At 42.9% G+C, this 144,179-nt stretch overlaps 2 long non-coding RNA genes and 1 pseudogene across 2 annotated transcripts; all 3 read right to left on the bottom strand.

The window, feature by feature from the left end:
- Nucleotides 1-27,436: 27,436 nt before the first annotated feature.
- On the bottom strand, nucleotides 27,437-28,411 carry LOC133227419 (cyclin-H-like; annotated as a pseudogene).
- A 27,010-nt stretch (nucleotides 28,412-55,421) lies between these two features.
- Nucleotides 55,422-96,833, bottom strand: LOC133227839 (uncharacterized). Its single transcript, XR_009729972.1, has 5 exons — nucleotides 96,511-96,833; nucleotides 80,941-80,991; nucleotides 76,547-77,015; nucleotides 67,606-67,693; nucleotides 55,422-56,230 (listed from the first exon to the last, which is right to left on the bottom strand). It is a non-coding gene; the product is annotated as an uncharacterized LOC133227839 (long non-coding RNA).
- Nucleotides 96,834-112,284: 15,451 nt separating this feature from the next.
- On the bottom strand, nucleotides 112,285-140,121 carry LOC133227838 (uncharacterized). The gene is made up of 3 exons (XR_009729971.1): nucleotides 138,994-140,121; nucleotides 128,706-128,909; nucleotides 112,285-114,431 (listed from the first exon to the last, which is right to left on the bottom strand). It is a non-coding gene; the product is annotated as an uncharacterized LOC133227838 (long non-coding RNA).
- Nucleotides 140,122-144,179: the final 4,058 nt, after the last annotated feature.

The following is a 144,179-nucleotide window of genomic DNA, read 5'->3' as shown; positions in this document are numbered from 1 at the left end:
TATCTCCCAGAATTTGCTCAAACTCATGTCCATTGAGTTGGTGATATCATCCAACCATCTCATCCTCTGCCATCCTCTTCTCCTTTTGCCTTCAATCTTTCTCAGCATCAGGGACATTTACAGTGAATCAGCTCTTCTCCATTAGGTAGCCAAAGTATTGGAGCTTCATCTTCAGCATCGGTCCTTCCAATGAATATTCTGGACTGATTTCCTTTAGGATTGACTGGTTTGATCTCCTTGTAATCCAAGGGACTCTCAAGAGTCTTCTCTACCATCACAATTTGAAAGCATCAATTCTTCAGTGCTCAGCCTTCTTTATGGTCCAACCTTCTGAAAGATTGACATTTGATGAAAGTATTTACTGAGTTTCCGAGAAGGGCTGGGACCTGTACCGTTCGTTGTAGACATGAACTTGAGCAAGGGGGCAGAAGCTTTGTGCTTGTGGATCTTAGGGTCTCATGGGAGATGTAGGCACTGATTTTCGGGACCCAAAGTAAGTGGATCAGTCATCACAAACTGAGTCAGTGCTTCAGCAGGAAGAAACAAGGTGCCCTGCATGGAATATGACCTCATTTGAGGTCAAGGAAAGATCCCTGGGGAGGTTTGAGCTCAGACCTGAAGGATGAGTAGGAGTGAAATAGTTGGGGGTGGGGGCAGAGAGAAGAATATTCCAGGCAACTTGGAAAGTGGGTTGAGAGGGCCGAAGGGCATTAAGGGAGTACATACTGTTTTTGTATTTTTATTTTTAATTTTTATTTATTTTTAATTGGAGGATAATTGCTTTACAATGTTGGTTGGTATCTGCCATACAACAATGTGAATCAGCTATAAGTTATACACGTATCTCCACCTTCTTGAGCTTCCCTCCCACTTCACCCCCATCCCACCCCTCAAGGTTGTCATGGAGCACTGAGCTGAATTCCCTGTTATATTGCAACTTCCCACTATTTATCTATTTTACACACAGTGCCATGGGGTTGAAAAGAGTCAGACACGACTGAGCACGACTTTCACTTACTTACTTAGTGTATATTAGTCCAGAACTAATGATAACTTGGACCAGCATCCTGGCAATGAAGATAAAAGAAGCAGACAGACTCAAGAAGTAGGTTGAAGCTGAAATGAGCACCAGAAGAAAGGAGAATGCAGTGATTTAGGGATATCCTGCAAAAGCTAAAATCTTTTTCTTCAGGTGCCAGGTGATGGAGGCTTTTGTAAAATGAATTATTTTTTATTGGAGAAGCAAAATGGCTGTCTGGGGAGGCCTTGCAAATAGCTGTGAAAAGAAGAGAAGCGAAAAGCAAAGGAGAAAAGGAAAGATAGAAACATCTGAATGCAGAGTTCCAAAGAATAGCAAGAAGAGACAAGAAAGCCTTCTTCAGCGATCAATGCAAAGAAATAGAGGAAAACAACAGAATGGGAAAGACTAGGGATCTCTTCAAGAAAATCAGAGATACCAAAGGAACATTTCATGCAAAGATGAGCTCGATAAAGGACAGAAATGGTATGGACCTAACAGAAGCAGAAGATATTAAGAAGAGATGGCAAGAATACACAGAAGAACTGTACAAAAAAGATCTTCATGACCCAGATAATCACGATGGTGTGATCACTGACCTAGAGCCAGATATCCTAGAATGTGAAGTCAAGTGGGCCTTAGAAAGCATCACTATGAACAAAGGTAGTGGAGGTGATGGAATTCCAGTTGAGCTATTCCAAATCCTGAAAGATGATGCTGTGAAAGTGCTGCACTCAATATGTCAGCAAATTTGGAAAACTCAGCAGTGGCCACAGGACTGGAAAAGGTCAGTTTTCATTCCAATCCCAAAGAAAGGCAATGCCAAAGAATGCTCCAACTACCACACAATTGCACTCATCTCACACGCTAATAAAGTAATGCTCAAAATTCTCCAAGCCAGGCTTCAGCAATATGTGAACCGTGAACTTCCTGATGTTCAAGCTGTTTTTAGAAAAGGCAGAGGAACCAGAGATCAAATTGCCAACATCTGCTGGATCATAGAAAAAGCAAAAGAGTTCCAGAAAAATATCTATTTCTGCTGTCTTGACTATACCAAAGCCTTTGACTGTGTGGATCACAGTAAACTGTGGAAAATTCTGAAAGAGATGGGAATACCAGATCACCTGATCTGCCTCTTAAGAAATTTGTATGCAGGTCAGGAAGCAACAGTTAGAACTGGACATGGAACAACAGACTGGTTCCAAATAGGAAAAGGAGTTTGTCAAGGCTGTATATTGTCACCCTGTTTATTTAACTTATATGCAAAGTACATCATGAGAAAAGCTGGACTGGAAAAAACACAAGCTGGAATCAAGACTGCGGGGAGAAATATCAATAACCTCAGATATGCAGATGACACCACCCTTATGGCAGAAAGTGAAGAGGAACTCAAAAGCCTCTTGATGAAAGTGAAAGAGGAGAGTGAAAAAGTTGGCTTAAAGCTCAACATTCAGAAAATGAAGATCATGGCATCCGGTCCCATCACTTCATGGGAAATAGATGGGGAAACAGTGTCAGACTTTATTTTTGGGGGCTCCAAAATCACTGCAGATGGTGACTGCAGCCATGAAATTAAAAGACGCTTACTCCTTGGAAGGAAAGTTATGACCAACCTAGATAGCATATTCAAAAGCAGAGACATTACTTTGCCAACAAAGGTTCGTCTAGTCAAGGCTATGGTTTTTCCTGTGGTCATGTATGGATGTGAGAGTTGGACTGTGAAGAAGGCTGAGCGCCAAAGAATTGATGCTTTTGAACTGTGGTGTTGGAGAAGACTCTTGAGAGTCCCTTGGACTGCAAGGACATCCAACCAGTCCATTCTGAAGGAGATCAACCCTGGGATTTCTTTGGAAGGAATGATGCTAAAGCTGAAACTCCAGTACTTTGGCCACCTCATGCGAAGAGTTGACTCATTGGAAAAGACCCTGATGCTGGGAGGGATTGGGGGCAGGAGGAGAAGGGGATGACAGAGGATGAGATAGAGGATGAGATGGCTGGATGGCATCACTGACTCGATGGACGTGAGTTTGAGTGAACTCCGGGAGTTGGTGATGGACAGAGAGGCCTGGCGTGCTGTGATTCATGGGGTCGCAAAGAGTCGGACACGACAGAGTGACTGATCTGATCTGATAGGTGCTTTACAATGTTGTGTTAGTTTCTGCTATACAACCAAGTGAATCATCTGTATGGACACATATGTCCCCTCCCTCTGAGCCTCTCTCTTACCCCTCCTCCCCTCCACCCCTCTAGGTCATCCCAGAGCATGAAGCTGAACTCCCTGAGCTATACAGCAGGTTCCTACTAGCTATCTGTTTTGCATATGACAGTGTATATATGTCAATGCTTGTCTCACTGGAGCTTAATTGTAGACAAGAGAAACAGCAGTGGAGAGAGAGAGAGAGCTTGAGGAAACCAAAAACAGCAGGGGATTTATGGCAACTACACTCAGAAACACAGATCCTATTAGGCAAGGAGAACGTATAGATACATTTATAGTTAAACAGAAGGCAAGTTGAGGCTTGAAGGCTTGATCTACCAAGAGGGGCTCTGCTGTGTTAAGGGTGAGGCTGTGGCCAACAGAACAGTAGGGTCAGCTCTGGAGGAGGAGCAGCATGAACTCCAAGATGAACCCTGAAAGGGACATGGTTGTCATTTGTGGAGGTGTATGAACCTTGCCTCCTTGTCCCTTGCAAAGTTCATTTTTGAAAAAAAAAATCGTATTTATTTATTTTCGGTGGTGCTGGGTCTTTGTTTCAGTGCACAGGCTTCTCATTGCAGTGGCTTCTCTTACTGCAGAGCATGGGCTCTAGGGGACACAGGCTTCAGTAGGTGCTGCTCATGGGCTCTAGAGCACAGCCTCAGTAATTGTGGCTCACGGGCTTAGTTGCTCTGAGGTATGTGGGATCTTCCCAGACCAGGAATGAAACCCATGTCTCCTGCATTGGCAGATGAATTCTTTACTACTGAGCCACCAGGGAAGCTTGAGAAGTTCCATTTTAAATTTTACAGCTGGAGACAGAGTCAGGGAGTTTAAAACGCCCAAATGTCAAGTGGATAGCTTAAGCTCTATTAGACAAACGTTGTTTTCCTGAATCCACGAAGTGGTTCACTCTACCATTGGGAACAGAGCTGGTTGGGTGGTAGAGTGAGGAAGGGAGACACTTGCTTTATCACTTGGGAGAACCGGGTCATTTTCTTATAGACAAAGTACCTGCACAAGTCTGTGCCTCAAATGGCATGTTAGTAATCCTCACGGTGTGGTCCAGCTGTAAGAACAGAACTAACACCAATCCATCTTTAAAAACAGACTCGTTTAATAAGAAAGACACAATGAAAAATCATGTGTCAGATATATTGAATCAAATGTGCTTTAAATCTTTTTTTATATTATATTGGAATATAGTTGACTTAAGCTTCCCAAGTGGCTCAGCAGTAAAGAATCTGCCTGGAATGCAGGAAACCTGGGTTCTATCCCTGATCTGGGAAGACCCCCTGGAGAAGTAAATGGCGACCTACTCCAGTATTCTTACCTAGAGAATCCCATGGACAGAGGAGCTGGATGGGCTACAGTCCATAGGGTTACAAAGAATCAGACTTAGCAAGTAAACAACAACAAAGTGTGTTTATATTAATCCCAACTAATGTGCTTATTAAATGTCCTGATTCAGAAAAAGAATTAGAGCTCATTGGCTTTTGAAAAAGATGACTGGAAAAGGATTAATGTTCACCTCCCCTCCTTTTATTTTTTTAAAAAATTATATGAACGGAATACCCATTAGAATGAAATACTCTTTGATTGCTTTTTTAAAATTATTATTAACAGCATGTCAGATTCTTATTGCAGAGTCGGAGTGAATCTGTGTATCACTGTTCTTTTTACGTCTCATGTTCTTTTCTAGGCTTGAATATAGCTGTGTCACAAAATGGCTTTTCTCTATAAATGCATGTTTTTTGAAGATCAGAGGGAGACATGTGGTTTGAGTGAGCCATGTTGGTTTATAAATGAATAGCACAGTACTGCCTGGAGGAGTGGCCCTACTTGGCAGTTTTTAAATAAATGCAGCTGGATTCATTTTCGATTCAACCCTTGGCAAACCTTCAGTGTGTACGAGAAAAGAGAAAAAAAAAAAAAAATCAAGCAAGCTGTGGAGGAGCAGAGGAGTCTCAAAGACTATGCTCACGGTCATCACTCTATCTGCTAGAATTGCCAATAAACGATAGGTCAGCTCTGTGTCCTACTGGGGAAGAAATTATTATTATTAAATGGATTAATACATCTAAATCCTGAGTATAGGGCACTTGGCATTTAATGAATATTAGCTATTATTGTTTTTTAAAATTATTAGTCAGAATTATTAACTACCTAGAATTCAATTGGAGACACTGAACATCCCTTTTACACATGGAATCATGTGTAGGAAAGATTTCCCTTTGTGCCCTAAAAGAGGAGGAGGGTTTAGGAAAACTGTCACCAATACTGCATCCGAAAGGGTCACGATCAGGGATTAAATTTCCTTCTCTGCACATATGGTCTGTTGGTTCTATACCGAAATATCTAAATTTTGTACTACACATGTTCAAAGACAACCTGGGAAAGTGTTTCAGTTCCATTCCAGCTTTGAAATGTATTTGTGTATTACAAAGTTTTCAAGAGCTAACAATTCACTTGTAGGATGAGATACGTTTCACACCCGATGAAGTCTCCGCCTTCTGAGTCTGATTCCTTTCTGAATTCCCAGGAGGACTAGGTTTTGGAATTACCCTCATAGGGCCAAATCGGACATTTGGTGTTTCCTGTTCTGTATGGGGAACCAGACAGAAGCTTTCTGAATTATCTCATAGGACGTTTCCTGATCTGTGAATCTTTAGAGCATGAAGATCATGTTCTTCCTTGATTCTCTGTCTCCAAGGAACATGTGTGTATCTCGTTACAACTCCACCATTTCCCGAGTTAAGTGATAAATATGTGGGTTACAGTATGCACATTCATACAGAACACCAAAGGTTACCAGTACAGATTTATTGCTTGTTACATCATTTTACTGTGGGGCTGATTCACAGAATCAGTTTATCTAGCAATTAAATAATATTAAATAAGGCAACTGTACCAACTTACACCAGCCCTGACTTGGCCGATGCTACCACCTCCTCCCTCTTCTAATCGGCAGCTTGATAAAGTTGATCTCAACTCACAGGATAGACCTTGACTAGGACATGCAGCGTGAGCTTCTTGATGAGGTTGTGTCTCTAAAGTGACATCTAGAGCCAGAGGATTCTGTGAACCTAAAAATATAGGCAATCCTTTTCATGAACCTAAAAATATAGGCAATCGTTCCCTTTTTACGTATAGGATTTTGGATGTCTCCTCTTACTCTTGTTTATTCGATTCTTTGTTGCTGAGATTAGATTTCTTTGTTTGCTTTTGTTGTTTTTGACTGTGCTGGGCCTTCCCTGTAGCACACAGGCTTCTCTAGTTAGTGGCGCATGGGCTTAGCTGTCCTGCAGTATGTGAGATCTTAGGTCCCTGTTGTCTTTCAGTTGCTAAGTCATGTCTGACTCTTGGCGACCCCATGGACTGCAGTGTGCCAAGGCTTCTCTGTCCTTCACGATCTCCTGGAGTTAGCTAAAATTCATGCCCATTGAGTCAGTGATGCTATCTCACCATTTCAAGGCAGATTCTTACTTACTGGACTTCCAGGGAAGTCCTGAGATTAGATTGCTTTGATTACTAACTCCAGATCGTGGGTCTCCTTCTCTGTGCCATCTTGATCAGCAAGTCACTTTATTCCACTTTACTCGGGTCAAATTTACAATGACAAAGGTCTTTATGTTAAGACCAGATACATTTAAATTTAAATCAAAGTTAAATTCAGTTTGTTAAAAATGGGATGTTTCCATTGCTTTATTTTTACTAGTTTCAAATTTACAGAAAAGTTGAGAAAACTGTACAAACTGAACACAATTGTACTTATCACTTAGATTCCGCAATTAGCATTTTAATATTATATATTTATTTGTAATGTAACCACCTATTTGTCCATCAAGCTGTCTTATTTTTTTAACTTTTCATTTTGAAATAATGTTAGACTTAGAGAAATGTTGCAAAAATAATAGAGAGATCTCAAATACCCTTTACCAGCTTCCCCTAATGTTAGCATGTCTTGCAAAACATAATACAATGATTGAAGCCAGATAATAACACATTAACCTAATATTATTCATGAATCTACAGATCTTATTTGAATTTCATCAATTTCCCCACTAATGCCCTTTGCTGGTGCAAACTGCATTTAGCAACCCACCTTGCATTTAGTGGCTGTGTCTCCTTAGACTCCCAATTATGACAGTTCACCAGTCTTTGTCTTTAATAACCTTGACTTTTTTAAAAAAAGCATATTTATTTATTTATTTGGCCGTGTTAGGATCTTTCGCTGTGGCATGGGGGAATCCAGTTCCCTGACGAGGGATGGAACCAGTGCCCCCTGCGTTGGGAGGGTTGAATCTTAGCCACTGGATCACCAGTGGCAGCAAGGAACCTGCCTGTGATGCAAGGGACCCAGGTTCGATCCCTGGGTCAGGAAGATCCCCTGGAGAGGGGAATGGCTACCCACTCCAGTATTCTTGCCTAGAAAATTTCATGGACAGAGGAGCCTGGCAGGCTACAGTCCACGGGGTCGCAAAGAGTCAGACACGACTGAGTGACTTAGACAGAATACTGTTTTCCAAAGTTCCTTCACTTAGTCCTTTTCTTCACCACCCTCTTCAGTGTGATTGTGTTATTCATCTCTAAAATGATTAAGTTCATTTGTTACTGTTTGTATTCCATTTGGGGTTTCCTTCACATCTTGATTGATTTAAAAATTTATATTTATTACCTGGGAGGGGAGAGCAATGTGGGAAACTTGGCTGTGATTCTAAAGTCAGGGCTAGGAACTTCCCTCATGGTCTAGTGGTTAAGACTCTGCCTTGCAATGCAGGGGACATGGGTTTGAATCCTGGTCAGGGAACTAAGAAACCACATGCTGTGGAGCAAGTAAGCCTTCGTGCCACAACTACTGAGCCTGTGCACCGCAACTAGAGAGTCCGTGCACCACAATGGAAGATCTGACAGCGAAGATCCCACATGCTGCAACTAAGACCTGATGCAGCCAAACAAATAAATAAATAGATTAATAAATAAAATATTGCTATTAAAGTCAGGGCATAAAGAAATATACGTTCTTTCCACCAAATTCCATCTACTCCTTGCAGATAACCAGTCTCATTTGTTTCTCCTTCTTTTTGAAACATGTAATTAGTTAATCAATTCATTTTTGGCGGTGCTGGGTCTTTGCTGCTGTGCACGGGCTTTTCTCTAGTTGCTTCGAGCAAGGGCTACTCTCTAGCTGCAGGGCTTGGGCTTCTCACTGCAGTGGCTTCTCTTGTTGCGGAGCACAGGCTCTAGAGCACTTGGGCTTCCGTAGTGGCAGCACGTGGGCTGAGCAGTTGCGGCTCCCAGGCTCTACAGCGCAGGCTTAATAGTTGTGCTGCACGGGCTTTGTTGCTCCACAGGAGGTGCGATTTTCCTGGACCAGGGATTGAACCTGTGTCTCCTGCATTGGCAGGCAGATTCTTTACCACTGAGCCATCAGAGAAGCCCTCAGTTGTTTCTGATTTATCCTTCCTATATTTCTTTTACAGAAATGAGCAGGCCCATGAACATTTCCACATATCTTTCTTTTCTCACATAAATCTTACTTTTTTAATTTAATTTTTTTCCCTTTCTCTGTTATCCACAAGTCTTACTTTTTGATGTGCTTCACAGTAAGTTGCAGCCATCAGTATACTTTGCCCCTACACACTAAAGCATGCCCATCATTAACCAGAGTTCAGTTTTCATGTATGGGTACTTTTTCCTTTTAAGGTAAAAACTCCACATACAATAAAATGCATTAATCCTAAGTGTACCACCGGATAAGTTTTGACAATGCATGCACTTGTTTAATGCAAATCCCTAACAAAATGTAGAACATTTACCATAACCTCACAATATCCTCTGACTCTTATCCGATTACCTCCTGCTTCAGCCTCTGGTGACAATTGCTATTCTAATTGTTTTCCACTGTCTATTGGTTTGGCCTGTTATAGAACTTCATAAAAATGGAAACATCTAATGAACTCTTTTGTGTAAAGCCTCTTTCACTCAGCACAGGGTTTTTGAAATATATCCATGTTGCAATATTTATTGCTGTTATTGCCTGTAGAGTTCCATTGTTTAAACATACCACAGTTTATTGGTAATCAATGTTTGGAATACAGGGATAAAAAGTGAAGGTTTCCTGTGGCTGTGAAGTTAGCCTTTTTTCATCTGGTGCTTCAGATTCCTCTGGTGTTACAATGGCCATGGTTCATGCATTTTAAATTATTTTAAATAATTCCGCTTTATCACACTTCCTTTTGCATAAATGGATAGTGCTTTTCTTTCAAAAAGCTCAGTGTTGAAAGATGATTAAGCTCTCTTTGTATAGACAGATAAATATCCCTTCAGATATTCAATGTTGAAAAATTCATCCAACAAAAACCTGGTTCTGTGAACATGTATTATTTGTAAGTTACTGTGAAACTTTGAAATTTGAAAGTTACATTTGGAAACACAGGCACCAAGAACACAGAGGGTTGTTTGGTGTGTATTTTAGGGCACTCAAGATATATGAGGATGCCATTGGAGGGAACTTTCCATGAAGACTCTCAATCGTCACCTCATTTGCTTCCTGCAAATCTCATGAGATATGCAGTGATCTTCAAATCCAGTAGTTCCGATGGGTAACACTGGGCATTGGTTTTGTAGCTGTCACGCAAGCTCAGGAGTTTTGGACTGGGATCAGCAGGAACAGGGAACAAGTAAGGCCAAAATGGAAACTGACACAGGGCCCAGAGCTCTACTGCCAAACAGAAGATGGCACGGGGAAGGATTTAGTCCTTTGGTGCCAACTCTCATCTCTGGAGGCAGCTGCTAAGATGCAGATAGGAGCGGAGTTAGGGCTGAACTGGCAGCCAAGTGCTGTACCCACCTTGATTTCTTGGGGTAAAGGGATATACACAGTCAGCTTCTGCATAGGTGACAGACCCCTTCAACACTTTTTTTAAAAGATTTTTTTTAAAATGTGCACCATTTTTTAAAGTCTTTATTGAATTTGTTACAATATTGCTTATGTTTTATGTTTTGATTTCTTGTCCCTGAGGCATGTGGGATCTTAGCTCCCCAACCAAGGATTGAATCCACACCCTCCTGCATTGGAAGGCAAAGTTTCAACCACTGGATGCCAGGGAAATCCCCACTTCAACTCTTATAGATGCACAAAATAAGGCAAAAGTGTGGCTAAATAATTTGCTTGGGGACACACCATGGAAAGCACTCAGTGGATGCTGAATTTAGTTGAATAGTTGAATTTAAACCTCTTCTCCATCCCACACCCCAGCCATCACCTCATCACTCTGCTCTGAAGCTCCTTCGTTTTTAAAAATCTTTTTGAGTAACTTATAAAAATCTTTTTGGTAGAATACAGTAACTACTAAACTTGGAAATGGTACATTTCTTTAAACAAAAAAATATGAGCTGAAATGGAAATGACTTTCTTCCAAAACACTTTGAAGAAACATATTATCATGTGGAATCTCATTCTGAATGAATCAGAGTACAGTAAATCTCCAAATATCTACTGAGCTGCATACTGTGGTTTCCTAAACAGGAAAATGACTTCAGCAGCATAGTCTTTTCCCCCTGGATCCAAAGCAGGCAGCTTTTTGTGCTGCTCTGAAAACATGTTAATTCTCCCCCAAGCACCATGTTTCTTGGAATTATTCACCGGAAACTAATAGTATTCTGAGTTTTAAAGTAATTCCAACCACAAGTGACTTTGTAATAGTGCTTACCAGTAGTATAAAAGGGATAGAGCACAGTTTATGACAGCATTAGTCACATTTGCACATAGTGACCCCCACACAGAGATGCGTGTTTCTATTCCACTGTGCTCACTGGACAGAGGTACTGGGGCATGACAACACAGAAGATAAATCAGTGCAATGTGTTGGATAGTGTTAAGTGCTGGGGGAAAAATTAGGCAAGGACAGGATCTTAAGCATTCCAGGGTGGAGGCAAGGAGGCAGTTGAAATGATAGATCAAGTGGTTAGGGAAGGCATCATGGAAGAGGTGACGTTTGAGTCAAGATATTTGTAGTATGTGAGTCATATGGATGTCTGATTCCAGACAAAGTGAAGAGTATGTGTTAAAGCCTTGGGGCAGGAGAGTGGGATTGGGGCTAGAGATGGATCTGGGGCCACATCATAAAAGGCCTCACAGCATAGAGTTTGGCTTTCACTCTTAGCGATGGAAGACTCCACTGGAGGTGTTTGAGCTAAGAAGTGACATGATCTGAATTGTGTCTTAGCACCCGAAGTAGAGAGAGCAGTTAACAGGCTCTATTGAACCAGAGAAGGAAGCACACAAACTCTTCTGAAGAAGGAAAAGAATCTCCAAGTTCTGGAGACAGGTCAGGTCTCCCCAGACAAGAAAAAATAACACACTAATTTTTCAGATAACTGAATATTTGGGGATTAAATGTGTGATGCCATTTTTAGAAAATAGCATTATTTTTTAAAAATGTCCTGCTCCTGGTTTCCGGTTGTATCTTTCAGAGCACACCATGAGCAAAGATAAGGAAGCATCGTCTTTCAAGTATAGCACTGAATTAAAAGACGCTGTTTTCCAGTTATGGTCTTATTTTGACCTTGTAGTATCCTGGGGATGATGATGTAATCTTTCTGAGCTTTAGTTTCCTCAGTGGAGAGCATCATTGTTAATTACTTTATGGAATTACCATGTCAATTAAAAACACATTAATAATCTGATGGTCATAAAGTAACTCTGAGTGTCTTTGAAATCCACATGACGTGGTAGGGACCAATTAGTGTCGTTATTATAAGAAACACATGGTGTTTAGCACCAAAATGTTCATGGACAGGAAAAACCGTGGGCGATTGGGAGAAGACTGGTGTGAACTTGGAAAGAGATGAGTGGTAAGGGGGAGATGACATTTAATTTCAGGACATTTTGATGTATTTGACCAGAGATTTTGCAATGCTACTTATAAAGGGGTGGACATTTTAGGAGGAGGAAGGAAAAAGAGAGCATGTGTGTTGAAGTATGTCACCTCCTGGTGCTAGGATATGGTACTCAGTACATGTGACACCTCCTCCCTTATTAGTACTCCATTGTTATATCTGACTAGGATAGCTTGTATTTTTAAAAGTTTAAAAGATTTCTGTATTGTAGTATAACTGATTTATAATGCTCTGTTAGTTTCAGGTGTACAGCAAAGTGATTCTGTTAAATATACGTCAATTATTTTTCAGATTCTTTTCCCATATAGGTTAATACAGAATATTGAGTAGAGTTCCCTTGTCAATTACCTATTTTATATATAGTAGTGTGTATATGTTAATCCCAAACTCCTAATTTATCCCTCTCCCCCACCATTCCCTTTTGGTAACCATAAGTTTGTTTTCAAAGCCTGTAAGTCTGTTTCTCTTTCATGAGTTAAGTTCATTTGTATAATTTTTTTTTAATTTCACATCAAGTGATACCATATATTTGTTTTTGCCTGACTTACTTAACTCAGTAGGATAATCTCTAGGTCCATCCATGTTGCTGCAAATGACATTATTTCATCCTTTTTTATGGTTGAGTAACATTCCATTGTATATATGTATCACATCTTCTTTATCCATTCATCTGTCAAAGGATACTTAGGTTGCTTCCCTGTCTTGGCTATTGTAAATGATCACTGCTGCTGCTGCTGCTGCGTTGCTTCAGTCGTGTCCGACTCCTAGTGACCCCATGGACTGCAGCCTACCAGGCTCCTCCATCCATGGGATTTTCCAGGCAAGAGTACTGGAGTGGGTTGCCAAATGATCACTAGGGTGCTGCAATGATCATTGGGGCACATGTATCTTTTCAAATTATGATTTTCTCCAGATGTATGCCCAGGAGTGGGATTGCTGGATTGTATGGTAGTTCTAGTTTTAGTTTTTTAAAGAACCTCCATACTGTTTAGACGGATAAGGCAATGGCACCCCACTCTTGCCTGGAAAATCCCATGGAGCCTGGTAGGCTGCAGTCCATGGGGTCACTAAGAGTCTGACACAACTGAGCAACTTCACTTTCACTTTTCACTTTCATGCATTGGAGAAGGAAATGGTAGCCCACTCCAGCGTTCTTGCCTGGAGAATCCCAGGGATGGGGAAGCCTGGTGGCTGCCGTCTATGGGGTTGCACAGAGTCGGACACAACTGAAGCAACTTAGCAGGAGCAGCAGCAGCATACTGTTCAGATAACTTGTATTTTTGAGCAGCGTGTTCAAAACACTGGCAGTTGACCTCTAACATGTATGTCCTGGATAATTATAGGCATATTGAAATGTGTGATATTTATTTTCTTTATTACACATTAATTTCTCAAACAAAATTGTGAAATCGCATGTAAGTGGCCACAACTTCTGATGAATAATGAGATGGACCCTGGTTTATCCTCCTCCTTTCCTGCTTCCTTTCTTTCTCTCTCTCCTTCCTTTTCTTCCTTCCTTCTTTTCCTTCTTTCTTTTTTAATTCAGAAAACTTTTTAATATAGAAAACAACAGATAACATAATAACTTATTATAAATTTAATAATGACTTATTATAAAATCATAATAATGTATATAGGTTATACTTTACAATAAATTCATAATTTTAATTTAATAATAATTTATTATAAATAAATTTATTATATAAATTATATTATGTTATTATAAAAATAATAAAGAAAACTTTAAACTTTTCTGTTTTGCTACCTTTCAAAGCAAGATTATCTGTCCAAAGAATCTAGGAAATTACCTCTACTGTTTCCAGCTGATTTTGTCTAGACTGTTTCTGTGAAATGATGGCTCTTTCTTAAAGTCAAAGGATAACCAGCGTGAGCTTGGCTTTAAGCAGGGCACCGAGGAGGTCTATGAATTGGGGTCGAGATGTCTGTTGCTCTGGCAGGGCCCCTTAACTCCTTTGTTTACTCCTTCAACAGATAGTTTTTCAATCATACACTGCTTTGGGCACTGCAGAGCATAAAAAAGATGAGTAAGGCGTGGTCCCTATCGCCAATGAGCTTATAATCTAACAGGGAAATAACTCTCAGATCAGGCAGTTGGTGATATGTGTGTGTCACAAGCGGTCATGAGCAGTTAGGGGTGGGGACAGTCCCTCTGGCTCAGAGGATCAGGGCTGCTTTGTGGAAGAGCTGGTGTCCGAGTGTGTGGCCGACTGTGTGTTCAAGTTGAACGGATAAAGAAGACAAGTGATGGTTGGGTAAGGCTGCTCAGAGAGGGTGCACTGGGAAGGGTACAGAGGAGACTTTACAGGCCAAGAGCCAGGCCTGAAACTCAGTGGGTATGTTAAGGAGGGGCAGCCATCAGTTATCCTGGAGCGAATGAGTTCCAGGAGAAAAATCTGGCCAAGTAGATGTGGGCTGGATTTTGTCTTTAAAAATCAGGTCAAGGAGTTTGGAGACAATGGAGGGTACTAGTAACCTCTGAGCTGAGCCATGACATTTGCCAAGAGCATTTTGGGGATGCTAAGCTGGCAGCCATGTAAGGGATAAACTCAAGAGTGAAAGAAAGCCAAATGGGGAGCCTTATCAAAATAGTATTAGAGGTGAAGAAAGAGGATCAGTGGGGACAGAACATAATGGGAGAGATGGGTGGGGATGAGATGTCAAAGAAGAAAGTTAACAAACTCAGGGGTCTATGCACCATGAAAAAGCCTCCAAATAGCAGGGATTATTGAAGGGGAAGGAAAGGGTAACAGTTTCTCCAAAGGGCTGAGTCAACGTGAAGCTGGAAAATGGTGACGTCACGGAATAGGGAACTTGAGAGATGTCATCTCAACGTGGGAAGTTATCATCCACTCACACCACCTGAGTTGCGGAGAGCAGCTTGCTGGTGGTTGGATCCCTCGCACCCTCTAGGTGTGTGATTAATGGGAGTGTGGTGTTTCTCAACTCCTCATCTGCTCAGAACCGTCTAATCTCTGGGAACATATCAGATGTCTGGCTCCTGTCGTTTGGATGTATTTCCACGGGTTGTCTATGTCAGGTTGGAAGTGAACGTTTCTGCAGCTTTAGTGGAGAATAAAGGTCATGTATATACGTGCTCATTTCTAAATGGGCTGTAATTATATTCACAACCCAGGACTCCATGACTCACCTCTGCCCTTATTAACTCCACCCAATGAACTGCCTCTTTCATTCAAATATGAAGTCACTCCTTCTACTTCACTTTTTAAATCTTGGGAGAGACTTAATGAGATATATATATATATATATATATATATATATTTTTTTTTAAAGGGAATCTAAATGTTTAAATGCCACACTCTCATGAGAGCCCCCAAGGATTCATAGGGAGACATGTCCACTCCCCAAACATGAGCTGGTTTGGTGTGTCTCTCTGGGATCCAGTGATTTCCACACCATCCCTGTAGGTGAGGAGAAGGGCAAAGGGTCCTTAGGTGGTGAGTAGGTTGACACATTGAACTTCAACCAAAGATCAAACAGCATAGTGGAGATTTTGGTTTCTTAATCTAAGTAGATTTAAACTCCTGGTGAGAGGGGAGAGGTAAAACAAATATGAACATAACATCCTGCTTTTAGCGCTGAGAGAGGCAGTTCACAGGAAAAGACCATAAATCAGAAGGGGCTGGCAGCTCACCCGTGGTCAGTAAAAGCGACATTTTCCACAGGGGAGTGAGCTGAAGTGAGGGAGGCTAGAAAACATCAGAATCCCTTCAGGTTCCTTGTAAACACTCGTCTCCATGTGTACTTGTATTTACTACAGTCAGAAGACTGTGGTCAACACAGAGACACAGTTTCTGCTCTCTCCATATAATAAAATCTATTTATTTACCCATCACAGTTGCTAAGGTAATTACAAGGGTTTGCAGATGAGTATTTAGAATCTTTTATGGCTGTACAATGCTGTCTTTGGGCTTCCCTGGTAATTCAGTGGTAAAGAATCCACCTGTCAATGCAAGAAACAGGAGAAGTGGGTTTGATGGCTGTGTCAGGAACATCTCGCGGAGAAGAATATGGCAACCCACTCCAATATTCTTGCCTGGGAAATCCCATGGACAGAAGAGCCAGGCAGGCTACAGTCCATCGGCTCCCAAAAGAGTCAGACAAGAGTTAGTGACTAAACAATAAATGCTGTCTTACAGATACAATCTTTGAAACTAATATCTTTGGTAATGACTTTGAAAGTATAGTTTTTTCTCTGAATAATCATGATTTTTAAAAAATACTTTAACCATGAAATATTATAGATGGAAAGTAATGATTCCTGCTTGCTTTAAGATTCACATCGGCTCAACATTCATGGTGTGCCCACATGGGATTTTCACATATTTTACACTATTCACAAATGTAAGATGTTTTAATCGCCTCCATATTTTTTTTTTTTTTTCTTTTTTGGCTGGGCTGCTCAGCTTGAGGGATCTTCCCAACCAGGAATTGAATCTGGGTCCCTGGCAGTGGAGGCTTGGAGTCCTAATCACTAGACTGCCGAGGAAGTTCCTATTGCCCCCGTTATAGAGATGGAAACTGAGGCTCAGAGAGGTTGCATAACTTCCTGAACCTTTTACTAGTAAGTGGCAGAATAGGGACTGAAACCCGGGTCTTCAGGGTGTAAATGCTCTGCAGTTGTCCCATGAGAAAAAATAGACTAACCTTTAGGTTGATAGAAAAATATTTACATCTACCTTACCTCTACCCTAAAGTAAAGAGAATTTAAAATCCTCTTGGCATATAGACTTTGGAGTTGAGGACCATTTGGTTTCAGGATCCTTTCTTATCCACCCTTCCCTTTTTGGGGTTTAAAATCCAAAGAGGTTATCTCTTGGACATCCAGCAAGCAAATCTTAGGAGATTTTCAGGTCAAATTGTAAAACCCATAATGTTTACATGGTCTAGATAAATTTTTATTGTTTATTTATATTTCAGTTTCCTAACTACTGGTAGTAAAACTGTCCTTACATAAACATGAAAAAGTTCCCAACACTCAATATTATTTTTATCTGCCTTCAAGGTCTCCAAACCTTTCTGGCAATTAAATAATATGCCATCTTTGTTACTACTGTCCTTCCTCATTTGGTCCTGAAGTTGGACAAGAGTCTAAGGTTACTCTGAAGTTAATAATTAAAATCATCTCCGTGTGGACATTATTCACCAGGTCTTGGGAGCCTTCTTAGGTCATCCGTTAGTTTCCAGTTCTGAAAGAGCATAGTGTAGATTCTTCGATATCCTGTGATAGTGTAGATTCTTAAACAGTGTGATAGAAATTCTGATGTCTTGGCTAATTTTTTAAAGAACTTTTTAGTTTGCATTGACGAATAGGTGGTTAACAATGTTGTATTAGTTTCAGGTGTACAGTAAAGTGATTCAGTTATACATATACATGTATCTATTCTTAATGGCTTTTTACCTAATGAACCACCTTGTCCATCTCTACTTTTAACACTTTCCCCTGTTAATCGGTAGCTGTGACGGTCCAGGCCACTTCCTCTTTACCATGTTGCTCTTCAACTAGCGTCTTAGTTCAGGGGAACTGCCTTCTGAAGAAAAATTCAGAAACACACAGATTTCTGCTAGAAGAAATTTCCAATATTCTTTTAGCCAATGCCTGTTTTAATACATTTTTCTAAACATAATTCTTTTTATCATCCAGACTCTTATGATTCATTCAAAAGAAATCTAGAACCCATATCAGGTTTTCAAACATGTATTTCCAAGCACTGTTTTGCAGAAGCTGATCTATTTTAAGATCATCCAAAGGTTATTTCAGGTCGGTGAATGAGAATATGCTAATGAACAGCAGAGGCTACGTTTGTTCATTTTTAAGGGAACTCAGATTTTCAGAGATACAAAGTTTTTCTTCAGTGATTCATTATCAGTTTTGCAATTTGAAAGCAGTTTATGAGTCATCTGGTTTATTAATCTGTTTTCATTTCCTAGGAAAAGGACTGCCTTTCCTTATGGCTTTTTAAAGTTTAGTCCAGTTATCTGAAAGCTGTCATCCTACCCTCATTTGTCCTACTTCTCCAAGAAATTTCCTTTGTTAGTGCGTAAGGAGGCCTAGAGACTAGTGATGTAAATTATCTGAAGTATTGCTGTTTGGGAGTTTTTAAGTCACAGCAGAATGGATAGTTGTTTTGGGGAAAAAAACACACAAAAAACCTATTAAAATACCACTGCCATTCTCCACTCCCACCCACCCCCACCCCCCGCCCCCCGCCCCCCCCCCCACCTGCCAAGTTCTAAATATGAGTTCTCTGTTTTCAGTTAACTTGTTTCTGCTCCCCATGCAATAAACTCTAGTCACCTGTAGGACCGCTGGGCCATATGACCTTTTGTTAGGATAAAAAAGCACCTTTAACTGAAAATCTTCAAAAAAAAGGTAAAATACCCTCAGTTAGTCAAGGAATAAACCCAGTAGACTCGTGTTGACAAGGCCCTTGAGCAAAGAAAATAGGCTTGCTTTCAGGTCCAGACAGATCATTTAAAGTATTTTTGGATTCCTTTTTGATCAGGAAATCAGATCAACACCCTTGTAGGGAAAGGTTCACTTGGTCACAGGTGGGGCACTTTAGTTAAAGTGTCTATTTCTTAGTCCATATTAGGCAACAGGAACTGGTTGCAAGGCATTTATTCTTCATTCTGTGTCATTCAACCATAAATGACTCAGTTCTGATATTATTTACCAAGCTCCAGTGAACTCCTAGGAGAGACAGCTGGACAACACATGAAATGCTGATTTTATACTCTGAGTAGGGAAAGCAGTGAGTGACGAGGGAAGGGGGAACTTTTTCCTTAAGATGTTAATTTAATAGCTGATTCACATCCTGGGGACTTGATTGAGCCCTCAAAATGCTTCATTTCTGAAATATTATGGGCTTAATCTAAGTAATTTTACTGTCACTCCCGGCAAAGCTTATTGAAGTTTAAGGGGGAGTTTTTTAAAAGTCACATTTGAAACCACATGGGATTAGAGAAACTGAAATGATTTAGGAGCAGAAAAAAGATGCAAAAATAGTATGGAACATTAATCTAGCATTTGGAGTGTCACCAAATCTTATTACTTTTTAAAAACAGACTTGATTTGTTACTGCAGTTTTAAGTTCACAGCAAAACTGAACAGAAAGTAGAGAAAGGTCATGTGCCCCCTCTTCCCCCACGCCCCACCATGCACAGCCTCTTCCACCATCAGCATCCCCCACTGGAGTGGTACCTTTGTTACAATCAATGAACCTGCACTGACCCATCATAGTCACCCAAAGTCCATAGTTTACATTAGAGTTCACTCTTGACATTGGATAAATGTGTATAAGAGTAAGTATCAAACAAAGCACATAGAGTAGTTTTGCTGCTCTAAAAACCTCTGTGTTCCACCTATTTAGGGATTTTTTTTATTTGTTTTAAGTTTAATGATCCAAATAGCTAAAATTCAAAAGTTTTAAAAAGCACAAGAACCTGAGTGTTTAAATGTAATGGTTGTTAAAAATCATTAATAGTTTTACTTAAAGCATATAATGTTAAATGTCAGCATTCATATTAAAATTTCATTAATTTGGAATATGTGTCTGAAATTTACCTTTGCAGCAGCCATGAAAAAAAATCTGTTGGCTAAGTAAATTAAATAGTTTAACAGCCAAGGTATCGTACCAACTTTTACCAATTCCCTGCCTCTGGAACTTAGTTAAAATTAAGTAATCAAACAATAATAACACAAGACAGAAAAATCTCCGAAGAATCTCTAAATATTAAGAAGATAAAATTTCTAGTATTTCTTTTTTTAATTAGTTTATTTTTAATTGGAGGATAATTGCTTTACAATATTGTATTGGTTTCTGCCATACATCAACATGAATCAGCCATAAGTATACATGTGTCCCCTCCCTCTTGAACCTCCCTCCTACCTCCACCCTATCCAACCACTCTAGGTTGTCACAGAGCACTGGGTTGAGCTCCCTGTGTCACACAGCAAATTCCTGCTGGCTATCTATTTCACATGTGGTAATGCATATGTTTCAATGACACTCTCTGAATTTATCCCATCCTCTTCTTCCCCTACTGTGTCCACAAGTCTGTTCTCATGTCTGCATCTCTATTCCTGCCCTGTAAATAGGTTCATCAGAACCATCTTTCTAGATTCTATATATATATATGTGTGTGTGTGTGTGTTAATATATGTTATTTGTTTTTCTCTTTCTGACTTACTTCACTCTGTATAATAGGCTCTGTGTTCATCCAGCTCATTAGGACTGACTCATGTTCTTTTTTCATGGCTGAAACTGATAACAGGCATTGTAGAGAACAGTATGGAGAATCCTTAAAAAACTAAGAATAAAACTACCACATGACCCAACAATTCCACTCCTGGGCATATATCCTGAGAGGAACATGATGGAGACACGTGTACCCCAATGTTTGTTGCAGCCCTATTTTACAATAGCTAGGATATGAAAGCAACCTAGATGTCTATTGACAGATGAATGAATAAAGAAGTTGTGATACATGTATACAATGGAATATTACTCAGTCTAGTATTTCTTAATTACACACATTTTTAAATAACCATAAGTCTCAGAAGAAATCATAGCAGGAATTAGAATACATTGTGAACTAAATAAAATTAAAACACAATATATCAAAATTTGTGTCATGGAACTGAAGCACTGCTTAGAGAGATGCTTATAGCATTTAATACATATATCAGAAAAAATGTCTAAAATTAAATATCTAAGCTTCCACCTTAAGAAACTAGAAAAAAGAGCAAATTAAACCAAACATAAGCATAAGTAAAGAGAAGAGTGGAAGCTCAATGAAACAGAAAATGGTAAAAACAATAGAGAAAAATCAATGGGCTAATAGCTGGTTCTTTGAAAAGATTAATTAAATTGATAAACCAGGAGGAAGGGCCAAGAAGGAGGGGATATATGTATACATATAGCTAATTCACTTTGTTGCACAACATTGTAAAGCAACTATATCTCAATTAAAAAAAAATTAAAAAAGAGGAGAATGATATCACCATGGATCCTACAGATAATAAAAGGACTATAAAGGAATATTTTGAACAATTCAATGCCAATACATTTGAAAACTAAAATGAAACACATTCTTTGAAAGATACAAGTTATTAAAACTGATTCAAGAATAGAAAAATCTTGCATCTATTAAAGAAATTAAATTTGTGATTTAAAAACCCTGACAAAAAAGACGCTCTTCCCAAATGACTTCATTGGAAAATTCTAACAAATATTTAAGAAAGAAATAATTCCTATCCTACACAAATTTTTAGAAAACAGAAGAGGTAGCATTTCCAACTCATTTTATGAGGCTAGGATTACACTGATACTTAAACCAGACAAAATTATTATTATCAAATAAAACCATAGGCCAATATTCCCCATTAATAATACATTAACAATCTCCCTTTCAATATATATAAATATATCTTGAGAGGAAGAGAGAGGCAGAGAGGATAATACATAAGGAAGATATTTATCAAAATTCCAGAAATTCAAGGTTGGTTTAATTTTTCAAAATCAACAAATATGACTCACAGAATAAAGGACAAATCTATGCTCTGTTGGTGGTCCCCAAACTACCTTCAGGTTCAGTAATTCTTTAGAACTCAGGGTTCAGCATATAGTCATACTCATGTGCTTAATTCCTAAAGCAGTGTGTTGTCACAACACACAATAAAATACTCTTTACTAGAGAAGCTCAAGAGAGACTTTGCTCAGGGTTTTTCTTGGGAGCTAGTCACATAGGCATTCTGCTTGGCACATACCAAAATCCCAGACTTCTAGAACAAAAGGAGGTGTTCAACATAAACCACATTGCTTATAAAAACAGTTTAGGCACAGTGAACCACTCATCAGTTCTGAGAATGGTGGGAAACCTCCCAAAACTTATGTCCCAGCTGACAGCCAAAGGGCAATCTTGCAAACAGACCTTTCCAAGTACAGCAGTCTCAGGACTGCCACGTTAACTCTTTTCTACATGGTGTCTCCACGGATGCATTCCCCAAATGAATGTCATACACTGCCAAGAAATCTTTGGACAAAATTTAGTACCTATTCATAACTGATGGAAAATGGGGAATAGAAAGGAATTTCATCAATTTAGTAAAGGATATCTACAAAAAAACCTAGTGCTAACTATATCCTTCATGATGAAACACAGAATGCTTTTCCCAGAGATTGGGAAAAAGACAGGGCTGCCCACTCCAGTCTTTCCTATTCAGTACTCTACTAGAGATCCTGATCTGTGCAAAAAAGCAAGAAAAGGAACTTAAAAGTATACATTTTAGAAAGATGTAAAATTAGTTTTATTCATGGATAATAAAATTTTTTATGTATGAAATCCCAAGAAATCTACCAAATGTTATTAGATGTGAAGTTAGTAAGGTATTAGGAGAGCTTCCTAGGTGGTGCAGTGGTAAAGAATCCACTTACCAATGCAAGAGACTTGGGTTTGATTCATGGGTCAGAAGATTCCCTGAAGTAGGAAACAGCTACCCACTCCAATATTCTTGCCTGGAAAATCCCATGGATGGAGAAGTCTGGCAGGCTACCGTCCATGGGGTTGCAAAGAGTCGGATATGACTAACTGACTGAGCATGATACGAAGGTTACAGGATTCAAGGCCAAGGTATTTACAAAAATCAACTGGATTTCTATATATTAACAATATACCATTGAAAATTCAAATGTTACTGTTTACAATAGCTATTTAGAAGCTATTTATAATAGCTAGTAAAATCATGAAGCACCCAGGGGTAATCTTAACAAAATATATATGAGATCAGCACACTGAAAATTCCAAAATATTGTTATGAGAAATTCTAAAAGATATAAATAAATAGGTAGACCATGTGCATGGATGGGAAGACTCAATTTTAAGAAAAGATGTCGATTGTCTCCAAATTGATTTATAGATTCATTGCAATCCTAGCTAAAATTCCAGCGGACATTTTGTAGAAATTGGCAAGCTGATTCTAAAATTTATTTGGAAATGGAAAGAATCTAGAAAAGCCAAAAAGATTTTGAAAGTAAGGGGCAAAGTTGGAAGACTCACATTATTTGATTTGAGGATAAAATATTCAGCTACAATAATCAGACAGTGTGGTACTGGTATAAAGACAGACACATAGGTCAATGGAATAGTATAGAGTATTAAAAATAAACCCACATATATTTAGTCAATTGACTTTTGACAAAGTGGGCAGGATAACTCATTTGGGAGAAAAGAGAGTCTTTTCAACAAATTGTGCAGGAAAAAACAGATATCAACATGGAAAATAGGAGCCTTGATGTTTACCTTATGTTCTACACAAAGTTAAGGGATATGATTGAAATGGATCATGTCTCTTAGCGCAAAACTTGTAGATGAATACATAGAGAAAAATCTTTGAACTCTTGGGATAGGCAAAAATTCCTTAACTAAGACACAAAAACACGAACCATAAAAACTAATTTGAAAATGAACTCCATTGAAACAGACATAGAGAACAGACCTATGGACACAGGAGGAGAGAGGAGAGAGGAGGGAGAAAGGGAGATGTATGGAGAGAGTAACACAGAAATGTACAATACCATATGTAAAATAGATAGCCAATGGGAATTTGCTATATGACTCAGGGAACTCAAACAGGGGCTCTGCAACAGGCTGAAGGGTGGGGGGCGGGGAGGGAGATGGGAGGAAGGGGACATGGGTGTACCTATGGCTGTTTCTTGTTGATTTATGGCAGAAAACCACAAAATTCTGTAAGGCAATTATCTTTCAATTAAAATATTTAAAGAAAATAAATTTTAAAAATGAACTCCATCAAAGTTAAAGCTTTTTCTCTTGCCACAATACTGTTAAGAAAGTTAAAAAGTGAGTCACAGACTTGGAGACGGTATTTACAATGCAAAACGCAGGTGAAATGCTCAACATCACTGGAGATCAGGGAAACACAAAAAGAAAAACCACACACATTCATTGGAATGGCTAAAATTTGAGAGCATGATAATACCAGCATTGATGAGAGAATGGAAAAATTGGAGCTGTCACATATTGCTTGTCCAATCACTTTGGAAAGCAGTTTGTCAGTTTCTCATAAATTTATGTGTATGATTCAATTCCACTCCTAGTTACTCATCCAAGATAAATGAAACGTAAGTCTATAGAAAGACTTGCACACAAATGTTTATAGCATCTTTATTAATAATAATTGCCAAAGAACTAGAAATAACCAGACTGTCCATCCACAGGTGAGTGGATACATAAATTGTGATATATCCATGCAAACATTATTACTCAATACAAAGAAACAAATTAATGATTCACATAAATGACTTTCTAAAAAAATGTGCTAGGTGAAGGAAGCCAGGTGCAAAAGAGTATCTACTGTATCATTCTATTCATGTGACACTTTAGGAAGGACAACTTGAGCCTAGAAAGCAGATCTCTGGTTGCCTTGGGTCAAGTGTGTTTGCTCCAGATTTACTGGGAAAGAACACAAGAGAAGTTTGGAGTGTTATAAATGTTCTATATATTTTTTTTTATGATTTGTTTTTTGATATGGACCATTTTTTAAAGTCTTTATTGGATTTGTTACAATATTGCTTCTGTTTTATGCTTTGGTTTTTTGGCAGAGAGGCAAGTGAGATCTTAGTTCCCTGGTCAAGTATCAAATCTGTATCCCCTGCATTAGAAGGTGAAGTCTTAACCACTGCACCACAAGTGAAATCCCTGATACAGTTTTATATCTTCATTGTGATTGTAGTTACATGGATATATTATTAATATATATTTGTCAAAAGTCATCAAATTGTATACTTAAAGTATATCTATTTTATTTTGTATATATTCTATCTCAATAATATTCATAGTTGATATTTTGACTGGTTTGATCTCCTTGCAGTCCAAGGGACTGCCAAGAGTCTTCTCTAGCACCACAATTCTGATGTGAAGCTCAAGGACTGACGTTGAAGCTGAAGCTCCAGAACTCTGGCCACCTGATGCCAAAAGCTGACTCACTGGAAAAGACCCTGATGCTAGGAAAGATTGAAGGCACGAGAAGAAGGGGCTGGCAGAGCATGAGATGGTTAGATAGCATCGCTGACTCAATGGACAGGAATCTGAGCAAACTCTGGGAGATAGTGAAGAACAGGGAAGCCTGGCATGCTGTACTCCATGGGGTCACAGTGAGTCGGACACAACTTGGTTACTGAACAGCGACAACAGTTACCCCAGTAAAGTTGCATTTACATCTCTGGGACTCTATTCATCTTGCAAAACTGAAACTATATGCCCTTAAACAGCTTATTTCCCCTCCCCCATTCCTGGCAACCACCATTCTACTTTCTGTCTCTATGAATTGGACCACTCTACGTACCAATGGCAACCCACTTCAGTACTCTTGCCTGGAGAATCCCATGGACAGAGGACCCTGGTAGGCTGTGATCCACAGGGTCACGAAGAGTCTGACACGACTGAGCGACTTTGCTTTCACTTTTCACTTTCACGCGTTGGAGAAGGGAATGGCAACCCACTCCAGTGTTCTTGCCTGGAGAATCCCAGGGACGGTGGAGCCTGGTGGGCTGCCGTCTATGGGGTCGCACAGAGTCGGACACGACTGAAGCGACTTAGCAGCAGCAGCAGCAAGTACCTCCTAGAAGTGGAATCGTACAGTATTTGTCTTTTTGTAGCTGGTTTATCTCCCTTAGCTCAATGTCCTCCAGTGTCATCCATTCAAACATAATTTTGAGGGGCCATCATAATGACTTCCTAAAAGCTCACGGAACCTCCGCTTTGCCACATGGATCTGTGTCTGCAGATGTCCTGCCGACGGTACTCAGTGCAGACAGATGTACTGCGCTGACCGTACGCCTTGTGGTCCTAGCTGGCACGCCTGTCATTTCTTGGTACCACCCTCACCCCCTTGTTCTACCATGGCTATCTTGCAGTGGGGAGGTTTCCTTCCCACCCCCACCCCCCAGAGTTTGAAACTGGCTGCAAAATAATGAAACCCACAGACTGAGAAGTAAGAACATATTAGGTAAAGATAATTCCTATTAAACGAAAGGGAGGGGGTGGAAGTCCCTTCACTAAAGGAGAAGAAAGTCAGTAGGAATGAGCCTAGGACATTGCCTGAAGCCCTCAAGGACACAGTGACCCCCCAGCTTCCTGTGTCCAGTTGATCTGCCTTTCCCAACACACCTCGACTGGCCTGAATTCACAGCTTGATGTGCAGCTAAGACGCATGTGCTGCAGATAGATATTATCCCTGTTGCTGTTGTTCAGTCTCTAAGTGGGGTCCAGCTCTTTGTGACCCCACAGACTGTAGCCCACCAGGCTCCTCTGTCCATGGAATTCTCCAGTCAAGAATATTGTAGTGGGTTGCCACTTCCTTTTCCAGAGGATTATTCCAGACCAGTATTCAAACCCAAGTTTCCTGCTTGGCAAGAGATTCTTTACCACTGAGCCACCAGGGAAGCCCTAGGTAGATGTCATAGCAGCAAGTAATTATGGTTTGCATTGCCTATTTTGAGGTACAAAGGCAACTGATTTTTGAAGCTGGTGGTTATCAAGGATAGAATCTGTGATTATGTCAATGTTTATCTAGGACCCTAATGTGCTAAGCATTTGTTATGATTACCAAATAAAGGAGCAGCACAGGGAAGCAATGTGGCCTTGATACTTTGAAGTTTCAAGGTGAAAGGGACCAGTTGCAAGGGCAGTCTGAGTGACTGGACAATTAGTAGGTGAGTACCCTGTGGATAAGTATAGGGTGAAAGTGTGAAAGTGTTAGTCGTTTCAGTCATGCTCAACTCTTTGCGACCCCAAGGACTGTAGCCTGCCAGGCTTCCCTGTCCAAGTGATTTCCCAGGCAAGAATACTGCAGTGTGTAACCACTTCCTTCTCCAGGGGAACTTCCTGACCCAGAGATCAAACTCCGATCTCTTGCACTGCAGGTGGATTCTTCACCACTGAACCACCAGGGAGGATCTTAAGTGTGTGGTACATATATTTAAAGAAATATAATCCAAACTATTTTTAGGAAGAAGAAGCAGTTAAGATGTTGATTATATTTGAGAGACAAGATCTATAAATCATAGTTACCAAGTCAAAAGAATGCTTTGGGTCTTCTGGAGGGATACTAGAGACAGACACATTATTGTCATTTTTTATATTACATGAATACATGGTGAGTGAGTGAATAAACATATTTAGCTAATTACTTGTCTTCCTGGCTCTCATGTCAGACAGAGAAAAATGCCCTTTCTATTTATTTATTTATTTTGGCAAATTATAGCTTTAGTTTGATATCAATCATGATGGGGTAAGGTTACCCAAACCTGGTGTTACTCTGGCTCCTTTGAAGATGTTTTATTTCACATAAAGCTACCCTGAAAGGAAAAAATTTTAAATAATATGAATAGAAAAGTTTAATATATTTTGATGCTTTCACAAATACAGTTAAATGCCAGACATGCTTCATCCGTCTGATGATTAGTTAGCATTGACAAATCAATTTCAAATGGCTAGAGAGAATCTACCAGGTCATCCTCAGTCCATTCTTCCTCCTCATGTTTGGATTTCTTTGAAACATAATTATCATCTTCGTAACCTTTTCTCTTCTTCGTAACTACATTAAGTGCAAGCTCAGCAGAGTGACACCTCTCCAGCTTCTGTTTCAGAAAGCAACTTCTTCAGGTTTGGGTGGTTCGTATTTTTTTACCAAGTTCCTCATGCTTTTCATTATATCTAGTAATTGTGACAAGGAAGTTCTGTTCTCCTTGAGCATCAGACTTTCTGATAAATAACTTTCCATAGTAATTCCTGCTCTGGATGCACTAGATAAAATGGCAGTTAGAGCAATCTGGGAAGGTGTGTATAAAAGGTGAGCATCCGTCAATGCAACTCTATTAAGAAAGTCATCAGCTGTTTTCCTCAAAATCTCTGGATTCTCCAACAGGGGATAGCGAGTCTTTAAATCAATGGGTCTATAATAGCCCTCAAAGGGTCTATAAGGATTGTGGACAATAAGGTGGAAATTAAGTTGCTGTATAAGCAGTTCATATTCCAGAATCTGTTCGAGGGCTTTCTCTTGTACAAGAGGGCTCTCCCACAGATTTCCAACAAAACTGTGGTCTAGATACATTGAATTCATCTACTTTGCAAGCCAAAAATTCACAAGTGAGCATTATTATCCAGGGGTGATATTTCATTACTGAGTTATTAAGATAAAAGCTCTTGAAATACATACAAGCTGTACCCTGGAAAATCCCATGGACAGAGGAACCTGGCGGGCTACAGTCCACGCAGTCACAAAAGAGTTGCACATGACTTAGCACCACAACAGATCTTGACATTGCTGGCTTAAACAGCGAACAGAATTCCAATAATCTTTTCTCATAATATTTGCAGAGCGTTATTTCTTCATGAGGTTCAAGAAAGACTGGGTCATTTGGAAGACTTCCGCTTACAAGTTCCCTGCCTGTGTTCTCCAGCCTTTCAAACACTCTGCTTCCGCCACACACGATCAAGAGCACTCTGGAGACCAGCTCTGCGATTTCTGAACTCCTCCTTTGCACCTGTGGCTCTGTCCGCCGGGAAAGTCCTTTCCCCATCTTCTCCACACCAGCCACTAAGAGAAACCTACCCCTGGTACATTAGCATCCTACAAGGGTCTTCTTTGCCTTGTTACTGACTATACAGTCCGCCGCTCGACTGAGGGGATGGACGGCGTTGTCCATCTCCTTACCTACTGTACCTGGCAAGGTGCTCGCTGTTGATTAGATGGATAAACGCACTCTGCGCCTAAGAGGCGGGAGGGAGGTGTGGGGTAAGTCCTGGGGGAGGGAGGGACAGGCAAGCGTTTTCAGAGCCCAAGGCCTAAGGGCTGTAGCCCGAGCCCTCACCTTCCGGTTCCGCCACTGCTTTGCATTTGAATTTGCGGTTGGATCGGCGGTAACCGCGCCAGCTGCTCCTCCCTGGCGAAAGTCCAGTGCCTCTTCTGGCTACTGTTGTGGTACATAGGGAAATCAGAGGCGAGGCCTAGGGAGTCTGTGGAGAGAAGACCGAGAACTGTACAAAACCTGACGTAAAGCACCTAAGCCACCTCCCGGATCCCACGGAAACCGCCCCTCCTCTATTTAAAATGGATATCTTTTCCTTTTCCCTGAACCAAGACCCTCAGACCACGTGTCTATCTTCTTAATTTCATTTCTAGGACATGATAGATTAATAAATGAATTATCTAGTCCAGTGGTGATAACATTTTTTGCATGAGGTCAAGTCAGGAAAAATGAAAATTTGGAGGTGGGGGGATTTTTTCCCCCGTTTAAATATGACAAGACTTTCAGCCTCATGGAATATATATAGACTTTCAAAATTAAGATTATCTTCTTTTTTAAAATTTCAATTAATTAATTTTTGGGCTCTGCTGGGTCTGTGTTGCTGCATGAACTTTTCTCTAATTGTGACAAGCAGGTTTCTCATTGCAGAGGCTGCTGTTGTTCTGGAGCCCAGGCTCTAGAAGCTGTGTGGGCTTCAGTAGCTGTGGGATGTGAGCTCAGTAGTTGCCCCCCAGGCTCTAGAGCACAGGCTCAATAGCTGTGGCACACGGCCCAGTTGCCTCGTGGCATGTGGGATCTTCCCAGACCAGGGATCGAACTCACTTCTGCTGCATTGGCAGGCAGATTCTTTACCACCGAGCCACTGGGAAGCCTAAATTATCTTCTTGATTCAGTCATCAGGTGTGCTTGTGAAAATGGAACTGTGTTGTAGAGATCTGGGCAAAAATTGAAAAAAAAAAAAGAGTTAAAAAAAAAAGTTGCTATGCAATAAAATTAAAATTTTTCTTCTAATCTTTTATCCAAAAATTAGATCTTGTCCTGTGTAATGGCAAGAATTGGTCTGTAAGCTCAACATCATTGATATGGACCCTTGGAGGTTAGGGTATCGACCTCTAACTGTAACCAGTGAGACACAGATAGTATCTACCTTACATCTTCCACTCAACAGCAGTGTAGCTTAAAATAAGACATTTAATGACTGGTACAAAATACAATAATACTTTAGCCATATTGTATTCAGTTCAGTTCAGTTCAGTTCAGTTGCTCAGTCGTGTCAGACTCTTTGCGACCCCATGAATTGCAGCACACGAGGCCTCCCTGTCCATCACCAACTCCTGGAGTTCACTCAAACTCACGTCCATCGAGTCAGTGATGCCATCCAGCCATCTCATCCTCTGTCGTCCCCTTCTCCTCCTGCCCCCAATCCCTCCCAGCATCAGAGTCTTTTCCAATGAGTCAACTCTTCCCATGAGGTGGCCAAAGTACTGGAGTTTCAGCTTTAGCATCAGTCTTTCCAAAGAACACCCAGGACTGATCTCCTTCAGAATGGACTGGTTGGATCTCCTTGCAGTTCAAGGGACTCTCAAGAGTCTTCTCCAACACCACAGTTCAAAAGCATCAATTCTTCCGTGCTCAGCTTTCTTCACTGTCCAACTCTCACATCCATACATGACCACTGGAAAAACCATAGCCTTGACTAGACGAACCTTTGTTGGCAAAGTAATGTCTCTGCTTTTGAATATGCTATCTAGGTTGGTTATAACTTTCCTTCCAAGGAGTAAGCATCTTTTAATTTCATGGCTGCAATCACCATCTGCAGTGATTTTGGAGCCCCAACAAATAAAGTCTGACACTGTTTCCACTGTTTCCCCATCTATTTCCCATGAAGTGATGGGACCAGATGCCATGATCTTGGTTTTCTGAATGAGCTTTAAGCCAACTTTTTCACTCTCCTCTTTCACTTTCATCAAGAGGCTTTTGAGTTCCTCTTCACTTTCTGCCATAAGGGTGGTGTCATCTGCATATCTGAGGTTATTGATATTCCTCCCGGCAATCTTGATTCCAGCTTGTGTTTCTTCCATCAGTGTTTCTCATGACGTACTCTGCATATAAGTTAAATAAGCAGGGTGACAATATACAGCCTTGACGTGTACTCTTCCTATTTGGAACCAGTCTGTTGTTCCATGTCCAGTTCTAACTGTTGCTTCCTGACGTGGATACAGGTTTCTCAAGAGGCAGGTCAGGTGGTCTGGTATTGCCATCTCTTTCAGAATTTTCCAGTTTATTGTGATCCACACAGTCAAAGGCTTTGGCATAGTCAAGAAAGCAGAAATAGATGTTTTTCTGGAACTCTCTTGGTTTTTCCATGATCCAGTGGATGTTGGCAATTTCATCTCTGGTTCCTCTGCCTCTTCTAAAACCAGCTTGAACATCTGGAAGTTCACGGTTCATGTATTTTTGAAGCCTGGCTTGGAGAATTTTGAGCATTACTTTACTAGCATGTGAGATGAGTCAACTGTGCAGTAGTTTGAGCATCCTTTGGCATTGACTTTCTTTGGGATTGGAATGAAAACTAACTTTTTCCAGTCTTGTGGCCACTGCTGAGTTTTCCAAATTTGCTGGCATATTGAGTGTAGCACTTTCACAGCACCATCTTTCAGGATTTGAAATAGCTCAACTGGAATTCCATCACCTCCACTAGCTTTGTTTGTAGTGATGCTTTCTAAGGCCCACTTGACTTCACATTCTAGGATGTCTGGCTCTAGGTCAGTGATCACACCATCGTGATTATCTGGGTCATGAAGCTCTTTTTTGTACAGTTCTTCTCTGTATTCTTGCCACCTCTTCTTAATATCTTCTGCTTCTGTTAGGTCCATACCATTTCTGTCCTTTATCGAGCCCATCTTTGCATGAAATGTTCCCTTGGTATTTCTAATTTTCTTGAAGAGATCCCTAGTCTTTCCCATTCTGTTGTTTTCCTCTATTTCTTTGCATTGATAGCTGAGGAAGGCTTTCTTATCTCTTCTTGCTATTCTTTGGAACTCTGCATTCAGATGTTTATATCTTTCCTTTTCTCCTTTGCTTTTTGCTTCTCTTCTTTTCACAGCTATTTGTAAGGCCTCCCCAGATAGCCATTTTGCTTTTTTGCATTTCTTTTCCACGGGGATGGTCTTGATCCCTGTCTCCTGTACAATGTCACGAACCTCCATCCATAGTTCATCAGGCACTCTATGTATCAGATCTAGGCCCTTAAATCTATTTCTCACTTCCACTGTATCATCATAAGGGATTTGATTTAGGTCATACCCGAATGGTCTAGTGGTTTTCCCTACTTTCTTCAATTTAAGTCTGAATTTGGCAATAAGGAGTTCATGATCTGAGCCACAATCAGCCCCTGTTCTTGTTTTTGCTGACTGTATAGAGCTTCTCCATCTTTGGCTGCAAAGAATATAATCAATCTGATTTCAGTGTTGACCATCTGATGATGTCCATGTGTAGAGTCTTCTCTTGTGTTGTTGGAAGAGGTATTTGCTATGACCAGTGCGTTCTCTTGGCCAAACTCTATTGGCCTTTGCCCTGCTTCATTCTATATTTCAAGGCCAAATTTGCCTGTTACCCCAGGTGTTTCTTGACTTCCTACTTTTGCATTCCAGTCCCCTATAATGAAAAGGACATCTTTCTTGGGTGTTAGTTCTAAAAGGTCTTGTAGGTCTTCATAGAACCATTCAACTTCAGCTTCTTCAGCTTTACTGGTTGGGGCATAGACTTGGATTACTGTGATATTGAATGGTTTGCCTTGGAAACGAACAGAGATCATTCTGTCGTTTTTGAGATTGCATCCAAGTACTGCATTTCGGACTCTTTTGTTGACCATGATGGCTACTCCATTTCTTATAAGGGATTCCTGCCTGCAGTAGTAGATATAATGGTCATCTGAGTTAAATTCACCCATTCCAGTTCATTTTAGTTCACTGATTCCTAGAATGTCGACATTCACTCTTGCCATCTCCTGTTTGACCACTTCCAATTTGCCTTGATTCATGGACCTGACATTCCATGTTCCTATGCACTATTGCTCTTTACAGCATCGGACCTTGCTTCTATCAACAGTCACATCCACTGCTGGGTATTGTTTTTGCTTTGGCTCCATCCCTTCATTCTTTCTGGAGTTATTTCTCCACTGAACTCCAGTAGCATATTGGAGCATAACCGTATGTATATAACTATAATATGCACATGAAAATTACAGATGTGCTGCTATAGGAGAATCACTTATTATTCTTTCTAAGTACTGTGTATGCCATGCACCAAACACACACCCCAATAAAACTGATCAAGATGGGAAGACAGAAGGTGCAAATCAACAGTACTAAGACTGAACTGGGGCACATAAATACAGATAGAGCAGATAAATACAGATACGCAGAGCTTAAAATGGTCAGAAAACATTAAAAACATCTTTAGGATCACAAATTGATAAATTCCTAGAAAAATGTAACTTAACAACAGTGGCTCAGGAAGAAAAAGTAAACCTGACTGGTTCTAAACTCTTTAAGGAAATTGAAACACAAACCAAAATTTTCCTTTGAGAGAATGTCAAGTCCAGGTGATTCTGCTGATAACTTTTACCAGACATTCACAGAAGAAATAATTCCAACTTTGCACAAACTCTTCTAACTAAGAGAGATGAAGTGAACATGCCTTAACTAATTTATTGAAACTGGAATCGATTTGTATAGTCATGATAGCAAAACCAGACAAAAATGTACAAGAGGAGTATCCTTGGTATTCATACAGCTGGAAGAACTGAGGTGTAGTTACCACAGTCATTTCTCTCAAAGAACTTGGGTTTGAAGTGCCAGATTAAAGTTCTCTATGTGGGGCACTCTGTGAGCAAGTCAAACTAGACTAAACACGAAGGAGAAAAAGGAAATTTGACAGCCCCTGGATTAGAATAGTGTGTGGCCTACCAAATCACCAAAGGCTAGCCAAATCCTTGTGGAGAGACCATGAGTCCCTGACAAAGGTCTGTGAAAGGCAATGGAGAATAGATCAAGCCCTGAGCCTTTGGAGTGGGAGCACTGACTCCAAGACCCTAGACTACCAGAGAACTAACCCTAGGGAGTATCAAATAGTGAGAACTCACACAAAGGAAACCACTTGAATACAAGACCCACCATCACCCAACCACCAGTAGCACCCTGTGCAGGACACCTCACCTAAACAGCAAACAAAACAAAAATACAAACCCGTCATCAGCAGACAGGATCACCACCTCACTCAGCCTTGCTCATCAGAGCAAGCAAACAAACAAAAACCCAGCACAAATCCCACCTGATACAAAGCTTACACAAACCACTGGACCAACCTTCAGTTCAGTTCAGTCACTCAGTCGTGTCTGACTCTTTGCAACCCCATGAATCGCAGCACGCCAGGCCTCCCTGTCCATCACCAGCTCCCAGAGTTCACCCAGACTCACGTCCATTGACTAACCTTAGGTGGGCAGAAACCAAAAGGAAGAAAGAATTCAACCTTGAAGCCTGAGAAAAGGAGACCTCAAACACAATAAGTTACAAAAAATAATGAAAAGGAAGAGAAATACTACACAAATTAAGGAACAAACTAGAAACACAGAAGTCCAAATACATGAAGAGAAAATAGGCAAACTACCTGAAAAAGAATTCAGAATAATGATAGTAAAGATGATAAAAAACCTTGAAAACAAAATGGAGAAAATGCAAGAATCTGTTAACAAAGACCTAGAAGAATTAAAGAATAAACACAAACAACACAGTTGCTGAAATTAAAAATACTCTAGAAGGAATCAATAGCAGAATATCTGAAAGAGAAGAGCAAATCAGTTAGCTGGAAGATAAAATGATGGAAATAACTTCTGAAGAGCAGAATAAAGTAAAAAGAAGGAAAAGAACTGAGGATAATCTCAGAGACCTCTGGAACAATATCAAATGCACTAACATTCGAATTAAAGGGGTCCCAGAAGAAGAAGAGAAAAAGAAAGGGTATGAGAAAATTTTTGAAGAAATTATAGTTGAAAATTTCCCCAGCATGAAAAAGGAAATAGTCTGTCAAGTCCAAGAGGCTCAAAGAGTCCCATACAGGATAAACCCAAGGAGAAACATGCCAAGACACATACTAATCAAACTAACAAAGACTAAACACAAAGAAAGAATATTAAAAGCAGCAAGGGAGAAGCAACAAGTAACATACAAGGGAAACCCCATATGCTTAACAGCTGATCTTTCAGCAGAAACTCTGCAGGCCAGAAGGGAATGGTGGGATATATTTAAAGTACTGAAAGGGAAAAATCTACAACCAAGATTACTGTACCTGGCAAGGATCTCATTCAAAATTGATGGAGAAATAAAAAGCTTTCAGACAAGTGAAAGTTAAAAGAATTCAGTACCACCAAACCAGCTTTACAACAAATGTTAAAGGGACTTATATAGTCAAGAAATATAAGAGAAGAAAAAAGATCTACAAAATCAACCCCAAACAATTAAGACAATGGCAATAGGAACATATATATCAATAATTACTTTAATGTAAATGGATTAAATGCTCCAACCAAAAGACACAGACTGGCTGAATGGATAAAAAAACAAGACCCATATATATGCTGTCTATAAGAAACCCACATCAGACCTAAAGACACATACAGACTGAAAGTGAGAGGATGGAAAAATATATTCCATGCAAATGGGAAGCAAAAGAAACCTGGAGTAGTAATCCTCATATCAGACCAAATAGACCTTAAAATAAAGAAGATTACAAGAGATAAGGAAGGACACTACATAATGATCAAGGGGTCAATCCAAGAGGAAGACATAACAATTGTAAATATCTATGCACCCAACATAGGAGCACCTCAATACATATGACAAACACTAACAGACATAAAAGGAGAAATTGACAGTAACACAATAATAGTAGGAGACTTTAACACCCTACTCACACCATGGACAGATCATTAAAACAGAAAATTAATAAGGAAACACAAGTCTTAAATGATACATTAGATGAGATGAATCTCATTGATATCTTCAGGACATTGCATCCAAATGCAGAAGAATACACCTTCTTCTCAAGTGCACATGGAACATTCTCCAGGATAGACCACATCTTGGGTCACAAATCAAACCTCAGTAAATTTAAGAAAATTTAAATCATATCAAGCATCTTCTCCAACCACAACACTATGAGACTAGATATCAATTACAAGAAAAAAACTGTAAGAAACACAACACATGGAGATTAAACAACACATTTCTAAATAACCAGCAGGTTACTGAAGAAATCAAAAGGGAAATCAAAAAATTTCTTGAAACAAATGACAGTTGAAAACATGACAACTCAAAACCTATGGGATGCAGCAAAAGCAGTTCTAAGAGGGAAGCAATACAATCCTACCTCAAGAAACAAGAAAAACATTAAATAGACAACATAACTTTACACCTAAAACAACTGGAAACAGAAGAACAAAAAAAAGCCCAAAATTAGTAGAAGGAAAGAAATCATAAAAATTCAAGCAGAAATAATGAAAAAGAAATGAAAGAAACAATAGTAAAGATTAATAAAACAACAACTGGTTCTTTGAGAAGATAAACAAAATTAAGAAACCTTTAGCCAGACTCATCAAGGAAAAAAGAGAGAAGAATCGAGTCAACAAAATTAGAAATGAAAAAGAAGAGGTTACAACAGACAATGCAGAAATACAAAGGATTATAAGAAACCATTATGAACAACTGTATGGCAAAAAATGGACAACCTGGAAGAAATGGACAGGTTCTTAGAAAAGTTCAACCTTCCAAGACTGAACCAGGAAGAAACAGAAATTATGAACAACCAAATTACAAGCACTGAAATTGAAGCTGTGATCAAAAATCTCCCAAAAAACAAAAGCCCAGGATCAGATGGCTTCACAGGAGAATTCTATCAAATATTTAGAGGAGAGCTGATGCCTATTCTTCTAAAACTCTTTCAAAAAAATTTCAGAGGAAGGAGTACTTCTAAACTCATTCTACAAGGCCACCATCACCCTGATACCAAAACCAGAAACAAAGACAACACAAAAAAAGAAAATTACAGGCCATTGTCACTGATGAACATAGATGCAAAAATCCTCAACAAAAGTCTAGCAAACAGAATTCAGCAACACATCAAAAAGCTCATACACCATGATCAAGTTGGGTTTATTCCAACAATGCAAGAATTCATCAATATACACAAATCAATCAACATGATACACCATAATAACAAACTGAAAGATAAAAACTATATGATAATCTCAATAGATGCAGAAAAAAACTTTTGACAAAATTCAGTACCCATTTATGATTAAAACTCTTCAAAAAATGGGCATATAAGGAGCCTACCTCAACACAGTAAAAGTCATATATGATAAGCCTGCAGCAAACATTATTCTCAATGGTGAGAAACTGAAAGCTTTCCCCCTAAGATCAGGAATAAGACAAGAGTGTCCATTTTCACCATTATTATTCAACATAGTTCTGGAAGTCCTAGCTACAGCAATCAGAGAAGAAAAAGAAATAAAAGGAATCCAGATGAGAAAAGAAGAAGTAAAGCTCTCACTGTTTGCAGATGATATGATACTGTACATGGAAAGCCCTAAAGATAGTATCTGAAAATTACTAGAGGTACTCAGTGAATTTAGCAAAATTGCAGGATACAAAATCAATACACAGAAATCACTTTCATTTCTATATACTAACAATGAAAAATCAGAAAGAGAAATTAAGGAATCAATCCCATTCACCATTGCAACAAAAAGAATTAAATATCTAGGAGTAAACTTACCTGAGGAGACAAAAGAACTGTACACAGAAAATTATGACACTGATGAAAGAAATCAAATATGACATAAATAGAGAGACATAAACATGAAAAGATATTTCATGTTCCTGGGTAGGAAGAATCAATATTGTGAAAATGACTATACTACCAATCTACAGATTCAATGTGATCCCCATCAAATTTCCAGTGGCGTTTTTCACAGAACTAGAACAAAAAAATTTCACAATTCATATGGAAACACAAAAAACCCCAAATAACCAGTCTTGAGAAAGAAGAATGGAGCTGGAGGAATCAACCTTCCTGACTTCAGATTATACTACAAAGCTACAGTCATCAAGACAGTATGGTATTGGCACAAAAACAGAAATATAGACCAATGGAACAAGATAGAAAACCCAGAAATAAACCCATGTACCTATGGGTACCTTATTTTTGACAAAGGAGGCAAGAATATACAATGGGGCAAAGACAGCCTCTTCAATAAATAGTGTTGGGAAAACTGGAATGCTACATGTAAAAGAATGAAATTAGAACACTTCCCAACACCATACACAAAGATAAACTCAAAATGGATTAAAGACCTAAATGTAAGACCAGAAACTATAAAACTCTTAGAGGAAAACATAGGTGAACACTGGATGACATAAATTAAAGCAAGATCCTCTATGACCCACTTCCTAGAGTAATGGAAATAAAAACAAAAGTAAACAAGTGGGACCTGATTAAACTTAAAAAGCTTTTGCACAGCAAAGGAAACTATAAGCAAGGTGAAAAGACAATCCTCAGAATGGGACAAAATAGCAGCAAATGAAATAACTGACAAAGGATTAATTTCCAAAATATACAAATAGCTCATACAACTTAATGCCAGAAAAACAAACAACCCAATCAAAAAGTGAGAAAAAGACCTAAATAGACATTTCTCCAAAGGAAGCATACAGATAGCTAACAAACACATGAAAAGATGCTCAACATCACTCATTACTAGAGAAATGCAGATCAAAACTACAATGAGATATCACCTCACACCAGTCAGAATACGTACGTGAAGTTGCTCAGTCATGTCTGACTCTTTGCGACCCCATGGACTGTAGCCTACCAGGCTCCTCTGTCCATGGGATTTTCCAGGCAATAGTACTGGAGTGGATTGCCATTTCCTTCTCCAAAGGATCTTCCCAACCCAGGGATCGAACCTGGGTCTCCCACATCGTAGACAGATGCTTTACTGTCTAAGCCACCAGGGAAGTCCATCATCAAAAAGTCTACAGACAATAAATGCTGGAGAGGGTGTGGAGAAAAGGGAACACTCTTGCACTGTTGGTGGGAATATAATTGATACAGCCACTATGGAAGACGGTATGGAGATTCCTTAAAAAACTAGGAATAAAACCACCATATGACCCAGCAATCCCACTCCTGGGCATATACCCTGAGGAAACTAAAATTGGAAAATACACATGTATCCCATTGTTCATTGCAGCACTGTTTATAATTGCTGGAACATGGAATCAACATAGATATCCATCAACAGGTGAATGGATAGAGAAGTTGTACATATACACAATGGAATATTACTCAGCCATAAAAAGAAATGCATTTGAGTTGGTTCTGATGAGGTGGATAAACCCAGAACCTATTACACAGAGTGAAGTGAGTCAGAAAGAGAAAGATAAATATTGTATTCTAATGCATATATATATGGAATCTAGAAAAATGGTACTGAATAATTTATTTACAGGGGAGAAATGGAGAAAGAGACATAGAGAATAGACTTATGGACACGGGGAGAGGTGAGGAAAGGGTGAGATATATGGAAAGAGTAACATGGAAACTTACATTACCATATGTAAAATAGGTAGCCAATGGGAATTTGCTGTTTGGCTCAGGAAACTCAAACAGGAGCTCTGTATCAACCTAGAGGGGGGGGATGGGGTGGCATATGGGAGGGAGGTTTAAAAGGGAGGGGATATATGTGTACCTATGGCTGATTCATGTTGAGGTTTGACAGCAAACAACAAAGTTCTGTAAAGCAATTATTCTTCAATAAAAAATTTGATTAATAAAAAAGTTAGTTACAATCTAAGAATACACTACCAAAATCATCATGTAAACAAATTTAAATATGGTTTTAAAAAATAGGAGGGAAAAGAAAAAAAATGGTACAAGAAAGGAGAACTTCTAACCAATTTCACTCATTAATATAGCTGTTAAAAGCAAGTATTAGCAAATAGATTCAAGGATTATATGAGAAAGATAGTTTATTCTGGAAAATCTATTATAATTTTTCCCATCAGTTGCTTAAAGGGAAAAAATGATGTGATTGCCCCAAATCAATGAAGAAAAGCAAGTTATAAAATTTAATATTCATCTATAATTTTAAAAAAACCCTTAAACTGAAAAGAATATCCTTAATTGAATGAAGATAATTTATTTAAAACAAACAAGCAAAACTACAACAAAACTCAAACAATGGTGAAGCATTAAAAATATTCTTTTTAAAATTAGGAACAACTCAAAGACACCAAGTCTAGTCAGTGCAATAAGACAATAAAGGAAAGAAACATTATAGAATTGAAAAGGCAGAAGTAAAGCAGAAACCATTCTGGATAAACAACAAAGTCCTGTATAGCACAGGGAACAATATTCAATATCCTGTACAAATCATGATGGAAAAGAGTATAAAAATAATATATATTTGTGCAACTTGGTCACTTTGCTGTATAGCAGAAATTAAACACAATAGTTTAGATCAACTTACTTCAATAAGATTTTAAAAAGAAAAAAGAAATCATTGTAGATGCATTTGACTGTCTTCTTAGAAAATCCTAAGGAATATACAGATACATTATTAAAGGATTTTAGAAATGTGCCTACTTAATCAAAACCCAAAGATCATTCCTACAATGGTGCCACACCACCAACAACAGTGAAAACCAGGTAATAAAACAATATCATTTGCAGTAGTACTTGGGAATAGACATAATAAAAATGAGCAAGACTTTTGTAGAGAATGTTATAAAATTTGCCTAGCAGATATTAAAGACTTAAACAAATGGAGAATTATAGCATGCTTTTGAAGACATAACCTCCCTTTTTTTATCCCCCAGCTTTATTGAGCTTTATAATTGACATATAATGTTGAGTAGCTATAACGTGTTGATTTGATACACATATATATTGCAATTTGGTGGTTACCACCACAGTGTTAGCTAACTTCTCCATCATGTCATATAATTGCTTTTTCTTTTTTGTGGTGAGCACATTTAAGATCTAGTCTCTTAGCAAATTTCAAGTATATAGTCAACATTGTTATCTGTCATTGCAATGCTGTACATTAGATGGCCAGATCTTATTTATCTTCTAACTGAAAGTTTGTACTTTTGAACCAACATCTTCCCCACTCCTCCAATCCCTGGTAGTCATCATTCTACTCTCTGTTTCCACAAGTTTGGTTTTTTAAGATTCCACATAGAAGTGATATCATACCATATTTGTCTTCTTCTGTCTGACTTATTTCCATAACCTGTTAAACATACCAATTCTTCCCTAAGCAACCTATAGATTTAATGTTATTCCAATGAAAATTTCAACAAAGTGTTTGATTTGGTGGGATTTAGCAAACTGAACATTTTGCTGGTTGTAAAATAGTACATACAATAAGATTTCATTTTGTAAAAGGAAAACATGCACATTCACTGCAGGCATAAGTGGTCTGGAAAAATTTTGGGTGGAGGGAGTATTTATTTTCTATCACTGTGTATCTAGCAGTGTAAAACAGCACCTATTTATTAACTTAAGGTTCTGTAAGTCAGAAGTCTGCCATGGTGTGGCTGAGTTTCCTGCACAGGATATCACAAGGCTAAAATCAAGATACGGACTGGGTTTAGTTCTTGTTTGGAAGCTCAGCAGGAACATCTGCTTACAGACATAATCTGTTTCTTGTTGGCAATTTTTTTTTCAGCTCCTTGGGGTTGTAGGACTGAGGTGCTACTTCCTTGCTGTCAACTGTGAGCTATTCTCAATACTTACAAGCTGCGTACATTCCTTGCCATGGAACCCACTCCATCTTCAAACCAGCAATGGTGCAGTGAACCCTCCATGCTTCAAATCTCTGACTCCCTTTTTTGTGACCAGTCAGAGAAAACCCTGCTTTTAAAGAGCTCATGTGATTAGATCAGGCCTACCCAAATATTTTCCCTATTTTGAGGCCAGCTAGTTTGGTACCTTAATTACATCTGCAAATCCTCTCCCTGGCAGTGCCCAGTATTTGATTGAATAGCTGCAAGAAGGTGTGTATGTACCAGGGACCTGGAATTTAGGTGGGAGATTGCATTTTAGAATTCTGCCAGTCACAGTGAGATTGCAAATATGCATATATGTGTGTATTTATATATTTTATAATTGTTTGACATTGACTTGTTGAATTTCAAATTCTTTATTAGGCATAATATTTGTTTTATGTCCTTGGTATACAACCTTACCAATAAATCATTTTTAAATAATAAAGTTGTTGAACATTATCAAATGCTTTCTCTGTATCTATTAAAATGATAGTATTATTTTCTCCACTAAACCAGAATTATAGTGAATTACATTGGTGGGTTTTCTGATATTAAACTATCCTTTTGTTTATGGAACACAGTGTTTTATTACTTAAATGTTTTAAAAATTAAATAAAATTTAAACAGGGGGCAGGGTCCTTGTTTCTCCTAAAGGAATAGACATAACAGTATCTTTGAGTTCTTCAGTAGGAACTAAGGCCCCCATCCAGGTGGAGGATGGTAACTTCAGGCTGAGCACAAGATTCCTGAAGCACCGCCCTGTTACCTCACCACTAAACAATCAGGGGAAAGTCCACATATAGAGGAAGATGCAAAGATTCTGACCCTCTCCCCAAATGATTCTCCCTTTAAAAAGTTCATGGTTGAGCAGAATCTTCAGAGTTGGTTTTTGGACACAAGTCTACCTTCTCCCCATGTTATTTTTCTAAATAAAGGAAAATTTCCAGGAGCTTCCCTGGTGGCTCAGATGGTAAAGAATCTGCCTGCAATTCAAGAGACCTGGGTTTGATCCCTGGACTGGGAAGGTCCCCTGGAGAAGGGAATGGCTACCCACTTGAGTGTTCTTGCTTAGAGAATTCCATGGACAGAGGAGCCTGGCAGGTTACAGTCTATGGGATCACAAAGAGTCCGACACGACTGAGCAACTGTCACTTCCTTACCAAACAATACTTGCCTCTCAAATATTGACTTTTAAGCCACAAGCAGCCAAGCCTGAGTTTGGTAATGGTACGTGCCTCACCGCAGGAAGTTCTGTTTGACCTGTTTGTCACCACATTCCTCTCCGCAAGATTGTAACTTGTGTACAAATAAATCCATTTGAGTCAGCCATCAGGCTCTGAGTCCAGGCTTCACCTGTTGCATTCCTGTTGGGCACCTCCATCACTTCTCACACCCTTCTTGCAAAGACTGGGCTATTCCTTTCAAAGAAACTTTGATGTAACAGAAGATGATACTAGGGAACTTAAAACTGGATGCCAGATATATTGACTTGGAAATTGTGAGGCCCAAGTCTTGAGATTTGGGTGCTCTAGAGTGTTTTGGCAGAAAAGGCAATGGCACCCCACTCCAGTACTCTTGCCTGGCAAATCCCATGGACGGAGGAGCCTGGTAGGCTGCAGTCCATGGGGTCATGAAGAGTCGGACACGACTGAACGACTTCACTTTCACTTTTCACTTTCATGCATTGGAGAAGGAAATGGCAACCCACTCCAGTGTTCTTGCCTGGAGAATCCCAGGGACGGGGAGCCTGATGGGCTGCTGACTGTGGGGTCGCACAGAGTTGGACACGACTGGAGCGACTTAGCAGCAGCAACAGCAGCAGAGTGTTCTGGTGTCAATAACACTTTCTTTAACTCTCCAACACCAACTGGGAGCCCTGCAATTCAATTCAGTTCAGATACTAACTGCCTGAAGTTAATGCAGACCCCACAACTTAAGGGCTCAGTGTTACAGGACGGCTCCCACATTAGAAGCCAGGTGCAAGTCCTGGGCCACCTGTACTTCTGACCAACTGGCCCCACAGTTGCAGGAGAGAAAGTGGGGCATGAGAGGTCAGTCACGTCTCAGGGCTTAGGCTAGTCCTGGGATTGGCTGCTGAATGTGGGTTCTTGGTTTTGAATTCTTGGAAAGAATTCAAGAGTAAGCCATAGTAAAGTGAAAGAAGGTTTATTCAGGGAGATGCAAACTCCACAGACAGAGTGTGGGCCATCTCAGAAGGTGAGAGACACCAGGGTACAGTGTTGTCAGTTTTTATAGGAGTGGGTAATTTCACAGGCTAATGAGTAGGAGGATTATTCCAACTGTTTTGGAAAAGGGATGGGGATTCCAAAGAATTAGGCCACCACCCACTTTTTGGCCTTTTATGGTTGGCCTGTCATGGTGCCTGTGGGTGTGTTATTTAGCTTGCTGATATATGACAATGGGCACATACTGAGCATATGTAAGCATATGTATGCTTAGCATATGAGGCTAAGTCGTGTCTGACTCTTTGCCACCCCACGCCAGGTAGTTGACTCAGGCACCATCTTGGACCAGTGTATGTGTTCAGTCACTAAATCAGGTCTGACTCTTTGCCATCCCATGGACTGCAGCACATCAGGCCTCCCTGTCCTTCACCATCTCCCAGAGTTTGCTCAAATTCATGTCCATTGAGTTGGTGATGCCATCCATCTCATCCTCTGTTGCCCTTTTTCTCCTGCCCTCAATTTTCCCAGCATCAGGGTCTTTTCCAATGAGTCGGCTCTTCTCATCAGCTGGCCAAAGTATTGGAGCTTCAGTTTCAGCATCAGGCCTTCAGTGAATATTCAGGGTTGATTTCCTTTAGGATTGACTGGTTTAATCTTGGACCTAGTTAGTTCTAACCAGTTTATGTCATGTTCTCAACAGCAGCGTCATTTTTCTTAAGATTGTACCCTGTCCCCTTCCTGTCTCACCATCACTCCCTCCTAAATTTTGATTACTTGCTAGAACCCAAGAAGGCACTTTTCCTATGCTTATCAGTTTATTATGAGAGACACAACTCAGGAATGCTGAATGGCAGAGATGCCCAAGGCAAGATCTGAGGGAATGGGGAGTGAGGGGTGGCTGCTGGGAGCTGCTACTGCCCTCTCTGTGCACACAACTCTCACAGTTTTCCCCCGTATTCACCATCTCACCATCAAAACTTGTTGTTCAAGAGTTTTTATAGAGTTTAATCTTCACCTCCCTCCCTTCCCCACTATAGACACACCATTTGGTCCTCTGGTGACCAGCTCCATTAGAGGCAATCTAGGGCCCCCACCCAGAGTCACCTTTTTAACAAAAACTCAAGTGTGATCAAAAGGAGCTCACACCTTTTGTTAATGAATGGCAAAAGACACTCTCATGGCTCAGGGAAGTACAAGGGTTTTAGGAACTCTGTGCCAGAAACAGGGGGCAAAGACCAAATATATTTCATATTGCTGTAGGAAGGGGAACCCCTTCTAGAGCCCAAGAGTGGGCTCTTGTCTAACACTCAGAAATGAATTGTCCAAGGGGAAACACATGCTGACAAAGCAAAAGACTTTATTAGAAAAGAGTGCCCGGACGGAGAACAGTGGGGTAAGGGAATCCAGGAGAGTTGCTTGCCAAGTGGCTCAGTCTCTGGTTTTTTGGTGATGGGATTAGTTTCCGGGCTGTCTTTGGCCAATCATTCTGACTCACGGTGCTTCCTGGTGGTGCACACATGGCAGGGATTGAAGTGTCTCCTGCTTTGGCAGGCAAATTCTTTATCACTGAGCCACCAAGGAAGTCCTTATTTAGTTTTCAATATTTAAAATTTGGAGACTTTGGCTTTCTCTTAAAACATGAGGAGGGACCATGAGACTAGTGCATTGGCACCAGTTGTCTGGAGGTAAACAGAGCTGTCTTTGGAGGCAGACCTGCCCTCTCCAGTTGATCATGGTCCCCTCCCCATCCGGTAGCCTTCCTGACCCCAGGAGACTAATACCATCTACACCTGGGTTTTCTATTTGAATAACTCTGGGTTCATCAAGTGTTCCTGAAACAGAGGAGCAGCTAAGGGAAAGATGAGTTCAAGCTCCCACTTTTGGCAACACAGCTAGTCTCAAAATACCTTTGGAGTCCCTTTCCCATAATAGTCAATTTAAAGATTTTTTTCCCTCATGTGTGCCGTCAGGGAGGGGGCCAGTGGAAGTCCTAGGAATCCCTTTTGGAACACAGGCCACCACATTTCCCCTGGTATACATGTCAATGACAGACTGGTAGTATAAATACTTATAATATGTAGGTAACATTCTGTCTTCATACCATCACTGTGTTTTCATTTTGTAAGTTCCATGTTTAGGGCATTGGGTGTTTCTAACTTAGCAGGTGGCACCGGTGGCAAGAAATATTTCTCCGTCATGTAGACTGTTTCTGAGCTCTTCCCATTGCCACTTGGGGTAACATGTACTTCCACACTTCTTTTGTGAGTGTTCTGCTTGAGAATTTTGGCTGTTGAATTCCTTTGTTAATAGCTGTAAAAATATCATGGTGGAAATTTTCAACATCACTAAAGAGCTCATGGCAATAGGGAAAAAAAAAAAAAAGGTGCCTTTTTCATGGATGTTTCAGAGTGGACTAAAAGGAAAAAAAAAAATACAAATTCGAATTCCTCAGAGAACTGACTGTGTTGAAATGTTTACAGAAGGTCAAGGAGTTCTTTCCCCTGGCCCTGAGTGGAGACGTGAAGCTGCGGCTGCGGTGACGCGAGGCCGGCCTTTCCTTCCAGCCTTGTTTATTCTGGAAATAACTCTGGAAAAGGCCTCATATGGTTCCCCAGAGACCTGGAGGTGGGCCTGTGTCAGTTCATGACAAACCCTAACAAACCGTTCCTCTGAATCGTTGAGCAAAATGTACAAAAAAGATCTTTCTTAGAACTTCCAGACAGACCTAAGGGACTAGAAACGAACTTGAAAGTGTAAGGAAGTCAGAGGACGGAGCTAGACCAAAAAACACACTTAACCCAACTTTACAACTGCGTTAGACAGTGGAATTTTACAGTCACTGAAATCCAAGGGTTTGAAGTGGATTTTGAAATGCTTATTTTCATCCATTTCTAGCTCCGTAATGAAGTCATTCCTTGAGGACTGGGCCAGCTGTCCCTTCTCTGCGGATCTCTGTCTTTTGAGACTCTCCTCCCTCCACCCCCACTTGGCAGCTTGTCTTTTACACCCGGTGCCTGCCCCGGGCCTGGTAGGAGGGCAGCACCCTTGGCTGTTGGATAAACAGAACTTTACATCCAATGGAACTCTCAAGAATGATGAAGGGATGGATGGTCATGAACAAGTCTGTCCCCAGGAGAGCCTAATACATGCTATTGATCATTAATATGATTTCTTGCTATAAAATCCTTAAATTTTTTAAAATTGAAGTATGGTTGACTTACAATATTGTGTTAGTTTCAGGTGTATAGCAAAGTGATTCAGTTATACATATACACCTATTCTTTATCAGATTCTTTCCCATGATAAGTTATAGTTGTTGTTCAGTTGCCAACTCGTGTCTGACTCTGCAGCTCTGTGGACTACAGCACACCAGGCTTCCTGTCCTTCACCATCTCCCAGAGTTTGCTCAAACTCATGTACGTTGCGTCAGTGATGCTATCCAACCATCTCATCCTCTGCCACCCCTTCTCCTTTTGCTTCAATCTTTCCCAGCATCAGGGTCTTTTCCAATGAGTTGGCTCCTCACATCAGGTGGCCAAAGTATTGGAACTTCAGCTTCAGCATCAGTCCTTCCAGTGAATACTCAGGGTTGATTTCCTTTAGGATTGACTGGTTTGATCTCCTTGCTGTCTAAGGGACTCTCAAGAGTCTTCTCTACCTCCATAAGTTAATGTTATTATATATGTTAGTATAAGATATTGAATATAGTTCCCTGTGCTATATAGTAGGTCTTTGTTGTTTATCTATTTTATATATAGTAGTGTATATATATTAATCCCAAACTCCTAATTTACCCCTCCTTCCTCTTTCCCCTTTGGTAACCAAGATAATTTTCTATGTCTGTGGAAAAAACCTAAGTGTCCATCAATGGATGAATGAATAAAGAAGATGTGGTATATATATAATGGAATATTACTTGGGCATAAACAAGAATGAAATAATGCCATTGGCAGCAATATGGATGGGTTTAGAGATAAGCATATGAAATGAAGTAAGTCAAGACAGAGAAAGACAATATCATATATTACTTATTTGTGGAGTCTAAAAACTGATACAGATGAACTTATTATTTAAAATCATTTTAACTCAAAGGCACTCTGACTCATAAAGCACTTGTAAGAGTGGGACTGATCCTCCAGGAGTCGCTGAGGTCACTGTGGGCGCCTGCTGCTTTCATTCCTCTCCTTTTCTCTCATTATTTTGATCGTCATATATTACTTATTTGTGGAGTCTAAAAACTGATACAAATGAACTTATTATTTAAAATCATTTTAATTCAAAGGCACTCAGACTCATAAAGCACTTATAACAGTGGGACTGGTCCTCCAGGAGTCGCTGAGGTCACTGTGGACACCTGCTGCTTTCGTTCCTCTCCTTTTCTCTCATTATTTTGATCAGTCTCTGTCCTCTTCCCACCTTCTTCTCTCTCAGAGCCAGGTCTTAAGACTTGGTGTAGGATTAGGTGGGCTTCTCAGGTGGCACTAGTGGTAAAGAATGTGCCTGCCAATGCAGGAAACACAGGAGACATGGGTTCGATCCCTGGGTGGGGAAGATCCCCAGGCATAGGAAATTGCAGCCTGCTCCAGTATTTTTGCCTGGGAAATCCCATGGACAGTGGAGCCTGGGAGGCTACAGTCCATGGGGTTGAAAAGGAGTTGGACACAACTGAGAGGCTGAGCACCCATGCATGTAGGGGTAGGTGACCCAAAGCACGTCAACCTTACTTCTTCCTCAAGATTTTCCAAGCTGGGTGGGTCTGAGAGGGAAAATCAATTTTCCTCCACGCTTTTGGAGTTACTAGGATGTGGGACTGGAAGCTGCTGGCAACCACAGCTCCTGCTACATGTAGAGAGAGGATCAGTAGAGAGACAAGACTTAAGCAGTTTCAAAGCCAGGCGGTCTGACTGATGGCTCGGTAGGTGAGAGTGAGGGGACATTCAGGGGGCATCAGAAGCCATGGATCCTGTCTGCCTCTAAAGATAAACTCCATTCTTGCCTTCTGCATTGTGCTTACCTCAGGCTGCCCAGACATCCTCTTACTAAGCTAGTTTGAATTCAGTTTGCATCACTGACAATGGGAAGAGTCTTGAAAGTACCACTAGGAAAGGCATAGTGGACTCCCCGTTGTCATCTGAAAATGCAGGCCAAACTTCAATGTTCATTAAAAAAATTATTTCAAACTTGAAAGTGCACATTTTGGTCTATGTGAGGATTTGTCCATTTTAGGGTTTTGGTGGCTTTAAAACTTTTTGTTGGTTCTCTTCTCACTTTTTTTAACATTCAGTTTCTTTCCCAAACACAAAATACTTTCTGAAAGTGCTGGAACAACACAACCATGACGAAATGAGCATTTGAGTATTTACTGTACCAGGCGACTGAGCGACTTCACTTTCACTTTTCACTTTTATGCATTGGAGAAGGAAATGGCAACCCACTCCAGTGTTCTTGCCTGGAGAATCCCAGGGACGGGGGAGCCTGGTGGGCTGCCGTCTACGGAGTCGGACATGACTGAAGCGACTTAGCAGCAGCAGCAGCAGCAGGTGCCACTCTATTTGTATTAACACTTTTCACCCTCATGAAAGCCTATGAAACATAGTGTCACTTCCCCCATTTAACAGATGAGGCACAGAATGATTAAGCAGTTAACCCTGGGATCACTCAGCTAAGTTAGTGGCAGAGAGAAGGCTTGCACACAAATTTGTAAGTTCAGAGGTAGAGCTCTTTTTGTATTGAAAACCATTGATTTTGTTCAGTTATGATGATCGTATTTAAAACTGAATTATAAATTTCTAAGTTTTGGAAATAATTTTGTGCTGTTTTTCAAGGCAATGAAAAAGCTACAAATGTCCTTCAGTTCAGTTTAGTTCAGTTGCTCAGTCGTGTCTGACTCTTTGTGACCCCATGAATCGCAGCACGCCAGGCCTCCCTGTCCATCACCAACTCCTGGAGTTTACCCAAACTCATGTCCATCGAGTCGGTGATGCCATCCAGCCATCTCATCCTCTGTCGTCCCCTTCTCCTCCTGCCCCCAATCCCTCCCAGCATCAGGGTCTTTTCCAATGAGTCAACTCTTCGCATGAGGTGGCCAAAGTACTGGAGTTTCAGCTTTAGCATCATTCCTTCCAAAGAAATCCCAGGGCTGATCTCCTTCAGAATGGACTGGTTGGATCTCCTTGCAGTCCAAGGGACTCTCAAGAGTTTTCTTTAAAGGTATTCAACTCTATAACTTGAACTCACACATTTAAAAAAATATATGCATTTATTTATTTGGCTGCTCTTTGTCTTATTTGCGGCATGTGGGATCTCTAGTTGCAACATGTGAACTCTTAATTGCGGCATGTGGGATCTAGTTCCCCTACCAGGGATCAAGCCTGGGCTCCCTGCACTAGGAACTCAGAGTCTTAGCCACCAGACCACCAGGGAAGTCCCTGAACTGGTGTATTAAGAGACTCTAGCCCACAGAGGTTTTCCTCTGCTTTTCTGTGGTAGAGGTACATTCCCACTTCTGTACCAGCTGGACCATCCTATGGATGGATCTTCATGTAAGTACTGACTTCACCAAAAAACCAAACTGGTAGCAGTCTGATCGTGAGGAATGAGTCTGAAATGGGAGAGGGGAATGTTGGAAGTCCCCAGGTCTCCTTTCAATTCTTCACAGCATTGTATCACCACCCCTCATGCATTTGGTGAGTAAGGAACCTCATCTCTCTGGCCAGCTTTTCATCCTGCAATGGCATACAATGGATGAATAGAAATGGTTAAAATGATCAGCCCCATTTGCTAATGTCCCAGAAGCACATCGAAAGCAGGAAAAGTTCAACCAAGGTTCATCCCTCTGTCATTCCAGTGAAACATTTCACACAGTTGCTGGGGAATTAGGTTGAAACCCATAGCTGTCATCCGGGGACTTTGGTGAAGTGTTCATTTCTTACCTGTTACCATTTCCTTTTTGAGCAACTGCGAAAACAGTGGTCTCCTTAAGTCTCGAGCAGAAGGGAAGAGGGGACTCAAACACCCTTGACCCTCTCATTTCCTGTGAGATTGTGAAACAAAAAAGGTAAACATTTAAGGGGATGTGGTAACTGGGAACAATTGTCCCCATTGTGGAAGGAATACTGGTTTCTTTTTTACACAAACTCTTCCTAGTGGAAAGGCTGAACCGAAGAAGTCAGCTCTGCCACGGGCCCTAGAGGTTGCCCGGATTCACAGGGAGAAAATCCAGGGAGATTTGCTTTGTGGGAAGTGTGTAGACTTTGAAGGGGTTGGGCTACAGCGTCCTTGGGTCACATAAAACAGTTGTCTTTAAAGAAAGTCCTTCCGAGTGCTTCAGGCCTGGCATCCTTCTACGAGGATCCGCATCACTCAACAAGCTCATTACTGACAGTCTGAAACTTGGGTGACTGTGCTGTAATCCGAAACCCCTTGCTCAGAAGCCCTTGGCAGCTCTCTGACTTTCTTCCTTTTTAGATTTCCCTACTGAGAGCCCTTCACAGAACAAGGTCATGGTGATCTATGGCAGTGGCTCACGCCAGGCCTCTCCAGGCCTCCTTGGCCAAGACACAAGAGTCTTTTTGCAAAATCTCAGGATGGTTCCGTGATGGAGGGCAAAGGGCTCCAGCAGAACCAATTCAGCAGTGTCCCTTGGTCTTTATTTTTTAATTATTTGACTGAAAGAATTCCATAGGGACTTCCCTGGTGGTCCAGTGGTTAAGACTCCTCATTTCCAATGCACAGGACATGGGTTTGATCCCTGGTCTGGGAATTAAGATCTGACATGCTGTGTGGCATGGTACCCCTGTCCCCCAAAATAAATAAAAGTAAAAAAAAAAAAAGACTTCCTTGGTGGCTTAGAGAATCTGAGTTAAAGAATCTGCCTGCAACTGCAGGAGAACTGAGTTCAATTCTTGGGTCAGAACTGAGTTCTGGAGAAAGGAGTGGTTACTCACTCCAGTATTATTGCCTGGAGAACCCCATGGACAGAGGAGTCTAGTGGGCTATAATCCATGGGGTCACAAAGAGTCGGACACGACTGAGTGACTACACACTTAACTTCAAAAAAGAAAAAAAGAGTTCCATAACTACAGGGAAAGACTTCTTTGGGGTCAGGGTGAACTATTTTTTTGTTCATTCAGCAAATTCTTACTCAGGAATTACTGTGTGTGTGTGTGCGTGTGTGTGTGTGTGTGTGTGTGTGTGTGTTTCTGCCCCAGGTTCTACCATTTTATCTTTGACTTTGGTTCTTGACACAGAGCTCCTAAAAACCCTTGTAATTTTCTGAGTGAGAGAAGCACCTTTTGTTCTTAAGAGGTAGCTCCTGGATGGCTCCAGGATAGGGATCAGTCACCAGAAGACCAAGCCATGATTAGAAGCTTGGCACCTTCAGCGTCGCCTCCCATTCTCTAGAGAAGAGAGAGGAGCTGGAAAATGACTTAAGGATCCATCGTGCTGCCATGATGGAGTCTGCATAAGAATCCCCAAAGTACAGGGTTCAGAGAGCTTCCTGTTGGTGAACACATCCCCCGACCAGGATGGTGACACATTCACCCCCAACTCCATGGGCACAGTAGGTTCCTGGGCTGGGGACCTTTGGGACCTTGTGTACTTCTTCACTTGTACACGTTATCCTTTTTTGTATAATAAACCAATAAATGTTAGTGTTTTCTTAAGATCTATGGGTCGTTCTAGCATCTGCTCAAATCCAAGAAGGGGAGTGTAGGAATCCTGATTCATAACCAGCCAGTCAGAAGCACAGATGACAACCTGGATTTGCAGCTGGTGACTGGAGTGGGGGATGTCTTGTGGGACTGAGCCTTTGCCCTTTGGGACAGAACAGAACTGAGTTGAATCATAGAACATGCAGTTGGTGTCTGCAGGAGGGCTGGACTATTGTCTGGTGTGGGAAAACCCACACACATCTGGTGTCAGGAGTGAAGACTTGAGAGTAGGGGAAAATAGTGTGGTTTTCCTAAACAACCTGGAATTGCCCTAATCTCTGGGCATACGATATTGCTGAAGCTGAAGCTCCAATAATCTGGCCACCTGATGTGAAGAGCCAACTGATTAGAAAGGACCCTGATGCTAGGAAAGATGGAAGGCAAAAGGAAAAGGGGGTGGCAGAGGATGAGATGGTTAGGTAGCATCATTGACTCAGTGAGCATAAATTTGAGCAAACTCCAGTAGATAGTAGAGAACAGAGTTGCCTGGTGTGCTGCAGTCCATGGAGTCAAAGAGAGCTGGACATGACTTAGTGACTAAAAAACAATAACTGGGCATACAGTAGTGACCAAGTCAGACAATGTGTTCAGACTCATAGAATTTATAAGAAAATGGCCAGTAACAATTACAGTTTGATAAATACTTTGATGGGTAAACTCCAGGAGATAGTGAAAGACAGGGAAGCCTGGAGTGCTGCAGTTCATGGTGTCACAAAGAGTCGGACACAACTTAGCAACTGAACAACAACAGCAGCGATGGGCCAAGTCGGGGGTCATGCAAAAATTCCCAAGGAGAGTTTCTGTCCTGGGTTTTTGGTTGGGAAAGGCAAAAAGAAGGAATGATTCATCCAGACCAGGGAAGGTCTCCCTCCTACTGTCTGATTTCTTCTAGACTGACTTCTTTGAGGTGGTGAATGAACTCCTTTAAGACATATATTTAAGAGAAAATAATACAATGCCTTATTTATTTAAATTTTTGATATATTTTTACTAACCACACAGATCTACTGAAAAGTTGCAAATACAGTAGAAAAAAACTTTATTCCTGAGCTATTTAAGAGTAAGTTGCCAACCTGATGACCCATCAAAACCAAATACGTCAGCTGGTACTTCTACAAACAAGGACATGCTCCTCCATAACTGCCTTCAACCATCAGCACCAGGAAATTAGCTGCGACTCATCACCATCACCATACTCTCAGACACCACTTGAGTTTGTCAGTTGTTCCAAGAATGGCCTTTATGGTGGAAGGATCCAGTTCACGGTCATGTACTGATTGTGTCATATACCCTTCCTCACTCTTTCCTTGACCTTTGTGACCTTGTTATTTTTGAAGAGAATGGGACAGTTGTTTTGTAGACTCTTCCTGCACTTTCATTTGTCTGATGTTTCCTCATTCATCTATGTGAGTGTGCTCAGTCGTGTCCGACTCTTTGCATCCCCAAGGACTGTAATCCGCCAGGTTCTTCTGTCCACAGGATTTTTCCAGGCACAAACACTGAAGTGGGTTGTCACTCCCTTCTTTGGGGAATCTTCATGACCCAGGGATTGAACCCATATCTCTTAACGTCTCTTACATTAGCAGGCAGATTCTTTACCACTGCACTACCCAGGAAACCTGATATTTCCTCATGGTTAGATTTAAATTGTGCATCTTTAGCAGACACAGCTCAGAGGTGAGGTTGTGTTCTTTATGGCATCATCACGCGTGGTGCAGGATTGTGAATTGTTCCATCATTAGATAAAATGGCATTTGCTAGGCTTCTTCACCAGGAAACCACTCTTTTGCTCTCTGTGATTAATATGTATTTTTAAAAATTATGTTTATTTATTTGGCTGTGCCAGGCCCTACTTTGAAGCTGCAGCATGAAAACTCCCAGTTGCAGCATGTGAATCCAGTTCTCTGACCAGGGATGGAACCAGAGATGGAACCAGGGATGGAAGCCAGGCCCCCGCACCCCCTTGCTGGGAGCTTGGAGTCCCAGCCACTGGACCACCAGGGAAGTCTCAATATATATTTTGAGGGAGGAACTGAAAACATCCCATTTCTTATCAAGTCCTTAATTCAGTATGGATTCATGATTTTCTGTTTTATTCAATGGGTTATGTATGTACTCAGTCTCTCAGTTGTATCTGACTCTCTGTGGCCCCGTGGACTGTAGCCCATCAGGCTCCTCTGTCCATGGGGTTTTCCAGGCAAGAATACTGGAGTGGGTTGCCCAGGGATCAAACCTGAGTCTCTTGCATCTCCTGCATTGGCAGGTAGATTCTTTACCCTCCAGTGACACCTGGGAAGCCCTCAATGGGTTGTAATCCATTACAATTCTTTTTATGCTCAAATTGTGTTATATTTGAGCCCCTTCAAGCTGACTTCTGTGTCTTTGTGACATTTCCCTGTCATCCTTTGAGCATTTCCATATTTTTTTCTGACACAGATAGATGTTCTAGGTTCGACTTCTACATACCCTGTCCTAGCCCTAGAACCAGCTGCTTCTCCAAGGAGCTTTTAGTGGAGAATGGTACTTAGAAACCACGATCTGGGCACTAGGTGTGCTCATGGCTATGGAGCTATTGCTGCACCAAGAACCTCTCGGTAGACAGAGCTAGAAAATACACGAATGTGTCAACACACACACATTCATTTCCATGTGTATTTTTATTGACACCTTTGAGTTCACACCAACACCTTCAATTTCAATCCAATATCACAGGGCTCTTTCTCATCTTCTCTATTTCCATATTTGCAATTCCTTTCTCTTACAGTGAGAAACCTAGATCCCATTTTTCTAAGTATACTTACTTATTTGATCCATGCCCTGTATAGAATCAGTCTCCACCCCTCCTCCCCCATGTGGACTTCCTCCCTCTATCGGCTCTGACACCCCATCTGGACCTAGAATATGCATAGAATCCTGAGCTCTGAGTCCCCTCTCTGGGCCACCTCTCCTCACACACACCTCCTTTGCTCTATTGACCTTCATGAATTACAGACTTAATTATTGAGAAAGGGACAAGATGCTAAGAGAAGGAAAAAGGGAGAAAAAAAAAGGAAAGGAAAGGGGAGACACGTAAGGGAGGTCAGGAAGGGCCACTTGCAAGCTTTTAGCTTCCATTTCCTTGGTTGCACCTTTAAAGTTCTGTGTTGTCTATCATCACCTCAGAATTCATGTTTACTTTGCACAAGTGCTCCTGGTTCAGCAGCCTCTCCATTCCTCTCTCTACTTCCCTATCTGTATCCAAGAATCCATCCATCCTGGTCTCAGCTGCTTGTGGAATTAGCTCCAGAGTGTGCAGTTCTGGACTATCTGGTTTGTCAGCGTCTTTGAAGAACCAGTTGTCTGAAAAGAATGAAGGATCTTAGCTTCCCTCCAGCAGAGCACGTAGAAGGTAAGCACAGGACATCTGATATCTCAGGTGTAATTCCATGCAATTATGAGATCATATCTCTGAAACGGAAAAGGCAGTTAAATATATCCTTTAAGGTTTTGTTCACTTGTTAAAATGCGAGTTAGCACCATTGTTTGTTATTCAGATAATTTTGTCATTTAAATAGGTTTTCAATACCTCAGTATTGCTCAGTTCAACTTTCCTAAAGCTAATTAAGAATGTCAGAAAAATACAACTCAGTTAATACTAAGAATTTGAAAGTCTAAAGGTACTCCTTAAATTTAAATGTAACATTTCAAGAAGATTCAATCTTCTTTAATTAATCTAGATTTAATGTCTGCTTCCATTAAAATTAATTAATAAACAAAACAAAACAAAAATCCTCAGAACAACTCGAGCTATAACATACTTCAGTTGAAAATTTAATTTTACATTGCATCTGCCTTGAGAAGTGGTACATCTTAGGGATTTTTAAAATAGAAGTAAGACCAGGACAACTATAGAAAGTTCTAATATAAATGTCTAATCTAATATAAGTGATCCTCATGCATGGATTATATGAGCACCTCAGAGCTCAAACACCTCAAAGATAAAAACTATCTTATTTAGGGTGACTCAGTCCAGTGACATATGCTTTTGTCAATGTCACAGGAAAATGACAATGCTGGAATTTTAGTATTTATTTCAAGTAATATGAAATGCTATTTTTTAATGACGTCAGAATTCTATTTAAAGCTTTTCAAATTCATTAGATGGTATAACTGGAGATGAAAACTGAACCTCCATAAGCATTCCATCTCTTGGAGTCTGGTTTGTCCAAGCTTTGCACCTCCTTCACATCTATACCCCTCCCCAGGAGCCGTTGGAGCCCTGTGAGCTCACAGATCACAGACCCTAACCACTGTCCCTGAGTTGAGGGAATTTGTCTTAGGATGGTGGCAAGAGGACTTGGTGGGGAGGTGCAGGTGGTAAGTGGTGATGAGGATTGGGAGAGCTTGGAGTAAAGATGTCCAGATTGGGTGGATATCAGGAGGGATTCAGAGGAGAAGGGTTGAAGAGCCAAAAGGCTAAGCTAATTGCCAAAAAAGTCTAAAATGCAATGATGTTACATTCACAAACATAATTCAGTACCTAAAAATACTATAATATCAAAAAGGAGTGAGGAGGCTTCAGGGGAGTAATGGTACTGCTCACTATTTTGATTAGAATGATGGTTTCACAGATGTATGAACACACAAAGCTTTTCTAACTGCACACATTTACAAAAATTTTTATTTTGGCTGTTCGGGGTCTTAGTTGCAGCCTGTGGGATCTTGGCTCTTCAGTCTTTGTTGAGGCATGTGGGATCTTTAGTTGAGGCATGTGGGATCTAGTTCCCTGATCAGGGATGGAACCTGGGCCCCCTGCACTGGGAGCGTGGAGTCTTAGCTACTGAATCATCAGGGAAATTCCTAATTGTACACTTCCTAATGTGCACTTTATCTTTTGTCTGTTTTACTTTATGCCTTAAAATGTGTGTGCTAAGTCATTTCAGTCATGTCCAACTCTTTGTGACCCTATAGACTATAGCCCACCAGTCTCCTCTGTCCATGGGATTCTCCAGACAAGAATACTGAAGTGGGTTGTCATTTCCTCCTCCAGGGGATCTTCCCAACCCAGGGATTGAACCTGAGTCTCTTATATCTCCTGAATTGGCAGGTGGGTTCTTTACCAGCACCACCTGGGAAGCCCTTATGTCTTAACAAAACTCTTTAAAAAAATATGGTACACAGTAATGGTAGAAACCTGTACAACCATTGCTGAGTGAGTGAGTGCTGTGTCAAAGTCTGAGCAGGTCACCCTGATATTGGGCTTTCTGTTTGGACCTGGGAAGGGTCTGGGCCAGTGATTTATTATAGAAATGAATTCTTTTGCCAAGTCACGGTAGCCTCACGATCTTAACTGCCTTCAGTGAGTTTTTTTCATGGGGGCTGGGAATTAAGCAGAGGGCTCTGATTTGTGTTTTAATTTTAATTAGTCCTTGCATGCAGGTGTCGGGGAAGAAAAAAATGTTTCCTCCACCCTCTTAGGTTCTGTGCTGAGGGACTTAGAATTAAATGAAAAAAGATAGTTTAAGGGGGGCAGAATATGCAAGTTTAAAACACATTTACATAAATGAGAGTTCACATTAACAAAGTAGAACTCAAAGAATCAGTAGATTTGGGGATATCATAAAAGATTTTTAACCAAGGAAGGAGAGTTTGGGCTTCAAGAGATGATAAATCCTGGGGAAGAAAGTAGAAAATATATGGGGGAACTAATGGAAGATAAAAGTTCTTATAGTCAGGGCTGTTGTATGTTTGTTGAAATACTGATTTATTTATTTGGCTGTTACCAGGTCTTTCTAGGTGGCGCAGCTGGTAAAGAATCCTCCTGCCAATTCAGGAGGCACAAGAGATTCTGGTTCGATCCCTGGGTTGGGAAGATCCCCTGGAGGAGGAAATGGCAACCTATTCCAGTATTCTTGCCTGGAAAATCCCATGGACAAAGGAGCCTTTCGGGCTACAGTCCATGGGCTTGCAAAGATTCAGATATGACTGAGCCCAGCATGCGTGAGCACACACACACACACACACACCCCAGGTCTTGGTTTCAGCATGCGGGGTTCCCTGAACGGGTATCAGACTCGTTCCTCCTGCACTGGGAACACAGTCTCAGACACTGGACTGCTGGGGTAGTCCCGGCAGGTCTGACACCACCTCGGCTTGCTGTCACTCTTCATCTCTGTCATGAGTTCTCTCCTCTTCTGGTACAGGGGTGGGGTGGGACCGTGGGATTTGGGGAGTGCGAGTGGGGACAGAGGACACTTTCACACTTGCAAATGTGTGCCCTGATCTTAGGCAGTTAAGGGGAGAGCAGAGAGCTTCTCCTGCATTTGCTGATTCTCAATTGCTTTCAACTCAAAATAATTCTTATGCCAAAGAGGAAGATTTTGGGGTGGTGAATTCTTATCTCCTTCCCAGGGAAGACCACCAGGAACTGAACCTTTTAGAAGACTTTGTGCCTCAGCTCCCCACCCATGTTACTGTTACTTGATTGTGGGACAGAGAGTTACAGGAGCCTCATGCAAACCTCGAGGATAGAGCAGGTGCCTCCTCTGGGGTTAGCATTTTGCATCTTGACTATCTCCTTGTCTGTGTCTCTGAGTTTGCATCCTACTCCCTCCGTCTTGCCTGGGGCACCCTGTTTTGTCTGACTTTCCAACTTCCTCCCTCCTTGCTCTCACATCCTGAGCTAGGGCTCCAGGAATGGCTTTTATCACTTTAAAAACATTGTGCAGTATTTTGCCTTTTGATGTTGTTTCTGTCAGATGCACATTGTGTCTGAGTTCACTGACTTGATGCACTCTACCAACACTGAGAATTTAGTTTTCCAAGAAAAAAATCTATTTTATTTTGTTTAATATTGTCCATATAACATCTTTGTACTTAAATAATATCCCCTTCCCCCCTTTTTTAAAGAAGGAGCTTGGCTCAAAAACCTCAAAAGCTGTGGCCACCAACTGAGATCCTAAAATGACCTAGAAGTGGAGCTGGGTCAGCGTGAAACAAAATAAACCCCTTTCCAAGAAGTTCAGCCTTGGAGAAGAGCGTTCGTGAACAAAACCGCAGGCCCCTTGCCATCCTCCGCCTTTCTGCTTTGGTTGGCTGCAGTCCTGTCATCTTCCCTCCTAACCAAAACAATGCCTCTGAGACGATGCAGATTTTTACATTTTTTCCTTAAAAAAAAGTTCTATATCTCAAATATTTAAGAATTCAGTATAGAATGTACCTTTGAAAAAGTACATACTGATGTCTGAAACACAGTCCTCCAACCACCATTAAAAAAGATTCAATATCTGACACACGTCTCAGAGTTCCAAGGTCACAGATTTCTTAGACTTTGTAAGAACAGCCAGACCAGCTCACACATGCTAAAATGTATTCTAAATGGTTTAAAAGGAATAGGAAGACTTAAGTGGTTTTCTTTGCTTTTCTGGGATGTGAATGTGTTCATCAGATTCCTGCCCCTCTTAGTTTTTTTCTCTTTCTTTTTAATTGAAGAATTGGTCAGCTCTCACCCCACCCTGCCCACCACCCCATTTTATACTTTTGTAGTCCAGGAAGGGGGGTCTTTGGGCCATTTCCTTAACACCCCCTTCCACCCAAAATTTTATCATGAGCACTTTCAAGTAAACCAGATACACACAGTGAATAAAGTAAGGCCCAGTCAGTTCAGTTCAGTTGCTCAGTCATGTCTGACTCTGCGACCCCAAGGACTGCAGCATGCTAGCCTTCCCTGTCCATCACCAACTCCCCAAGCTTGCTCAAATTCATGTCCATTGAAAAGGTGATGACACCCAACCATCTCATCCTCTGTCGTCCCTTTCTCCTCCTTCAATCTGTCCCAGCATCAGGGTCTTTTCCAATGATTCAGCTCTTTGCATCAGGTGGCCAAAGTATTGGATCTTCAGCACCAGTCCTTTCAGTGAATATTCAGGCCCCCCATCCAGTTAATTAATCAACGCTGTTTCTCAATGCTGTTTCATCATCCTGCACACAGGACATAATTTTACCCATTAACACTTCAGTATGTGCCTGGGACAGAAGAAGACTTTTTCTGTGGTTTTTGTTCAGTCACTAAGTCATGTCCAATTCTTTGTGACCCCCATGGACTATAGCATGCCAGGCTTCCCTGTCTCTTGGAGTTTGCTTAAATTCATGTCCGTTGAGTCAGTAATGCTATCTAACCATCTTATCCTCTGCTCTCCCCTTCTCCTTTTGTTTTCAATCTTTCCCAGCATCAGGATATTTTCCAGTGAGTTGGCTCTTCGCATCAGGTGGCCAAAGTATTGGAGTTTCAGCTTCAGCATCAGTCCTTCCAATGAATATTCAGGGTTGATTTCCTTTAGGATTGACTGGTTAATCCCTTGCTGTCCAAGGGACTCTCAAGAGTCTTCTCCAGCATCACAATTCAAAAGCATCAGTCCTTCTGTGCTCAGTCTTTCTGAGGGCAACAACTATCAACCTAACACAATTAACAAAATACCTGTAAAATAGTAAAAAGCAAGAGAGTTCCAGAAAAACATCTACTTCTGCTTTATTGACTATGCCAAAGCCTTTGACTGTGTAGACCACAACAAACTCTGGAAAATTCTTAATGACATGGGAATACCAGACCACTTGACCTACCTCTTGAGAAATCTGTATGCAGGTCAGGAAGCAACAGTTAGAACTGGACATGGAACAACAGACTGGTTCCAAATCGGGAAAGGAGTATGTCAAGGCTGTACATTGTCACCCTGCTTATTTAACTTATATGCAGAGTACATCATGAGAAACGCTGGGCTGGATGAAGCACAAGCTGAAATCAAGATTGGCAGGAGAAATATCAATAACCTCAGATATGCAGATGACACCACCCTTATGGCAGAAAGCTAAGAAGAGCTAAAGAGCCTGTTGATGAAAGTGAAAGAGGAGAGTGAAAAACCTGGTTTAAAGCTCAACATTCAGAAAACTAAGATCATGGCATCTGGTCCCATCACTTGATGGCAAACAGATGGGGAGACAGAGCAAACAGTGACAGATTTAATTTTGGGGGGCTCCAAAATCACTGGGGATGGTGATTGCAGCCATGAAATTGAAAGACACTTGCTCCTTGGAAGAAAAGCTATGACAAACCTAGACAGCATATTAAAAAGCAGAGATATTACTTTGCCAACAAAGGTCCGTCTAATCAAAGCTATGGTTTTTCCAGTAGTTATGTATGGATGTGAAAGTTGGACTATAAACAAAGAGGAGCGCCGAAGAATTGATGCTTTTGAACTGTGGTGTTGGAGAAGACTCTTGAGAGTCCCTTGGACTGCAAGGAGATCCAACCAGTCCATCTTAAAGGAAATCAGTCCTGAATATTCTTTGGAGGGACTGATGCTGAAGCTGAAAATCCAATACTTTGGCCACTGATGTGAAGAACTGATTCCTTGGAAAGACCCTGATGCTGGGAAAGCTTGAAGGCAGGAGGAGAAGGGGACGACAGAGGATGAGATGGCTGGATGGCATCACCAACTCAATGGACATGAGCTTGAGTAAACTCTAGGAGTTGGCGATGGACAGGGAGGCCTGGAGTGCTGCAGTCCATTGGGTCACAAAGAGTCAGACATGACTGAGCAACTGAATTGAACTGTAAAATAGTAACAGCTTGGGTCAGAGTGAACCACAGCCAAGCATCTGGGGATGGGATCAGGACCACCGTAGGCCTGCAGAGTTGGTGGACTGGGAGAAGTGTTGGGTGGGGACAGAGGAAGACAAGCTGGAATCCACTGATTCCTCTGTGCCCCTGTCCTGCATGGCATCATCGCAACCTTGGAGAGCCTCTGTCTCCCAAGTCTGGTGAGAATTCCTCTCTTGGCCTCTACTAATCCAGAACTACTTCAATAAAGGGATCTATAGAAATATAGCTCCAGCTTGGCCAGGATGACACAGTACAAAGTGCTGCAATCATCTGATACCCAACTGAGTTCAAATTTCCCCCAGGGCCTCAATAATGGGATTTTACAGTTAATTTGTTCAAAATTGGATCCAAACAATATCCACGTATTGCATTTGACTGTTAGATCTCTTATGCTTCTTTCAAGCTGAAATAACCCCCTCCTCCTTTTTTTCCATGATGTTTGTTTGTTGGAGAACCTGGGTTGTCTGTCCTGTAGAAAGTCCCCACATTTTATGGAGGTTTCTTTAAAAAGTTAAAGTAGAGCTTGTGATCCTGCAATCCCACTCCTGGGCATGCATCTGGAGAAAAAGCATGATCCAAAAGGATACACACACCCCACTGTGCATTGCAGCACTGTTTACAATGGCCCAGACATGGAAGCAACCTAAACGTCCATTGACAGAGGAATGGATAAAGAAGATGTGGTACAGATATACAATGGAATATTACTTAGCCATTAAAAAGAATGAAATAATGCCATTTCCAACAACATGAATGGAACTAGAGAGTGTTCCAACTGAGTGAAATAAGTCAGAGAAGGAGAAATATCCTATGACGTTCCTTATTTGTGGAATCTAAAAATAAATGATACAAATGAACTTACTTACAACACAGAAAGAGATTCACAGACTTAGAGAAGCAAAGTATGGCTGCTGGGGGGAGGGAATAGTTAGGGACTTTGGGAAGGTCATGTACACACTACTATATTCAAAATGGATAACCAACAAAAACCTACTGTATAGCACATGGAACTCTGCTCAGTGTTATGTGCCAGTGGGAGTGGGAGAGGGTTTTGGGGGAGAATGGATACATGTGTATGTATGGCTGAGTCCCTCTGCTGTCCACTTGAAACTATCACAGCATTATTAATCAGCTATACCCCAACACAGAATGTTTTTGGTGTTAAAAAAAAAGACTTCCACATAAAAAAAAAAGAATGATATTACAGTAAAACAATGGCCAATCTAAGTAAAGTCCCTGATGCCAGGAAAGATTGAAGGTAGGAGGAGAAGGGAGCGACAGAGGATGAGATGGTTGGATGGCATCACCGACTTGGTGGATATGAGTTTGAGCAAGCTCTGGGAGTTGGTGATAAACAGGGAAGCCTGGTGTGCTGCAGTCCATGGGGTTGCAAAGAGTCGACGTGACTGACTGAACTGAACTGAACTGAATATAATTAATTAATGAAAAATATACTGAAGCTTCAAAGATAAAATTAAATAAATAAAATGGATAACCAACAAGGATCTATTGTATAGTACGTGGAACTCTGCTCAGTATTACATGGCAGCATGGATGGGAGGAGGGTTCGGGGGAGAATGGATACATGTATATGTATATGTGTGGCTGTTCACCTGAAACTACCACAGCATTGTTAATCAGTTCTACCCCCCATACAAAATAAACAGTTAAAAGTTCTGGGGAAAAAAGAAAGTCCCCATATTTGGAATCTGGCTGATCCCATCCTCCTGTGATCATGGTAGTGAGGTCTAGAAGTTTGAGAGGGTTCTGGCTTTTGTTCTTGTTCTGTTTCAGCAAAATGCCCTGAGGTTCCTTACGTTTTTGACTCCCTCTGAGATCCAGAGCTGTCCCACATCCCAGACTGATAGGGTGGGAAAGCCGGGAAGCAGTCATTGGACTACACTGCCCTAAGTCAACTTCCTTTGAGTCATCACTGATCATAAATGGTCTCCTCTAGGGAACTGGGTAAATTCTACAGATATAATTCTTTCAACCACCCCTGGCCTCACACCATGGGCTCATCTGTTTCCATCTTGGCAATAGCTAGTTCACTGGTTCTTCTTTCAACTGGATGAATATTGCAAGAATGGTGATGCCAATTTCAGTTTTGACACCATCTTGGTATGTTGGTTGGATTAGCATCTAGTGGGAAGAGCCCACACATACACCTTCTCTATAAGATTAGGTTAAAGTCCATATTTTTTGAACAAAGGCTCATAGGAAGTGGGGCAGCCTTTCCTTCCCAAGGGTGGAAGCAGATGTACCCTAAGACCCCAACATATGAATGAGCTCCACTTTGAGAGTGCTTTTGTAGGTCCAACAAATTAGCCTAGATACTCAACTAACACAATTAGCTATATAATTGTTGCCTGAAGCATGCCAGGCTTCCCCATCCTTCACTACCTCCTGGAATTTGCTCAAACCCATGTCCGTTGAGTCAGTGATGCCATCCAGCCATCTTGTCCTCTGTCATCCCCTTTTCCTCTTTGTCTTCAATCTTTCCCAGCATCAGGGTCTTTTCCAGTGAGTCCATTCTTTACATTAGATGGCCAAAGTATTGGAGCTTCAGCTTCAGCATCAGTCCCTCCAATGAATATTCATGACTGATTGCCTTTGGGATGGACTGGCTTGATTTCCTTGCTGTCCAAGGGACTCTCAAGAGTCTTCTCCAACACCACAATTTGAAAGCATCAATTCTTCAGCGTTCAGCCTTCTTTATGGTCCAACTCTCATAGTCATACATGACTACTGGAAAAATCATAGCTTTGTATGGACCTTTGTTGGCAAAGCGATGTCTTTGCTTTTTAACATGGGGTCTAGGTTTGTCATAGCTTTCCTTCCAAGGAGCAAGCAGCAGCTATATAGTACTATACTGTAATAGGTTTATAATACTTTTCACACAAATAATACATAAAAAGCACAAAAAATATAGGAAACATTTTTAATCTTACAGTACAGTACCTTGCAAATTACAATAGTATAGTCCAACAGCCGGCACACAGGGGCTGCCATCAAGAGAAGAGGCAAGAAGAGTTACTGACTGGGGAGGGATAGGAGGTGGGAGATGGCAGAGCTAAAGGATCATTAGCAGTAAGAGATGGAGGACAAGCTGCAATGTCAGTCACACCTGACACTGTGGAATGCATGTTGATATCTTAGGAAGTTCAAAACTTGAAAGTTTGTATGTAGGGGACATACTGTATTCTGAGATACAACTCAGAGTAGCTTTCCAGGAACCAAAGTGGACGCCTCCATGGACTCAAAGTGAAAGTTGCTGAATCTTGTCTGGCTCTTTGAAACCCCATGGAATGTACAGTCCATGGACTTCTCCAGGCCAAAATACTGGAGTGGGTAGCCTTTCCCTTCTCCAGGGGATCTTACCAACCCAGGGATCGAACCCAGGTCTCCTGCCTTGGAGATGGATTCTTTACCAGCTGAGTCACCAAGGAAGCCCAAGAATACTGGAGTGGGTAGCTTATCCCTTCTCCAGAGGATCTTCCCAACCCAGGAATCCAACCGGGGTCTCCTGCACTGCAGGCGGATTCTTTACCAACTATGTAATCAGGGAAACCCATGGACACAAAGGGGCCCATCAATACAGTCCATGTTTTTTTTCTATGTCCTTGAACTTTTTATACCCTGGGCTCATTATCCTCACTGAAGAAGAGCTTGCTCCAGCAATCACGGTGGTGTTCAAGAAAGTGCTTATCAACATTGGATTCTCTTGTTTCTTGAACCAAACTCAGTTTCAGGTCATATCCTCACTGGGTAAGAGAAATTGAAGTTGGTGCCTGGGTTTCCGTGAGCTCTAGCTCCGGTTCCAGATGCCCAACGTTCTGGATACTTTGTTTCCCAGAATTGACCCCAGGACTCTGGATGAATGCTCCTTAAAATGAATGTTTCATGCAGAGTTTGGTGTGAGGCCCATAATCCCATTCTAAGAAGATTGTATTAATCCTTTGAAGATTCTCATGGAAAAGAAAATAAAATACTTTAGTAAAAACAACTGTGGCTATGTGAGGATTCATCTCTGGGACAGACTTCCAGGAGGTTTGAGCACATCTCATTGGTACCTAACAGGTCCACATTTTTTCTGACAGAGAGTATATATCAATGCGTGCTCAGTCAATCAGTCGTGTCTGACTTTTTTCGACCCTATGGACTGTAGTCCACCAGGTTCCTCTGTCCATGGGATTTTTCAGGCAACAGTACTGGAGTGGGTTGCCATTTCCTACTCCAATATATATCAATATTTGAGCTAAAGCTAATTTCTGCCCAGAATTCTGACTGGAACAGACAGGGATGCGCTCCTGTGGTTTACACTGGGGTCACTGGTAGAGTTGGCTCAGCTGGTAAAGAACCCACCTGCCAATGCAGGAGACATAAGAGACATGGATTTGATCCCCAGGTCGGGAAGATCCCCTGGTGGGGGGCATGGCAACCCACTCCTGTATTCTTGCCTGAAGAATCCCATGGAGAGGAGCCTGGCAGGCTACAGTCCATGGGGTCACAAAGAGTCAGACAAGACTGAGCACGCAGACAGCAGCAGCACTGGTTAGAATTGAATTTAAGCAAAAGGGAATGCATTAGAAGGGCCACACTGGCTCTTAGAAGGGATGTGTGGTGTGGGCCCTGGGTTTGGAATGGAAATGATGCAGTTCCGGTTCTGGTTCTGGGAGACCTGGAAGCATGTCCTTTCAAGCCCTCAGTGGGAGGCCTGAGCCAGGGTTTTCAGTCCCATCAGGTTGCCCTGAAGGGGAAGAAGCAATTCCGTAAAAGGAAGTTGGTTGGCCATCAGAATGGCAGGATGATTACAGGGCGACTGAAACCTGACCCAGTCCACTTGCCCGTACCGTAGAACAAGAGAACCACGACCAGCTTCCTTTTAGGAAAAAATTTAGTTTCTGGGCTGAAGGGAAAAATGAAAAAAAAAAAAAAAGTCTAAAACCTTGAACCTAAAGGAATGCATTTGTGAAAATCTAGCTCCATAAACAATGCCATGAAAGGCCAGAAGGAAGGCTGTCAGATTGGGGTGTTTGTGTTGAATTTCTCAATTTACCACATTCCAAGAGCAGAAGTTGTACTCATTGGTGGGGAATGTTTCCGAGGACACCCGGGGTCAAGGAAATGTGGTCGTTTGCATGTTGAAACCCAGAACTGTATGTTTCTACAGCTGCTGTCTTACCAGCTCTCTGGGGGCGCAGGCTTAGTTCATCTTGGCCGAGGGACAGCATGGCTGAATGTCTTCTCTGGTCACAGAAATTACAGGACATCTGAGCAGAGTTAGACAGAGGAGCAGTCAGTGGACTGGAAAGATGGGCCCTGAGCTCAAGAATCTGAGATATCAGCAAGAGATTTGGGAGGAAGTGAAGTTTGTCGTGGTAGACCCAAAGGTTTACAGCCTTAAAGACAGCAGTGACATGCTTCCATTTCTATTTTTTAAAGTAGAACAATGACTAAACTTAATCTTTGGTTGGTTTTCTCTGAGCCTTGAGTTCTTTTTTTTTTTTTTTTTTTTTTGAGCCTTGAGTTCTATCAACACCTTGGGCCCTCAGTCTGGTACACAGAAATCATTTTCATTTTTAAATTTCTTTTTTTAGAACAGATTTTATTCTACTTTATTTTTTGGCTGTGCCACATGGCATGCAGGGTCTTAGTTCCCGAGCAAGGAGAGAATACGTGCCCTCACAGGGGAAGCTCCTAGCCACTGGACCATCAAGGACGTCCCCATTTTTAAATTTCTAACCATAATGCTTCTTGGATTAAAGAAAGCTTAAGGAACACTGATGATGAGAAATAAAGGCTAAATGGCAAGATGTGTGTGTATGTGCATGTGTGCGCTCAGCTGGGGCTGACTCTTTGCGACGCCATGGACTGTAGCCTGCCAGCCTCTTCTGTCCATGCAATTTTCCAGGCAAGAATGCAGGAGTGGGTAGCCATGCCCTTCTCCAGAGGATCTTCCCGACTCAGGGAGTGAATCTACCTCTCTTGTGTCCCCTGCACTGGCAGGTGGATCCTTCACCGCTGCACCACCAGAATGAAAACATTTCCACAAATTGGCTATAATATGGTTTCCCAGCTTTCTTAGTTGTTTTCATCAGATCCAAATTAAAATTTTCCAAAATTAAAAGCTAAAAGTATCAAATTGCCAACATCCGCTGGATCATGGAAAAAGCAAGAGAGTTCCAGAAAAACATCTATTTCTGCTTTCTTGACTATGCCAAAGCCTTTGACTGTGTGGATCACAATAAACTGTGGAAAATTCTGAAAGAGATGGGAATACCAGAACACCTGATCTGCCTCTTGAGAAATTTGTATGCAGGTCAGGAAGCAACAGTTAGAACTGGACATGCAACAACAGACTGGTTCCAAATAGGAAAAGGAGTTCGTCAAGGCTGTATATTGTCACCCTGTTTATTTAACTTCTATGCAGAGTACATCATGAGAAACACTGGACTGGAAGAAACACAAGCTGGAATCAAGATTGCCGGGAGAAATATCAATAACCTCAGATATGCAGATGACACCACCCTTATGGCAGAAAGTAAAGAGGAACTCAAAAGCCTCTTGATGAAAGTGAAAGAGGGGAGTGAAAAACCTGGTTTAAAGCTCAACATTCAGAAAACGAAGATTATGGCATCTGGTCCCATCACTTCATGGCAAATAGATGGGGAAACAGTGGAAACAGTGTCAGACTTTATTTTGGGGGGCTCCAAAATCACTGCAGATGGTGACTGCAGCCATGAAATTAACAGACGCTTACTACTTGGATGGAAAGTTATGACCAACCTAGATAGCATATTCAAAAGCAGAGACGTTACTTTGCCAACAAAGGTTCGTCTAGTCAAGGCTATGGTTTTTCCTGTGGTCATGTATGGATGTGAGAGATGGACTGTGAAGAAGGCTGAGAGCCAAAGAATTGATGCTTTTGAACTGTGGTGTTGGAGAAGACTCTTGAGAGTCCCTTGGACTGCAAGGAGATCCAACCAGTCCATTCTGAAGGAGATCAGCCCTGGGATTTCTTTGGAAGGAATAATGCTGAAGCTGAAACTTTGGCCACCTCATGGGAAGAGTTGACTCATTGGAAAAAACTCTGATGCTGGGAGGGATTGGGGGCAGGAGGAGAAGGGGACGACAGAGGATGAGATGGCTGGATGGCATCACTGACTTGATGGACGTGAGTCTCAGTGAACTCCGGGAATTGGTGATGGACAGGGAGGCCTGGCGTGCTGTGATTCATGGGGTCACAAAGAGTCGGACACGACTGAGCGACTGATCTGATCTGAAAGGACAATGATGTCCAATCTTGCTTGTCATTTTTTAGGAATAAAGATTATGCACACCCAGGTTGTGTTTTTGCTGAGGGTGCTTTCAACTGGTAGTCTGGAACCTTCCCATTTGTCATTTAGAAGGAAAAATAGTGTGATTTATCTATAAATAAAAACCTCAGTTATTAAAACCTAGTTTTAAAAATGCAAAAATTTCCAAATAATCTATAAAATCAGTTCTTTTTTTGATGCCATCAATACATACTTAACTTTGAATCTACATTTGTCACAAAATACATTGCTTTAAAACTTGCTGATAAATTATACTTTTCCTAAAGGAATTCATTTAGAGTAAATTAAGCATGAGGCTCCAGGTTCAATCCCTGGGACTCTCAGTTGGAACTTAACTTCTTGTGTGGCATTCCGTGGTGGCTCAGACCATAAAGAATCTGCCTTCTAATGCAGGAGACCCGGATTTAATCCCTGGGTTGGGAAGATCCCCTGGAGAAGAGAATGGCAACCCACTCCAGTATTCTTGCCTGGGAAATTCCTTGGACAGAGGAGTCTGGTGGGCTACAGTCCATGAGGTCCCAAAGAGTAGGACATGACTAACACTGAAGAGTATGTCTTTCCTTAAATGTGATAAAGTTTAAATAAACATTTTTAATATAGGTTGAGATTCGGTGATTGTGTTTGAAATTTACCATTAATCCCCCCACTACCATCCCAGCAACCTAAATAAAAAATAATCTGCAAATGCTAGCATCTTGCTGTGCAAATCCTGCCTGGCAGCTTTGCTGTGTCTCTTCATCTCACTGTCTGCCAGAATGCTGCCCCTCAGGCCCTTCACATGGAAGATCTGAGACTGCCACTCAAACCAGCTCTGGCTGATGGAGGCACAAAGGCACAGGAGGTCCTGTTGTTCAGTCGCTAAGTCGTGTCTGACTCTTTGCAAGCCCATGGACTGCAGCATGCGAGCCTCCCCTGTCCTCCACTAATCCCCAGAGTTTGCTCAAACTCATGTCCAGAGGTGGTCCTGAGGGAGCTCAAAAAAATGGGCAGTCTGAGTCACCTGTTCTCAGAATAACTCCAGGACCTGGGTGGAGCTATAATCTGAGCTGAGCTATAATCAGCCTCTTCAGAAGTGCAAGTTCCTATTTTCTCAAAGCTTTTGAGATGAGTTGCCAGGTGGCCTTCTAGAACAAATTTGGAAACCTTGTGCATTGGTCCATGTGCCTCTTTCTTCCATAGCTGCTCCACGCTGGGCTCCCTGATGGCCCCTTGTCTGTGTCTCAGCTCTACCCCAGGTTCCACGTTCAGGTCCATCAGAACCTTGACCTGTCAGTAGCATCTGGTGTGGACAGTCACTCAGGTGTGATTAGGCAACTTCACGTGACTCATGAATCCTGGGACCAGGCATCCCTAGGAGTCATTGCTCTTGGCCCTTGCATGTGGCAGACACTGGTACTTGCCTGTTTAATAACCATTATCTCCTTTTCTCCAATTGCTGTTGTTATTCAGTCCCTCAGTAGTGTCTGACTCTTTGAGACCCCATGGACTGCAGCATGCCAGGTTTCCCTGTCCTTTATTATCTCTTGGAGTTTGCTCAAATTCATGTCCATTGAGTCAGTGACGCTATCTAACCTTATCTCATCCTCTGTATTCCCCTTCTCCTTTTGCCTTCACCTTTCCCCGCACCAGTCTTTGTCAAAGAACTCAGTGTTGACCATTCTAGGGTTGTTCCCCATTTGAAGCAAACTGGAAAGGTGAAAAAGTGGGTGCCTCATGAGCTGACCACAAATTTTTTTTAAAATGTTATTTTGAAGTGTCTTCTTCTCTTATTCTACACAACAATGAACCATTTCTCAATTGGATTGTGATATGCAATGAAAAGTGGATTTTATATGAAAACCAGTGATGACCAGCTCAGTGGTTGGACAGAGAAGAAACTCCAAAGCACTTCCCAAAGCCAAACTTGCACCAGAAAAAGGTCATGGTCACTGTTTGGTGGTCTGCCGTCTGTCTGATCCATTACAGCTTTCTAAATCCCAGCGAGACCATTACACCTGAGAAGTATGCTCAGCAAATCAGTGCTGCTTTTGTTGTTGTTCAGTTACTCAGTCATGTCCGACTGTTTGTGACCCCACGGACTGCAGCACACCAGGCTTCCTTGTCCTTCAGCACCTTCTGGAGCTTGCTCAAATTCATGTCCATCCAGTCCATGAGGCCATCCAATCATCTCATACTCAGTTGTCCCCTTCTCCTCCTGCCTTCAATCTTTCCCAGCATCAGGGTCTTTTCCATTGAGTTGGCTCTTGGCATCAGGTGGCTAAAGTATTGGGGTCTTCAGCTTCAGCATCAGTTCTTACAATGAATATTCAGGGTTAATTTCCTTTAGAATTGACTGGTTTGATCTCCTTGCAGTCCAAGGGACTCTCAAGAGTCTTCTCCAGCACCACAGTTCAAAAGCATCAATTCTTTGGCACTCAGCCTTCTTTATGGTCCAAGTCTCACATCTGTACATGACTACTGGAAAAACCACAGCTTTGCCTAGATGGACCTTTGTCAGCAAAGTGATGTCTCTTCATTCTAATTCACAAATCAATTAGATGTACCGAAAACTGTAATGCCTGCAGGCAGTAACGGTCAACAGAAAGGGCTCAATTCTCCATGAGAACACCTGACTGCACATTGCACAATCACCACTTTAAAAGTTAAACAATTTAGACTATGAAGTTTTGCCTCATCTTCCATATTCACCTTACTTCTCACTAACTGACTACCACTTCTTCAAACATCTCAACAACTTTTTGCAAGGAAAACCCTTCACAACCAGCAGTATGCAGAAAATGCTTTCCAACAGTTCGTTGAATCCCAAAGCATGGATCTTTACACTACAGGAATAAGCAAACTTATTTCTCCTTGGCAAAAATGTGTTGATAATAATGGTTCCTATTTTGATTAATAAAGATGTGTTTCAACCTAGATTTAATGATTTAAAATTCACTGCCTGAAACCACAATTATCTTTGCAATCTAAATACTTTGTTTTTGTGATACACTGCCGCCTTATCCTCTTCTTTGTTTTCATCTTCCTCCTTGGAACGTGGCCATGAAACTGGAGCTGGAGCAGCCACCTTGAACCATGAGGTAAGAATCCACAAAGCCGAAAGTGACATGCTAAGGATGGTAGAACATAAAGATAAAAGGAGTCTGGAGTGGCATGTTGTGGAAGGTAGGTCTGCTCTAACCTTTGTAGGGCCTGGGCAAAAGTACAAACAAAGCCTATATATTTTGCCCAATTTTTAAAATTATCAATCAAGTGCACAAACTGTTACACAAAATATGTTCTATTCTCTTACCTTGACAGTATACTTCATAATGAACTTTAAAAAATATGCATAAAGATACAGCTTTTATATGACTTAAAAGTCAGCAAATTATCCAAGAAACCAAATATTTCGGTGCTCTTTTCAGTTTTCCACTGCGAATTAGTTCATCATGAATTATGACTCAGGATGTACTGGGCCTTGGGATCAGCATTCTGAGCATTAGATATCATTGTAGAGGGGTGTGGACATAATGATGTTGGATGATGCATGCTGAAGGAATCACTCAAGGAACACCAGAACAAAATCTGGCAGTTTTGTTATTGTTTTTTTTTTTTAATAAAGTAGATTTTATTTTGGGCCTATTTCATGATATGTTAGGCAAGAATACTGGAGTGGGTTGCCATTTCCTTCTCCAGGGTATCTTCCTGACCCAGGGATCAAACCTGGGTCTCTCGCATTGCAGGCAGATTTTTTACCATCTAAGCCACCAGGGAATACCCATGATATGATTTACGTTCTTTTAAAAAAAAATTACCAACCCCTTTTATTCTTGTTAGTTTGGAAGATTTTTTTGGCTTGATCCTAAAGGGTTGCATTTTTTCTCTTTGTACATCTTGTGCAGGCTCTGGAAATGGAGCAAAGCTAAATAATTATGAAAACAGTTTCATAAGATAAAGTTTAAAGAAGTTCTTTATAAAGACATATGACGGATGACAGCTTTCCCTTTCCTAAATGGCAGTTGCACAGGTCAAGCAGAAGGCAAACTTAATAGGTAGCTATTATGTCAAACCACAAAGAACTTTGAATTCCGTGGTGGCAGATCCTCTGACCTCAACGCCAACAGGCAGAGACTTAAATCTTACTTGCGGTTTCAGATTCAGAAATGTAGTATTTTCCATCAACCTCCTCCAATGAGTTATCAAAGGAAAATGCTTCCAGAATCATCAGTGTGAAGGCAGCTATGCTTCAGAACAGCGGTTAAATGTTTACAAGGGTTCAGCTGATTTCCAAAAGCATTAATGAGCAGCGAGCAGACATTAGGGCTTTCAGGAGGCAGTTCATATTGATATCCCAGAGTCTGGAAAGCTCCCCCAAGCCTGGGAGATCAGCTTGGCCATGATCCACAGTTTTAATTCTGGAAATTCCAGTTTATTTCTACTTCTGGTCTAGACTAGACACTGGCTACAGTCCCAGACACTCACTTTTTCTATCACTGCTCATTCAGGAAGACAGAACCCACATGTGAGAGGAGGAACTGAATTGTGTCCCCCTGAATCCATGAGTTGAATTTCTGACCCTCAATAAGACTATATTCAGAGACAGGGCCTTTAAGGAAGTCAGGTTAAATGAGGTCACAAGGGTGGGGCCCTAATCCAAACAGAACTGGTGTCTTTATAAGAAAAGGAAGAGATACCCTAACTCTCTCCCCATCTTGTGAGCACACAGCCAGAAGGTGGCCATCTGCAAGACAGGAAGGGTGCTCTCACCAGAGCCTGACCATGCTGGACCTTGACCTTGGGCCTTCAGCCTCCAGAACTGTGAGAAAATAATTTCTATTGCTGTCTGCCGTGTTGTGTCATGGCAGCTGGAGCAGACTGCTACAGTGTGATTTGCCCCCAGTTCATTTCTAAGTTAAATGTGGTGCATGAGTGCATGCCAAGGTGCCTCAGGTGGGTCCAACTCTTTGCGACCCCATGGACTGTAGCCCACCAGGCTCCTCTGTCCATGGGACTCTACAGGCAAGAATACTAAAGTAGATTGCCATGCCCTCCTCCAGGGGATCTTCCTGACTCAGGGATGGAACCTAGTCTCTTATGTCTCCTGCATCGGTAAGCGGGTTCATTACCACCAGCACCATCTAGCATGATCCCCTAAATTCTTCCTTCCCAGGATATTGTATAGGAATTTAGCTGCACAACTTGCTTAAAAATATAGACTATTTTATGTTTGCACTTTGCTTTTTCTGATCCCCTGGCAATTGTTATTTGAATGTGAAAGCAGAATGAAACTTTTAATTTATTTATTTAGGTCATGCAGAAGGATATGTCCTGTGCAAGGCTGCCACCCAGTTGAGACTTCCCCCTGGACTTGGAGGAAAAAGGATTGGGTGAATTATAATGGTAACACCTCTGATAAATGCCTTTTAACTCATCATATGTGATCAAATCGGTACCTCATGTTTACTCTTAGAGGCATATGGCACACATAAAAGTATGTCTATTTCAGAGATGTTAAAAGTGAGGTTTAGGCCAAAATTGTGCAGCTGCTGGTGAGTGCCCAAAACTAGACTCCCTGCTCACGTAGGGGAAGATGAATGATTCTGTTGCGTGGTGCTGATTAAAGGGGTTATTGGGGGAAGTCACCATAATAAACGAAACTATATCATATCATTTAAAGAGGCTTCATAAGGAGAGAGTCTGGCTGTGCTCCCCTCTCCACTACACCGAGGCCTGCAGTCTGGGTACCACCCACCTCCATCGCTTGTGACCTAAAAGCCATCCACTCTTGGCAGCAGATGCTCAGATCCTTTATCTGTTACTCCCTTTCAAAACAAGAAATATTTTCAAAGACATAGACCCATTTGTTATCTCTCTGAGTCATTTCTAAAAAGTGTAAGAAAACTCTTGGTAAAAAAAGTCATTCAATTGGGCTGTGCCCCATGGTTTGTTTTTGAGATAGCAGAAAGTATCTTTTATTCCCCCCTCCATCCACTCCACTGGTGGAAATCTCTCTTAAAATAAGAAGAACACAAAACCGAAACACAAACTCAGTCCTAGTTGAAACAAGAGAGAAACATGCAACTGAGCTGTTACTGGTGATAGAGGGGGAGAGGGGCAGGATTGGTGATACAGGGGAGGAGAGCAGGTGGAGGCAAGGAGCCCAAAGCCTGTGGAGTAGAGAGGAGGCCAGGTGAGGAGGGGGCTGGAGACAGGAGCCCTTAAAAAACACCTGCTCACTTCTTTTTAGACTGCACCCTGTGGCATGTGAGATCTGAGTTCCCTGACCTGGGATCAAACTTGTGGAGTTCCACTACAGTTCCCTGTAGTGAAAGTGTGGAGTTTCAACCACTGAATCGCCAAGGTAATCCTTTTTTTCCTCCAACTTGCTCACTTCTGTTTAGGCCAGAGGTTCTTGCCCTGGCTACATCCAATCACCCAAGGGACTTTAAAAATTCTGATGCTCAGGCCTAGCCACATCCTCCTGCTTCGCCCCTCAACTCACGCCTTCTCTCCAGGATTATGACTTGCAAGGCTGGGGACACTGGGGAGAAGGAACTGGACTTCATCGTGCTCCCCTCCCTCTCTGCTCCTCAGTCTCTGCCAGCCTGCGGAGAGCAGGTGTCCCATCGGTCTCGCCCATCTGGGGAGGCTGCCGCTTTCCGGCACAGCTGGGTGGGTGCACTTAATTCTAGGGTGTAGAGGGAGGATGTGCCCTTGGCTGGCTGACAGGGAGCCACCTCCTCCAAACAGGCCTGGCAGTAAGAAAGCTGCTGTTCTGACCTCCATCTCTCTTACTCCAGCACCTACCTTTCAGCTGGCTCTGTATACTTTCTCAGGAAGCTGCTGGAAGATGTGGTCCACGAAGGGGAGGGAGGAACCTGAATAGCCAAGAACGAGGAAGAGGAAGTCCCAGGAAGGCGGGCTTAGAGAAGCAAAGGGAATTTCCAGGGTGGTGGTGAGGGGAAGTCCAAGGACAAATTTATGGCACCTGCCGGCAGAGGGGAACGAAGTTTAGCCACAATCAGTGAGCCTGGGTTCCAGGAAGGAGCCTCTTGGAGACAAAAATGGAACCAACTGATTATCAGCTGGGAAGAAGGAAAGTTAAGGGATGAGGGGAAAAAGTACAGATATGAATAAAACAAAGGAAATCCAAAATATAAGGCAACTATCTTTAAAAAGGGAAAGGGACTTGCCTTGCAGTCTAGTGATTAAGACTGCACTTCCAATGCAGGGGGTGCAGGTTTGATCCCTAATCAGGCAACAGTGATCCTGCATGCTGTGTGGCCAAAAAAAGAAGAAAGGAAGAAAATAAGGAAACTATTAATTTTGAGACAAACAAGAAGTTGCAAAAGAAAGAAACTATAATCATAGTTTATTATTTGACTCAGCAGTGAACAATGTTTCACATGGTCTTAATAGTATAGATTTTAAAGACTGGTTTAACCAAAAGTTAATGCTGTAACTATAATTGGGTGTCAAAGCACTAAATTCTCAGCTACCATAACGGGAAGACAGTAGATGGTATCTAAGTTGGATTAGTCAAGACAGAGTTGTAAATCAACTGTGAAAGAATGAAAGTGTTAGTCGTTCAGTCGTGTCTAACTCTTTGGGACGACATGGACTGTAGCCTGCCAGACTCCTCACTCCATGGAATTCTCTAGGCAAGAATACTGGAGTTGGTAGTCATTTCCTTCTTTCTGACCCAGTGATTGAATCTGCATCTTTTATGTCTGCTGCATTGGCAGGTGAGTTCTTTACCATTAGGGCCACCTGGAAGCCTATAGAAGTGTGTGTGTGTGTGTGCTCTTGGGTGTGTGTGTGTGTTAGTTGCTCAGTTGTGTCTGATTCTGTGGCTCTAGGGACTGTAGCCTGCCAGGCGCCTGGGTCTATGGAATTTTCCAGGCATGAATACTGGAATGGGTTGCCATTTCCTCCTTCAGGGGATTTTCCCAAACCAGGGATCGAACCTGCATCTCTTAAGTCTTCTGCATTGGCAGATATGTTCTTTACCACTAGCGCCAACTGGGAAGCATTGTAACAACACGCTAAATCGCTTCAGTTCAGTTCAGTTCAGTTCAGTCGCTCAGTCATGTCCGACTCTTTGCCACCACATGAATCGCAGCACGCCAGGCCTCCCTGTGAAACTCCCGGAGTTCACTCAGACTCACGTCCATCGAGTCAGTGATGCCATCCAGCCATCTCATCCTCTGTCGTCCCCTTCTCCTCCTGCCCCCAATCCCTCCCAGCATCAGAGTCTTTTCCAATGAGTCAGCTCTTCGCATGAGGTGGCCAAAGTGTTAGTCGTTCAGTCATGTCCAATTCTTTGAGACCCCATGGGCTGTAGCCCGCCGGGCTCCTCTGTCCATGGGATTCTCCAGGCAAGAATACTGGAGTGGGTTGCCATTTCCTCCTCCAAGGGATCGTCTGGACCCAGGGATTAAACCTGAGTCTCCCATATTGTGGGCAGATTCTTTACCAACTGAGCCACCAGGGAAACCCTTGTAAACCTGTACTTAAAAGTAGGGAAATAACTACCAGAAGAATCTGCTAAGAATTAGAAGTATCCACACAACAGGCTGCCCGTGATGCAGGAGTTTCAGTTTTAGTTTGGTTGCTCAGTTGTGTCCGACTCTTTTCGACCCCATGAACCACAGCACGCCAGGCCTCCCTGTCCATTACCAACTCCCAGAGTCCACCCAAACCCATGTCCATTGAGTCGGTGATGCAGGAGACCCAGGTTCAATTCCTGGGTCAGGAAGGTCCCCTGGAGGAGTGCATGGCAACCCTCTCCAGTATTCTTGCCTGGAGAATCCCATGGACAGAGGAGCCTGGTGGGCTACAGTCCATATGGTAACAAAGAGTCAGACAAGACTGAGTGACTAACACTTTCACTTTTTACAAAAAAACAATTAGATGTAGACATGATATCAAAAACAGTCCTCTTCTGGGGAGGAGAGTACAAATGCAAGGTTTCGAAAATGCATTTGAAATCAAGAGATTAGCAACTGAAAACAACCACATATCTATTAAAGACCATTATCCAAAACGTCATGGCAACTGCAAACCAAGAATCTAAAATAGATATACACACACACAAGACAAAGACATCCAAACATAACACTAAGGAGAAGAGAACAAAATTGCAATAGGAGAGAACAAAAGAAAAAAGGTCTAAGTGGGGGGAAAGACCTACAGGAGTTGGAAGTATCCAATGAAATTAAATGGGGCAAGTGACCACTCTTTTGCTTTGGTTTTGTAATGAGCCTTTTAATGCTGTTTGACAAGACAAGCCCACACACACCCAAACCAGACACCCATGTTTCATCTTAATAAAAATATAAAAACAGTTTGGGTTTATATTCAGTTCTGACCTCCTGCCCAGATCTCAGAGAAGGCAAGTGTAACCCAATATACACCCCAAGAAGAACTTCTACTGTCTTTTTAATCTCTGGCTTATAACCAAGCTGTGCATACTCTACCTGCATAATTCCAATGTATTGTTAGGAATAAAAACAATTAGCTATGTATTAAGAATTCTGGAGTGTCTTGAATAGCGAAAAGTGCAATTCTGTCTGCTTATTTCTGAGGAGTTATTTTTTAAAAAATTTTATTTTATTGTAGTTGATTTACAATGTTGTTAATTTCTGCTGTGCAACAAAGTGACTCAGTTATAAATATATATGTGTTCCTTTTCATATTCTTTTCCGTTTATAATCTATCACAGGACATTGGATATAGTTCCCTATGCTATACAGTCGGACCTTGTTTATCCATTCTCTATATAATAGTTTGCATCTGCTAATCCTAAAGTCTCACTCCATCCCTCCCCAACTCCCTTCCACCCTTGGCAACCACAAGTCTGTTCTCAACATCTGGGAGTCTTGATGAACAGCAGTTTGGATTTGATTCCAGCTAGGAAGCAGGAAAATTTGGTGTCTGTAATTTTTGTGCATGTTGAGGTAAACCCCTGATGAGTTCTCTACCTGACACAGCAATGCTTGGTTCATGTCGTACTTAGAAAGTGTGTGGGATGCTCTAGACTCCCAGGGCTGGAGGTAAGAGAGTCATCCCACAAGTTGGTTCTGTTAGCCAGATCTGTGGTAAACCTGATTCTACTTGGCAAGGTTTTAAAAAGTGAACTTTGTAGTGTGAACTGTTATGCATATTTCAATACAAACTTGTATTCCTATTTACTTCCAAAGAGGCTTAGAGGCAGCTTACAATAAAGTAATAGTAATGAAAATCAGTAAAAATCAGTTTCTTTCTTCTTCTTACTAATCAGTAAAAATTGGTGGCTCAGGGGCAAAGAATCCATTTGCCAAGCAGAGATGTGGGTTTGATCCCTGGATCATGAAGATCCTCTGGAGGAGGAAATGGTGACCTGTATTCTTGCCCAGGAAATCCCATGGACAGAGGAGCTTGGCAGGCTACAGTCCATGGGGTCGCAAGGGTCAGACACAATTTAGTGTGACTAAACCACCACCACTAAAAATTAAAAGCAATCAAAATAGTCTTTCGTAAGCAAATGGATAACCAAATTGTGGCACATCCGTGCAATAGAATATTATTTAGTGATAAAAAGAAATGAGCTTTCAAGCCACAGAAAGGTATGGTGAAGCCTCAAATACATATTACTAAGTGAAAGAAACCAGTCTGAAAAAGCTATATACCTCCTGTATGATTCCAACTACATGACTTTCTGGAAAAACAAAACTAGGGAGATGGTGGAAAGATAAGGGTTGCCAGGGGTTATAGGGAAGGGAGAGGATATGAATAGGTGGAGCCAGGGGATTTGTACAGCAGTGAAATTTTTCAGCATGATACTTCGATGGTGAACACATAATATTATGTGTTTATCAAAACCCTTAGAGCACAGCACAGAGAGTGAGCCCTAACATAAACTATAAGCTTTAATTAACAATCCTGTATCAATACTTCCTTATCAACTGTACCAAGTGTACCATGAATGAAAGATGTTAGTAATACGGGAAACTGTATATAAGGCGAGGAAGGGGAGATATGGTAATTCTCTGTACTTTCTGTACAGCTTTTCTATAAATCTAAACAATTGCTTGAATGAATGAATTAACAAAGAATTAGTACCTCAGTGAAACCCAAAATCATTCAAATAAGAGTCAAGTGACAGGTAAAATTACAATGAAGGACTCAGGGTAAGAAAAAGTACTGAACTGAACACTGACCTTTACTCTGAATTCTCCAACAAGAAAAGGATGGATTGCACAGCGTGTTGTCTGCAAAGAGGAAATGGACCAGTTTGTCAGCTGAGACAGATAGACTCAGAGATGAATGTATTCTTAAGAGACAAACACCATAATGGGGGATGACCTTGATTGGACTTTCAGAGAAATTTTTGAATTTATTTTTAATTGAAAGATAATTGCTTTACAGTGTCGTGTTGCCATACAACAATGTGAATCAGCCATAAATATACACATGTCCCCTCCCTCCTGAACCTCCCTCCCACCTCTACCCCCATCCCACCCCTCTAGGTCATCACAGAGAAGCAGGTTGAGCTCCCTGTGCTATACAGCAGCTTCCCACCAGCTATCTGTTCCATACACGGTAGTGATATGTTTCTATGATACTCTCCAAATTCATCCCACCCCCTCCTTCCCCTGCTGTGTCCACAAGCCTGTTCTCTATGTCTGCATCTCTATCCCAGCCTTGCGAATAGGTTAATCAGGTAGAGGGTATAAAGAAAAGGGAACTCTCTTGCACTGTTGGTGGGAATGTAAATTGATACAGCCACTATAGAGAACAATATGGAGATATCTTTAAAAAATTGGAATAAAACTACTATCAGTTCAGTTCAGTCACTCAGTGATGTTTGACTCTTTGCGATCCCATGGACTACAGCACACCAGGCCTCCCTGTCCATCACCAACTCCCGGAGTTTACTCAAACTCATGTCCATCGAGTCAGTGATGTAATCCAACCATCTCATCCTGTTTTCCCCTTCTTCTCCTGCCTTCAATCTTTCCCAGCCTCAGGGTCTTTTCCAATGAGTCACTTCTTCACATCAGGTGGCCAAAGTATTGGAGTTTCAGCTTCAGCATCAGTTCTTCCAATGAATATTTAGGACTGATTTCCTTTAGGATTGACTGGTTGGATCTCCTTGCAGTCCAAGGGACTCTCAAGAGTCTTCTCCAACACAACAGTTCAATTCTTTGGCACTCAGCTTTCTTTATAGTCCAACTCTCACATCCATACATGACTACTGGAAAAACCACCGCTTTGACTAGACGGACCTTTGTTGGCAAAGTAATGTTTCTGCTTTTTAATATGCTGTCCAGGTTTGTCAGAGCTCTTCTTCCAAGGAGCAAGTACCTTTTAATTTCATGGCTGCAGTCACCATCTGCAGTAGTTTTGGAGCGCCAGAAAATAAAGTCTCTCACTGTTTCCATTGTTTCACCATCTATTTGCCATGCAGTGATGGGACTGGATGCCATGATCTTAATTTTTTGAATGTTGAATTTAAAGCCAGGTTTTTCACTCTTCTCTTTCACTTACATCAAAAGGCCCTTCGGTTCCTCTTTGCTTTCTGCCATAAGGGTGGTATCATCTGCATATCTGAGGTTATTGATATTTTCTCCCTGCACTTGCAATCCCACTACTGGGCATATACCCTGAGAAAAACATTATTGACAAAGACACATGTACCCCAGTGTTCACTGTAGCACTATTTACAATAACCAGAAAATGGAAGCAACCTAGATGTCCATCGAGAGATGAATGGATGAAGAAATTGTGATACATACATACAAAGGAATATTACTAGACATTTTATACCAACCCCCTGATTTAAAAAAAAATCCAAGAGTGTCTGATGTCACATAGTAGTTAAAGGCAGATTTGTGAGACCAAGTGGAGAAGAGAACAGAAACATTCTTCTGCTGGGTGAATGTTTACTATGATCCAATCTTATGAATACCCATTTGCCCTCAGCTTCTAAGCTGAGTCAAGGCTGAGCCATACGGTTTTGTATGCACACACATTTCCTTATCTGCTCAATTGTTTTTTTAAAGGGCTGCTTTAAAAATCAACACACGAGCAGTGTTCTTGCTATGATAGATTTAGTCTTTTAGTCCCCTTGCTCCTTTACTTGCTTCTGCAAAGGAAATCACAATACCACAGAGGTTAGAACGGAAGGGACTTGGCTCATCAAGGACCTCCCTGCCCCCCACTATTACAAATGAAGGAACTCAGACAGGTATAAATGGTTTGCTCATTGGCACAGGGCTAGTTACCAGCAGAGCTGGTTCCAGGATCCAGATTGATATCAGTTAAGTGATATGCCTGACCCTTCCACTCACAGGAAATTACTGCTCTGGGTCGGGCCGGATTCTAGGGCATTCATCATGATGTGGGCGGGGACACCACCCAGAAGGAGGAGAGCACGTGACTGCCTGCAAACATGCTGCCTGATTGCCATCCACACCGCCCACCATCCTACTCCAGCCAGCTGCCCCCTCCAAGACATGAGCTATTTGGGCTGCGGGGTTTTGAGCAGCCACATAGAAAACCCCATTTCACCAGACGGCGGCAGACCTAGGAGTGGTGAGATGGGTGTCAGCTTATAGTTGTGAACAGGGCTGGGAAACTCTGATCTCCTGACCCTCTTAACACCCTGCACCCCTAAGCCAAAACGACTTTCTACTATTCAGCCTGAAAGGAAAATCTTGTCACATATCCTGCTGGCCTCATGCCGTGAGTGTGGACAGGGAGGAGCCACAACTCTGTCAGCAGAACCCCAGCTGCTGTGACTTGGATCTTTGCCACCGGTGGCCTGTGCTGATGGCCCTGGTGGGTGTGTTTATTTTGCCTGGCTGGGGAGAAACCCCACTGGAGGCACTTCCGGGTTGATGCTGGCTTCAAACCTTTTTTTTTTTTTTTTGGTAACTAAGAAGTGGTAAAGATAAAGTTAAGTGAATCTTCAGGTTAATGAATTAAGCCCGATAAAGAATGCCGATTCTCTATCACTGAGTTTCCTGCTATTGTAATATACAAAGACAGCAGATTCTGTTGTGGATGGTGGCTCTGGGGTAAACAAAGCCTGGGATTTTTTCCATCCCTGAGGACAAAGAACTTTTCAGGAGCATCTCTGGCCTCTGGGGAGCTGAACTGCTGAGCTGCCAGGATTGATGGATGAGTGGCATTTCTCTGCCCACTGACCCCATGGACTCTGTGCAGGAATTATTATTGGAGCTGCTGGCTCTATCTTAGGATGGACAGCCCAGGGAAAGCAGGCCGTACATAAATACAAATGTCATTTTGTGAAGACAAAATCCACACTACATGTGAAATAATTCTATGGTCAGAACTGAGAACTATAAACTTCATTTTTATCCAGGAAATAAAGCTGGATGTGATTATGTTTTGCTCTTTGAGATGTCCCATTTATTTTTCTTTTTAAATTTTTTGAGTTCTCTATTTTTTTTAAATTTTTTATTGAGGTGTAGTTGATTTATAATGTTATATTAATTTTGTGTATACCGCAAAATGAATCTGTTATACTATATATGCATGCATGCCTGCTTAGTCGCTCAGTCGTGTCTGACTTTTTGGAGTCCTATGAACTGTAGCCTGCCAGGCTCCTCTGTCCATGAAATTCTCCAGGCAAGAATACTGGAGTGGGTTGCCATGCCCTTCTCCAGGGGAATCTTCCTGACCCAGGGATCAAATCCTGTCTCTTATGTCTTCTGCATTGGCAGGTGGGTTTTTTACCACTGGCGCTACCTGGGAAGCCCTATACTATATATATATATATCCGCTCTTTGTTATACTCTTTTCCCATATAGGTCATTACGTAGTATTGAGTAGAACTCCCTGTGCTATACAGTAGGTCCTTATTAGTTATCTGTTTTATGTTATGGCACCCCACTCCAGTACTCTTGCCTGGAAAATCCCATGGACGGAGGAGCCTGGTAGGCTGCAGTCCATGGGATCGCGAAGAGTTGGACATGACTGAGCGACTTCACTTTCACTTTTCACTTTGATGCATTGGAGAGGGAAATGGCAACCCACTCCAGTATTCTTGCCTGGAGAATCCCAGGGATAGGGGAGCCTGGTGGGCTGCCGTCTATGGGGTCGCACAGAGTCGGACACGAATGAAGTGACTTAGCATCAGCAGCAGCAGTGTGTATGTGTCAATCCCAATCTCGAAATTTATCCCTCCCCTCCTACTCCCAACTGCCCCATAACCATAAGTTTATTTTCTACATGTGTAGCTCTATTTTTGTTTTGTAGATAAGTTCATTTTTAACCTTTTTTTAGATTTCAAATATGAGTGATATCATGTGATACTTGTCTTTTTCTGTCTGACTTACTTAGTATGATAATCTCTGGGTCCATCCATGGTGCTGTAAATGACATTATTTCATTATTTTTTATGGATGAATAATATTCCATTGCATACATGTACCACATCTTCTGTATCCATTTCTTTATGGACATTTAGGTTGCTTCCATGTCCTGGCTATTGTAAATAGTGCTGCAGTGAATACTGGGGTGCATGATTCTTTTCAAATTATTATTTTCTCTGAATAAATGCCCAGGTGTGGGATTGCTAGGTCATATGGTAGCTCTATTTTTAGTTTTTTAAGGAACCTCCATACTGTTCTCTGCAGAGGGTGCACCAATTTACATTCCCACCAAAGTGGGAGGGCTCCTCTTTCTCTACATTCTCTCCAGCATTTGTAGATTTTTTGAGGATGGCCATTCTGACCAGTGTGAGGTGAGGCCTCATTCAAGTTTTGATTTGCATTTCTCTAATAATTAGTGATGCTGAGCATCTTTTCATATGCTTTTTAACCATCTGTATGTCTTCTTTGGAAAAATGTCTGTTTAGATTTTCCACCAGGGCTTGACAGAAGAAAATGGTTTCAGCCTCCACCTGCCTTTCTAGGAGTATGGTTGGTGGAGCAGGAGGGAAGGGACAGAGGAGGCCCCTGGAGTGCGTTTGCAGTGTGGGCTGGTCTTTCAAGGGCCAGACAGCCTCTCCAAGCTCCTCCTCCCAGTCACCTGCCTACATCCTGTGGCCTTCAGAGCAGCTGCCTCTCCTGGTCTTCCCCTTGGCTAGCCTGACTGACCTCAGTCCTTTATGCCCCGGCCTTCAGCCTCTACAATTGATACACATTTATTTTGCTGTATGATGGAGGACTCTTATCTGGAGATTGAGTTCATTCTGGTGGAAGGAAGTTCCTTCTGTTATCCCTAAGTCAATGATGCTCTTCTGTAAGTCTCAGACTTTTCTCATATTAACAGAACAGTACCACATCCCCTCACCTGTCTCCAAGACCCCTATATGTGGGTCAAGAAACAACAGTTAGAACCAGACATGAAACAACAGACTGGTTCATAACGGGGAAAGGAGTATGACAAGGCTGTATATCATCACCCTGCTTATTTACCTTATTTTCAGAGTACACCATATGTAATGCAGGGCCTGATGAACCACAAGCTGGAATCCAGATTGCCAGGAGAAATATCAACAACCTCAGATATGCAGATGACATTACCCTGACAGTAGAAAGTGAAAAGAAACTAAAGAGCCTCTTGATGAAGATGAAAGAGGAGAGTGAATAACCTGGTTTAAAACTCAACATTCAAAAAACTAAGATCATGTCATCTGGTCCCATCACTTCATGGCACATAGACAGGAAAAAAGTGGAAACAGTGACAGATTTTCTTTTCTTGGGCTCCAAAATCACTGCAGATGGTGACTGCAGCCATAACATTAAAAGACACTTGCTCCTTGGAAGGAAAGCTATGACAAACCTAGACAGTCTATTAAAAGGCAAAGACATTACTTTGCCAACAAAGGTACATTTACTCAAAGCTGTGGTTTTCCAGTAGTCATAAAGAAGGTTGAGCACCGAAGAATTGATGCTTTCGAATTGTGGTGCCAGAGAAGACTCTTGAGAGTCCCTTGGAGATCAAACCAGTCTATCTTCTAGGAAATCAACTCTGAATATTCACTGGAAGGACTGATGATAAGGCTGAAGCTCTAATACTTTGACCACCAGACATGAAGAACTGACTCACTGGAAAAGACCCTGATGCTGGGAAAGACTGAAAGCAAAAGGAGAAAAGGAAGACCAAGGATGACATGGTTAGATAGCATCACCAACTCAATGGACATGAATTTGAGCAAACTCTGGGAGGTAATGAAGGATAGGGGGGCTGGCATGCTGTAGTCTACCGGGTCGCAAAGAGTCAGACACGACTTAATGAACTGAACAACAGTAGCAATCCGCTTGGATGACCGGGATAGGTTTCTCTGTTAGGAAGGGAGGTGCAGACTGATTAACACAAATATTCAGTATACTCAGTGTGGCGCAATGGGAAATAGATAAATGGTTTTTGTCTTCGTACTTGGAATACAGCTTCTAAAACCCTTGGCATCTCTGGAATGATGACTCTTTTGAATGAGATGACCTTTGGCTGGAAGCCCTCAGGTTGGGGGCTGGTTGTCAGCATGATCAAGACACGATTAGACAGTTAAACTTTCAGTAGCACCCACGAACTCTCAAGCGTACACATGCACTCACCAGCTTCTAGCAAGGAAAGAGGGACTGGAGACTGAGTTAGTCACCAATGGCCAAAGATTTCATAAGTCATCCATTTGTACTGAAACCACCATAAAACCCTTCAGTGATAGAGTTTGGGAGCCTCAGGGTGGTTGAACACGTTCAGGTTCTGGGAGGGTGGTACTCCCAGAAAGCGCACAGAAGCTCCCCATCTTTCCAACAGGCTTTGTCTTGTGTATGTGTCTCTTCCATCTGGCTATCCCTGAGCTGCATCTTTTATCATAAAAAACAGTAATAATAAGTAAAGTTCTTTCCTCAGCTCTTTGAGGACTTCCCAGATGGCACAGTGGTAAAGAATCTGCCTGCCAATACAGGAGCCACAGGAAATGCTGGTTCGATCCCTGGGTTGGAAAGATACCTGGAGGAGGAAATGACAACCCATTCCAGTATTCTTGCTAGGGTAATCCCATGGGACTGATGCTTTTGAACTGTGGTGTTGGAGAAGACTCTTGAGAGTCCCTTGGACTGTAAGGAGATCAAATCAGTTAATCTTAAAGGAAATCAGCCCTGAATATTCATTGGAAGGACTGATGCTGAAGCTCTGATATTTTGGCCACCTGATGTAAAGAACTGACTCACTGGAAAATACCCTGATGCTAGGCAAGATTGAAGGCAGGAGAAGAAGGAGATGACAGAGGATGAGATGGCTGGATGGCATGACCAACTCATTGGACATGAGTTTGAGCAAACTCTGGGAGTTGGTGATTGACAGGGAAGCCTGGCCTGCTGCAGTCCATGGGGTTGCAAAGAGTTGGACACGACAGAGCAACTGAACTGAACTGAATCCCAGGGACAGAGGAGCCTTGTGGGCTACAGTCCATGGGGTCACAAATAGTTGGACACAACTGAGCACGCACAATTCTTTGAGGTATTCTAGCAAATTGTCAGGAGAAGGCAATGGTGACCCACTCCAGTACTCCAGACCCAACTGAGGGACTTCACTTTGACTTTTCACTTTCATGTATTGAAGAAGGAAATGGCAACCAATTCCAGTGTTCTCGCCTGGAGAATCCCAGGGATGGATGGGCCTGGTGGGCTGTCGTCTATGCAGTCGCACAGAGTCAACACGACCGAAGTGACTTGGCAGCGGCAGCAGCAAATTGTCAAACCTGAGAAGGGTTTGGATAAATCATAGGGGAACCCCTGGCTTATCTGCTCATCTGTCAGAAGGATGAGTGGCCTGGGGACATGAGATTGGTAACCGGAGTGAGGATAGTCCTGTGGGACCAAGACCTTAACTGTGGGCCTGACAGGTAAGGTCAGAATTGAACTGAACTCTTGGACACCCAGTTGGTGTTGGTGCAGGAGAAAACCCACACATTTGATGTCAGAGGTGGTGAGAATAAAGATAGTTCACTTGGCAATTATATTCTGGTGTATGTATATATTTAATACAAAGAAATTATAAGTATTACTTATAAGAAATTTATATTTATTCTGGTTTAGTCACTGAAATTTATTTATTTTCAGTCCCATCACTTCATGGCAAATAGATGGGGAAACAATGGAAAGAGTGACAGACTTTATTTTCTTAGGCTCCAAAATCACTGCAAATGGTGACTAGAGCCATGAAATTAAAAGACGCTTGTTCCCTGAAAGAAAAACTATGACAAACCTAGACAGTATATTAAAGAGCAGAGATATTATTTTGCCAACAAAGATCCATCTAGTCAAAGCTATGGTTTTTCCAGTAGTCATGTATGGATGTGAGAGCTGGACCATAAAGAAAGCTGAGTGCCGAAGAATTGATGCTTTTCAACTGTGGTGTTGGAGAAGACTCTTGAGAGTCCCTTGGACAGCAAGAAGTTTCAACCACTCAATCCTAAAGGAAATCAACCCTGAATATTCACTGGAAGGACTGATGTTGAAGCTGAAGCTCCAATACTTTGGCCACCTGATGCAAAGAGCAAACTCATTTAAAAAGATCTGGATGCTTGGAAAGATTAAAGGCAGTAGAAGAAGGGGACGACAGAGGATAAGACTGTTGATGGCATCACTGACTCAATGGACATGAGTTTGAACAAGTTCCAGGAGATGGTGAAAGACAGGGAAGCCTGACATGCTACAGTCCGTGGGTTCACGAAGAGTCGGACATGACTAAGCAATTGAACAATTTATTTTATGTAAGTTATATTAACATGCATCAATCTAGAAAACTAGTTTCTTTTCTTTTTAGAATTTTATAGTTTTAAATTAATTTATTTATTTATTTTAGATGGGCTCTGGGCCAGCCTGACATAGACCCACACACCCAGTGTGACTGGGCAGGAAGAGAGGGGTGGTCCCTCAGCCTGAGAAAGGCACAGAAGTGACTTTGAGGACTGGTAGGCAAGAGGAAACCTCACATTTGGTCAGTGAGAACAAAGAGCATACCATTTGACAACCGGAGGCCCCAACAGATTGTAGGCATCAATCACAGGGCCACAGGATTGGAGGGCAGAGCCCAAGACCTGGTGGACAAGTGACTCTCAGGAGCAGCCAGGGCAGAGGGCCATGGACCAGTTGTGCCATCCTTCTGTGACACTCAGATACTGTGTAAACCTCCCCTGAATCCTGGTCCCACCCAGGATAAGGAAAGAAGATGGGATGGAGTGGGAAGCACCTCAAGTTGACCAGTCCAATACCACCGTCTTCAGGCAGAATCCCTTCTCCAGGAAACCTCAGTGTTGGCTCTCAAGGCCTCTGACTGGTTGGGTGGGGCCCAATCGCATCATCAGGGATCCTCTCATTTCCTCAAATTCAGTGATGGCAGACATTGACCACATCTACAGGATACTTTCAAGGTAACACCCCAGTTGGTGTTTGATTAAATACCTGGACTGGACAGCCTGCTCAGGCTGACACAATCACTCAGGCTCTTTTTGCATATCCAAGTTTGTGATTCTGTTTGAATTCACACTTGAGACAAATATAATGTATAATCACATGTCCTGATGCTTTTAGTGGGGCACACTGTGACTCTTGGGTGAGGCAAACCCCCACTCTGTCCACTCCCACTTTTGGGGGGGGCCTGGCTCCCCATTTTCTCTTGTCAGGCAGGAGAAGGGGCAGCAGCTTCACGTGTGCCCTCCTTCCCCAGACGCAGAAAGGTTCTATTTTGTTGCAGTTGTTGTTATTTAGTCGCTCAGTCATGTCCGACTCTTTGCAACCCCATGGACTAAAGCCCAACAGGCTCCTTTGTCCATGGAATTTTCCAGGCAAGAATACTGGAATGGGTTCCCATTTTCCTCTCCAGGGAAGAGAGAAATATAATTCACAAACCGTAGAATTCACACTTTTAAAATATATAATTCAGTGGCTTGTAGTATATTTACAGAGCTGTGCAAATATCATTACAATCTAATTTGAGAGCAGTTTCATCACCCCCTGAAGAAACTGCCCCCATTAGCAGTCATTCCTTGTCTCTCCCTGACTCCTCCAGCCCAAGGCAACAATTAATCTTTCTGTCTCTGTGGATTTGCCTGTTCTGGACGTTTAGTATAAATGCTCAGTCACTCGATTGTGTCTGACTCTGCAACACTTTGAACTGTAGCCTGCCAGGCTCCTCTGTTCATGGGATTTTTCAGGCAAGAATGCTGCAGTGGGTTACCACTTCCTCTTCTAGGGGATCTTCCCGACCCAGGGATCAAACCCATGTCTCCTGTGTCTCAGGCATTGCAGGCAGATTCTTTACTGCTGAGCCATCGGGGAAGCCCTTTGTGTAAACAGAATCATCCAATAGGTGGTTTCCTGTATCTGCTTCTTTAACGTCACAGGATGTTTTCCAAGTTCATCCACATTGTAGCCTGTATCCAAACTCCATTTCTTCTTCTGGCTAAATATATTCCATTGTACAGACACAGCGCACATTCCTCATCTGTTCACCAGTCGATGGACATTTGGATTGTTTCTGCCTTCTGTCTGATTGGAATAACGCTGCTGTGAACATTTACATGCCAGCGTTTGTGAGGACATATGTTTTCATTTCTCTTGGGTGTCCTCCTCGGAGTGGAACCACACGGTCATATGGTAACTCTATATTTAACTTCTTCAGGAAGCGCCTGACTGTTTTCTGCCGCAGTGGCTCCATTTTTACCTCCCCACCAGCAGGGTACGGGCTCCAGTTACTCCACATCCCCACCAGCCTGGGTTTTTCCATCTTTTTGATGATAGCCATCCTGTGGGTGTGCCTTAGCTTGTTTGTGTTTTTGTATGGCCTATAAGCTAAGAATAGTTTTTCTATTTTTAAAGGGTTATAACACACACAGAGAGGAAGAAAATGTGACAGAGATGGTATGTGACCCACAAAGCCTTAATTAAACATTTACTGTCTGCCCCTGCTCCTTGACCATCCTTGCAGACTTCTCACCTGCAGGAAAAAAATGCTAACAAAACTACATGTTTCTGCTCAGCGGTCTCCCACATGTGAATGCTGGCATTTTCCTTTTATACCTGAGAGATGCCTTCTCTCCTTCCTTTTTTAAAATATGTACATTTTATTTTTTTAATTAAAACTTTTAAAAATTGTATTTATTTTTAGTTGCACTGGGTCTTCATCACGGCACACAGGCTTAGTTCCCCCACAGCATGTGGGATCTTAGTTCTCCAACCAGGAATCAAACCCATATCCCCTGCATTGGAAAGTGGCTTCTTAACCACTAGGCCACCAGGGAAATCCCTCTTCTTCTTTAAGACCTGAGGACAATCTCATTTTCTTTGGGAAAGTTTCCGGGTTGTCTTCACACTCCCGTTTGCCTTTCCGTGTATTTGGCAAACACCTCCTCTGGCAGGATGCTGACCCTCAGTACACTGTTTATGTTTTTTTACCATCTGAGACCCTTGAGGGCAGAGGTCAGGGTTGGTGTGTTGATTCTCATCTTTCTTTCCAAGCCGAGTGCTGAGCATAGCATTTGCTTATTGAAGGAGGGAAGGCACGGAAGGACAAGATGAAACCCTTGTCCTCAGAAAGCAGAATGCTCATGGGGTAACGCACCTTGCACAGAAGACTGTGACAAGCTGCCAAGGCATTCGTGCCTCCTGCAGTGTTTTTTTAATTGAGGTTTTAAAAATTATTATTATTATCAAAATTTTCTTATTTTTTGGCCATACTGCACAGCATGTGGGATCTTAGTTCCCCAACCAGGGATCAGACTAGTGCCCCTTGCATTGGAAGTGCAGAGTCTTAACCACTGGACCACAGGGGAAGTCCCAGCAGTATTTGCTGACTGCCTCCTTGCACCAGGCCCCATGCAGGCAGCAGCGGTACAACTGTAGAAGGGAAAGAAGCTTGTGTCCCCGTGGAACTGAACGTGCCGGTTACAGCCTCCGTCACATGGACACATGGCCTCGGCTGGCAGGTAGTCTCCCCTCCCTCCAGCCAGGGGTCTCCAGGTGCTGGCTAAGCAGGTACCACCCATAACGATCCAGTTCTGGGGAAGTCACTACAGTTCTTTACCTGAACCTCGGGTTTCCTCTTTCTAGGCTCTTGATGGGCTGGCACCTCCCTCTTTGTGGCTCGGGAGGCTGTTTGACTCAATGAAACATGAGCAGAGGCAACGTGTGTCATTAGGGGGTAGGGGGACCTTGAAGGACCAGTGAACACTGTCCTGTTTCCTTCAGCGTCCTGCACTGACCATGGGAGCACACGGCCAGTAGAACCTCCTTCTGCCTAGATGACTCTGCAGATCAGAATTTTTCAGACCATGCTGGACATGTCTCATAGGACTTGGGGGTCGCACAGGACTATGGCCTGACCTAGCCTCTCCTATCTGACACAAACCCCACGACCGTGGGAGTTCCCCCACGGGAGGGTCTGGAGTGGCCCAGGTCATACAGGATGAGCGGGGCAGGGGCGGGCAGAGGGTCAGAGAGGACCAGAGGAAGGATGTGCTGCCCCTGGAAGGTTTCAGCTGAGATTGCTGCTCACAAAGACTCTGTTCCCCCTTCGCCACCAACACCTTGTTTTCCAACCAGGATTAGAACCACTTTGCCAATGTCCCTCCCTTGGAAGAGATTCCATTAGTGCACATTTTATACTTCGTGGGTGAATACACATAGATCCTTCCTTCTGCATCTTATTTTACTTCAGAGCAGATGCATCAGTAAAATATTTCTGCTCTCTTTGGCTCACAAAGTTATCCCATTCTGGCATGCGGGTCAAAGGAGAGATGAAACAGCAGGAGTGTTTGCAGCCAGCGTACAAGAGTCAGGACCTCCCTTACGGAACCGTGCTCTGGTCCAAAGCACCATCCATGAGTCTGGGTGATGGTGGCATATGGTCTGTTTTATTTCTAAAATCAAGGACTCACTGATGAAACTGGGCTGGAATTCTTTTTTTTTTTTTTTGATTGGAGGGTAATTGCTTTACAATGCTGTGTTGGTTTCTGCCGTACAACAATGTGAGTTACTCATAAGTATATATATGTTCCCTCCCTCTTGAGCCTCCCTCCCACCTCTCTAGGTTGTCACAGAGCACTGGGTTAAGCTCCCTGTGTTATACAGCAGCTTTCCATCAGCTATTTATTTTACATATAGTAATGTATATGTTTCAATGCTACTCTCTCAATTTGTCCCACCTTCTTCTTGTCTCACTATGTCCACAAGTCTGTTTTCTAACTTCTGCATTTCTATTGCTGTCCTGCAAATAGATTCATCAGCACCATTTTTTTCTAGATTCCATATATATGTGTTGTTGTTGCTGGTTAGTCATTAAGACATGTCCAACTCTTTGCGACCCCAGGGACAGCAGCACTCCAGGCTTCCCTGTCCTTCACTGTCTCTCAGATCTTGCCCAAGATCATGTCCAGTCAGTCAGTGATGTATCCCAACCATCTCATCCTCTGTCTCCCCCTTCTCCTCCTGCCTTCAATCTTTCCCAACATCAGGGTCCTTTCCAGTGAGTTGACTCTTCACATCAGGTGGTCAAAGCATTGGAGCTTCAGCTTCAGCGTGATAGGGGATATGAATATGTGCATTAATACATCATATTTGTTTTTCTCTTCCTGACTTACTTAACTCTGTATAACAGGCTCTCAGTTCATCCACCTTGCCACAACTGACTGAGATTCGGGCTGAAATTCTTAACTGAAGTTTGAAAAGCATTCCGTGTTTGCTTTCTGGTTGCAGGTCATACACCACTGTCTTCTGTCACTTTCATGAGTCTTGTTATTTAGAAATAATGACATGAATGATTTTAGTGCTGGGAAGCATTAATTTACCAAAACAGTGTCCGCATGCAAGTGTTGATGGGATTTCAGGAAAACACCATCACAGCATCACTCCCTGCTCATCCAGGAAAACTACCATCACTCCTTTTCTCACGGGCTGCAGGATCTATCAGAGAAGCATCCAGTGAGGGTCCCCGGCAAGTTGCCCGCTGCCAGAGCCAGATTGTTTTTCTTTAGTGACAAGGGAGGGGAGGAACAATGGTGCCCTTTACTCACCAGTGACTAAATAACAACCTTCTGGGCCAAGAAGCCCAGGTGCAGGTGTTTTCTCTGCAGGGAGTGTGCTAGCTGAGTTTTATGGGCTGCAAACTCCTATCAGAAGTTGATAAGAGAACTTCTGGGCCATTGGTTCTCCGCTGATTGGACATGAATTTCCTAAGCCCCAAGTGTGAAACAGCTGAGGATGAATCATCCCCATGAGCCACGTTCTGCACAAAAAAATCTATCTATTGCCAACAAAGGTCCATCTAGTCAAAGCTATGGTTTCCCCAGTGGTCATGTATGGATGTGAGAGTTGGGCCATAAAGAAAGCTGAACAATAATGAACTGATGCTTTCGAACTATGCTGCTGGAGAAGACTCTTCTGAGTCCCTTGGACTGCAAGAAGATCAAACCAGTCAATCATAAGGAAATCAACTCTGAGTATTCATTGGAAGGACTGATGCTGAAGCTGAAGCTCCAATACTTTGGCCACATGATGCGATGAACTGACTCATTGGAAAAGACCCTGATGCTGGGAAAGATTGAAGGCAGGAGAAGAAGAGAACGACAGAGGATGAGATGGTTGGATGGCATCACCAACTCAATGGCCATGAATTTGAGCAAACTCTGGGAGATAGTGGAGGACAGGGAAGCCTGATATTCTGCAGTTCATGGGGTCAAAAAGAGTCAGACATGACTTGTTGACTGAATAGCAACAGCAACTGGTATAAATGCACACACACACACACGCATGCACACCTTTAACCTGGTAATCAGGGCCCCCGAGGAAGTGGTGAAATCAGACAGAGTCTGTGCCACCCCCTATCCCAACTCAAGTTACAATCAGAAAGTGAGATCTGATAGAAGGGAGGAAAGAGGGAAGCCCCAAGGGATTCATCAGAAGGAGCCAACATGTGGAGGGGATACGATAGGAATCGTCAACAGATGTGTAGCTGTGATTCTGTGTGTGTGTGTACATCCCAGGAGTTAAGTGCCAGGGGCGTGAGCCACCTCCAGGTACCCTCTCCACAGCCTCCCTGCTGCTCCTGTCATCTGGGCCCTTCAGAGGTGCCCCTCTTACAGGACAAGCTCCCTTACCGGGGTGGTGGGTCTCCTGGTTACACAATCTCACACAGCCATGGCTTTTCAGAGTTAGGATACAAAGGTGCGTGTCTGAGAGCAGAGATTCCAATGCTTTGGAGCTGCCAAAGTTCTGAATGTTTTATAAGTCATACTTCACGGCCATTCATCTTCTGTCCCAGGAACACCAAGGTCGAGGTCGGTGTCTGAGCCTCACTCCTCAGGGGGCTCCCCGTGTACCCACAAACCACACGTTCAACATTCTCTGACTCTGTGTCTCTGTCTCTTTCTTTGTCTGTCTGTCTCTCTGACAGAACTGCCACCAGCTGATCAGAGTCTGTGCCTCCATTCCTTTTTCTTTTTGAGGGCCAGTCTTCATGGAAAGAAATAAAATTTAAAGCTCTTTAAAATACCTGGGATACCACCCTCTTCAGGGACTTGATATAATTACTGTGTGTGATGAGTTAGCAGGAATGTAACAGGTGAAGTTGAGTAGGTGGCGGCACTCGCTGGTAAGTTCAGAGGGGCTCTCCAGCTTCAGGCTCTGCTACCCCAGCGCGAGGTGTGGGGGTCCTGGCTGATTCCTCTGCAACCTCTGAGCTGTAGGCAGGTGGTACTGCCTTCAAATGCCTCCTGTGGGCCTTCCCACCTCATGTCTGAGCTGTCTCCACCTTACCTGGTCTCCACTGGCCCCTTCCAGAAGTCAGGATAGAATACTGCAGTGGAAGTGGGGGGATCAGGTTCTGTGAGCAGTAACACCAATGGGGTCAGTAGGTAGTCTTAAAATGGGTGAGAGAAAGAGAGGGAGGGAGGGGCGAGTGAAGAGGAAGAGCAAGGGAAGGAGAGGAAGAAAAGAAAGGAAGGGAGGGAAAAAGGAAGAGAGGGTGTGAGGAAGAGAGAAAGAGAGAGGTAGGGAGGGAAGGAGGGGGAAGAAAGAAAAAAAGAAAGAAGGAAAGGAAGGAAGGAAGGAAGGGTCTGGCACTCTTCCCAGGCATTTCACCCACAAACTGGTTTAGGCCAGTGGGACGAGGTGTTCTACAGAGCAAAGATCATGTGATCACACAGTGTGAACAAACAGATGGTGTATCATTAACAAAATGCAAGGCTGCGTTTCACCATCTCTGCAGGGTGTCAGTGACCCAGGCAATTTAATTAAAAACATAAAAAAATAAAATAAAAAGTAACAAAGGCCAAAGTTTCATCCTGTTCAGACTCAACCTTGCCAACCACGTGGAGTGGCTGCCTGCCATGCAGGCCTGCACATCCGGCCCTCTGTGAAAGGTGGCCAGTCTGCCTTGTCCCGTCCATGGCATCCAATCTTTGTTCTAGCTCAGAGCAGAGGGAGGGGCTCCAGGACAGGGACTTGTCCCCTACTTTCTCCTGGAGAGTCAGAATGGCAAGCTGCAGAGAGGATCAGGCGGTGCATGTGGTGAACCTTGAGTCCACACAGCAGGTGTCACCTTGGTACTGGGATGCAGGCTCCAGGTGGGCTGGGAGGGCTCAACCAAGAGTTGGCATCCAATGCCCAACTCTGCCGTAGACAGCCTAAGGTGATGATGTCAGGGCTGTGTACCTGGGGCTCCACCATCCCCCAGTGGTGGGCACCTTATTGAAGCAAGCCTCGGTGTTCTCCCCGGCAGCATCATGGCAGGGTTCTTTCTTGGGAGAATCCATGAGGAGAGCAGAAAAAGGCCCAGGACTGTGCCTGGAATGGTGGCTATACTGAATCTGGCTCCTTGCACGGAGGTTGCCTTAACCACCAGGGTCAAGTTGAGCCAGGACACGCCGGCCTCACAGGTGGGTGGGGCTCTGTGGGTAGCATCAGCAAAGAAAGGGAGGGCTTCCCTGGTGGCTCAGTGGTAAAGAATCTGCCTGCCAGTGCAGAAGATATGCGTTTGATCCCTGGTCTGGGAAGATACCACATGCCACTGAGCAACTACGCCTGTGAGCCACAACTACTAAGCCTGTGCTCTAGAGCCCAGGAGCCACAACTACTGAAGCCCTCATGCCTAGAGCCCCGGCTCTGCAGCAGGAGAAGACGCTGCCATGAGAAAAGCCTGCACACCACAACTAGAGCGTAGCCCCCACTCACTGCAACTAGAGAAAAGCCCATGCAGGAACAGAGATCCAGCACAGCCAAAAATAATAAAACAGAAGGGAAGGGACAGACAGGGACAGGGAGGGAGGAAAGAGCAGCCAGGAGTTCCCTGGAGCCAGCTGGCGGTGGCACGGTGTGGAGCTCTAGCAGGCTTGCAAAGGCACCAGCGGGCACAAAGTTGTGTGGCTCCAGGACTTGTCTCCAGGCAGAGGTGCTGCTGGAGCTCTTTTTTGGGAACCTGATGTGATGGATGCTTGTTTTCAAAGGCTCCTTTGCAGTCATGGGGAACTCCTGTCCAGCAGTGGTGTCGGGCTGCACCAAGGCAAAAGAGCCTCAGAGCAGAGACAGGGAGAGGTTGAAGGGAGCTAGGGACAGGATAGGAATCTATGAGCAAGGACGTAGAGGTTTTTAGAAGGGCATATAATTGTGGGCCTCTGAGAATGCAAATGAAAGAATTCCTGTTCATCCTAAGTCCAGATCCAAAGAGTTTGGAGGGCTTGTTTGTATGTCAGCACCTATGGAGAGCAGTTGTGTTTAGTCGCCAAGTGGTGTCCCTCTCTTTTGCAACCCCATGGACTGGAGCCTGCCAGGCTCCTCTGTCTATGTGATTTCCCAGGCAAGAATGCTGGAGTGGCCATTTCCTTCTCTGGGGGATCTTCCCGACTGAGGGATTGAATCTGCATCTTGTGCATTAGCAGGCGATTCTTTACCACTGAGCCACCAGGGAAGCCATGGAGAGCAATAGCTTTCTAGAAATTCTCAATAAAATGTAAGGTGGATAAACCTTTTAGCCCAGGGATGCATCTAGAAAAAGCACAAACCTAAGGTCACGAGGCTGTCAAGAGAAACACTCATTTGTTACACTCAAGCTCTTTTTGAACAGATGGCAGAGAGCATCAGACAACACAACCTATACAATGAACTATTCTGAACCAGGTTCGCCACCTCTCCCCTCAAATTTGTTCGTCATTTACTCTGAGCACACAATACATTCTCTGCTCTAGATGCTGAGCTGGCCAATCGGACCCTGAAGGTCTCTGGGCTCTGCATTGTTTAAACTGAATGACTGAAAGAATCCAGTCACACAGAGAGCTGAGGGGGAGCCTTTAGGGAAGAAGGAATAGCTTGTGCAAAGGCCCTGAGGTGGAAATGAGCCTGACACGTTTCTGGAAAGCCAATGTAGCTGGAGGTTGGGAAGCAGGAGTGCCAACACCAGATACAAGGGATGTGAGGAGATGGGAAGGGGCCAGGTCACAGAGGACCTTTAGGGTTAGATGAAGGGTCTGACTTTTACTCCCAGTATGTGGAATAGCCATCAGAAGGGAGTCTGATCCATTTTATCCTTTATTTTTTCTGTCTTTATAGAATGTATTACAATACTGCTTCTGTTTTATATATATATATTTTTTGTTTGTTTGTTTGTTTGTTTTTGGGTTTTGGTCCTGAGGCACATGGGAGGGATCAAGCCTGAACCTCCTGCCTTGGAAGATGAAGTCTTAACCAGTGGACCTCCAGGGAAGTCCCCCGGTTTACACTTTAAGAGCGTATCCTGGGTACTGGTGAAGGATGGAGTCTGAGTGTTGGTGGCAGATGTGGTGAGAGCAAGGAAGAGATTATTACAGAATCCTGGCTTCAGGGACTTCCCTGGTGGTCCAGTGGCTAAGACTCCACACTCTCAGTGCAGGGGCCCCAGGTTTACTCCGTGGTCAGGGATCTAGATCCCACATGCTGAAACTAAGAGTTCACACGCCACAACTAAAAATCCTGAATGCGGAAATGAAGACTTGATGCAGCCAAATAAATAAATAAATATTTAAAAAAAAAAAAAAAGAAGAAGAAGAATCTTGGCTCCCGCTGGAGTGCAGGCAAGGAGGTCCACAGATGTGGGTGACTGGGAAACGCTTCAGACTAACAGGACTCTATTGAGGGTTGGAAGTTGAAAATGAAAAGATCATTTCTGTCCTCACAACATGACTGTGAATTGAGAGTGTGGTACATGGGAAAGTGGCGATTCCTGCCGTGGGAAGTTCATTTACTTCTGGGTTTTTGTTTTCGTTTGCTTTTGTTTTTTAGGGAAGATTGAGAAAGGATGCTCTGTTGGAAGGGAGGGAGAGTTCGAAGTAGAGAACTGTGGTTCTCAAATATTAGGGTGAGTCAGAATCACAGGAGTGAGTGGAGTGAGTGAAAGTCGCTCAGTCGTGTCTGACTCTTTGCGACCTCATGGACTATACAGTCCATGGAATTTTCCAGGCCAGAATACTGGAGTGGGTAGCCTTTTCCTTCTCCAGGGTATCTTCCCAACCCAGGAATCAAATCCAGGTCACCTGCATTGTGGGCGGATTCTTTACCAGCTGAGCCACACAGTCTGCCCTCCCACCTCCCCCCACCCTACCTCCCGCCAGCCCAAGTTCCTGATTCAGCAGGTCTGGGGCAGGGCCTGAGCATTTCTAACATGTTCTCAGGTGATGCTGAAGCTGGCTTCCTGGGCTCCTCTTGGAGAAGGAATGGAGTTGATTAAGGAGAGTGCAGGAGGCATGCTTGAATACTGGGAAAGCAGTGTGGTGTGTGCTAAGTTGCTTCAGTTGTGTCTGACCCTTTGCTACCCTATGGACTGTTGCCCACCAGGCTCCTCTGTCCATGGGATTCTCCAGACAAGAATACTGGAGTGGGTTGCTATGCCCTCCTCCAGGGGATCTTCCAAACCAAGGGACAGAACCCGAGTCCCTATGTCTCCTGCATTGGCAGGTGGGTTCTTTACCATTAGTGCCACCTGGGAAAGCAGACCCAGGGGCATTTCTAGACAGAATGAGTGCCCATCGGAGATGTGTAGCCACTGGGACTCTGTAGATGACACAGCACTGGGGGTCCATGCAAAACCCAACTGACCTTTAATAGCAGATCCAAGTGCAGAGAGAAAGCTTGGTTTGGCTCTACATTGAAAGAAGGTCAAACAACTGTACACTCACTCACAAGTTTTAAGTTGTAATAAAAAATGTTTAGAACAGAATCCCCTTGGCATTATTATCTAAATAAACTTTATACTTAACTTTGGGATTATAGAACTATTCCACTTTGGAAAACAATTTAGTGATTACCTCAAAACTGAAAATATACATTATCCTAAAACCCACACACAACAGTACAGTAAGCCCCCTACATATGAACCCCCAAGTTGCCAACTTTCAAAGATGTGAAATACATTCCATCAATGTCAGATGTGAGGGACATTGCAGCTTGCCCTCCAACCCCTACTGCTGACAATCCTTCAGCTCTACCATCTCCCACCTCCCCTCCCTCCTCCAGTCAGTAACACTTTTGCCTGGTGACTTGATGCCAGCCCCTGTGTGCCAGCTGTTGGACTGTACTACTCTATACCTTTTCAAGGTACTATACTGTAAGATTAAAACAATGGATATTTTTGTTTGTTGGTTTGTTTTTTGTGTATTATTTGTGTGAAAATTATTATAAACCTACTACAGTACAATACCTAAGAGAAGCAGAAGATATTAAGAAGAGGTGGCAAGAATACACAAAAGAACTATACAGAAAAGATCTTAGTGACCCAGACAACCACAATGGTGGTTATCAGATCACACAATGGTGCAATCACTCACCTAGAGTCAGACATCCTGGATTGCAAAGTCAGGTGGGCCCTAGGAAGCATCACTATGAACTAAGCTAGTGGAGGTGAGTTGAATTACAGTTGTAATTGCAGTTGAGCAATTTTAAATCCTAAAAGATGATGCTGTGAAAGTGCTGCACTCAATATGCCAGCAAATTTGGAAAACTCAGCAGTGGCCACAGGACTGGAAAAGGTCAGTTTTCATTCCAATCCCAAAGAAAGACAATGCCAAAGAATGTTCAAACTACCACACAGTTGCACTCATCTCACATGCTAGTAAAATAACACTCAAAATTCTCCAAGTGAGGCTTCAATGGTATGTGAACCAAGAACCAGATGTTCAAGCTGGATTTAGAAAAGGCAGAGGAACCAGAGATTAAATTGTCAACATCTGCTGGATCATCAAATAAGCAAGACAGTTCCAGAAAAACATCTACTTCTGCTTCATTGACTAGGCCAAAGCCTTTGATTGTGTGAATCACAACAAAATGTGGAAAATTCTGAAAGAGATGGGAATACCAGACCACCTGACCTGCCTCCTGAGAAATCTGCATGAAGGTCAAGAAGAAACAGTTAGAACCGGACACGGAACAACAGACTGATTCCAAATTGGGAAAGGAGTGCGTCAACGCTATATGTTTTCACCTTGCTTATTTAACTTATATGCAGAGTACATCATGCAAAATACCAGGCTGGATGAAGCACATGCTGGAGTCAAGATTGCTGGGAGAAATACCAATAACCTCAGGTATGCAGGTGACACTACCCTTATGGCAGAAAGCAGAGAGGAACTGAAGAGCCTCTTGATGAAAGTGAAAGAGGAGAGTGAAAAAGCTGGCTTAAAACTCAACATTCAAAAAATGAAGATCATGGCATCCAGTCCCATCACTTCATGGCAAATAGATGGGGAAACAATGGAAACAATAACAGACTCTTTTCTTGGGCTCCAAAATCACTGCAGGTGGTGACTGCAGCCATGAAATTAAAAGACACTTGCTCCTTGGAAGAAAAGCTATGACAAACCTAGACAGCATATTAAAAAGCAGAGACATTACTTTGCTGACGGAGGTCCATATAGTCAAATTTATGGTTTTTCCAGTAGTCATGTATGGATGTGAGAGTTGGACCACAAAGAAAGCTGAATGCCAAAGAATTGATGCTTTTGAACTGTGGTGTTGGAGAAGACTCTTGAGAGTCCCTTGGACTGCAAGGAGATCAAACCAGTCAATCCTAAAGAAAATCAGTCCTGAATATTCATTAGAAGGACTAATGCTGAAGCTGAAGCTCTAATACTTTGGCTACCTGATATAAAGAAGTGACTCATTGGTAAAGACCCTGATGCTGGGAAAGATTGAAGGCAGGAGGAGAAGGGGATGACAGAGGGTGAGATGGTTGGATGGCATCACTGAATGGAGGGACATGAGTTTGAGCAAGCTTTGGGGGTTGGTGATGGACAGGGCGGCCTGGCATGCTGCAGACCATGGGGTCGCAGAGTTGGACACGACTGAGCAATTGAACTGAACTGAACAATACAGTACTCTATAGACAGTTGTTTTAGTTGGGTACCTTGGCTAACTTACAAACAAATTGGACTAAGGAACACGATCTCGGATCGGAGCTCACTCATAGGTAGGGGACATATTATAATCATTGCTTCTTTTTTTTTTTTTTAAACAGAAACTTCTTTGTTGTAATAAATTCAATAAACAGTTTAAAACTGGTCTAAATAAAACAAATCTTAAAAAAATATACAACTCAGTGGTCTTGAACATATTCACAGTTTGTGTAACCATTACTTCTTAATACTCTTCAAAAGATCAGTGCATGTGATAGGTTCGTATGAAAGAGTACAATGCATGTCAGTGAGAACAAATCAAATCTGTTCTCTTCCTCCTTAATGTAGATATTTGATTTTTATCAAATGCCTTTATGCATGTTGGATTGATTATATACTTTTTCACTTAGTTTAAATTCTGTTAATCTCTCATTGAGATGAATTATATGAATTCAATTCTAATGGGAAGGAATTCTTTTACATATGATAAGCTTGGTCATGACACCCTAATATAAATAAAACCTCTAATTCAAAAAACAAAACAAAATGCTTAAGAGTTGTATATTTTGCTTTTTAAAAAATAATTTTTATTTATTTGGCTGTGCTGGGTCTTAGTTGTGGCATGTGTGATCTAGTTCCCTGCTGTTGCTGCTGCTAAGTCACTTCGGTCATGTCCGACTCTGTGTGACCCCATAGACAGCAGCCCACCAGGCTCCCCCATCCCTGGGATTCTCCAGGCAAGAACACTGGAGTGGGTTGCCATTTCCTTCTCCAATGCATGAAAGTGAAAAGTGAAAGTGAAGTTGCTCAGTTGTGTCCGACCCTCAGTGACCCCATGGACTACCAGGTTCCTCTGTCCATGGGACTTTCCAGGCAGGAGTACTGGAGTGGGGTGCCATTGCTTGACCAGGATTCAAATCTGAGTCCCCCACATTTAGAACACAAGAGTCTGAGCCACTGGACCACCAAGGAAGTCCCAAGTCTTTGCTTTGTTTTTAGGTTATAAGACTTCCTTCTATGTTCTGTTTTTAAAAAATTTGAAATATAATTTATATATGAAAAATGTGCAGATTTTAAGGGTATAGTTTGATGAGATTTGGAAAATGTTAACACCCTTGGAACCACTATTCCATTCAAAAAATTTGTTTCCATTTCCCCAGAAAGTCCCTTGTATCTTCTTCCAACCAATAATCTCTCCCTGCCAAAGGCTGCCACTATTCTTTCTTCTCTCTCCATAAATTAGTTTTGCCTGTTTTAGAATTCCTTATCAATGGAATCATACAATGTTTACTTTTTTGTAGACAGTTTTTTAAAAATTATCATTCAGCATAAAGTTTTTGAGTTTCACCCATGGTATTGAGAGTATTCACGGTAATGTATTTGTTTTTCTTATGGAATACCTGGTGGCTTACACGGTAAAGCATCTGCCTGCAATGCGGGAGACCTGGGTTCGATTCCTGGGTCGGGAAGATCCCCTGGAGAAGGAAATGGCAACCCACTCCAGCACCCTTGCCTGGAAAATCCCATGGACGGAGGAATCTGATAGGCTACAGTCCATGGGGTCCCACAGAGTCAGACACGACTGAGCGACTTCACTTCATAAGGGGACAACAGAGGACAAGATGGTTGGATGGAATCACTGACTCAGTGAATGTGAATTTAAGCGAACTCTAGAAGATGATAAAGAACAGGGAAGCCTGGCATGCTGCAATTCAGAGAGTCGAAAACACTACTTAGCGACTGAACAGTAACAATATGCTGCTTTGGTTACTCATTTATTTGTTGATGAATATTTAGTTTGCTTCCAGTTTGAGTTTATTACAAATGATACTATGGTAGATATTCTTTTTTGTGTACCTTATTGTTTTTTAAAATATAAAGACATTTGTCTCTAATGTATTTATGATAGTTTATTATTTAGTGTTGTAGGCTTTTACAAAACCATTTTTCTTTAGAAATGGCATTATGTTTCAGTAGGTCTTCTGGGACTTATTTTTCCCTTAGAATTTTGTCTCTAGGGTTAATCTATCATATGACAGGCAACTGGTTTTTTAACATAGCTCTTACAGGTAGCCGGCGTGCTAAATTATCTTACTATTTTAAAATATCTATTTATCTATCTTTTGGGTTTTATTTATAGAAAATCATATAATCTGCAAATAATAACTGTCCTGATTCTTCCTCTCTAATGTTTATGCCTTGAATTTATTTTTCTTATTATATCCTCTAGAATGCCAGTAAATTTAGAGAAAGAGCAGTAAATAGTGACATTTGTGATTTGCTCTTGACTTAAAAAAAAATACTTTGAACATTTCTATAGTGTTTATTTATATTCTCTGTATCAGGCTGCAGAAGTTTTATCCTAATCCTAGTTTACTAAAGTCTTTTCTTTATCAAAATAATTAGATAATTTTATTAATTTTTTTTTGCATCCATTGAGTTTACCCAATTTTTTTTTCATTCATTCAACTACTAAGAGTTAGCCAGACTCAAGGTGATGGGCACAGTCCTCCAGACTACCGAGTTGGCCTGAGACTTCTGACACCAGTCTCAAGTTGAGGGGTCTCCAAGGCCACCTCTGCTCAGAGCATCTGGCTACAAATTCAGGGACCTGGACTCTCTCAGGGTCACTAGAATAATTCATCAGGCTCAGGGACATGCTATATGTAACAGTTATAGTCTTATTATAGTAAAAGGATATAAAACAGAGCCAGACAAGGGAAGAGATACAGAAGGCAGAATATGAAATTGGGAGGGTTTCAGACACAAAGCTTCTGTGTCCTCAGGGATGCACAGCCCTTTCCGCGTCAGTGCATGGCAATACACAGAGTGTTGTCAACCCACGCAGCTCCCCTAAGCTTTGCTGTCCATATTTCTTTTCCCAGTTTTATTTATTTATTTTTGGTTGTGCTGGGTCTTTGTTGCTGTGCAGGCCCTCCCTAGTTGCAGCGAGTAGGGGCCATTCTCCACTTGTAGTGCATGGCTTCTCGTTGTGGCTTCTCTTATTGCAGAGGATAGGCTCTAGGGGTTTAGCAGGGATTTAGCATAAGGGGTTTAGCAGTTGCAACACGTAGGTTCAGTAGTTGTGGGTCCTGGGCTGTAGGACAACAGGCTCAAATTTGTAGCACAAATCTGGCTTAGTTGCTCCACCGCATGTGGAATTTTCCTGGATCAGGGGTCAAACCTGTGTCTCCTGCACTGGCAGGCAGACTTTTCACCACCGAGCCATCAGGGAAGTTCTGCTGATTAAATTAATGCCCATGTGGTTAGCTTCCATTTCCAACGACTTTCTCCCTCTCCTGAGGTCAGGCTGGATTCAAGTGCCCCAAAGCCCCAACTCTCTAACCACCTGGTTGGTCTTTCTGGTGCAGCCAGTCCCCACCCTGAGTCATCTTATTAGCATAAACTCTCAGGTGTGTCACAAGGGGCCCACCATGAATAACAAAGACACTCCTATTACTCAGGAAATTTCAAGAGTTTAAAGGTTACCTCCCAGGATCTGGGACAGAAGCCAGATCTGTCTTTGGGCGAAGTTAATTTTTCACTACACAATGACATTCACAGATTTCCTCATTTCAATCCAACCTTGCATTCCTGGAAAAATAAAACATCATCTGTTTTAAACATGGTTGGATACATTTTGCTAATTTTTAAAAGAATTTTACACCAATGTTTATGAATGAGATTAGCGTATTTTTCCTTTCTCTTACTGACTTTGCCTGATTTTTAAAACTGATATACTGAGCTCATAGAATAAGTTGGAGAGCATGTTTTCATTCTTTCTGTGTGCTAAAAGAATTTTTGTTGGGTTGGAATGATGAGTCTCTTGAAATTTTGAGGAACTAGCCTCTAAAACACTGGTGTTTTGCTATGGAAGATGTTTTAATACTGTTTCAATTTTCCAAAATAATGATAGTATTCTTCAAGCTTTCTATTAATATTTCTTCTTGAGTCACGATTAATAAATTATATTTTTCTAGAAATTTGTCTGTTTCATCTAATTGTCAAATATATCAGCATAAAACTTCATTGTATTCTCGTTTTGCTTTTTTTTAATGAATGAATGAATTAATTAATGGCAGTGGTGGGTTTTCGTGGCTGCACTCAGGCTTTCTCTCTAGTTGCGGTGAACCAGCTGCTACTGCTGCTAAGTCGTTTCAGTCGTGTCCGACTCTGTGCGACCCCATAGACTGCAGCCCACCAGGCTCCCCCGTCCCTGGGATTCTCCAGGCAAGAGAACCAGAGCCACTTTTCACTGTCGTGCGTAGACTCTAGGCATGCAGACTTCAGCAGCTGCAGTGCTTAGTGGCTCTTCGAGGCATGTGGGAACTTCCTCCATCAGGGATTGAACCTGTGTCCCCTGTGTTGGCAGGAGGATTCTTAGCCACTGGACCACCAAGAAAGCCTCTCTCATGGTTTTCACCTCTGCTGTAGTTAAATACTCTCGACTGGTGATTAAATATTTATGTCTTTTCTTTTTTCTTGATCAATATCACCAGAGATTGGTCTATTTTATTAGTCTTTTCAAAGGACCAGCATTAGGCTTTGTTGATTCTTTCTACTGTATGATATTTCTGCTACTCATCGATGCCTGCTCTTTTCTTTATGATCTTCTCTTTTTGTTTTCTTTAGATTTTTGCTGTGATTTTTGCCATAACATTTTTAGTTAGGAGTTTGCTCATTAAATGTCAGCCTTTATTCTTTGCAAATATAAGTATTTAAGACCATGCAATTCCCTCTGAGTTCAGTTTTTACTATAATACACAAGTTTTAGAGAACCTCATGGGCAGTATGAGTTTTTATGATTATTCCAACCATTTCTAAATTTTCATTCTAATTTATTTTTGGAGTCATGAATTATTTAGAATTCTGTTTTTTAAGTTCTAGTGTATAAAACATCTTATCTTTTTGTTATTGACTCTTCTTAATTAGGTCTTGTCTTCCACTGTGGCTCAGATGGTAAAGAATCTGGCAGCGATGTAGGAGACCTGGGTTTGATCCCTGGGTCGGGAAGATCCCCTGAAGAAGGGAATGGCTGTCCACTCCAGTATTCTCACCTGGAAAACTCCATGAACAGAGAAGCCTAGTGGGCTACAGTTCATGTGGTTGCAAAGAGTCTTGGACACAATTGAGCAATTAACACATTCACACTTTCACTACTTAATTAGATTGTGTTCAAAGAATGTGATGGGTATGTGATTTGTTTTTGGAAATTTGTTGAGATGTGCTTTACTTTATTTATTTATTTGCCACACCATTTGGCATGTGGGATCTTAATTCTCTGTCCAGGGATCACAACTGACCCCCCTGCAGTGGAAGCACAGATTAATAACCTCTGGATTGCTAGGGAAGTCCTCTGATTAATCTCTGTACCTGTTTCATATGTACTTAGGGAAAATGGATTTTCTCTAAATGGTTGTTATATTCAGGATTTTACCTGTGTCCATTATATCAAGGTTGTTAATCAAATTGTCTAAATATATTTATTGATTCTTTTTTGCTGCTCAACTGACTAATAAGTGAGAGAAAGATGTCATTTGATTTGTCAATTTCTCCCTATACTACTAATTTATAGTAGTACATACAAATTTTTTATTTATATGGTGTGAAACTTTATTGGATGTGTATCCATTTAGAATTCTTAGGTCTTCCTGGTAAGTTGAAAATTTTTCCATGATTTAGTAACAGTTTTTGTCTTAAAGTTCATTTTTTTGTGTGTGATTTTGATGAAGGTATGCCAATTCTCCTTTGGTTACTATTTTTCTGGTGTATCTTTTTTCTTCCTTTTAATGTCAGCTTTTCCACGTCCTTTAGTTTTAGTTGTCTCTTAGGCAGAACTTCTCCCAGTATGTCTGCCTTTTAACTTATGGGTTTAATCCATTTATATCCGGGAGGATTATGACTACTGTGAATATAAACTTCTACCATCTAAATGAGGGTGCAGAGGAGAATGAGAATCTTGAGGTCCTCACCATCTTCACCAGTCATTGAAGTGAGTGATCTGACAACTCAGACCTGTTGATTGCCTTCCACTTTTCCTCAATAGGGCTTCTATTAAGTTTCGAATCTTGAGAAAATGTTACTTTCTGATTAGGCATAGGATTGGAGTCAAATCTTTGGGAAATTAATGAATCCACATAATTTCTCAAAAGATTTCTCAGGAAACTCTGAGAGGCTGAGTAGCAGACTGTTGAGTGCTGGACAGAACTGACTGCTAGTCTTTGCTCGGTCCCTTTCTAGCTGTGTGATTTGGGGTACATTCCTGAATTGCTCTGAGTCTCTTTCTTCAGCTGGAAATCAAAAATCACCACACCAGTTTCCCCAGGATTCTCTGCCTGTGGATGGGATCACCTGTCATAGAGCTCTATGTTTATGTTTTCATGCTCTATGTTCCTCCTTCCTCTTTCCAAGGGCATGGCCTTAATGATGTCAAGAACATTTTGTAAATATTACAATAAGATGTGTCACTGTGATTTTTACTTATTAAAATCACTTTGCTTTCTGACTTAGGTGATTCATTTCAACTAAAAGAAAGATTTGAGCAAAACAATAACTGCCTCATTTCAGCAGCCTGTTCTGTGTTGATCACGATGTCAGTCTACACTGGCATAGATTTCAGGTAATTACTGAGCTTTCTGAAGCTGTTTGTTTGCATATTTGTCTGAAGGCAGTTGAAGTGTGACTTAGGTAATGTGATTGTATTCTCAGGTATTCACAGAGATCAAAACACAGATTTGAAAGGTGCCAGAAGGAATAAGAAGTTCCCAGTGTGTAAGAGTAGAGAAGTACAAGAAAGTGAAACCCTCAAAGTTGGCGTTTTGTAAAAATGAGGAACTTAGACATCTCTCTTTTCTAGGCTCCTTTGACCCATCAGATGCTGATAAAACAGGGTATTAATTATCTGTCACAAACCTTGTCTTGTTTCTTTTCGCACATTTTTATCATCATCAAATTTTTGAGTGTCCGTAAGTGTTACATGGTTTTGATGTGATTGCCATTCGGCTGGAAGGTATTTGAGTGTCACTCAGTGCTCAGGTTTTCTTTTTTTGTTTCGTTTTTGTTCATGCTTTCCAGCAGTTTGGAATCTAGCATGAAATCTCATAAAGAAGATGACACAGAGGAAGTGTGAAAATGCACACAAAAACTATGCTTATACATTTGCATTTTTCATGCATGTCATGGTTTGGCTAAGGAGGAAACACGAGATAATCAGAGAAGGCTTACTTGAGAGGCTATATAGAATCTCCTCCCAATGCTGATTGCCACTTTGTGGCTGTGTGATCTTGGGCAAGCTGCTTTACATCTCTGTGACTCAGGTTCTTCAACCTTGAATACAGACCCATCATGCCTTCTTTATAGGGCAGTTGTAAGGATTAAATGAGTCAGTACCTATAATGCACTTGCTGTGGTGTACAGCTTCCCAACGTATTTTCAGATTATATAGACTTCACATGAGTGACAGAACTATTGGTCCCAGGTACCTGGCTATAGACTTCAGTTTCTTGGGCTCCAAAATCACTGCAGATGGTGACTGTAGCCATGAAATTAAAAGATGCTTGCTTCTTGGAAGAAAAGCTATGGCAAACCTACACAGTGTATTAAAAACACAGACATCACTTTGCTGACAAAGGTGCATGTAGTCAAAGCTATGGTTTTTCCAGTAGTCATGCATAGATGTGAGAGTTGGACCACAAAAAAAGCTGAGCACCAAAGAAGTGATGCTTTTGAACTGTGGTGTTGGAGAAGACTCTTTGAGAGTCCGTTGGACTGCATGGAGATCAAACCAGTCAATCTTAGAAAATCAACCCTGGATATTCATTGCAAGGACTGATGCTGAAGCTGAAGCTCCAATACTTTGGCCACCTGATGCAAAGAGACTCATTGGAAAAGACCCTGATGATGGGCAAGACTGAAGGCAGGAGGAGAAGGGGATGACAGAGGATGAGCTGGTTGGATGTCATCACACATGGACATGAGTTTGAGCAAGCTCTGGGAGTTGGTGAAGTACAGGAAAGCCTGGTGTGCTGCCGTCCATGGGGTTGCAAAGAGTTGGACTGAGTGACTGAATTGAACTGAACTGATTCTTTGGAAAGACTGATGCTGAAGCTGAAGCTCCAATACTTTGGCCACGTGATGTGAAGAGCTGACTCACTGGAAAAGACCCTGATGCTGGGAAAGATTAAGGGCATGAGGAGAAAGGGGCTGGAGAGGATGAGATGGTTGGATGGCATCATTTATTCAATGGACATGAATTTGAGCAAACTCTGAGCGATAGTGAAGGACAGGGAAGCCTGACGTCCTGGGGTTGCAAAGAGTCAGACACGACTGAGTGACTGAACGACACCTGGCTATGAGCATCCCCACCTGTTCCCCAGTGTGCTTGAAACATTGCATTTTCTATGATGGTCATGAGATGACAAAGCCTGAGGTCTCTGTTAGGTTTGTTCTCTGTCCCTGAGGATGTGGGTGCCTTGGTGACAAATGCACTGGTGAAGCAATACAAGGCCACCATTATGAGTTTGTACTTGGGGACTTCCTTGGTGGCCCAGTGGATAAAACTTCGCCTTTTAATGCAGGGGGAGCAGGTTCAATCCATGGTCGAGGAGCTAACATCCCACATGCTGTGGGGTGCAGCCAAAATTTTTTTTAAAAGAAGAGTCTGTACTTAATCTATTGACATCAGAGGTTTTTGAACTTTTATTTGATCTGTTGGGAGCAAAAGTATTTGACACTTGGGAGCACAGCCAAGACCAAAAACAACTGAAGTGACTTATGCCTCTTTAATTATCAAGAGGCAGAATATATTTTAAATTTAAAAATGTGAAAAATGATTCTTGAGAGTAAACATTTGCTGTAAGGGCTAGATTCCTACCTCTTCAGATAAAGTAAAAGCTGTTGCTCCTTAAGAAATCTGATTTTGCAGAAGGACTGGCTCTGTGCTGTCCTGACTATCACATGACCAGAGGTGCTGGGCATGTGGGGCATCAGATTGAATGTGCTCAGTTAAACATAAGATGGCATGTTGCTCCTTGTGGAAGGTGGGTCTGGACACAGATGCTTCCTTACATGAATCTCCCTGCTTTCATGTAGGTCTGACAATTTCCATAATTAAAAGTTTTAAACATTCACTCAGATAAGTAAAAGATCTATATTTAAGATAAAGAATGCTATGGAATCATGATTAACTCTTTTATTAATATTTATATAGATTTTTAAAGCTCTTATTTATTTATTGGCCACACTGGATCTCTGTTGCTGTGCTGGCTTTCTCTAGTAGTGGTGAGGGAGGGCTCCTCTCTAGAGGAGGAGGCTCCTCTCTGGTACCGCAATCATTGTGGTACTCAAGCTGCTCACTGCTGTGGCCTCTCTTGTTGCCGGGCATGGGAACTAGGCACGAGGGCTTCAGGAGCTGCAGCGCATGGGCTCAGTAGTTGTGGCACACCAGCTTAGTTGTTCCAGGGCGTGTGGGATTTTCCCAGACCCAGGATTGAACTTGTGTCCTCCGCATTGGCAGGCAGATTCTTAACCACTGGACCACCAAGGGCATCCCAATATTTATATTCTTAAGAAACTTTCTAAACCATCCAGAAAGTCTGATTTCTCTCCTTTCTGCCATTTTGAGATAGAGTTCATCAAACATAATCAATCATGAGTTAGCTTTCATGGGTACTAATTAACAATTGATAATAATAATAATAATGGCTTCCCTGGTGACTCAGATAGTAAAGAATCTGCCTGCAATGTGGGAGACCTAGGTTCAGCCTCTGGATCAGGAAGATCCCCTGGAGAAGAAAACGGCTACCCACTCCAGCATTCTTGCCTGAAGAATCCCATGGACAGGGGAGCCTGGCAGGCTACAGTCAATGAGATCGCAAAGAGTCAGACACGACTGAGTGACACTTATTTAATAATAGTAATAACAGTGAACACATATACTTCTATTTATGATAAGAAGGGCACATTTTTGACCACTTGGCACATATCACAGAGTTCTCACCGAAACCCAACGAGGTGGGTATTTCATTATCCCCATTTTATGGATAAGGAGACTGAGGCACAGATAGTAACTTGTTCAAGGCCACCAAGCCAGTAGGTGGCAGAAAAAAAAGTGAAAGTGTTAGTCACTCAATCGTGTCCAACTCTCTTGTGACCCCATGGACTGTAGGCCACCCGGCTCCTCTGTGCATGGGATTTCCCAGGCAAGAATACCGGAGTGGGTGGCCATGCCCTCCTCCAGGGGATCTTCCCAACCCAGGATCCAACCGTCTCCTACATTGCAGGGGGATTCTATACTGACTGAGCCACTAGAGAAGATAAATTGAAAGCAGAACACCAAAGTTTCACAAAGAGAAAAGTCTTCAAACTCATGTATCAGTGATAAATAATCATCTCTCCAGACACAGTACAGAATATAAAAAGTGTGAATAAGTGGAGAAGGTGTTAGGGAAAAGTCAGGAAAGTTAACCTATTTTACTCTTCCATCATTATATGGAAACGCACACCTATTTAATATTTTAACTGTGCCTACAGGAGTGACATAGTCGGTAGCACTGAGAAACGTTTTCTATACTAGAATGTTAAACCTTTAAAATATAATTATCCAATTTTAAAAGTTCTAATTTTCAAGTATTTAAAATAAAATTTTAGTTTGTTATATCTTAGAAGTTTATTTTGTGAGGATTATTTATCTTAGGTCAAATAATTGGCTTCTGTCAATGAACATTCACTATTGGACCAAACTCTGCATTCACTGAACCTCTAGTAGCTACAATTCTGTAAAACAGGAATGAAATCAAACTTTATCTTAAAAATGATAAAGTCTAGCAGAGACTTACCAGATAGTAGTTACAGAAGAAGAAGTAATCATTCAAATATGGGATAGGGAAGAACTTAACTAGATCCAAGGAAGAAAGATAAAGAGCTTGGGATCAGTGATGAATTAAGGTTGAGTGACAGTTGGCATTAAAAACAACAACCGGAAGTCCATTCTCTATGAACATTGTAAATCAACTAGACTTCAGTCAAACAACAATGACAATCACCACCACACTGGTATGCTTTGGAGGGTAAATGGGTGTCTGTGTTTTGCATCTATCAAACAGTTATGAAATGTTATACCAAGTAAGAGCTGACATGACATATCAGACCCTAGACAGAGTGTAGAACTGATCATAAAAAAGGTTCTTTGGTAACTAAATAAATAAACTGGAATTGTTTCATCAACAAAACAGTTGATCAAAAGGCATCTTGATTCCTGTTTCAGGGATGTGAAAGTCTTTTAACAGAAGGTTGCAAATATATGTTCTTCGTGTTTACAGCAATCTGAAAAAAAGGAAATACCACACTTGTTAAATAAGATTTGAAAGATATGAAGACTCCTTAAATCAATCCGTCCAAAGATACTTAGTGAGGTCAGATTATTTGTCAGGCACTGTCTTTGACATTATTGTCACCTCCAGGCCTGGGGCTTGGAGCCTCTGAGCTGATCTCAAGCATCTTGAAACACTGTGTTCAGTCGTTCAGTTGTATCCGACTCTTTGCAACCCCATGGACTGTAGCCTGCCAGGCTCCTCTGTCCATGGAATTTTCCAGGCAATACTGGAGTGGGTTGCCATTTCCTTTTATATCTTGGAATATTGGGGTCCTGAAAAATTGTATTGACTACTAAATAAAGGAGAAAAAATCCTGAAATAATGTTTGGATATCTCTGAAATGTGACACAACATCAGCCTTGTTGGTTTATGATTTGTAAGCATCTTATCTCATTATAAAACTACCTGGGGGGACTTCCCTGGTGGTTCAGTGGCTAAGACTACATACTCCCAAACCAGCGGGCCCAGGTTCCATCCCTGGTCAGGGAACAAGATCCCACATGCCGCAAATAAGATCTGGCACAGCCAAATAAACAAATATTTTTTTAAATGTTGTCTGTAGAGTACATGTCTTCCCTCTTTCACAAATGTCCCAGTTTGCATGATAACTGCTGAGAATGTCACAGCTAATCATAAATTAGTTATCTGGAGCCTAATAATTTCAGAAGCAAGATGATCAAAGTTGTTTCAGATATTTTCATGGATAGAAGCATGTGGGGCTCAGGTGATTTTTATTGTGTCTGGTACAATGTTGGATGGGGTCCCCACCTGTAAGAGTCCCCAGGTCTAAGTCCTGGAACAGAAAGGAGACTTGTTTTCTTTCTCTGACTATTGAAATACACACACTTTGCAGACTTCAAAAGATCCCGGAAGGAACACAGATGGAAATTTCAGATAATCCCTCACTCAGAGACACCCCCTATTAACATTTTGATTCAAAATACCTTCCAAAGTTTGCTCTATGCCTCAATCCACATAAATGGATTTTTAAACAGCTTGATTGAGATAAAATTCACATTTTGTTTTTTGGCTGCATGGGATCTTAATTGTGGCACACGTGATCTTTTTCAGCTGCAGCTTGTAGGATCTAGTTCCCAGACCAAGGATCAACCCAGGCCCCCTGCATTGGCCACTGGACCGCTAGGGAAGTCCCTCACATGCCATTTAATTTACCCACTAAAAGTATATTCTTCAATGGTTTCTAGGATATTCACTGAGTTGTACCACCATCACTGCAATCAATTTCAGAACATTTTTATCATCCCCATCAAAAAAACCTCTACCCATTAGCAGTCATGCCACTTTTCACTCCAAATCACTCCCAAACCAGCCCTCAATTCAGTTCAATCGCTCAGTCGTGTCTGACTCTGAGACTCCATGGACTGCAGCACACCAGGTTTCCCTGTCCATCACCAACTCCCAGAGCTTACTCAGACTCATGTCCATTGAGTCAGTGATGCCATCCAACCCTCTCATCCTCTGTCATTCCCTTCTCTTCCTGCTTTCAATCTTTCCCAGCGTAAGGGTCTTTTCCAATGAGTCAATTCTTCACATCAGGTGGCCAAAGTATTGAAGTTTCAGCTTCAACATCAGTCCTTCTAATGAATATTCAGGACTGATTTCCTTTAGGATGGACTGGTTGTATCTCCTTGCAGTCCAAGGGACTCTCAAGAGTCTCCTCCAACACCACAGTTCAAAAGCATCAATTGTTCAGCACTCAGCTTTCTTTATAGTTCAACCAGCCCTAAGCAACCACTAATCTACCTTTTGTTTCTATGGATTTGCCTATCCCAGAGATTTCATATAAGCCGAATTAGACAACATGTGGTTTTTTGTATGTGGCTTCTTTCATGAAGCATAATGCTTTAAAGTTTCATCCACATTGTAGCACGTAACAGTACTTCATTTCTTTTTATGGTAAATAATATCCCATTATTTATAGACAGACCACAATTATCCATTCATCACGTGATGGACTTTTGGGTTATTTTCATTTCTTAGATCTTACAAGTAGTGTTGTGAAATTTGTATATAAGCTTTTGTGTGGACACATTTTTATTTCTCTTTGGTATATATTTAGGTTTTTGCAGTAGTCATATGCAGATGTGAGAGTCGGACCATAAAGAAAGCTAAGTGTCAAAGAATTGATGCTTTTGAACTGTGGTGCTGGAGAAGACTCTTGAGAGTCTGTTGGACTGCAAGGAGATCAAACCACTCAATCTTAGGAAATCAACCGTGAATTTTCACTGGAAGGACTGATGCTGAAGCTGAAGCTCCAATACTTTGGCCACCTGATGTGAAGAGCCGACTCATTAGAAAAGACCCTGATGCTGGGAAAGATTGAGGGCAGAAGGAGAAGGGGGCAACAGAGGCTGAGATGGTTGGACGGCATCACCGCCTCAATGGACATGAGTTTGAGCAAACTCTGGGAGATAGTGAAAGACAGGGAAGCCTGGTATGCTGCAGTCCATGGGGTCACAAAGAGTTGGACATGACTTAGAGACTGAACAATTGCCAATTGCAATATACCTACTAGTGGAATCACATCAGATAGTGACTCTATGTTTAATCTTTTGAGGAACTGTCAACCCATTTTCCAGAGCAACTGCACCATTTTCATTCCCACCAGCAAGGTCTGAGGATTCTAATTTCTGAACGTCCACATCTACACATTATTTTTGATTATAGCCGCCTTAGTGGTGAGAAGTGGTACATAATTAGGTTTTTAAGAAAGAAGAAGAGGAGAAGAAAAGAGATGAGATCATTTAATATGCATTTTTATTACTTTTTCAAGTAACATTTAATGTAGATACCACTCCAAGTCAACAAATATAATTTTAAATGCCTGTATGCGATACCATTGAAAGGTAGTCCAGTAACTTAATCCTTCTTGTTGGACACTGTCCTTGCTTTAATTTTTTGCTATTATACACAGAAAATCTGGAAAATTCAGCAGTGGCCACAGGACTGGAAAAGGTCAGCTTTCATTCCAATCCCAAAGAAAGGCAATGCCAAAGAATGCTCAAACTACCGCACAATTGCACTCATCTCACACACTAGTAAAGTAATGCTCAAAATTCTCCAAGCCAGGCTTCAGCAATACGTGAACCGTGAACTTCCTGATGTTCAAGCTGGTTTTAGAAAAGGCAGAGGAACCAGAGATCAAATTGCCAACATCCGCTGGATCATCAAAAAAGCAAGAGAGTTCCAGAAAAATATTTATTTCTGCTTTATTGACTATACCAAAGCCTTTGACTGTGCGGATCACAATAAACTGTGGAAAATTCTGAAAGAGATGGGAATACCAGACCACCTGACCTGCCTCTTGAGAAACCTATATGCAGGTCAGGAAGCAACAGTTAGAACTGGACATGGAACAACTGACTGGTTCCGAATAGGAAAAAGAGTACGTCAAGGCTGTATTTTGTCACCCTGCTTATTTAACTTATATGCAGAGTACATCATGAGAAACGCTGGGCTGGAAGAAGCACAAGCAGGAGAAATATCAATAACCTCAGCTATGCAGATGACACCACCCTTATGGCAGAAAGTGAAGAACTAAAGAGCCTCTTGATGAAAGTGAAAGAGGAGAGTGAAAAAGTTGGCTTAAAGCTCAACATTCAGAAAACTAAGATCATGGCATCTGGTCCCATCACTTCATGAGAAATAGATGGGGAAACAGTGGAAACAGTGGCTGACTTTATTTTGGGGGACTCCAAAATCACTGTAGGTGGTGATTGCAGCCATAAAATTAAAAGACACTTACTCCTTGGAAGGAAAATTATGACCAACCTAGACAGCATATTAAAAAGCAGAGACATTCCTTTGCCAACAAAGGTCCATCTAGTCAAGGCTATGGTTTTTCCAGTAGTCATGTATGGATGTGAGAGCTGGACTGTAAAGAAAGCTGAGTGCCAAAGAATTGATGCTTTTGAACTGTGGTGTTGGAGGAGACTCTTGAGAGTCCGTTGGACTGCAAGGAGATACAACCAGTCCATTATGAAGGAAATCAGTCCTGGGTGTTCATTGGAAGGACTGATACTGAAGCTGAAACTCCAACACTTTGGCCACCTGATGCAAAGAGCTGACTCATTTGAAAAGACCCTGATGCTGGGAAAGATTGAGGGCAGGAGGAGAAGGGGTCAACAGAGGATGAGATGGTTGGACGGCATCAGCGACTCAATGGACATGAGTTTGGGTAGGCTCTGGGAGTTGGTGATGGACAGGGAGGCCTGACATGCTGCATTTCATGGGGTCCCAAAGAGTCGGACACAATTGAACTGAACTGAACAGCTCTGCGTTGGCTAACCTTATACTTCTGTGTCTTTGTACATTTGTCCTTTTATGGCTCCTTACATTAAAACACTGACGTTTCTTAAGATCTTTGATGGATATTGGTAAGTATCTTCCCAGAAAGATTCTACCAGTGTATTCCCCACTCCTATCCTTATCCATAGTGGTTCTTACATTAATTTTTTTAATGTAATAAGCTAAAAAGTCTCATTTTAGTTCAGATATCTTTTGCAGCTCATCAATCATTTTTTTCAGATTGCCTAATCATAGTCTGTTTTTCTGTTGGAAAACTTTTTTTTGTTGTTGATTCGTAAGACCTCTTTGTATGACTTAGCCAGTGATTTTTATTTTTAATGTTTGCAGAAGATATATTGTCATCAGTCTTTTAACTTTGATTATGGTATTTTTGCATTCAGATGTGTGCTCAGTTGCTTAGCTGTAGCTCACTTTTTGAGACCCTGTGAGCGGTAGCCTGCCAGGCTCGTCTGTCCATGGGATTCTCCAAGGAAGAATACTGGAGTGGGTAGCCATTCCCTTCTCCAGGGATCTTACCAATCTAGGGATCGAACCCATATCTCCTGCTTGGTAGGTGGATTCTTTAGCACTGGACCTCCTGGGAAGCCCACTTCACACATACACAGAAACACACACACAAAAGTTTAGTCGAAGTAAGGGAGACTCCACTCCCAGGGCCCCGCCCTCAAATTTTTCTAAGTCCCCAGCTATTGTTGGGTTGGGGGCCCTTCCTGTGAGAACCCTTTTCCCTTCCTAATCATGCCTACCTTCCTCACTTACGGGTGCCAGATTTAACAAATATAAATACAGTACACCCAATTAAGCAGGAATTTAGATAAACTATGCATTTTTTGTTGTTGTTGTTAGCATAAGTGCGTCCCTTGCAACTTCTTACCTGATGGCCCTCCCCCTCTGGGTCTGGGCTCACAGACCAGGTGTCATGGCCCAGTCCTAGAACATAATCCAGCTTCCATTGGTCTCAATTAATCAGAACCACTAGCAAAGTTTGAAAGCCACTAGTGGGGGTCATGTTTATTTAAACCCAGTTGAAAGCAGAAGAAGAGGGTAAGTGGGGGAAGGAGCATGGGGAGTATTTTATTTTATTCTTCAGTTCAATCACTCAGTTGTATCTGACTCTTTGCAATCCCATGGACTGCAGCACACCAGGCTTCCCTGTCCATCATCAACCCCCAGAGCTCATGTCCATCAAGTCGATGATGCCATCTAACCATCTCATCCTCTGTCATCCCCTTCTCCTCCTGCCTTCAAACTTTCCCAGCATCAGGGTCTTTTTCAATGAGTCAGTTCTTTGCATCAGGTGGCCAAAGTATCGAAGCTACAGCTTCAGCATCAGTCCTTCCAATGAGTATTCAGGACTGATTTCCTTTAGGTTTAACTGGTTTGATCTCCTTGCAGTCCAAGGGACTCTTAAGAGTCTTCTCCAACTCCACAGTTCAAAAGCATCAATTCTTTGGTGCTCAGCTTTGCCATGCGGTATTTTTACCCATGGCCCCCACAGTGGAAGCACAGTGTCTTAATCACTGGACTGCCAAGGAGTCCTTATGTTCACGTGTGCGTGTTCAGTCATGTCTGACTCTTTGCAACCCTCTGTCCATGGGATTTTTCAGGCCAGAATACTGGAGTGGGCTGTTATTTCCTCCTCCGAGGGATCTTCCTGACCCAGGAATTGAACGTGCATCTCCTGTGTCTGCTGCACTGCAGGCAGATTGTTTTCCTGCTGAGCCATCAGGGAAGCCTGAAGTCCCTATAGGAGTAGTTTAAATTTATTTTAATGCTGCCTGCAAACTTGTCTTTGGTGGTCCAGGGACACGATGGGATGGAAGAGGGTGTGAGGATGGAAGCAACCTCTCCAGGAAGACTGAAGCCACCTGGGACCTTGCCCAGCTTCCCATGGCCACAGTGATGTCCCTTCTGCTTAGCCCCTACCTGGTGGCCTTTTTCACACAGCTTTGATCCCAGGGGCCTCTGTGGCTAAAGTTCTGAGTGGTCTAGAATTGTCCCAGTTATATTTGTTGGGTGAGGGTTAGAGTTCAGCAGAAAATCCAGGAGGACGAGGGCGTCAAACGCATGGATAACTCTGGACATGGCTCTTTCCTGTGTCCTTTAAAGACTGTAATTGTGGATGATTTCAGCTTCCATAGAAGCCCACACAGGAGAAGCCTGGACCAGAGAATTCCTGAGAGTTCTTCCTCTTCGGTGATGGTTGAGTCTGTGAAGGGCTCACTAAGCCAGGGGTTCTGAGCCTGAGGTCTGATGAGCTTCAGTTCAACCTTCTGTGGCCAAGATAGTTTTCTTTCCTCTGAACCCGTGAATAGCCACCATACGTCTTCAATTCGAAAGGGAACAGAGAGGAACTTGGGAACGAAGGAGAAAAATGCATCACACCTGGACAAACAACTCAAAGCAGATGGTCCATGGAACAAAGATCAGCCATGCTATGTTCCTATAGAAATGCTCACATATTGTTCAGACAATCATGATGAACTGCTTACCGTCTCCCCCAGGAACTGAAGGAGAGGAAATTGGTTCAAATTGCAACAGGAAGTTTACATTATAGTAAAAAAAAAATTTTTTTTTAAATCCACCCACAGTAAGCGGTCCTTAATAATGTTATTGTGTCTCTGGGAGGATGTATGTGTTCTGGTACATGCTCGCTCAGTGATACAGAGATTCTTGCCCGTACATCTTGTGTGGGCTCAAATCCCAGTGCTTTGAAATTCAGATAGATCAAAACCTCACTGAAACCTGTGTAGGAATCAGCATCTCAGATGAAAACTTAAATGGTGACAGATGTCTGAATGTTTGCCTGAGCAAATAAGACTTCGGCACTCTGCCCATGTTTGGTGTCACTTCTCGAAAAGGCTACTTTGGCATTTATTAGGCATGACATCATTTTCTCTTTTATGAGCTGAAAGGATGAAATATCAAGAGAAGGAATTAAATATATGGGACTGGGGGCTGGGAGACATTTAACTACAAGGACCTTCCTTATGACTGTGACATAAGGAGGCTGATCCACCCAGCCTTTGCCTTGTTTGGACAGTGACTAGGCCATTAGAATTGTTTTTGAAGCAACTAGAAATAGAATCAATTGCTGTTTGCTGTGATATCAAAAACATATGTCTTGGGCTGGGAAAAGAGAGAACGAGGAAGCAGCAAACAATTAGGGAGTATGTTTTAATCTGGGTTGAGCTTTGGAACATTTACATTAGTAAATGTATATTCTAAAAACAGTGTTATACTTTAAAAAAAATAATCCTTTCTATGAGAAACATGAAAATACAAAGCCACCCAGAACAGGCCTTTCTACAGAGCCTGGTGGGTGATCATAAGGCCTGACATTGGGGTGCACCTAATGAGGCCCTCCAAACAGCCCTAGTGTCCTGATCTTATCCTTTTAATCACACCTATTATCATTCCAAACATGGCAGGGGAGTAGGAGAACTTCTTTGGGTAGCTTAATTGACTGCTGCTGCTGCTGCTAAGTCACTTCAGTCGTGTCCGACTCTGTGCGACCCCTGAGACGGCAGCCCACCAGGCTCCCCCGTCCCTGGGATTCTCCAGGCTAGAACACTGGAGTGGGTTGCCATTTCCTTCTCCAATGCGTGAAAGTGAAAAGTGAAAGTGAAATCGCTCAGTTGTGTCTGACTCTGAGTGACCCCATGGACTGCAGCCTACCAGGCTTTTCTGTCCATGGGATTTTCCAGGCAAGAGTACTGGAGTGGGGTGCCATTGCCTTCTCCGAGCTTAAATGACTAGGTAGCTATTATTCTCCTGCTGCTCTGCATCCAGCCTCGAAACAGGGTTAGTGTCTGCTTAAGGAACATGATTAAGCTGGAAGCTAAAACAAATATCCATGAAAAACATCAGACCCAAGAGAGCTTTTTTTTTTTTTTTTTCAATTTATTTATCTTTGGCTTTGCTGCAGGCGGGCTTTCTCCAATTGCAGCAAGTGGGGGCTACTCTAGTTGTGGTTCAAGGGCTTCTCATTGTGGTGTTTTCTCTTGTTGCAGAACGCAGGCTCTAGAGCTCTCAGGCTTCAGTGCTGTGGCACGTAGGCTCAGCACTGGGGCTTGTGACCTCCAGAGCACAGGCTCATTAGTTGTGGCGCACAGGATCGGTTGCCCCGTGGTACATGAGATCTTCCCAGGCCAGAGATCAAACCTGTGTTCCTGGTATTGCAAGGTGGATTCTTAACCACTGGACCACCAGGGAAGCCCAGAGAGAACTCTTGAGTTACAGGAAATTTGGGTCACAAATGTTGGTGAGTGGAAGGCCCACACCCTGGGAGCAGTGAGCCCAAGCAGGAAGCCCCTATCACTATCCTCAGAGAGATTACAGGAGCTGGAGCTACCTGAAGAGAAGAGGAACAGAAAAGGAAGAAAGAATAAGATGTAGACCAAGGAAGGAAGGTGAGGGAGGAGATGAAATCTGGAGTTGATGGCCTTGGGGGAGATAGCTTTTGTTGCAGGGGAAAAAGAAGAGCTTTAGAGTGGGGTATCCTGTGGGGTCCTGTGCCAAGCAATTCCAAATACAGGACTGGCCAATTGACCAAGCTGGAGATAAAGTCTTAGGAGTCATCCTCCTGGAGATGCAAAGTTGAAGTCCTAAGAATGGAGGGGTCCAGTCAGGAGTGAGAATGCAAGGGACCCCGAATTCCTCCTCTCCCCGCTTTTTCTCTGTTCCCCTCTTCCTTCCTTCCTTCCTTCCTTTCTTGTCTATCCCCTCCCCAATTTTTTTATTCTCTTACCTCTCCCTTTCCCACTTGCATCCCCCTCCTTCCCATTCTTCAGTATTTGATGGGTGTTGTTTGGTTTTTTAGGGCTTCCCTGGTAGCTCAGACAGTAAAGAATCTACCTGAAATTCAGGAGACCTGGGTTCAATCCCTGGGTCAGGAAGATCTCCTGGAGAAGGAAATGGCAACCAACTCCAGTATTCTTGCCTGGGAAATCCCACAGACCAGGAGGCTGGTGGGCTATCGTCCATGGGGTTACAAAAGAGTCAAACATGACTTAGTGACTGAGCACGCACACATGCATTGGATTTTTATAAGATCTTTCTATTTGTGTTCTGCTATTTCAGTGCATATACTTCTGGTAAATTTTACTTGGGAATAATTTAAAATTTCCTGAAATCTGCAAGAATAGTACAAGGCGTACCCTTTGCTCAGGTTCATTCATTGTTTACACTTTGCTCTGTAGGCTGTGTCATTCTTTCTCTACCACACACACACACACACACACACATCTGAAAGTGTTAGTCATTCTGTCAAGTCTGAGTCTTTGTGACCCCATGGACTGTAGCCCACAAGGTTCCTCTGTCCTTGGGATTTCTCAGGCAAGAACACTGGAGTGGGTAGCCATTTGAATCAAACCTGGGTCTCCTGCATTGCAGGCGGATTCTTTACCATTTCAGCCACCAGGGAAGCCTGCACCTGGATTCATATTTTTTTCTGAACCATTTCAGAGTTAAGTAGGAGGCACTGTGCCTCTGGACACTTCAGCATGTGTTTGCCAATCACCAAGACATCCTCGGATACCACCACCCTACAGTGACCAAGATCAGGGAACTTAACGTAAAGAGAAAGCCAGGATGCAGTCCACAATCTAAACCGGAATTCCACTGGCTGTCTGCATCTTGTCCCCGCAGCTCCTCTCCTGGGTCTGAGACCTAATCCTGGATGGCGGGGGCCTTAGTCATCCTTTCTTTTCCGCCCACACCTTGAGCACCTGGGCCTCTGATCTACCAGGTCTTAGTGAAAGGTCACCCTGTGACGCTCCTCCTAATACGGGTCCTGAGCCCTTCCTGCAGCACTTTGCTCCCTGGCTTTATCAGGTTATCTCTTGGTCCACATCCTCTTTTATTATCTCTTCCCTTTGACAGCCGCGGATACAGCCTGGGGGCAGGCGGGATGGACATCCCAGGGACCCTTCTGGGACTGCGTGACCCTGGGCAGCTTAGCCCCAGCTCAGCCATTTGTGAAATAAGGATGATGACTGCACCCATTTCACTGGGGTTTCTGGGGAACAGACGGATGGATCCATTGTGAGAACTGAATGACTCCAAATGAGTGAGTGCTTGGCACACACTATGTACCCAGGAAACAGAAGCTGTTCTCCCTTCCTCCATCCTTCATCATTACCATCCTTGTCATTGTTTAGAAAAAGTGCCTGGCACAGAGTAGATACCCAATAAAATATTTGTTGGACAAATGGGTTTAGGCAGAAGTGGTGGGAGGCAAGGGGGAAAGAGGATGATGCCAAGAGAGCATGTGGAGCTGGACCCGTGATTTCATCAAGCCCTTCCATTCTGCAAATCCCACCATTGGGAGTTGCATGGTTCCCAATGATGCAAGAATCAATTACACACAAGGAGATGGGATGCACTGTAACGGGCTCACATGCATAAAAGTGTTAGGGTGCAGGTTCCTTCACCAGAAGGACTGGTGGAGCAGGGATGCGTGTTCAGGGAGCCCCTTCTGGACTGAACTGTGAATTATCAGGAACAGATCGGTCTTTGTTGTCATCATCACAGCTTGGCAAATTGAGCACTACCTAGCTCACAGGCAGACAGGATTATCCTTACTTTGCAGGTATGGAGTCTAAGGCTCCGAGAGACAGTAATAGATGAAAGACCTGAGGTTTAGCCAAAAATCTAGGAAGGTGAGAGCAGAGTCTATAGTGGGGAGTGAGAAGCATCTTCCCCTAAAACTGGGAGCAAGAAGAGACAGGGAGAAGCAGCAATTCTCGGAGATTACTAGAGCGTGACTGGGGGACCCAGCTGTGGGTTCAACTGCCTTGTCCTATTCAGGTTTTCTGAGAGACAGGATGGAGAGAGGCCCTGAGGCCAGAGAAGCCTCCCCATCATAGGACCTGGGGGATTTTGCTAGGAAGAAAATTAGAGGTGATCAGAAGGTCTGCGGAGAAGGCAATGGCACCCCACTCCAGTACTCTTGCCCGGAAAATCCCATGGACGGAGGAGCCTGGTAGGCTATAGTCCACGGGATCGCTAAGAGTTGGACACGACTGAGCAACTTCACTTTCACTTTTCACTTTCATGCATTGAAGAAGGAAATGGCAACCCACTCCAGTGTTGTTGCCTGGAAAATCCCAGGGACAGGGAAGCCTGGTAGGCTGCCATCTATGGGGTCGCACAGAGTCGGACACGACTGAAGAGACTTAGCAGCACAAGCAGGTCTGAGCTGATGAGGCACCAGGCTCTGTGTCTCGTGAGGAATTTCTGTGATTGGGAGCAGGAGTAGGGGGGGCCAGGGAGGAGGTTCAGTGAATAGCAGGGGTCCTCAGAGCTGTGGGGAGGGGGGTGGGTACATGGAGGTGGTAGAGTCCAGGCTTCGTGGTGGAGAGAGGCCCCAGTGCCCGGATGGACTCCCACGCGCTGAGTCAGTGCCCCTTGTTGATTCAGGCAGGAGTTCGTGCCCTCCGTAAACTAGGAGTGGTCATGACCTAGGAGGGAGGGGGAGGGAGGTCCAAGGCCAGAACCTTTGGACGTGTCCAAGTGCAGGGAGCAGGGAGGGGAAAGGCAGCCAGGTTAAAGACAGGCAAGAAGTAGCTGGAGAAGCAGGAGATGGCTGTGCTCAGAGACCACCTGTGGGGAGGGGTCCACTCCAGAAGCTGGTCCCAGAGATGGGCTGAGGGCAGGGCATGACGGGGCCTGGGGACTCCAAGTGTTTTGTTTACCCACCCAACGTCAAGGGGTGAAGGTCTGACCTGGAAAGAGGAGGTGGTCGATACTAGTTAACATGTAAAATCGGGGAAAAGCAAATTGAATCACACCCAGATTTTCCCAACTACCCCTGCCTGCCAGTCCCCAGCCCTCACCTCTCACCTGATGACAGAGGGGTGGGGGCGGGGATGGGGCTGCCCCCACCCAGACCTGACTTCACAGGGTCGTCACTGAATCGTCCGTCTAGCAGTTTCATTCCAGGTAGTCTTGAATGTCACTGAGCCCCCGGGAACAGAATCATCTCGTGGACTTCTGAGCCCTGACAGCTTTATTGATTTTTTTTTTTTTTTAACTGACAGTTTTAGCTATCTGATTTGATGAGGGTGAAGAAAAGCCCAGGACCCACGTCTTCTTCTTTTAGCAGTTGTTTTGATCTCACCCTGGCGGAGGTGCAGGGAAATGCAAACCACTTCCTTCTAGCATCCCTTTTTGATTTTGGAAAGTCCCTTGGACTGCAAGATCAAACCAGTCAATCCTAAAGGAAATCAACCCTGAATATTCACTGGAAGGACTGATGCTGAAGCTCCAAACCTTTGGCCACCTGATGTGAACAGCAGACTTATGGGAAAAGACCCTGATGCTGAGAAAGACTGAGGATGAGGGGGTGGCAACAGAGGATGAGATGATTGGATGGCATCACTGACTCAATGGCCATGAATTTGAGCAAACTCTAGGAGATGGTGAAGGACAGGGAAGCCTGGCATGCTGCAGTCCATGGGATTGCAAAGAGTCAGACACGACTGAGCGACTGAACTGAACTGAGCTTCTTCAGCACCCACTGGAGAGAGAAGCTAAAAAGCTTTTTTTTTTTTTTTTTGGCTGAGCAGCATTCAGGATCTTAGTCCCTGGGTCAGTACCCCTTGCATTAGAAGTATGGAGTCTTAACCATTGGACCACCAAGGAAGTGCCTAAAAAGCTTTTTAAATTCAGGTCCACAGAGGAAGATTAGCTGGATTGTCCTGTGATGAGGGGGCATGGCTCACCCAAGGTGAGAGAGGGCGATTTGGCGAAAGCTTCGGTATGCTGCAGGAAGTACCAGGCTTCAGAGTGAGCACTGGGAGTGCAGAGGGGGTCCTGGCTGCACACAGCGCCTCTGTTGGGAAGGTTTGGGCTACACTTGACCTTGAGAGTGGCTGGAGGGTGCCTGGGGCCAAGTCCTCAGAGAGCTTGGAAGATTTGGGGTCCGCAAGGCCTGGAGGGTGACAGTGATGTTCAGCCAGAGATGGCTGGGAGAAGACCTGTGGACCAACCATGGGGCCCCTTCTTTTTGTCTCGGATTCTTGGATAAGCTCTTGGAGGAACATAGTGTCCTGGTAGTAACTGAGGGTGCTGCCTTCCTCATCCTGTAGAACAGGATATGGCCGTTTGGGTACCCAGTTCACAGCTTGCCTTGCCCCAGAGCTGCTAAAAGAAGTCTACACATGAGTCCTGATCTATACTCGAAATGTTCAAACCACTTTTCCCACATTTTAAATGTTTCCTGCATTTCTATTCTTTTATTGTGAAAAATTTCAAACACACAGAAATAGACTAGAACTCACCCAACTCATGGTTAATGTTGTTTCAACTGTACCCTCCCCCTCACCCTTTATGTCTTCCTCCTCTATGATTACTTTTATATGTATATAAACTTTTTAATGAAGTTTACTATCAGTGGTAACTCACTCCAGTATTCTTGCCTGGAAAATGCCATGGACAGAGAAGCCTGGCAGGCTACAGTCCATGGGGTCGCACAGAGTCAGAGATGACTGAGCACAAGCAATGTTAGAGGAAAGTACACAAACCATAAGTGTACAGCTCAATGAACTTTTGCATCCTCTCACATCATTTCAAAGCCACGGTGTTGTATTATTTCACCTACCTATTTCATCCTTAAAGATTTTTTTGTTGTGGTAAAAAATGCTGCTTTGAGATTTAGCATCTTAATTATTTTTAAGCAGACACTTTGGTAATATGCACCATGCAACAGAGCTCAGAGAATCTTTTCACCCTGCAACACTGACACTCAATTTCAAATCCTTTTTAACAAGCATCGGGGGAGAGATAAGCTGTCTCAACTGCCTGAAAAAAAAGATGTGTGCATCCTTCTTATGTCACAGCACCTGCCAAGGAAGACAGGGAAGGAACACACAGCGGTCATGATTATATATACCTGACGCCAGAAAGGCTCTGTAAACAGGAGGCCGACAGCACGCGCTGCTTGGCGGGCATGCTCCCTGGAGGCACAGTGATTATGGGGTGGACGGCACATAGGAAATGAGATGAGGTCAAGGCTCCGCGGCCTGGTGGCCGTCACCTTTGTTCCTGGGGAGTGACTTGTTGCTTGGTTTCACAGCAGTTAGCAATGCGCTGTGGCCTGCAAAGAATGAAGGGAAGAGTTGATGAACGTGTTTCTAAAGGGAGTAGAGGAGAGTGCAGAGTCTTGGCTGGTTTTCCCACTGAACCGAAGGGTCTTTGGCCCCCACCCCCACCACATCTGGGCTGGGCAGTGGGAATGGCTGAAGCCAGGGAAACTGTAATCCTTCAACCCTATTCTATCATTCCTATTTACATTCTATGTCCTCTCTTTCAAGAATATTTTTCTGACATTTGCCTTCTGGCAGAGCTGGGGCCCGTGCGTGGGAGTTGTGGGGAGGTGGAGTTGGCTGGAAGCAAGGAAGAATTTTCTTAGTCAGAGTTGTCCAAAAATGGAACAGCCTGACTCAGAAGGCAGTGTGTCCCCAGCCTGGATAAAGTCCCGGAGAGGTCCTTTCAGGGGAGCACTCCCTCTGCTGTGACCGTCATGTGCAGAAATCAAGGATGACCACCCCTTTCTGAGCGCCTACTGTGTGCCAGGCATTGCTCTCCCGTGTTTGTGTGGACTGACCCACTTCATCAAATAGCCCATTGTAAAGATAGGGAAACTAAGGCCCGCAGAGGCTTACTGACCTGCCCAGGCTATGGGTCACGACTGCTAAGTCACTTCAGTCATGTCCAACCCTTTGTGACCCTATGGACTGTAGCCCACCAGTCTCCTCTGTCCATGTAATTCTCCAGGCAAGAATACTGGAGTGGGTAGCCATGCCCAAGCTGACGCTCTGCTAAGTGAGGGAGGGAGGATCAAGAGCCAGGCAGTTTACTCCTCTCCCTCAACCCTCCGCCCCCCACCCCCACCCCTACTGTTTGTAACTCTGTGAACCGTGACCTCAGGTGAACACCCAGCTGGGTGACCAGCTGTTGTCTGCTAAAGTGAGCTGAAACGGCAGTTGACTCAGCATGCAACATCCGGTGAGAAGGCCGGAGGACTGCCACATTCCAGACCCCACAAGTAACAGGGGCTGGGTTTGCTCAGATCTGTGTCTAAGTGACAGGTGGACTCCAGGGCCCAGACCTCCCAGCCCAACCGTCCAGCTAGCAATGCCCTTCTTGACCCCTAGGTCTGTAAACTGGCTTCTTGCCTCGTTCCTTCAAGTTTATCCTCCAGTTTCAGGAATCCATCCCAAACTACCACCACCCATTCCCCGAGGCTGAGTCCTTGCCTTGGTCATCTGCCCAGGTCTTGGTTTCTCTGAGAAAGCCTCAGGGTCTGGAGAGGCAGTTAGGCCAGCCTTGGAATCTGGGCGTGAAGCCTGATTCTCCCACCCCCAGGGGAAGGTTGCTTACACATCTGATTCCTCAGGCAGGAATCCGATGCCTGTTTCATAAGACTGTGGTGACGATTACCAAGTGATCACATGGGAAGTGGCCAAGCTCATGGCAGCCTCTATGGATGACGGTCACCTCCATCATCTGCTTCTGTTGACGGAGGGGCTCGTCCTGAGCTCAGTGCTTGGCACTGAGCCCCTAGGTTTGTTGAACAGTTGCTCAGTTGTGTCCAACTCTTTGTGACCACATGGACTGAAGCACACCAGGCTTCCCTGTCCTTCACCATCTCCTGGAGTTAGCTCAAACTCATATCCATTGAATTGGTGATGCCATCCAACCATCTCATCCCCTGTCACCCCCCTTCTCCTCCTGCCCTCAATCTTTCCCAGCATTAGGGTCTTTTCCAAAAAGAGTCAGGTGGCCAAAGTATTGGAGCTTCAGCTTCAGCATCAGTCCTTCCAATGAATATTAGGGTTGATTTCCTTTAGGATTGACTGGTTTGATCATCTTGCTGTCCAAGGGTCTCTCAAGAGGCTTCTCTAAAAGAATTCACATCCACAAAATCTGAGGAAGAAGGTTCTTGGGCATGAATTTGCCCCTCAGTGGGAGCAGAGAACCTACTGCTGCATGTGCCATAGCTGGGTAGAGCTAAGTGGTTCCTTTGAACAATTCTCAGAATCAGAAAACTCGGCTTTTAGCTCCATGGCCCACTGTTTTAAAATGAGAAATAACTAGAAAATCCCTAAAACTCCTCCTAGCTATAAAAATGTTCTGGTTCATGATCAGGGGAAGGAGGAAAATGTGTATGTGATAAAATAAAAATATTTTCTGCAGTGGCCCAAGAAAAAAGAACAAAAGTAATTTGCCTTCCAGTTCAGCCCCACACTGTTGAAAATTCCGGCTCCTGCACAAGGCACCTCCTGGATTTCTCCTGCTCAGATTGCACTGTGGTCCCTGAGGGACATTTCTGAAGTCCCTGACAACAGATTCCAATCAGGTGAATTGGCCGTAACTTTACACCATGCAGGCTTCCTGGGGGCCTGGAAATCTTAAACATTTATGAGACAGTTAACAACAAGCGAATACTTCTCAAGCTTTATCCAAGGTTGTGTTTCCCCTGCAGTATCATAAAATAGGTTAAAATAATTTTTCTGATTTTGCACTTGGGATAACTGAGGTACAGGAAGGTTTAGTCATTTTTCCAGAATGTGTCAATAGAGAGAGAAACTTTGGGTCTTGGAATTGGCTAGATCCTTGCTAGCTAAGCAAGCTGTGGGATCTTTACCCATTGCATCTTTGAAGAGAAAAGAGTTTCTTCTTGCTTTCCCTCAAATATTTTCTCTACATTGCTGCACCTGCTATACAACTGGAAAAGATTTCTGAGGGGTGAAGTTATTATAAAACCTCTGTCTCCTCTCTGCATTTCAAGACATCTTAGCCCTGCAGCCAAACTTTCATTCACAGTAAAGGAATAGCTTCCTTCATTGCTAATTTCACTGTCTCAGGGCATAGTTTGGGCCAGAAAGAATAACAATATGGGTGTTTTTAACCACTTGAAGCATCTGTTGTTATGACACAATCTTTAAAGCCTTTGTTAACTTTTCTGATTACGATCACCACCATACATTCTTTCCCACGTGTCTGGTCCTTTACTGGGCCAGCCCGACCATCCAAAATTAGAAGATTTCTGAAATCCCAACCATTCTCTGTCCCAAAAGATGATGAGCTTTATGATTCATCGGTGGAAGTGGGCAAAGAACTGAAGGACAACTGGTCAGGTTGGAAGGACATGAGATAGAAACATTGATACCTGGATTTTCCCCAAACCCTTTCCCAACGATACAAACCAACGCAGCCTTGAGTGTAGGAAGCACTTGCCAAGATAGGGAAATCTCACAGGCAAACTCTGCAGATCCCCTGTGTTTGCTAACTTTCTCTCCCAAGTTTTAAAACTTACTGACACATTTAATGAGGTGATAATACTCTGTCTTAGAAACTATGCCCCAGTGGGGGAAAAAGCAAAAATAATTTTAGGGAACTTCAAATTTGAGTCTCTTATGAAAGGAAAAATCTCCGTCACAGATTTGGATAGGAAAAAAGTGACTTGGCTGTCAGATGTGGGTCATGTTCTCCACGTGAGTTTGGATGGACCAAGGCACCCGGGAAATCTACTATCTGAAGTCAGTAAGGTTACAGTGTCCTGAAGATCTCCTCGCTGGGAAATTTGACAGTGTCAAGGACATGGAGTAGGGTCAGTATTTTCTCAGTGACTTTGAATTTATGTGATGGTCTGGAAGGGCAGATTTCAGTCACCACTCAGGAACTTTCTTATATCTTTTCTAAGCTTATTCCGAGATCTTTTGGAGAATGACAACCATGAAGGCTCCCACGCTCACAGAACGCACATGGCTCACTATCAGTAGCATGGTGGGCCCTGGGATCCACATGATCCCAGGATACAATTTAGGTTAATTTAGGATATGACGCTAATTTAGGCTATGATGCTAAATTAAGCCTCATGCTTTTAATTCATTTCCCAATAATAAAAATTTTTTTAACTTTATTTTATTGTATTGAACTATAGTTGATTTACAATGTTGTATTAGTTTCAGGTACACAGCAAAGTGATTCCATTATATATATTATTTAAATTAAAAAAATTTTTTTTACAATGCTGTGTTGGTTTCTGCCATACAAGAATGCAAGTCAGCGATAATTATACACACACCTCTCCCCGCATCCCACCCCTCCAGGTCACCACAGAGTGCCAGACTGGGCTCCCTGTGCCACACAGCAGCTTATATATATTCTTTTTCAGATTCTTTTCCCTTATAGGTTATTATAAGATATTGAGTATCATTCCCTGTGCTGTATAGTAGGTCCTTATTGGTTACCTATTTTATATATAGTAGTGTGTATCTGCTAATCCCAAGCTCCCCATTTATCCCTCCCTCTCTCCCCTCTCAATAACTATAAGTTTGTTTTCTATGTCTGTGGGTCTCTTCCTGTCAATAACACAAAAGTTTTACAGAGTAAAAATCCCGGCCCATCGTCACAGAGAGGGTTCAGTCGTTCTATACATGGCCTTCCTTATTCAACTCCGCCTAACGGCAGAAGGGATATTCACGAACCTCTCCTTTTATTGTCCACCAAGCCCAGGATCTGAGATGCTGTGCATTCTCATGCAGTAAGTCTGGATCCTTTTCTGCTCCTTTCCATTGCCAATAATCATAAAAGCTGTTTGTTGCCAGGAAGCCATGAGATCTTGTATCTCCCACTCTGGGTTTTCAGATCATAAAATGGGCTTTGTCATGTGCTTGGAATCATAAGATGCTTTTAGAGCTAGAAAAGATCTTGAAGATCACATTGCCTAATCTCCTTTCACAGGTGAGAAGTCAGGCTTGGATCAGGTGACCCTGGGCCTCTGGCTGTAGTGGCCAAGCCCACAGGACTACAAGGACTCTGGCAAGCGAGCGCGGTAGACCAGCTTCCTCCTGTAGCCCATGTGCGCTGGATGAGAAGGAGCACATGAAACACAGACAGCTCTAAAGTACAGGAACCTGAAAGCACTGGCCAGGCCAGGCTCTTTAGCCAAGGTGAAATGACACCCATTGTAGGAGTTAGGGCCCGAGGCAGGGCCACTGCCTCATTTATCAGGCCCCAGGGCAAAGTAACAATGCAGGACTCCTTGTTCAAAGAGCAGAAAGGGGTTTCCCTGGAGGCCCAGAGGTAAAGACTTTGCCTTCCAATGCGGGGATGCGGGTTCAGACCCTGATTGGAGAGCTAAAATCCCACATGCCTCATGGCCAAAAAACTTAAAACCAGAAGCAATGTTGTAACAAATCCAATAAAGATTAAAAAAAAAAAAAAAAGGCAGGAAGAAAGCGGTGTCTTTTCTCCCATGGTCTCTGTCTCCTCGTGCCATGGTGTTTTCCATTTGCTGTTTAACGGGAGTACTTCTTCAGTTGCGGGGTAGGGGTGGCACAGATGGATCTGGGAGTACAGACCATCCCCTACCAGGGGCCTGGGAGCCCTTTGACTTTAAGAGGGGGGTGATTGTGTGTCCCCAACCCTGACTCTCTCCCACCTGGGACCAGGCCCCACCGGTGGTAGAGGGTATCAGTGGTCACTGGACAGGGGCAGAGAAGGGGATCTGGGTCCCACAGGGCACCAGGGGACCAGGAGCACTAGGCAGCCAAGGACCCACAGGAAGTGGACCAGAAGATCATGTGTGCGACTCCAAGCCCCTGACATGCGCTTCATTATCCCACTGAACCTCATTCACAAACCACAAGATCAAGGATAAAATTAGTAAGTTCAAGACCACAGTCACAGAACATGAAACCTTGTGCACATGGTCTCCTCTGAGCATAGGAGCCAGTGTGTCTGATCCTCACGTATTCAGGCCAGAGGTAAGTAGGCTGGGACCTCTACCATGGCCCTGGGCTGACAGAGGCCGAGGTCCTGCAGGGATGCAAGCTTGAGTCTTTCTTAACTGCGGCCTCTATCTACAACCTTTCCTGGGAGGGTAGGGGATGGGGCTCCAGCTCAGACCAGCATGACTTGGTGATGGAAGATTTGGGTGTGGACCCTGTCTGGGCTTCCCTGGTGGCCCAGATGGTAAAGAATTCGCCCGCAATTTGGGAGACCTGGGTTCGATCCCTGGGTCAGGAAGATCCCCTGAAAAAGGGAATGGCTACCCACTCCAGTATTTTCGCCTGGAAAATCCCGTGGACAGAGGAGCCTGAGGGACTATAGTCCATAGTGTCGCAAAGAGTTGGACAAGACTTAGCAACTAACAAACTTTTTCTGTCTCAGGTGGTGGCTGAAAGAATTCTCAGGTTAGCAGGTGAATAAAACAGCTTATCAAAGCTGATATCACCCTTAGAAGGAGCACTCTTCTGAGAGGTAGAGAAATGGGGCTGCCAAGGGCCCCATCCCATCCATCTGAATCCTTCATTGGGGAAACACAAGTTTTGCCATTCGACCCAGGGATTGAACCTGGGTCTCCCGCATTGCAGGTGGATTCTTTACCATAAGCCCCCAGGGAAGCCTGAGTTTTGCTATTTAAGATGGCATCTTCTGACAGCACAGACCTTCCCTTCTCAGTCTTGCTGGACCCTAAACTCCCTGCTCTTTGCTGGGCTAAGTCAGTGTTAACACTCATTTGATGGAGCCATGGAATTTAACCCTGAAAGACCCTACTGAGAAAGACTCAGAATGGGGAACCCCACTCCTGAAGTCACCTCCTGCCACAAAATGTTCCCCAGGAAAGAATCTTCTGTTTATTTGTTCATTAAGCATCATGGAGTCCAGGCACTGTTGGAGGTACTTTACAAAAATAGGTTTGCCTTGATCACAACCCTGCTATTATTCCTGGTTTTCAGATACAGAGAGAGAGGATCAGTGATGACCAGAGAGGTTAAAACATGAGCTCAGAGAACGGGGAGCTGGTTGGGATATTGGGATTGGCATATATACACTGCTTCCCTGAAGGCTCAGAGATAAAGAATCTGCCTGCAATGCAGGTGATGAGAGTTCTATCTCTTGGAAAGGAAGATCCCCTGGAGGAGGAAATGGCAACCTGCTCCAGTATTCTTGCCTGAAAAATCCCATGAACAGAGGAACCTGGTGGGCTACAGCCCGTGGGGTCACAAAGAGTCGGACACAAATGGGGCTTCCCTGGTGGCTCAGAGGTTAAAGCGTCTGCCTCCAATGCGGGAGACCCGGCTTCGATCCCTGGGTCAGAAAGATCCCCTGGAGAAGGAAATGGGAACTCCAGTATTCTTGCCTGGAGAATCCAGTGGACAGAGGAACCTGGGGGACTATAGTCCATAGCATCGCAAAAAGTTGGACAAGACTTAGCAACTAACAAACTTTTTCTGTCTCAGGTGGTGGCTGAAAGAATTCTCAGGTTCAGTTCAGTTCAGTTGCTGAGTCGTGTCCGACTCTTTGCGACCCCATGAATCGCAGTACACCAGGCCTCCCTGTTGTCCATCGAGTCAGTGATGCCATCCAGCCATCTCATCCTCTGTCATCCCCTTCTCCTCCTGCCCCCAATCCCTCCCAGCATCAGAGTCTTTTCCAATGAGTCAACTCTTTGCATGAGGTGGCCAAAGTACTGGAGTTTCAGCTTCAGCATCATTCCCTCCAAAGAAATCCCAGGGCTGATCTCCTTCAGAATGGACTGGTTGGATCTCCTTACAGTCCAAGGGACTCTCAAGAGTCTTCTCCAACACCACAGTTCAAAAGCACCAATTCTCCGGCGCTCAGCCTTCTTCACAGTCCAACTCTCACATCCGTACATGACCACAGGAAAAACCATAGCCTTGACTAGATGGACCTTTGTTGGCAAAGTAATGTCTCTGCTTTTGAATATGCTATCTAGGTTGGTCATAACTTTCCTTCCAAGGAGTAAGCATCTTTTAATTTCATGGCTGCAGTCACCATCTGCAGTGATTTTGGAGCCCAGAAAAATAAAGTCTGACACTGTTTCCACTGTTTCCCCATCTATCTCCCATGAAGTGATGGGACTGGATGCCATGATCTTTGTTTTCTTAATGCTGAGCTTTAAGCCAACTTTTTCACTCTCCTCTTTCACTTTCATCAAGAGGCTTTTAGTTCCTCTTCACTTTCTGCCATAAGGGTGGTGTCATCTGCATAGCTGAGGTTGCTGATATTTCTCCCGGCAATCTTGATTCCAGCTTGTGTTTCTTCCAGTCCAGCGTTTCTCATGATGTACTCTGCATATAAGTTAAATAAGCAGGATGACAATATACAGCCTTGACGAACTCCTTTTCCTATTTGGAACCAGTCTGTTGTTCCATGTCCAGTTCTAACTGTTGCTTCCTGACCTGCATACAGGTTTCTCAAGAGGCAGGTCAGGTGGTCTGGTATTCCCATCTCTTTCAGAATTTTCCACAGTTTATTGTGATCCACACAGTCAAAGGCTTTGGCAAAGTCAAGAAAGCAGAAATAGATGTTTTTCTGGAACTCTCTTGCTTTTTCCATGATCCAGCGGATGTTGGCAATTTGATCTCTGGTTCCTCTGCCTTTTCTAAAACCAGCTTGAACATCAGGAAGTTCACAGTTCACGTATTGCTGAAGTCTGGCTTGGAGAATTTTGAGCATTACTTTACTAGCATGTGAGATGAGTGCAATTGTGTGGTAGTTTGAGAATTCTTTGGCATTGCCTTTCTTTGGGATTGGAATGAAAACTGACCTTTTCCAGTCCTGTGGCCACTGCTAAGTTTTCCAAATTTGCTGGCATATTGAGTGCAGCACTTTCACAGCATCCAGGAAAGAATCTTGCGTTTATTTGTTCGTTAAGCATCATGGAGTCCAGGCACTGTTGGAGGTACTTTACAAAAATAGGTTTGCCTTGATCGCAACCCTGCTATTATTCCTGGTTTTCAGATACAGAGAGAGAGGATCAGTGATGACCAGAGAGGTTAAAACATGAGCTCAGAGAACGGGGAGCTGGTTGGGATATTGGGATTGGCATATATACACTGCTTCCCTGAAGGCTCAGAGGTAAAGAATCTGCCTGCAATGCAGGTGATGAGAGTTCTATCTCTTGGAAAGGAAGATCCCCTGGAGGAGGAAATGGCAACCTGCTCCAGTATTCTTGCCTGAAAAATCCCATGAACAGAGGAACCTGGTGGGCTACAGTCCATGGGGTCACAAAGAGTCGGACACGAATGGGGCTTCCCTGGTGGCTCAGAGGTTAAAGTGTCTGCCTCCAACGCAGGAGACCTGGATTCAATCCCTGGGTCGGGAAGATCCCCGGGAGAAGGAAATGGGAACTCCAGTATTCTTGCCTGGAGAATCCCATGGACGGAGAAGCCTGGTAGGCTACAGTCCGTGGGGTTGCAAAGAGTCGGACACGACTGAGAGACTTCACTTTCACTTTCATGTAAAAAATAGATAACTACAAGCAGGAGACCCAGGTTTGATCCCTGGGTCAGGAAGATCCCCTGGAGAAGAAAATGGCAACCCACTCCAGTATCCTTGCCTGGAAAATCCCATGGACAGAGGAGCCTGGCAAGCTATAGTCCATGGGGTCACAAGAGTCAGACATAATTTAGCAACTAAATAACAACAGCAACTGAGAACCTACTGTATAGCATAGGGAAATTTACTCAAGGCTCTGTGGTGACCCAAACGGGAAGGAAATCCAAGAAAGAGGGGATATACTTATATGTGTGGTTGATTCACTTTGCTGTACAGCTAAAACTAATACAACATCGTAAAGCAGTTATATTCCAATTAGAAAAAAAGAAAGAAAGAAAATGGGGAGCCAGGAGCCATTCCTGGTCAGCTCCAGACCCTTAGCCTCTGGCTCCACTCTGCTGCTCAGTATTCATGTTGGGGGCTCTAGGCCCCCACCATGAAGACAGGTAATGCAAGCAGGACTGTCTCTTTATCAGCTTAGTTGCCACATGGGCACAAGGCCTTGGGTCACGGAGCAGAGCCAGTTTCAAGGATGATAAGTTTAGGAGATTCTGCAGTAGGCCACCTGCAGGAGGTAGAGAACTACAGTGCCCACCTGCTGCCTTCTCAGCTTCTCATGACAAACTGATGTTTGCTTGGTGAGCATCTCAGGGACCCTTCAGAGCCTGTGTGGCACCCACTCCACCTGCATCTGGTGGGTATGAGGATCTCACTGGCGACCTTGGGGAATCTGAGTTTTCTTTCTTCCAGGTGAGTAACTATGAGTTTGTAAATAACTTCTGGGGGGTGTCCACTGCTCAACATTGCTTTGGGCTATTGGCCTTGAAACAGCGACTACCCACAGGCTGCAGAGGGGATCCTACCTAAGGATGGAGCAGGGGGGCTGGGGGATAGACAAAGCCGCTGACAACCTCTGCCCAGTGAGGCAGGCTGGTGACTGGTCCCGTCTCTCTGCTCATGAGCCCTGTGGCCAGGCGCCCAGAGGTGGGTGGAGTGAACAGGTGGCTGTTCTGTGGAACATAAAAAAAAAAAAACCTGCAAAGCATGTGTTGTGCGTTCAGGGAGAGTTGCCAAATTCTTGCCCTTGGAATAATTTTTCAGGTCTTTCTATTAGAAAAAGGCTTAATTTGGAGAGTGAGGAAGAATGAAGTCCAGGAAGGAATAGCCAAGTTAGCATAAAGCCCCAGGGTCTCTGAAAATCAGAGAGGAACTTTGTTCATGGGAGCCTGTTCTAAGGACAGAGCGCCCACCCTCCCTTACCCCCGTTTCCGCAAAAGGAATAATCAGAACCACAGCTGAATTCACGGAATTCAGGCTGGCACATCTGAGTATAGACACAAGCGCCCCATGGACCTCTCACTCCAGCTCTGAGAAAACAGGATTGTGTTTACGTGGTTGGTCTCTGCACGCCCAGTGCCAGGGCAGCCCCCAGACTTGGGGGACATGCTGACTTGGCACCAAGCACTCTCCACCACCCTGTCCTCGTTAGCCCTGCTCAGGCTCAGCAGCCCAGGGAACTCTGAGTCATCCGCCTCCTTCTCAACCACGACATGTTTCTGGGAATGTGAGAGCACTCAGCGACGTGACATTCCTTAGCTCGTAGTAGGAAGGCACCTCCCCACTTCCTTTCTCGTCACGTTGCATCATCTTTCCCAACAGGACCAGACAGATTTACTTGAAACTTACATGCCTTTAGGAAAGAAGGACCTGAGTCCACGTCCGAGCCCCACCCTCTCTTTATAGAGCAGCCCGGTTATCCTGCCCTAGAGGAAGAGGGCAAGTGTCATGAGCAGCCTTTGCAGGGATAAGAAAGACATACGTGACGTACGTTCTGCGCTCACCTCATCATCATGAAAAAGGGACGCGACAGTCAAGGCACTCGTGTGTCACAACACACAAGTACATGGCACCTAGTTCACCCATATCAGTTCGGGTGGGGTATCTCAGTTTTAAAAAAATTCTACGCACTTGTCATCTCAGAGTAAGTCTCAGAAAGGTAAATGATCTCTGCGAAACTTTGGCCTGTGGGTAAACTTTTGAACATCGACATCCTGGGAGAATGTTATTTATTAACAATGCAGTTAACAGGCAAACACTGGGGGTTTGTGGACAGGAGCTGGGGCGGGGGTGGTGGACACAGAGGTGACAGAAAGTGAATCTGTTCCCACGAGGGCGCAGAGTCATGATGGGGAATGGACCTTCCATGGCATGCAGTCGAGGGCAGTGGGGTGGAGGGAGGGCATGGGTGGGGCGCAGGGGAGGGGGCACTGAATGTCTGTGGGGAGCTGCGGGGAGGAGCAGCTGCAGGAAGGATGTTTGAACCGGGCTGGGAGATGCTGAGATGGGGTACTGGTGTCCATTCGGGTGATGGGACCACCACAGAGAAGGTGGGAACTGTGCAGGGAAGATGGACAGGAGGTGAACACAGAGATGGGGAGGTGGCAGCCAAGGTGGGTGTGTGCAGAGTGACCAAGCTGGAAACAGGCACAGGCCAGGGATCCGTGCAAAGACAATTCAGGTTTTAGTTTGTAGATGGTCACAAACCATTAAGAGTTTCGAGTGGATGAAAACCTCCAGAAATTTGGCCTGGGAAAAGCTGAGAGTGGGAGGCCATGTCTGTGCCACAGGTGGGCTGGGACTGCGCTCGAGCGATAGCAAAGGCCAGAGAAGGCGAGAAACAGTGATCACGGTGACAAAGCGCATCAGAGCTCATCCCTTAGAGATACTAAGCACTTCCTGTGTTGTTTCACCATCAGAACCTCAGTCCTAAGTGACAGTTCTATCAGCCCATCTTACAGATGAAGAAACTGAGGCTCAGAAAAGGGAGGGAACTGCTTCCGGACACATAATGTGTCAGCAGCAAGGCCAGCATTTCAGTTGAGGTCAGCCTGACTCCGACCCCACCCCGTATCATGGAATAACAGAACTGTTCACCACCCAGTTGTGGGAGGGGTAGGGAGGTGTTCTGGTGGCTTCTGCCTGGGTGCCTCTGAGGAAAGATGACAGTGGGTAAGATGGGGGCAGGCATGCTAAGGAGGAACAACTCATAACTAATCTGATTGGGACCAAAAGAAAACTTAATACCAGCAAAATACCATGGGTGGTATTCACAGTCTGGGATCAAACCTATAAGCCTGGGGCTCATATAAAAGGTGAGACCAGAAGTGTCCACTTGATACAAAGGAAGATTGTTTCTATCTCGGGGGCAGGAAAGCAAAGTGCAAGCAGAAATGCAGGAGCACGGCTTCAGAGCTTGTAACATGCAGGGGCTGAGCTCCATGTTGCCATTTGTTGCTACTGCTATTGTTTAGTCGTTCAGTCGCATCCAGCTCTTTGCGACCCGTGGACTGTAGCCTGCCAAGCTCTTCTGTCCATGAAATTCTCCAGGTAATAATACTAGAATGAGTTGCCATTTCCTTCTCCAGGGGATCTTCTTGACCCAGGGCAAAACCGTGTCTCCTGCGCTGGCAGGTAGATTCTTTACCGGTGAGCCACATGCCCCTGCTGTGCCTTCTGACAACCAGCCCTTCTGCTACTGCCATCTTGAGTTACGGGTGAGGAAACAGAAGTTTGGAGACATTAAGTCATCACCTGAAGCCATACTGTCAGTAACAGTAAACCTGGCACTTGAGCCACAGTCTGACTCCCGAGGGCATCCACATAGACAGTTGTGGGACAAAGTTACCCAACAGGGGTTATCAAGCAGCACCGGAGTGGCAGGCTACCCACAACTCCTCTAGCTGCTTATCCGCCTCCTGTCTATAGTTCATAAGCACTATTTTTGTAATAGAGACAAAAGGAGTTTTATAAAAGCAAAATGGTGGATGTGCAGTTGGATAGACTTTTTGGAAGACAATTTTCCAACCTCCATGAAAACTGAAAACTTGGCTTATTCTTTGACCCAACAGTTCTATTTTCAGAAAAAAATAAAAGGAGACCCGCAGAGCATCTACCTAGAGATGTACGTACAAAGCAGCAGATTAGAGGCAATTCAAAAATATCATCAATATCTAGTAATAAAAGGTTGAGATAAATTTTGGCTCAGCCATACGGTTGAATTCAATACCAGGTAGCATTAAAAAGGATTACATCAATTGAAATGGGTGTGTAAAGGTTATTCACGATGACGGCACTTCCCTGGAGGTCCAGTGGTTAGGACCCCACACTTTCACCATTCAGGGCACGGGTTCGATTCCTGGTTGGGAAACTAAGATCCTGCATGCCATGTAGTATGGCCACAAAAAAAAAATTTTATATGATATATTAATGTATGAGGAAAATACACTACAAAACATTATGTACTAGTTGATCTTATTTGTGTTTAAAGAATTCGTTCATATGAATACATTCATTAAACAATTCAGCTTTTTAGAAAGATAGCATGCAAATACTTAGTTCTAATTGTGACAAATGTTCATCAGAAGAGGCTGCACTGAATGTATGTGACGGGGAGGAAATTCAGTAAGAGTTGTAAGGGTGTATGTCAAAATGCTTTGTGGCTTTAATTATTCTTTTTTAAGAAATGTTTTCTTTTATATTGGAGCATAATTAATCTATAAGGTTGTGTTAGTTTCAGGTGTACACCAAAGTGATTCAGTTATACATATACACAGATCCACTCTTTTTCAGATTATTTTCCCATATGTTATTACAGAATATTGAGTTAGTTTTTCTTTCCACGGTCGGTGGTGGTATAGTCACTGAGTCATGTCCGACGCTTGTGACCCCATGGACTGTAGCCCATCAGGTTTCTCTGTCCATGGGATTCTCCAGGAAAGAAGACTGGAGTGTGTTGCCATTTCCTTCTCCAGGGGATCTTCCCAACCCAGGGACCATCATCTCCTTCATTCCAGGCAGTCTCCTGCATTGCAGGCAATCTTTATCGACTGAGCCACCCTCTGTATTTTCTAGTTTTTCTTCCCAACAGCAAAAATGGGTTACTTGGGGAGAAATATTTAATTTTAAATAAAATTTAAAACAAAAAGGAAAGAAACTGAGGTAGAAAGAAAAAATGAAGAGTATGTGAATTCAAGGGCTGATAGAGAAGAGACTTTCCAGAAGGTAGTAGATAGCATCAGCTGCCTCTGAAAGATTCAAGGGGATGAAGACCAAGATGAAGGAAGGAGGTATATATGGAATCTAAAAAGAAATGATACAACTGAACGTACAAAACAGAAAGAGATTCACAGACTCAGAGAACAGATTTATGGATGCTGGGAGGATAGGGGAAGGGATAGTTAGGGAGTCTGGGAGGGACAGGTACACACTGCTATATTTAAAATGGATAACCAACAAGGACCTACTGTATAGCACAGGGAACTCTGCTCAGTGTTATGCAACAGCCTAGATAAAAGGGGAGTTTGGGGGGGAATGGATACACATTCATGTATGGCTAAGTCCATTCGTTGTTCACCTGAAACTATCATAATATTGTTAATTGGTTTTACCCCAATACAAATAAAATGTTTTTTAAAAATGAGGGAAGAAGGGAGACACACATGACCTCACCCAACTTACAGAAAATATTTACTTTTACTTATCTGCAGCCACTTTCCTGTCTCAGCTCAGACCTCCGTTCTCCACTGAGTCCTTTCAGCTTCCATTACCTGGTTACGGAGCTTCCCAGGTGGCACTAGTGATAAACAACCCACCTGCCAGGGCAGGAGATCCAAGAGAGGCAGGTTCAATCCCTGAGTCAGGAAGATCCCTTGAAGTGGAAAATGGCAACCCACTTCAGTATTCTTGCCTGGAAAATTCCATGGATAGAGGAGACTGGTGCGCTACAGTCCAAGAGACCGAAAGGAGTCGGACACAACTGAGTGACTGAACACTATAGCATTACCTGGTTATTCTGTGGGTGGTTCAGGCTTGGCATTAAAATTGCCTACACCCTCCACCCCTTCATTCCAGCCCCCAAATAGTCAGACAGGCAGAAATACAGAAACCAGACTTATTCACCTACACTCTCCATCTTTCAGGCCACGCCACCATCCACCCAGAGCAGCACCCTAGATTCCTCCCTCCCCTCTCACCATACACATGTAAATGA

This window comes from Bos javanicus, chromosome 16, assembly GCF_032452875.1.
Source record: "Bos javanicus breed banteng chromosome 16, ARS-OSU_banteng_1.0, whole genome shotgun sequence".
NCBI classification, from domain to species: Eukaryota; Metazoa; Chordata; class Mammalia; order Artiodactyla; family Bovidae; genus Bos; species Bos javanicus.
Note: the sequence above shows the minus strand (reverse complement) of the source record. Positions and strands in the feature narration are given on the sequence as shown.